The 109,382-nt window shown below is 33.2% G+C and overlaps 2 protein-coding genes across 3 annotated transcripts; one reads left to right on the forward strand and one right to left on the reverse strand.

The window, feature by feature from the left end:
• Positions 1 to 5,183: 5,183 nt before the first annotated feature.
• Positions 5,184 to 64,610, forward strand: LOC126889539 (lipase 3-like). The gene is made up of 4 exons (XM_050657893.1): positions 5,184 to 5,531; positions 53,063 to 53,388; positions 53,485 to 53,729; positions 64,138 to 64,610. The coding sequence occupies exons 1-4, from the start codon at positions 5,212 to 5,214 to the stop codon at positions 64,573 to 64,575; spliced, it is 1,329 nt and encodes a 442-aa protein (XP_050513850.1). The 5' UTR covers positions 5,184 to 5,211; the 3' UTR covers positions 64,576 to 64,610.
• A 13,499-nt stretch (positions 64,611 to 78,109) lies between these two features.
• Positions 78,110 to 80,484, reverse strand: LOC126889537 (uncharacterized). Of its 2 annotated transcripts, XM_050657890.1 has the most exons (3): positions 80,023 to 80,108; positions 79,874 to 79,960; positions 78,110 to 79,821 (listed from the first exon to the last, which is right to left on the reverse strand). In XM_050657890.1, the coding sequence occupies exons 2-3, from the start codon at positions 79,882 to 79,884 to the stop codon at positions 79,350 to 79,352; spliced, it is 483 nt and encodes a 160-aa protein (XP_050513847.1). In that variant the 5' UTR covers positions 79,885 to 79,960; positions 80,023 to 80,108; the 3' UTR covers positions 78,110 to 79,349. The 2 variants fall into 2 exon arrangements, with proteins under 2 accessions (XP_050513847.1, XP_050513848.1); XM_050657891.1 differs by having other exon boundaries at positions 79,874 to 80,484.
• Positions 80,485 to 109,382: the final 28,898 nt, after the last annotated feature.

Here is a 109,382-nt window from a genome sequence, read left to right on the forward strand (position 1 = left end):
AAATTTGTTAAAAGGAGTCCTTTTTGAGTAAGATTGTGCAAAAAATCCGAATTAGAATATTTTTCCTAGCGGATGCGCAGTGGCTTTCTGGACTAAATCGTCTGGTAGTCTGTTTTGTATCCATATTTGTTGTATTATCTGGTTTATTTCTTTTAGTCCAGGGTAATAAGGTTTTTTCCATGACACTCGAGCAGCCAGGGTACTGAAGCGTTTTTTCGACAGGTAATACCTATAAGAGCAAATTGTAACTATTTCCTGCGTAGGATCTGGCGGCCATTTTTATTTATAAACAATTAAGTGTCAAAAAATGGCATTTTCCCTTTTTTTCCAAATCAATGGAAAACAGTGAAAGTTATGGTTTTTTTAGTACAAATATCTTTGAGATTATGGAAAAAGCTTTAAAATGACATATTACAAAGTTTGATATATTCATTTATTGTTAATATAATTGCGAAAAAAGGTTGGAATTGCAAAAAAAATTAATTCCGCAATATCTATTGTAAAAATTAGTGTACAGCTTTGAAATTTTTGTCATATAAGGGTTCTTTGGTGCTTAATATGTGATAAAAATTTCAATGCGATTCATTCAATTGTTTAAATTTTATTCAAATTGTTTATCCCAAAGAGCATTTTTTTTACAATAACATAAGCCAGAAAAAAATGACGTTAGAACCATTCCACAGGTGTCAAATGAAAGAGCACGCGCTATATTTTCAACTTGGTTTAAAAAAAGCGAATAAAAAAATGCATTTATTAGTAATAAATAATTATGCAAAAGTATCGTAAATCTTTCCTTATAAACTTTTTATTTTGTTATATAAGAAATTATATATATTTATTACAATTTTTTATCAATTATGATATAAATAACATTACTTGGTAGTTGTGCACTTAAAACAGGGTAAAAAAGTTAATTTTTTTGGAAAAAGTTATTCAAAAAGTTTATAAGGAAAGATTTACGATACTTTTGCACAATTATTTATTACTAATAAATGCATTTTTTATTCGCTTTTTTGAAACCAAGTTGAAAATATAGTTCATGCTCTTCCATTTGACACCTGTGGAATGGTTCTAACGTCATTTTTTTCTGACTTATGTTAGTGCAAAAAAAATGCTCACTGAGATAAACAATTCGAATAAAATTTAAACAATTGAATGAATCGCTTTGAAATTTTTATCACATATTAAGCACCAAAGAACCCTCATTTGACAAAAATTTCAAAGCTGTACACTAACTTTTACAGCAGTTATTGCGAAAATAATTTTCTTTGCAATTCCGACCTTTTTTCGCAATTATATTAACAATAAATGAGTATATCAAACTTTGTAATATGTCATTTTAAAGCTTTTTCCATAATCTCAAAGATATTTGTACTAAAAAAATCATAAGTTTCACTGTTTTCCATTGATTTGAAAAAAAAAGGGGAAAATGCCATTTTTTGAGAGTTAATTGTTTATAAATAAAAATGGCCGCCAGATCCTACGCAGGAAATAGTTACAAGTTGTTCCTATAGGTATTACTTGTCGAAAAAACGCTTCAGTACCCTGGTAGCTCGAGTGTCACGAACAATGTATATTTTTATCTTATTACCCTGGCCTATTTATGTAATTCTCTTTCTCCGTATTTTATTAATAGCCCGATCAGGGAACACAACATTTTACGAAAACCTCCAAAAAAATAAAGGAAGGATGAACGTTTGGAAATAGGTAGTTGAAATTGTCTATTATTATATAAGAAAAAGTTTACAATTCTACATCCCCTCCATTTTACAAAAATTGGGAAATACGGGGTGAAAAATATTTTCTCAGGGGTGAAAATATATACGTTCAAAATAAGTCCGAAATTGTATAAAATGACTAATTCTAAGTAACTTCTGTTCTATAGAGTTTTTTCACTAAGTTGATACTTTTCGAGTTATTTGCGAGTGAATATGTTAATTTTTAACAAAAAAAAAAACATATTTTAGGACGGCTTTTCGCAAGTAAGTATTTTAGCGAAAAAAATATTCTTAGCAAAAATATACCTTATAAAAAGCAAAAAAATTATGTATGCATGAGGTCTGTAGAACCCAGCAGAAGCAGAGTTGTAGCTAATGAAAAGTAGGTTCTTCTTCGTCAAATTCCAAATCGAATATTCCAAATTGAAATAACCCAAAAACGGAGCAATTTTCGGAGAAAATTCGTTACAACTTTTTTAAAATGTATAAAAAAAGGTTTATTTTTGGATTTTAAAAAACTCTAACGTTAAAAGTAAATGAGTTACGCTCAAAATATTGCTGGTCTTTTTTATTTTTTGCTAAAAAAATCGCGAAAATCACCCTCTATTTAGCTTCCCAACTAAAATTAATCGTTACCGCTTCACAAGTTACTTTACTTATGTATTGTTTATATTATATGTTTCATTGGTTCAAAGCGATCATTTTTGAAAAAAATTGGGTTTAAAATAAAACATTTTTTTTTTATTTTGAAAAACATGGAATTTTTTATGGAATTACCTTAAAAATGGTTAGTAATACCAAAAATCTCAAAGAGTAATAAAATGTTCGTTTTGCTTTTCTGAATAGTTTTAATTTATTGTTTTCTTGTTAGACAAAAATTGGTTATGCTATGGCTGGGGATCAAAAATATTTTGAGCGTAACTCACTTACTTTTAATGTTTTATTTTTTTTTTAACAAAATAAACCTTTTTTTAAACACTTTAAAAAAGTTGAAATCAATTTTTCCCGAAAAGTGCTCCGTTTTTGGGCTATTTCACATTGAAATATTCGATTTGGAATTTGACGAAGAAGAACCTACTTTTCATTAGCTATAACTCTACTTCTACTGGGTCTACAGACCTCATGCATACAGCATTTCTTCAATTTTTTATAAGCTATATTTTTGCTAAGAATATTTTTTTCGATAAAATAATTACTTTTTGAGTTATCTCCGAAAAACCGTCCAAAAACATGTTTTTTTTTTGTTAAAAATGAAGATATTCACTCGAAAATAACTAGAAAAGTATTGACTTAGCGAAAAACTCTATAGAACAAAAGTTGTTTAGACTTACGTCATTTTATCCAATTCCGGTGTTATTTTGAATGTATAGTTTTCACCTTCGAGAGGGGGTATTCCCCTCCATTTGTGTAAAATGGAGGGGATGTAGAATTGTAAACTTTTTCTTACATAATAATAGACACTTTCAACTACCTATTCTACTATACTATTTTTTTTGGGGTCCGATTGTTCTTTGATCGGGCTATAATGTCACTGCTACACTTCTCAACAATTGAAGTGGATATTATGAAAATGTGTATTTTATTTTTTATTCATAAGGTCAAATAGAAAAATAGAGTGATATAAATAAAGATTTATTTTTACTTCGTATTTTCATACAGATGAACCGAAAGAAAGAAATTCTTTAAGAAACAAAAAATAGAAAATAATTTGCACCAAAAAATGGAACAACTATTGGTACTATGACTCTGTCTCGATATCGTGTAGCAGTCATTGTCTTATTAATTAAGACGACTAAGTCCGTGCGACCGTCAAAACATATGCCTCCCCACACGCAAACGGATCCACCTCCAAAAAGAATGGTTGGGACTAGCAGATTTTCATTGTAACGCTGTCCTCTTTCCCTCCACACCAATAATCGGCCATCATTCGTATACATACGAAATCTGGACTCGTCAGTAAAGAGAGCATTCCTCCAATTTTCGAAATTCCACTGATAGTGTTCCATCGCCCAGCGATATCTGCATGCACGCTGCTCCCTAATTAGTCGTGGATGGGTAGCGCACCGTCTAGCCCTTAAATTGGATGCATGTAACCGTCTTCTGATAGTTTGACTGGAAATCGCTCGTCCAGTAGCATGCCTAAAGATACTGTTAATTCTGGAAGCCGTGAACGTTGGGTTTCTTCTTGCCGTCAGAACTACAAAACGGTCTTGCCGACGAGTTGTAGATCGTTCTCTTCCTCCTTCATGCCTGTATGTTGCAGATCCAGTTGCTACATACCGATTCCATGCACGACTTATCACACTTTGCGACACATTTAGCCTCATAGCAACCTCTTGTTGAGTTATGCCTTGTTGGATCCAACGAACTAATTGCTCGAGCTGCACTAGTTCTAAACGTCTTTGCGGCATAATGTTTTTGTGATAAATAGATTTCTGGACTTATTGACAACTGGTAAAGCCAATACAAGCACTTTTATACGAATGATATATTCATGTTTGGAACATTTCTCTTTTATACGAGATAAGGGTTGATAAGAATAGGGAGAAAAAAACTACATGCAAAAAATATTGGCAATAAAGATAGCATATAGAGTATAGTACAGGCAATTATTTTAAAAATAGTTTTATATGTTAATTCTAGGAATTTTAAAATTATCCACTTCAATTGTTGAGTAGTGTATTTCATCTTCTGCTGCTGCTTTTCCGTTTCGGAGGTTTTTAATTTATTTTTGTACTTTTTCTTCTGTGGGAATTTCTACTTCGTCGTTATCTTGTACTATTAGTCTTACTTCTTCATCGCAGTGTGTTTCCTCCGTAGTTAATAGCATTGTTCATAATATTCTTCTTATATTCTGCTCATCTGTTTGTCTTCAAACACAGTTTCTCATTTTTGGTTTGTTGGTCCTCTTTTTTTAATGCTGGGCGTATTTTTTGTTGCTCTGACTTTTTTGTAAAATTGTTTTATTTTATTATTTTTTTGTCTTTTTCTACATCCTCTAGCTTTTCATATAACCAGTATTTTTTTTCTTTTTATTTGTTGCGTTGGCTTTGTTTCTCTCTATTTTGTGTTTTTCTTTGTTTTGTTCTAACGGGTTTTTAATCCATGTCATTCTGGCTGAGTTTTTTAATGTTCTGTCTGTTTCGTAGTTTTGATCGTACCAGTCTTTATTTCTTTTTGTTGTTTTTTTCTTTCCTATTACTTCGTTTGTTGTTTTATTTATTTTGCATTTTAATTTTTGCCATCTTTCGTTTATATTTCGTTTATATAAAGATCTAGAGTAGTGTAATACATACTTACCTACAGAAAAATTTGTATCTGTTTTAAGGAAGTTAAAAAAAACTATACATTTACATAACAGATTATCTTGAATAAGGTAATATGTATTTAAAGTATTATTCCAAACAAGACAAAGTATTCACGGTATAAACTCACATTAGATAAAAATATGTATAAATACATAAACCTATTAGATTACTTCTAAATTAAAAAAATGTTTCTAACGAAGCAGTTGTTTTTGATTTTTGCTCTTCTCTATACTGCCAAAGCCGGTATTGCCCTGGATGAAGTTGCCACTAATTTAGTGGATGGGCTAAAAACTGACGCTAGTGCTATTCAAATTTTACTTAACTCTGCTGTTGCTCTCGGCATAGAGACAAGAGGAGATATTTTTAAGACTTTATTGGATTTGAAACTGGAAAACTTTGGGACACAAAAACGCGTTTCAGCAACAGAACTAATTCAAAATGAAGGATATCCCGTAGAAAGTTATTATTTGACTACATCCGATGGGTATATTTTAAACATATTCAGGTAATATTTTATTTCTATTTACCACAAACTGTTTTTTAAACCCGTTTAAATTTTGATTCGATTAAAGATTGATTATTTATATTATATCGTATGATTTTGACGATTCAAAGTCTTTTTTTTAACGCTCTTCTTTAGTTCAATCATTTGGGTCAAGTATTTAGACATTCATTTGACTGCCTTTTCTTCAATGCAAATGAATGAAAATTTGCAGACATATGAATTCGCGGGAATAATACACGAATAGTCAATAACAAAATTTATGTTTATTAATTGTTTAAATAAAAAAAAACGATTTTAAAGCAAAGTGCTTAAATTTTCTTGTTTTTTACAATGTAGAAACTTAAAACTTTTACAGATTGTAGCTAGTTATATGAACTATACAATACATAATTTCACGTTTTACGTTAACTGTTTAGGCCCGAAACAATTAACCTAGGCTCGAAAGTGTTTGCGGAAGGACAGGCTTACGTTGCATTGAGCCGAGTGGGATCATTAGTGGGCTTACGCATGGAAGAACTGCATTGCGTTACTCAGGGGGTTTTGGGGTCGCTGAAAACGAATATGACGTCGTAAGTGATCTCCGGAGTACTGTAAATAAGAAATTTACAGGGTCTACACAGGGTAAAGCATTAGAAGAGATTGAAAGACTGCGAAAACTGTAATAGGTGTAAATGATAATTTTACTTTAAGAAATGTATGAAGAAATTACAGAAAATGTACAATGTACGTATCAAATGTTGAAATAAATGCAAAAAATATGTCTATCATATACATTCTTTTTTTAAACATGACGATATATTTTAATATTTGAAAAGTGTTAGAGTAAAAAGAAAAAAATAAAAAATACGAAAAAAAAATTTTAAGGAAAGCTTTTCTTTAGTTACCAGTGACTAAAATTAAAAATATAAAAAAATCAACTAAAAAGGAAAAAATAAAAAAATTCAAACTCGAATAATTATTCGAAATAAACTGTTAGACAGGTTAAATATGCAAAAATGACACACATTCGTTAAAAAATTGAAAAAATCTAACACATTCGTTAAAGGAAAGCGTGGAGCGCGTCTTCATCGAATAATCGGTTTGAGAATAGATACTTTTATACTTTTCGTGCCCCACGCTTTTCTTTAACGAATGTGTTAGATTTTTGAAGTTATACTTCTTTACGGGCGATATGAGGGTGAATTTTTATATGTTAAAACCTATGATCCGGACGCATGCGCATTATAACTTTGTTCTGATTGGATGTTCAAATGACATGTCAAAAATTATCCAATATGGCAGCTGTAGCACAGCTGTGGTGTGGACGGTTGACGGTTTGGTTATGTAATGTATGGTTGTTGCGTGTTAAAATTTGTGGGAAGAGAAACAACAAAGGTTAGTTAACAGTTATACTGCCTTTTTGAAGTTATATTTCTTTAGGCGCGATTTCATTGAGGGTGAAATTTTAGTAATCTGCGCACACAGGCAGTATGGAGTTCGTTACTAAATGTTTTAATTTATGTATTGATCAGTCCATAAAAGGTGTGGAAAGAATATATTAGTGTTTTTAAATATATTTTTCTACAAACGTGTTAAAAATGCAATTTATAGACCCGTGTTGAGCTGCCCCCCCCCCCACTTGCAAAAATTAAAAAACAAATAGCCCTGATTTATGAGCTATTTATGAGCTCTCATATTCCGCAAACTAAAAATTTTGAGCTTGTTCCACTGAGCAGGAATTTAATACCCTACTGGGGGGGGGGCTGAGTCAGCCCCCCCCACTACTTAAAAATAGGAATATTGAATCGGTTTTTGCGGCAGAATTACGAGCTATTTATGAGCTCTTGAAATTATATAGTTTCGATTTTTGAGCTCATCCCCTTCACCCCCAAACAACCCTTTAATTGATTTAACTTAAGAGAAAGATGCCGAGAAAACTTAAAATATATCGTATTGCGGATATAATTCCTATAGCTTATATACTCTAAGAATAAACTATTAAATCAAGGGCATTTCGATTATTGAGCTACAACCCCTTCGCAAGAAAACCACCCTATCTTCCCGGCTTAAGAGAAAGTTGTACTTAAAATGCGTTAAACTAATTATTTGTCGACTACATATCATTTAATAATTTATAAGCTTCCAAATTACGCGCATTTAGATCAGTAAATTGCAATTTATTTTGTATAGTGCAGTCACTGAAGGTAAAAATCAACGATTACCTTCAATTTCGGTGAACCTTCATCGATTTTCACGAAAATTGGTCAGTGGTTAGAGGATACGTCAAGAAACAAAGGTGACATGGTACCACCTTGCGCCTTTACCCTGAGGGTGGATACCGCCCCTTCTCCGGGGTGAAAATTATTTTATAAAAAGTAACTGCACAAATCAATAAAAGAACAAATTAAAAGCAAAATTTATTATATAAACTTAATAAAATAAGTCAATACTTTTTAAGTTATTAAAGATCAAAGATTTTAATTATTTGTGAAAAAAAATGCATGTTTTGAAGAGGTTTTTTGTAAATCACTAAAAAACTGTAAGTTTTTACAAAAAAGTTAATGGTAGTTTAATTCGTATAGCTTATATTCTAAGAATAATCTCTAAAATCACGCGCCTTTCGATTATTGAACTACAACCCCTTCGCAAGAAAACCATCCCATATTCCCGGCTTAAGAGAGGGTTGTACTTAAAATAATTTAAATTAATTATTTGTCGACTATATATTGTTTAATAATTTATGAGCTCGCAAAATATACGCATCTCAATTATTGAATTGCCATTTTCTTTCTATAGTGCAGTCACTGAAGGTAAAAATCAACTATGACCTTCGATTTCGGTAAATCTCCATTCATTTTCACGAAAATTGGTGAGCGGATTTTGATACTATCAACTTTTTCTGGATCTTATTTTTGATGGGTATTTCTAAGTAATTTGACAAGTAATTAGTATCTAAGTGTTATAAATTGCATCTTTTTCCCGTTATTTAAGCTTGAACCCTTAGATTTGAACAGTCGCGGAAAAAAATATACATTTTATTACCAATAACTTACTTTAAATTAACATTAAAGGTTTTTCAAGTAAGCAATTTATTATATTTTTTATTAGCTTCAATTTTAGTGATGAAAACTTTTTTGTAAAAACTTACAGTTTTTGAGTCATTTATGAAAAATCGCTCTAAAGCATGCATTTTCTTTCCAAAAATTAAAATATTTGATCTTTAATAACTCAAAAAGTATTGATTTATTTTAATCACATTATGTAACAAATTTTGCTTACAATTTGTCCCTCTCTCGGTTTGTGGGGTTATTTTTAATAAAGTAATTTTCACTCCCGAGAAGGGGTGACATATACCCCAGGCTAAAACCCCAAGTTGTTATTGTCAATTCGTGAAAATAAATGGAGATTTACCGAAATCGAAGGTAATAGTTGATTTTTACCTTCAGTGACTGCACTATAGAAAGAAAATGGCAATTCAATAATTGAGATGCGTATATTTTGCAAGCTAATAAATTATTAAACGATATGTAGTCGCCAAATAATCAATTTAAATTATTTTAAGAACAACTCTCTCTTAAGCCGGGAATATGGGATGGTTTTCTTGCGAAGGGGTTGTAGTTCAATAATCGAAAGGCGCGTGATTTTAGAGATTATTCTTAGAATATAAGCTATACGAATTAAACTACTATTAACTTTTTTGTAAAAACTTACAGTTTTTCAGTGATTTACAAAAAACCTCTTCAAAACATGCATTTTTTTTCACAAATAATTAAAATCTTTGATCTTTAAAAACTTAAAAAGTATTGACTTATTTTATTAACTTTATATAATAAATTTTGCTTTTAATTTGTTCTTTTATTGATTTGTGCAGTTATTTTTTATAAAATAATTTTCAGCCCGGAGAAGGGGCGGTATCCACCCTCAGGGTAAAGGCGCAAGGTGGTACCATGTCACCTTTGTTTCTTGACGTATCCTCTAACCACTGACCAATTTTCGTGAAAATCGATGAAGGTTCACCGAAATTGAAGGTAATCGTTGATTTTTACCTTCAGTGACTGCACTATACAAAATAAATTGCAATTTACTGATCTAAATGCGCGTAATTTGGAAGCTTATAAATTATTAAATGATATGTAGTCGCCAAATAATTAGTTTAACGCATTTTAAGTACAACTTTCTCTTAAGCCGGGAAGATAGGGTGGTTTTCTTGCGAAGGGGTTGTAGCTCAGTAATCGAAATGCCCTTGATTTAATAGTTTATTCTTAGAGTATATAAGCTATAGGAATTATATCCGCAATACGATATATTTTAAGTTTTCTCAGCATCTTTCTCTTAAGTTAAATCAATTAAAGGGTTGTTTGGGGGTGAAGGGGATGAGCTCAAAAATCGAAACTATATAATTTCAAGAGCTCATAAATAGCTCGTAATTCTGCCGCAAAAACCGATTCAATATTCCTATTTTTAAGTAGTGGGGGGGGCTGACTCAGCCCCCCCCCCCACTAGGGTATTAAATTCCTGCTCAGTGGAACGAGCTCAAAATGTTCAGCGTCGGACGCTGAACAGTAAAGACGTGCCAGGGGAGCGGTGCAACAGCGAAGAGCAGCCGAACGAGGTGGGGGTAGCTTGATTGTGGACTTCTCAGTCCAGTTGCGGATGTAAGCGCAACACCAGTTGAGCGTTACTCACTCTCCGAGGCGAGAAGGAGAGGCAAAGGCCGATTGACTGGATGCGGTGAAACTTAGGGAATTTGATTTTATTGGATTCTCTGAGACGCCGTAGCTAGACAACGGTTAGCGGAAAAAGCAAGACGGGCTCTACTTGAGCCCGTCACGGGATTTCTACTGTGCCTCCGTAAGGGTATCGACACTGCAAGGTGTAGTTCTTTGGAATCTACATCGGGCAGCCCCGGCCCCTAGGTCAGTAGAACGAGAACAGCAAGAGGATCCCGTACTCAGTTCTGTCTGAGTACGTGAACAACCGCGCCTTTGTGCAGGGAGCCAACCCTGAAGCCGACGTGGTGTCGGGCCAGTCGGCAGACAAAAAGGCTTCATCAAAATTAGATAAATCCGTCCCCAAACCCCAGATGAATCGAGCTAGATCTCGATCACCCCCCCGTTCCATGGCGCCTACCCCGCCAACTTATGAGGACACACGTAAAGTGGGTTCAAACGTGTTTCAGAGATTAAGTTCGGAAGAAAATGATGGATACTCGTCCGTGGACGAGAACGCAAAAACCGATGGTTTTAAACTCCCCAAGAGCGAGATAAAGAAGGAAAAGTCAAAAAAAAAGAAAGAGGAGAAAAAGAAAGAGAGCGACAAGAAAGAAAAGGAAAGCTCGGAAGTAGAGGCCATGGAGGAAGAAGTTCCCGATGAGGCAGGCAGAGGTACGACCAAAAGAGCACGGACATCAAAATCCGAGAGCGAAGATGAACCGAGAGACAAAGTAGCAATCCTAGAAGAAATAATAGAAACGATGAGGGCCAGGTTTCTAAATGCCGAAGAACAAATGGCAAAGAAAGAAGAAGAAAACGAGCGACTAAGAGCTGAACTCCGGAAGATGACAAACCGATTGGACGACCTGTTGACAGAACAGAAAGAAACAAGAAAACTCATGGAACAGATGCAACAACAGCTACAGCAGATTAAACCGAAGCCACAGCCAGCCTCTGAAGTGAAGAAGCCACAGCCAAGCCCTGAAGATAAAAAGCAAAAACCAACTGCTGAAGAGAGATTAAAAAATATCCGAAACGAAGCTAAACCAAAAAACAAAGAAGATTTCCCAGCGCTGAAATCACCGATTTCAAAGGAAGAGGCGACGGCATGGGAAATCCAAGCAGGCAACGCTATGAGGACAAAGTCTCCCCAGATGCAAGACACCCCCAACCTGCCCCAAGGATCAGTTTCCCCAATCCATCCAGCTACGAGCGCAGGTGGCGACACGCCTGCCCCGAGACGTCCCAGTGTCTCAGAGTCAGAAAGTCGGATGGAAACAAACGAAGACGAAGACACCGCTGTGTTGCCTGAACAACAGGTAACACATCACCGAAAACCGCCTGTAATAAAATTACAGAGCGTGAGCGAGACAGGGGCCATCCTCAGCATCGCCCAAAAGAAAAAAATAATCACGATAAACAAAATCTCCAGGAGCGGTAGGGAAACCCTCATTCAAGCAAAAAGCCCCGAAGATTACAGAAGCATGGTCAGGATAGTGGAAGACTATGCAAAAGCATACGACGCAAAAGACAAAACCAAAAGGCTACAATGGATAGCCTTCCCGTTAGACGAGGATAGAAAACCCAGAGTGGTTTTAAGAGGGTTACCAACGAACACCACAGAAGAGACAATAAAAGACGAAATGGCAGCACAATATAACATTGTCTGCCATTCGGCGAAAAACATGTCCACCAGAGCCGGTCCCAAGAGACAGCTTCCGATGTTCGTCCTGACTCTGGACCACGAAGACGTTGAGGGTGCAAAGCGGATAACCAACCTGTGCCATATGAAGGTCGTGGTAGAGGACCTACGAAAGGCAAACGGACCAACGCAGTGCTTTAACTGCCAGGGCTTCCATCACGCCCAAAACGCTTGCCACAAAGACCCAAAGTGTGTTAAGTGCGGTGAAGACCACCAAACAAAAGAGTGCAAACGTGTCAGAGATGTCAAAGCAACTTGCGCAAACTGCAAAGGCAGCCATCCAGCCAGCTACAGAGGATGCCCTAGGTGCCCAATATGGGGAAGACCACCGCCAAGGAGGCCACAACACCAACAAGCACAACAACAAAGACGACCACAAGCAGCCGGGGTTTCCTACGCCCAGGCCACACAAAACGCGCAAAACACCACAGCGATCCCAGACGAAGACTACATAGTCAGAATAGTGACTAGGGTAGTCAGAGAGGTGATATTGGGCACCAGGGAGGCACAGAAGTAATGGTGACAGAAAGGGGATACTTGAGGATAGGTTCCTGGAATCCAGGCGGTATTTCAACCAACCAAAACATCCTAGATGAACTCGTCAATAGATACGAGATGGACATCGTAGCAATACAGGAAACCAAGCTCACTAACAACTTCAACCTAAAGTGTCCTGGGTACGATGTTTACAGGAACGACCACACAAGAAGATCAGGAGGAACGGCCATACTAGTCAAGAAGGGAATTAAACACACAAGATTCACGACTCCACCACTAGTAAACATGGAGGCAACAACGGTAGAAGTGAAAATGAGGCAAGGCGCAGTCAGAATAACATCAGCCTACGTAAGACCGCAAGACCCATTAATGGACGAAGATCTAGAGGCGTTCCTAAACATCCCAGAACCATCAATAATAATAGGAGACCTTAATGCAAGATCCCCCAACTGGAATGATAGAGCTACGAACCGAAACGGAAGATTATTAAACAGTTACATAGAAAACAACGAAGATACAGTGGCAATGGGCCCAGAAGATCCAACACACTTCCCAGGAAATGGACTTCCCACCCACATAGACATCGTTGTTGCTAAAAACCTAGGACTCCAAACAGAATTAATCACACTAAATGAAGGAACCACAGATCACAACCCCATTCTACTAGAAATAGGAACATGGGAAGAAACAAACAAACCGAAGAGAACTAAAAAGAAAATAAAGTGGACAAATTACAAAAGACTAGTTAGTGAAAGAATAAATATAGTACCAATTCTAACCGACCCAGAACAAATAGAAGAAAAAGTCCTAGAATTAGAAAACATCATACAAGAAGCAATCAGAAACAGCACAACGGAAGAAGAAGTCGAGATCCACACGGGAAGGTTCAAAGACATAACACAAGAAATAAAAGATCTTATAAGGGAAAAGAACAGAGCGAAGCAAATAGCCAGAAGAACGAGAAACAGAGTAGACAAAACCTGGGCAAATACACTAAATAGAGAGGTGAAGACGGCTCTTCGACTACACCGCAGCAAAAAATGGGAAAACTACGTAGAAGAGATGGAAGAAACAGACTCAAACATGAAAAACGTCTGGAAGCTTCAGAAAATGCTAAAAAGCGATAGAAAACCCATCCCCCCATTACACGGAGTAAACGGCATAGTATACTCCATAGAAGAAAAAGCTGAGGCGATGAGGTCCACACTCGAAAGTGAATGCAGGCTAAACTTCCATGTAGACGAAGACGATGACTTCTTGGAAGAAGTAGAAGAGCAAGAAGAGGTACCAGAGGATCCGGAAGACATTATTCCCCCAACATCACCGGAAGAAATTAACGAAAATATAAGAAACAGTTCTCCGAGAAAAGCGCCTGGTCTAGACCAAATATCAAATAGAGCTCTGAAATACCTTCCCAGAAAAGCTATAGTGTATTTTACAAACATAGTGAACGCTATACTCAGATATAAAAGATTCCCAAACAGATGGAAAGAGGCCCATGTCATCATGATCCCAAAACCTGGCAAAAACCACACGTTCCCGCAGAACTACAGGCCAATCAGCTTACTCCCAGCTATCAGCAAGATAGTGGAAAGAATCATCCTCAGCAGACTGCAAGCGGAAACAAATAGATTAGAGATAATCCCTGAAGCTCAATTTGGATTCAGAGCAGAGCACTCCAGTGAGCTACAAGTACTCAGACTAACTGAGTACATAGCAGCTGGTTTCAATGATAAGCAGTACACTGGAGCGGCATTCCTGGATGTAAGCAAAGCTTTCGACAGAGTATGGCATAAGGGGCTCATTTATAAAATGCGAGGATATGGGTACAGCGGGGCGATGACGAGACTGATCTCTTCGTACTTGGGCGACCGGAGTTTCAGGGTTCGGATAGGACAAGTCCTGTCCGAGCTCGGGAGCCCGGAAGCTGGAGTGCCACAGGGAGCGGTCCTGTCACCTCTGCTGTACACAATATACACCGCTGACGTACCTAGAACACCAGGGACCCTAATGAGCCTCTACGCCGATGATACAGCGATAGCGGCCAAACACAGAAATGTAGAAATAGCAGTGACCAACCTGCAAACAGCGTTAGAAGACATCGAGGAATGGAGTATAAAATGGAAGATAGCCATCAACTCAGAAAAGACGCAAGCGGTACTATACAAGAAGGGAAGACAACAGCCAGAAGAACAGCTGACAGTGCAGAACACCCCCATCGAGTGGAAAAATGAAGCTAAATACCTAGGTGTCATCATGGACAAAGGATTAACCTTCCAAAAACATGTAGAAGCCACAGTCCAGAAGGCCAACGTAGCGAGAGCAACATTAAGAGGACTCACAGGCAGAAAAAGTAAACTAAGACTAAAAACAAGGTTAAGATTAATAAACAGCATAATATTACCGGTATTAACATACGCATCTCTCGCATGGGGCCAAGTATGTAACACCCACAAAAAGAAGATACAAGCGGTCCATAACAGCAGCTTAAGAGAAGCAGCCAGAGTCCCAAGATACGTAGCAGAAAGATTCCTGTTCAGAGAACTTCAACAGGTGAGAGTCACCGAAATGATGACAGACAAGGCAAGGGTCAAATTCGCGGAACTGGAGCACCACCCAAGTCACATACTGCGAGAGATGCTAGGGTACGATGCGTTCCACCGATGGAAGCACAAACGTCCAAAACAGCAAATATTGTGAAATGGGAAAAATAGTGAAAACAGTGAACGGTTCGTAGCTCGAAAACAACAAGTGCCGAAGATAACGTAACACACGTAGGTTCAATACCACGATCACCTCAAGGTAAGACAGTAATAGAAAATTACAGAAGGGCGTAAGCCCCCAAAAAAATATATAAAATACAAAAAAGGCGTAAGCCCCCAAAAAAATATAAAAAACCAAAAAACACTCAAAAAAAAACTCGAGCAACAAGTCATTGGACAGAGCTCAATGGGGCTCGGTACAATAACTTGGGGCCCAAGCAAGCAATTTTAGTTTCCGCGGATAAGTAAGTAAGAAGATAAAGGCACAGAGCGCTTCACGCTGGCCTAGTTTTTTGCATTCGATTAGGGTACCACATGGAATCTTATTACCCAGGATTCCATTGTGAAGAGCACTTGGCTACGATAGTTGTGCCCCCATCGCGCATCAGCGTGCTATGGGGGGGAAAGGGATGGCCTGGGGCATTGGAGCGAGGTGGGGTGATCCCTGTTCATACTCGGGTCAAAACACCTCGCTCCAATGAATTGTTACACCCGAATGTACTTTTTCGATAGGGTGGACACATCCCACAGGTCGGGTTGAATCAAATTGCTTGCTTGCTTACGAGCTCAAAATTTTTAGTTTGCGGAATATGAGAGCTCATAAATAGCTCATAAATCAGGGCTATTTGTTTTTTAATTTTTGCAAGTGGGGGGGGCCAGCTCAACACGGGTAATTTATAGCACTCCATAGGAGCGTTAAAAATGCTACTTTAAAGCACCGGTGCTTTAAAAAATTTAAGGCACTGCAGTTCAAAGTGAATTGTCAAATTGTGAAACGTCAAAATATTTATATTTCATTTAGTAACATTAATAGATATTAATAATACCTATTTACGAATGTTTCTTCTAAAATTTAGGAATATATTAATTTTATAATACATTTAAATATGTAGAAGAAAAAGAAAATAATCGTTTTCGTTTTGATTCAATTCGAGTCTCTTGCCATCCTCTGACACAGTGTTTCTGGGTCTCTACCCTTTATCGAAGAGGCTATTGCAAGTAGACTTAAATATGTAGTCATTTTCTTTAAAATTTTTACTTACCAATTTGTTTTGTTTATAAATACCTAATATCGCCGTTCTCTAGCAAATGCCTGCGTAGATTAGCGGTATGTGTATTTAGCTACGGACCCGTTAGTACTTGGTTCAATTCCCACATAAGGAAATTTTTTTTGTTTATTATTAATGGTTATTGACATCTTAGACTATTATTATATGGACTTATAAATGATTAAAAGTAATTAAAAATAATTAAAAATAATTAAAATAATTAATCGGGATGTTGCCCAACTATTTACCGGGTTGCAAATTTATAATAATTGCCTATTTCAAAATGCACGTTTGAAATTAATTTTTCTTATGCACAAATGCAATTTCAGATTTCTTATTCATTACAATAGTTCACAAAATTTCCTGACATTCTCACGAATCCAACGCACCAAACTGCATTAAAATCCGTCTTACTGCGCCAAAAATCGAGAGTAAGGCCTTTTTTGTGCTTCAATGCCTCGACTAATTCGGCCAGAGATCGAGAGGTCGTGAGTTCGAGTCCAGTGCAATCCTATACTTTTTTTATTTTTTTGAAAGCGGTAAGCACAAAATTTGTTTGGTGTTAAAAAAAAATTAAAACAAACTGTTTAAACTATATTTATTTTTAAGAAATCATATAATAGAAATATAACTTCTTACGTGCATAATTTATTTTTGCATAATCATGCACTGTCCACTGTTAAACTAAGGCCTCTTCCAAACTCCTCAGTGCCTGTCGATTCTGGGCTGTCATCATCAAGTTGTACAACAAACGGTTGTCTACAGCTAGTGCCATTTCCCTACCATCAGCCAGGACTTCCATTTTTTTCGATCATCCCAGCCTCCATCTTACAATCCTTTCCTCGACATGGCTTCGTCGACTTCATTTTTCCAAGATCTTCTCAGTCGTCCTCTTCTCCTTGTCCCTCTTGAGCTTCATTCTACAACCTTATTTTCCATGTGTTTTCTGCTCTTAGTAACATTTAGTCGATTTTAGTACCATTTTAGTCTTCTCTCGTCTATATATTGCAGAGCATCTTTTTCCACTTGCATTCTTCTCCTCATCTCTTCATTCGGTCTTCTGTCTCTTCTGGTCAGACCACAGCATTTTCTGCAGTATTTTGTTTCGGTCGCCAGAATGCTTCTTTGGTTTTTTTTGTTTATGAGCCAATTTTCTGCGGCATATGTCATGATACTTCGGACTATTGTTTGGTATATCATTTTTGTTTATTTTCTCCTTAATGTTTTTGGTTCATAGTACACTTTGGAGTTGTCTGATGCAAGATCTTGTTTGTCCCAATCTTTTTTTATCATTTCTTTTGTTGTTTCATTTTTTCGACATTACAAAACCCAAATATTTAAAATTATTCGTTCCTTTTATTTCTACTTATTCTTCTATCTTTGACGTCTTCTTCCGATATTGCTAAGTATTCCGTTTTCTTCATATTAATTCCCAGGCCCACCTTCCCGATTTTTCCTTTTAGTTTTCTTACCATTTACCATGTAGCTGGTATTCTCCTCATCTTGAACCATCACTACCTGATCGTCTGCGAAACACAATGGGTAGAGATAAACGTCCCTTATAGATATTCCCATATCACTAGATACATTTTTATTTCCACGTTGTTAGAGCGTGGTCTAAAAATATTTTAAAAAGAGTTGGTGTCGTTGGGCATCCCTGTTGTATTACAGCCATCATTAAGTTCCCGACAGTTATTTTTATTTCAACGCTCTAATGCGTTGGTGGTTAACTTATACTACGTTTGTATGCCGGTACTCTCCATTCTAATATTCTTTTAATCCATCTGTTGTTTGATGTTCTCGCCACATAACCTGCTTATCTCCATTTCATTGTATTTACATGTTTTATGGTTTAATATGTATTTAACCTTCGTCTTTGGTCTGATGGTGTTATGGGGTAATATATCTCTTTTAGTGATTCTATCTTGGTACTGGGTGTTGTTACCCCCGATGATGGGGTTGATTAAGTTGAAACACTAATTACCGGAATATATTTATTTAAGTCACCATGTACTACAGTAACTAGTTGATGTCGGGATGGATAATGTCTCTACTCTAACCACGTCGGTTTCTGAATAATGACCATACTTGAATGTGACCGTGAATTACTAATAGTAACATAATTGCTGACTCCGTTCTTTTCAAAACGAGTGGCCTACATTGCAGAAGCAATATCACCCATTTACGTAATGTAAACAGCACATGTAAATAATATTTGTTTGAGAATTTTAAAAATTAAATCGATATGGATTACTTTTATTATAAATCCTGTACAATTCCAATTACGATACTAAGTACGATATATCGTATTATTGTTGTTGATGGAATGTCTATTGAGCAGACTGAATCTTATAAGTATTTGAGACATGAAATTCGGTTAGGAAGAGATAACCAGACATGCGAACTCCCACATCCCATATGATTAACCTTGGTAGCTTTTGGTAAACTGAACTATGTATTTAAATCGGACTTACCCATATGCCTAAAGAGGAAAATCTTTGAACAGTGTGTGTTGCCTTTGCTCATTTATGGAGCGGAAACATTAACACTCACAAAAATGGTAGTGAACAAGATTCACGTAACTCAGAGGACTATGTAGCGCCAGATGTTTTGTCTCCCTGAGGGATCCCTGAGAGATCGAATCCCAAAAGAAGAAATACGTCGTAGAACAAAAAAAAAAGAGACGCCGTCGAAAAAATCGCGTCGCTAAAGTGGACTTGGGCAGGACACGTCGCCAGATTGTCAGGCAACCGATAGATAAAACGTATTGTCGAGTGGATGCTACGAGAAGAAGCACTACGGAGCAGAGAACGCCCACCAATCGGATGGACCGACGATATGAAGCATGTTATCAGTAATTGGATGGAAGCCAAACAAAACAGAGGCAGATGGAAAGAGCTGAGGGAGACTTATGTCCGGCAGTGGACGAGTACGGGTTGTTGATGATGATGATGATGATGAGTGATTTCAACAATGACTCTTTGTATGTATCTTCTGGGATACTCTTAAATTGTTCGCTGTATTTTTTGGTAATGTTTATTCCACTGATCCGTGTATGATTACCGGTAACACACGCATTGTTACCGGTAATCCCTTGGCTTTATCTCTAGGATGAGTCAGCTTCATTAATTACATTACTCCATAAGTCTCCATCTCGGGTCATATTAATATCAATCTTCGTTACCGATATGTCTTGCCTAATCGTTTCCCTCCAGGTCTTCTTTGGCCTTCCTCTCCTACTCCTTCCAAGAACCTGCAGACCATAAATTCTTCACATTGGGTGACTAACGTCTCTACGTTGAATATGCCCACACTATCCTAACCTATGCTCTCCCATTTTGGCAAAAATTGTTGCCAATTCTGGGCTTCCCCTAATAAACTGATTCTTAATTTTACCCTTTTGTGTTACTAAACTTGTCGATCTAGGAATTCTCATTTTCACCATATGCATTCGTTGTTTCTCTTTCTTTTCAACTTCTCAACATTCAGTTCCGTATCTCATACTTACTTAATTGGTCTTATGGCTGTTTTATAGTATTTTCTGAAATGAGCACTGATTAATTCATTTCTATATATATCCCATTGCTGGTCGTATCATCCAAGTTTCATTCTATGGGATCAACCACGGGATCATCCATGTTTTATTTTAAAACTTTTGTAATTTTTCGTTTTCGACCTCTATGCATATAATAGATACTCTAATGCCATGATTTATTCTTAGAATACCTTATGGAAAAAGCAACAAAAAAACTAATAAAGTCGTATACTTACAACATGGTCTCCTTGCTCCTGCCGATGATTGGGTACTAATGGGTTCCAAAAGAGGTTTGGCATATATGCTTGCTGATGAAGGATATGACGTTTGGTTAGGTAACTGCAGGGGTAACTTTTATTCAAGAAATCATACTCAATGGAATCCAGATAAATATCCGCAGTTTTGGCAATATAGTTGGCATCAAATGGGTACTAATGATGTAACAGCAATGATTGATTTTATTCTTGAGAAAACCGTAATGACTACATTTTATTAGGTAGGACATTCCCAAGGTACAGAATTTTTGTTTATTTAGATATTTAATAATAGTTATTTATGAAACAGTTCGTGAAGTATGCTTTTTGCAAACGCAAGCGATGTTTAGAGCACGAGCGACAGCGGAGCGAGTGCTATACATCGCGTAAGTTCATAAAAAGTACTTCACGCACAGTTTCATACAATATTTTATCTATGATAAACAAATAAAAAAACTGTACCTCTTCGTCACTGGAATTCATTTATATTCTCCAATTTTTAGAACATTGACTTTAAAAATTCTAACTTCTTTCAAACCACAAAACTGTCAAAACTTTTGTTGTAATTTATTGCTCACATGTCATCACCATGACAACGCGAAAGTTAAGCATATTTGATTATATGAAAGTCAAAAACATAGGATATTTGATTATATTATGAAAGTGTGCCAAAAAACAGTGCGAAAAAGTAAATCCCATTTAAAATACATTGTTGCTTCACGCACATTTTAAATCCTTCACGCACTGCTATTATAATGACAGTTTTCACAAACTAAAAACTTATACATAATATGATATTGAGTAGATAAAATTATTTTATCGCTAACCGTCACTAAAGTCATTCATTATTGTACTCATTTGCCCTCATTTGCGGCAGTAAAGTAACACTTTATTGTACTGAAAGAAGAATTTTGCTTTACCTGCCGCGATTAATCGAGATTGAATATAAGTGGTCTATGGCAGAATCGATTATTTATTTGAGTTAATTTACAATTTATTTACTTTAATTATTAAAAATATTTTACAAAATTTAAGTCATTGTTAATTAAATTTATGTCAAAAAGTGAAATTCTGTAGTATTTTTTATTTTTATATTCATATAAAATAAATTAAAACTTTACCGATTTAGTAAATATTTAATATTGATAACTATCGATTAAAAATCGAAAGCGGCCATCATGCAAAAGTTATCTGTCATCACTGTCATGAAATTTTTATTACGTTTAAAATTTAAAAAATTCTTAAATTGTAAGTTGTAAGTAGGTAAGTGTTAAAACCAATATTAAATTGTTGGCGATAAAATTTTGTATGCACCAGGTCAGTAAAGACTCTTTATCGAACTCGTCTGTTATTCTCCTCGCTCGCTACGCTCGCTCTGCTCATAATATCAGACTCGTTCCATAAACAGTAACTTTACTGACTTGGTACATAAATAACTACAGTTGAGTCCGCGAGTCTTTACCCGTGCGTCATTAATACCTGGCGAGATAAAACACATACTTTTTATCTAGCATCATTCTCTTCCTCGCATGAAACTCATGACAAACCAGCTGCTGTTTGTTATTAAGTAACAACACATGTTATTTTTATTAACCATCTAGACTCAGTGCATTGAAAAGAGATAGGTACAAAAAAAGACGATTCGGTATGTTTTCATATTTTAAGCACAATTTGTTTGACGTTTCTGCTTTGTTTAGTTTTGTGGCTGTCAGTCAGTTGAATTTTTTGCGGTTTTTGTCGAATTTTTGCGTTTTGAAGTTTCTTTATATTACACAAACAGTTGTTTTCACAACTAATTTTATATTGGGCTTTGAAATTTTAAGGTAAATAATTATATTTTGGCAATTAATATTTAAAACATACAAAGCTAACGTCATTCACACAGTAAAGAAATGATTGTGTTTTGATTTCCGTCAAAGTGAATAAAATAACAAAAATAAAATATGTTATTGAATTTTTTTATAAATTGTTTATATATTAATTAATCAATAATAATAAAAGAATTTATTAAGAGGAAACAGTAGCGATCAACAGGTAGCAACGCGTTCCAAGATTGCGGCTGTAATTTTGAATATTTTTTCGAGATATTTGGCACACGTATTCGTAATATAATAAAGAATGGCGGTACAGAGCCCAATTTGAAAGATATATTAATAGGTGGAAATTACTCTGTAATTAAATTCAATATTAAAAAAACGAGCCTGTACCGCCATTAAGAAGAACAAAAAAATACACTTTCTTCAAATAAACTTTTTTATCCGATGCCTAGATTTTGTGTCATTTTGGAACTACTAAAATTTTTTATTTCATTAGTAGTTCCAAAATGACACAAAATCTAGACATCGGATAAAAAAGTTTATTTGAAGAAAGTGTATTTTTTTGTTCTTCTTAATGGCGGTACAGGCTCGTTTTTTTAATATTGTATTTAATTACAGAGCAATTTCCACATATTAATATGTTTTTCAAATTGGGCTCTGTACCGCCATTCTTTATTATATTACGAATACGTGTTCCAAATATTTCGAAAATATATTCAAAATTACAGCCGCAATCTTGGAACGCTTTTTCGCTACCTGTTGATCGCTACTGTTTCACCTTAAGCTACTTCAAATGTAGCTGTAATTCTGCACAAAAATTTTGAAGCAAGACTTATTTCGTATGCTTTAAATGATGACGCACGGGTAAAGACTCGCGGACTCAACTGTATTTCTATTCTCATACTATAATACTATCAATTATGATTTCACTACCTGTATCATAATGAACTTCATTAACACTCATCTCGTGCTGAACATAATGAACTTCATTATGATACAGATTTTCATTAAGATACAGATTTTAACCAATAAAATCGCGATATAGCATTCGCGACGAAGGTGGCACACGCGCAGTGACCAATGGCGAGTCAAATACATACGCTTTGACAGTTCTCAATATATAAACAAACTGACAAACTACTTAATTTGTTTGCGTTACAAAATTATTCAATTTGAATACATTTTTGTTGTGAATGATCATAGAAAAAATCGTGTATACCACTTGCATTTAATTATCATTATGAAGCTCGTACTCTATCATTATGAAGCTCGACCTCGCCGCTAGGAGGCTCATTTCGTATCCCTCATACTCGCTTTATAATTACCATCATTAAATGCTCGTTGCATATTTGCATAATATACTACAAGAATAAAAAACCGCTAAACGCCGTAAAAATGAGTGGCGCATACAATATTCCAGCTAAAAAAGAGCTGATATGAATATTACGTGGCGCGAACATGTATATTTTCATTTTGATGGAAAATAAAATTCTAGTTTTATTTTGAAAGTTTTTTCCATGATATTTGCTAAATTTGAAATAAAACGCACCACAAAAGAGTAACTTTGATACATTTTGCATTTTGAGGTTTTTTTGTGGCGAGTTTTGCTTCAAATTTTATCAAATATTATGGAAAAAATCTTTCAAAATAAAACTATAATTTTATTTTCCATCAAAATGAAAATATATTTTCGCGCCACGTAATATTCATATCATCTCTTTTGTAGCTAGAATATTGTATGCGCCACCCATTTTTACGGCGTTTATCAATTTTTTATTCTTGTATCAGGAGTTTTTCAAAGTTTCTATAAATTAAATGTATGAAGTTAAATGTAATGTTTCTCGATTACACGTTATAAATGGTCGCCTTTGTCGCATTCTCTCCCAAATGATCTAGTAGTTACGACACCAGACTTGTGATAAGACAATCCGGGTTCATATCATAGCCGTCCTAATAATTATGTCCTGTGAATGATCTCCGATTGCCCGATCAAACTTAGCGTTGTAACCACTACAATTACATAAACCATTTCGGCGATAATGGTTAAATGAATTATATTTTGGAGCTCGATAACTTCTGAACGGCTTAACCGATTTTGATCATTAAACATGATTTTGGAACGATTTTACAAGTAGTATCTGACGCATCCAAGGTCAAGTATAATTACTGAAGGTATTACAGGAATTATTGAGCTCGAATACCCGTTTTTCCTATAAGAAATAGATTTGATCATATTTATGAAGCCTATAACTTAAAAATTCGACTTTTCTTAGATATGAGGTATACACCGTTAGACGCGTCTAGAGTCCTCCTACAAACGCTCAGTTATTGGCGCAATTCGTAGTTTGAAATTTTGAGTAATTGTAAAAAAACCAAAATTTAAATTTTTCAGTTTTTCGGCTATACTGAGCCGTGTGTATGTATGATCTTGACCGCTTAGGCACCATTTGAAAGCTTAACCCAACGCTATTGGTTTGGTGTATTTGCGGTTTTCCTGTCTCTCCTTGAACCTATAATATATACGCCCAAAAAATATGCCATTTTGTACCTACCTAGCCGTATAGATAGCTTATGGGTGGTCAAAAGTCACAAACTACACCGGTTCTGAATCGGACCTGACCCCCTCTTGAAACACAGAAAAAAAGTTCAGATCGGTGTAACTTTTCCATACACATACATACATATGACCTACATAATATCCACAAACATTTTCCCCTTTTTAAATAAAAATTGAGTCATATTTCTGAGCTCGGTAACTTTTGAATGGTATAACCGATTTTAAAAATTAGACGTGCGTTGGAAAGGTAATGATCGGTGCTATCAGAAGCCGCAAAGATCGGACTAAATTTTTGAAATTTTTGCGAGTTTTGAGGACGAGAACGAAAAACTGACCCTAAATGGAAAGGGCCGTAAAATCCACAACCTTGGACCAAAATCTAGAGTTGACATACGGATGGGAGGCAACTTTTCCTACACTTTAAGATGGGATTTGGTCCAATTTTCAATTCAGTCAGATTTAAAAAATCGAAAATTTCGTTTATGTAGTGTCGGATTTATTAGAGGTATTGTGCGCCACTGACGAGAACTGCCGTTCTCTGGTAATTAAAACAAACTTACAATAAAGTAAAATCTTCTATTGTATATATAATAGTAGGGGAGGCAAGTATGCTAAATTTCTAAATAGAAGCGTTTTAAATAGAAGCGTTAAAAACTTATTACAAGATGCCATCTTTAAACAGCTCTAGCTTCCTTAGGAAGTATTTTCGGACTTAATGAATTTTGTTAAATTATTTTAAAATTATCTGACGAATCTTTGGTCTTCGTTTGTCGGGAGAGTTTCTAGACAGCCTGTGTTAATCTGGGATAAGTCCTCTTGAATGCCATCTATGTTGAAGCAAAATTTTTTAGGCTTTTTGTAATGGGATAGGACATCCAAAAGAATTCTCAATAAAGAATAAGTTGAGTGGAATTGAGTGTAAAATTAGCCGTATTATCACGTATGTAAGCAGATCCTATAGCGGAAATACAATTAGGACCCATTGAATAGTTCGATCGAAAATTAGATTTGTAGTTTTTTTTGACTGGTTGTGGTGGCATCGAGAATACCTTCTTTTTTTTTCTATTTTCTGCTTTATTAAAATAGGCTCATGCCTGTTTTACTTCGGTTTTCAGCCTCAATTAATTGACGTTGTCTCACCCGGCGTTATCTAACTGCCACACCAACTACCTGGGCCCATTAATCCCAAGTACCTGCTGCCCCATCGCCGAGAAATTTGGTGATTAAGCCTTAATGACCGGAAATTCCAAATTTGATTATAGCTGAAAGTAAGAATATAAATATTTTCAGTTATTCACTTCAGTTGAAAATATTACGGTATAGTGTCCGGTTTTGTCCGTTATTGTTTAACTTTTAAATGGCGAATCCAACGACTATGTTTAGTCAAAGGGGAGAACTTTTATTAATAATTAATGAATATAAATATTCAAAGGCCCATGTCTCCAAAGATGAAAAAGTTAGATGGCGATGCATCAAAAAAGGGTGTCAACAAAAAGTGTACACAAAGGAAGGTGATGAAAATTACGTTATTCTTGAAAAGCATCGGTGGAGCATAATCATGCTCCAGATATCCACGTTGACCTGCAAATTTTTAGTAATTCTACAAAGATGGAAGCTGTAGAAGATATATATGAAAGACCTTTAAAGATTGTCCACAAGGAATTGAGGAAGGAAAATTTCAGCAATTTACCGCTGACGAGGAAAGACATTTCTTGCGTTCGAAGAAATATTTATGCTGCAAGACGAAAATCCACACCATCATTGCCCAAGTCCCAGGAAGAAGTTCTACAAGTGTTAGTAAATTTAAATTTAAAATAATTAATTAAATAAATACAGGTGAAAATTTTTTTCCACCTACCTCCACCGAAAGTATACTTTTATTGACCTGATTGTAGGGAGCAAAGTCGTACTTTTCCTCCCTAGGTTGGGAAAGTACTTTTCCTCGCTAGGGAGAAAAAGTAAATGTGACGTCATGGTATGTCATTGATGAAATAACTTATTGACGCCCTATACAATATTCTATTATCTATTACGTAAGTATCTATACATTTTAACTTTTATTTATAGAGCACCCTGTATTTTCCAGAATGGTAAATACAGCAAATTGTTATTTTGATTTAACAATGTTTACATTAATAATTTGACTTATATTTGACAGTTGATAGTTATACTGTACCGTACCTACTTGTTAGTTTTAGTGCTCTAATAAGTTTTATCAGTTAGTTAAATAAATAAATTATTTAAAAATGAAAAAATTACTTGATATTTGAGGATGGTGGAAAAATCATATGTATAACATGGGAAGTAAAGTGCATTTTCCTCCCTCGAATGATTATTGCCCTCCGCTACGCGTCGGGCAGTAACCTTCATTCTCGGGAGGAAAAGTAGCACTTTCCTCCCTTGTTATACAAATAGCTATATTATCTACGAAAAATAACTCCGCAATTTTTAGTTGTTTCACAAATCTTTATTTTTGTGTAATGTAGATTCTTTGTATGTAGATGGAACTTTTGAATACTGTTCTAAATATTTTTGTTAGATGTTTACTATACATGGCTACAAATATGGTTTGTATGTTCCTCTAGTATTTTGTTTGTTACCAAATAAATCACAGCAATCGTTCAAAAGTAATTTTGATACATTAATAACAATATGTACAGATTTGAATTTAAATTTCAAACCGAAGCGAATAATTTCTGATTTTGAAAGAGCAATTCAAAATGCAGCCAAGTTAGTGTGGCCAGACATAATTATTTTTTGTTGCAAATTTCATTTTCTACAAAATTGGTACCGAAAAATTCAAAATTTAGGTTTGTCATCGGTATATAAAAGACAAACTGATATTGGAAAATATTTAAAGTTGTTTTTCGGCATTTCTTATTTAGATACAAATGATGTTGGTGACTTTTTTTCTGATGAACTTTTTAATATTATGCCAGAAGATGACAGAGTTTTGCGATTTTGTGATTACCTAGTTGATAATTATTTAACGGAAGATTCAACATTTCCACCTTATATGTGGGCTTCAAATTCATCATCTCTAATAAATATTTACTACAAACGCATGTGAATGTTTTTATAAATCACATCCCGACATATTTAAATTTACACACATTTTGTTCAATTTTCAAGCAAAAGTATATGTGAAAATTAGAACTGCACATAGATTCGAAAAAAAACTTGATAAAACGGCAAAAAGAAAAGTTGATTTTATTGAAAATAGGCTAAATGAATATTACGTTAATCATAACATTACTAAATTAGACTTCATTAAGTCAGTTTGCAATTATTATGCAGCTAACTTTTAAAATCTAAAATATAGTGTTTACTCTTACTTATTTTAATCACTAATCAGACATTAGAATTAAGCATTGTTATTGTTTAACTGTAGTTTTTGTTATTGTATATAAGTTAATGTAGATTTATAAATAAACTTTATTCGATTATATTGTTATAGTTTCATTATCAGGCCCGGCCCCAGGGGTGGACGAACTGGGCGGCCGCCCAGGGCGGCTAATTCAGGAGCGGCCAATTTTAGAGGAAAGCCAATTTTTGAAATTGAAGAAATAATAACTTATGTTTTTAATATTATAAAAAATCATTATTATGAACAAGAGCGGCAAAAATGCAACTGTAAAAACGAGAATTAAGTAAGTGAAACAATAACAATTGCAAGGTTCATTCGACGGAAAATCGACAACACCGCTTTCTTCTTCATCGCATAAGAAGAGTAGGATTATAACTAAACTAAATTCACTGAAATTCACTTAAAATTAACTTTACTGAAAATTGATGTACCTAATAATAATTATTAGAAACATATGGCTGAAGCTTTGTCCAGCCACGCTAAGTCTCCAGCTCATCTACAGTCACAGCGACAGTGGGTAGAGTTAGCAATTAGACTAGAATCGGGCAAAATCATAGATGAAGAAACACAAAAAGTTCTAAATTCAGAAACTGGTCATTGGAAAAATGTAGTGAGTACAACGACTTACATTAATAATACAGTTCTTAGCACAACCGTGTCTTTCATTGAGGGGCGATTCTGATAAACATTTTCATCAAAACAATGGTTATTTTTTAAGGTTTTTGAGCTCTTTAAAAATTTTAATTCTGTTTTACAAGAGCACATTAGGAGAATAACTAATGGGAGTAACAAGCAGCGTCACTATTTGGGAAAACGTATTCAAAACGAAATTATTCAGCTCCTCCATGACCAAATCAAAAATAAAATTTTAAACTTTTTGAAATCAGCAAAGTATTATAACATAATTTTAAACTGTACATCTGATATTGCTGGGGTGGAACAGATAACTATTGTTGTACATTTTGTCGATTTGGGTTCTTGTTCACAAAGTGTTAACATTTTCTTGGATTTGTACCTGTAGAGGAAACGACTGGCTTGGGAGTTCAAAACAGAATTTTGAAAATGAATCGTAGAGCGTTTTTTGTCCCATGTTATAGCCATTCACTTAACTTAGTCGTGAACGATGCTGCTAAAGCCTCACAGTTTGCAGTTTCTTTCTTTTCCTTAGTGACAAAAATTTACAACTTTTTCTCAGCATCTATTCATCGTTGGACTTTGCTGAAAAATCATATTTCTAGCCTAACATTGAAACCTTTGTCCGAAACTAGATGAGAAAGTAGAATAATTGATGCAATTACTCCCATTAGATACCAAATTGAAGAAATTTACGATGCTCTTGTAGAAATCACTGTGAATAAAAACAACGATTAAATGGTTGCTCATGCATGAGGCAAGCTGTTTGGCAAATCAAATCCGTGATTTTACTTTTCTTTGCTCTGTGGTAATATGGCATGACATTTTACTCCACATCAACGTAGTCGCGTATGCAGAGGATTGATATGGGAGCGTATCAAGCTATCAGTTTATTAGAAAAATTAGAAATCCATGTTAAGTCTCTCAGAAGTGATTTAAAATTCCAGGGCAATTTGACAGACGCAAGAGAGCTCATCAAATTTAGAAATTGAGAACCCGAAAAGGATGCACAGTACTAGCCAGAAAGAGGAAAGTGAAAAAACAATTTGGCCATATGGCTGAAGATGAAAGTATGGACTTAGATCCAGAGACACGATATAATAAATTTGACTTCTATTTAAAATTTATGACACAACCTTTAATGAATTAAGTGATAGATTTCAGCAAATTAAGAGCCATGGTGAAATTTTTGAGTTGTTGGGTATACCAAGGGGGAGAGGGGCGGCGGTTGCCGATCTTGCCCAGGGCGGCAAAATCTCTAGGGCCGGACCTGTTCATTACTTAATCATTTAAAATTTTCGCTCATGCTTTGGGAATTGGGTTCTTTTTGAATACAATAAAGTAAAATAGAAACTATATATGTTCACAAAAATATTATCTAAGTACCTAGGTAGCGTGGGGGAGTTCACAGACGCCCGTCTGACCATCTTTTCCTCGGTCGTCCCAATAATCTTTTTCCATTTGGCGGTTTGTCTCTTGGTATTCGTACTATTCTATTTTCTTTTTCTGTCATTTTTTCTATCTGTTGATTCCATTCTATTTTTTTGTCCCCATGTTTATTTCCTCTATACCACATCTCGTTCGTATTTCCTCACTTCTTACTCTGTTTTTTAGAGTTTGGTTTGTTAAATTTCGTAAATTCGTTTCTGCAGTTAGCAGTCTTTTTGTTTTCGTCGTATCACCTCTTGTTTCCGCTGTGTACGTTATTATCGGTCTTATTGTTGATTTATATATGTATATCCTGGTTTTCGTTTCAGTTGTGAGATATGTGTTTCTCCAGATTGTATTGTTAAGACATCCTGCTGCTCTGTTAGCCATATTCACTTGTTTTTGTACTTCTTCTTCTTCTTCTTCTTCTAGTTTTCCGTAGCTTGACAGTTTTGTTCCCAAGTATTCCATTTCTAGAACTTGTTTAATTATTTTGTTATTTACGACCAGTTTACCTACATCATCTCGGTTCCGCTGATATCACTACCGATTTAGTTTTCTCTGTTGAGGTCATCATGTTGTATATGAGTCTTCGAATTCTTTAATTAATCTTTGTAGGTCATCTTCATTTCCAGCTGTTATTATGTCATCGTCGGCGTAGCATATTATATTTATTTCCATTTCTAATATTCTACTACAGTCGGCTCGCGTTAATTCAAACCTGCGATAATTCGAATCTCTCTATAATTCAAAGTTATCACGAGTTCCCTACAAAATCTCTTTATATTTCGAACTAAATCAATACATTTTTATACACTTGGTAATTCGAACGAAAAATATCATTGCTGCAAACAAAACGACGCGTTAATTAGAACTCATCGGCGTCCAACACTCGACAATTCAAAGTTACAGAGATTGTGACAAGCAGCTAAATACAAATATCACGACTCTGACAGCTATTTTACTGATTGACAAAGCATGGAGAGGTGTTAACACTCATAACTATTCTCAACTGCTTCAAAAAATCCGGTTTCTTAAAAGAAGATCAAGAAGATCTTCCACTACTTATGGATGATGAAGAACCAGCAATAGAACCAGTAGTTGACATCAGCGGTGTGAGTTTTTCTGACTTTGTTCAAGTGGATCAAGATGTTGCTGTCTCAGTTTCACTAACCGATGGAGAAATTTTTTCTGCGACAGATACGAATGGAAAAGTAACGATGAAGATGAGTACGATACATCAGAACCTTTGGCAGAGGTGTCAGTTAAGAAAGTAAGATCCTCATTCGATACCTTACAAACCTTCTGTCTACAAAACGAAAGTGATGAAAAAACATTTCAGACACTTTTTCTCTTAAAAAAATTATTGAGCAGTCTGAGCAGCAGCAATGTGCTTTGAAGCAAACCAGTATGATACAGTTCTTTCCAAAGATTGATTAATTCACATTAGGAATACATACATGTATGTATGTACACGAATGTACCTCTAAACTTTTGTCATTGTTATAGAATATGTAGCAGTTAATAAAAAATCAACACTTAATAATTCGTAGTTTTATTTATTTTCTCTCACAAATTTCGAACCATTTGATATTTCAAACACTCAATAATTCGTAATATTTTAAGAGCCCCTGGAGTTTCGAATTAACGAGAGTCGACTGTATATCTTCTTCTTTTTTTAACTTTCTTTATGATTTCACCATTATCAGATTAAAAATTAATTGGCTCAGCGAATCTCCTTGTTTAATGCCAGTTTCATACTTGATAAGTTGCTATAATTTTCCTTTACATCTTAACATATCTATATTATCTTTACATATAATATATTCTCAATGGTTTTTACTAAATCCACTCTATCAAATGCTTTTTTCAAATCTATCAGGCACATTTATGCTAGTTTGTTTTAGTCCAGCGACTTTTCCAGAATATCGAAAGAAGTAAAGAAGTTGATGGCAGGCGAGTAATGGAGGAAGAAAGAATGGTAGGAGTGTTAAGAGTACTGTCAATAAAGTGTCCTCTTTTTAACCTACTGTCAATAATGGGCTTCGAATTAGTTGGAGGAGGGATGGATAGGTCAGTAATAGTAGCCGAGGTAGACTCATAGGTGAGTCGTTGACGGGGATGGACTCAACTTCTGAAAATGGAAGTTCTATTGATGACGTTAAAGAATCAACTGAAAGTAACGAAGAGGGAGGAGCATAGCCAGCACTGGCAAGAAATCTATTACCTGGTGAATTAAATAATTAGTAAATGATTATTTAATAATAAAACGTAACAATGACTAAAATTATTTTTACGACAATGAACTCATTTCTTTGCAATAACCCAGCAAACAGACTTGAGCCCAATTACGTGATAATTACGTTAAATTTACGGCAAATTTCAACGAATACGTAACTCGGTGATTTATGACGGGAAAAAAACGTATTTCAGTGCCAAATCATTCACCTATATATTAGTGCAGTCTTTATACATGTTTGACATTAGAATAATATAAAATCATAATGACGAATATAGTACACGGTTATATAATATTTGTGAATTTTGGTTACATTGCATTATTTCACGTAATAATCACGAAACAGAAATAACTTCCTTTGGTTAAATTTTGAGAAATATTTTGGAAACAAAATTTTACAACGGTGTTGGTTAAATACGTATCGCTTGAATTTTACTCATTGTATTTTATGGACGTCGAAAAATTAGATGTATTTCACGTAAAAGTAATGTAAATAATACCAATATTTAAACAAAAAGTTTATGATTTCGCTTTTAAGATCATTTAGCATAACTATTTCAATCCAACCTTGATTTGAAGCAATTATTTTCTTTAAAAATAGCACAGGAGCTAAAATGATGTTTAGTCTTATTTTCAAATTGCGCGCGGTGATGAAGTACTACCAAGCCTTTCTCCTCCTTTAAATACCATCACGTGACTAACATAGTTGGTTCGAAAACTAAATTAATCGATTTATCGAATAATAGATACGTTTCGATAGGATTATTTTTTTATATTATTCTGGTATTGAAATAGATTTTTAGTAAGACCAATAATTAGTTAATAGTAGAAGAAATTTAAAAACAAAAAGAAAATTCGTAATACGATTCGATTTTTATAATCGATGATCATTACCTCTAATATCAGCTTCTCTGGCTTCTCACATTTCTCACAACAAAAAGTGAAACGTAAAGAGCTTTATTTCCCTCGTTTTATTTTAGGCGGGTTTATTTGGGTTTATTTATAGTAATGTCTTTCGTATTAACGTTTACCTCAGTGCTCGAGGGTTGAAGTGCCATGACGCAATTAGAAAAAACAAGAAAGTGTCGAAGTGTCCTCCTCGAAATAAAAAGTGACCTGTGTTGTGTTTTGTGTTGGCAAATTTTTTAATGTGTCTTTAGGTCGGTACCATTTTTGGTTCATTATCTTGTATAATAATTATACAGGACAAATGTTTTAAAGTCTCTAAATTCTCCTAAATAAATACATTGTTAATACTTTATATGCTTGTTTTATTTATATCATATTATGAGGATAATATTTACGTGATTCATAAGTTAATTAAGGTCGAATTATTTACGTGAACCAAGGACGTATGTTTCACGTGAATATTAATATGTACATTCCCTAAAAGATACGTTAATCAACACGTATTTGCAACGTGAATTTCCCGAGAAAGATTTTATTGCTATTTAAAGTAAATAACACGTCTATTGAAGACGAGTTATTCACGTAATTTAAAGACGTATTTTCAATGTGACATTCCAACCAAATTTTCACGTGAAATTCACGTAAGCAATTTACGTATATTAGTGACAAATGTACCCAAAATTCACGTAATTAACACGTCGGTCTGTTTGCTGGGAATCATCGCAGTTTAGAACTAAGACAAATAATGGTTAAGTACTATTTCTGGTCTGTAATTTAATATGATGCAGAAGTGTGGACGCTAAAAGTATCGACCATGAACAGAATTGAAGCTTTGGATATATGGATTCATAGACGGATGCTGACGATACCTTGGAGAGCAGGAAAAACTAATGAAGAAGTACTAAGGAAGGTCAACAAACATAGAGAACTGCTAAAGATTGTTAAACACCGAAAAATTTCTTATCTGGAACATATAGTAATAGAAAATCTGTATAAAATATTACAATTGATTCTTAAAGGCAAAATAGAGGGCCATAGAGGTGTAGGAAGAAAACAAGTTTCTTGGTTAAAAAACATTCGTGAGTGGACTCAGATATCAAATTCAGAACAATTATTTCATATTGCAGAAGATTGAGAAGACTTCTTTCTCAATGGTGATCGTTAATGTCGGATTATGATAGGGCATGTGAAGAAGAAGAAATTATTCTTTATTCTGTGGATAGTTTGGTGGAAGATATGCTACAGATACTGATATTGTCAATTTTCTATGATAATACTTGCTGCGTGCAGGTGTGCTCTTTTATATTTACCCCAGGCTGTGGGTGAAAAATAGGTCGATTTCAGGATATAATTCAGGAATTTTTGAAACCTATCAGGTGTTGTAAAGGACGATGCCAGGAATAACTTCTACTAAAATGTAACCAAAAATATTGTGCTCTTTTTTTTTAATTGCGATTTTCATTTGTTAAATTTGCAATTTTTATTGATTTTTAATTTTGCAGCTTAGGATATTGATTTTAGAGAAAAACTTTTTAATAGAAAGTTGTAGTAAATTATAACACCTACAATTTTAGGTACAGTAAGTTTAATTTGGTTAATTGGTTATTGCAAAACAGCCTGCGAAAGTTCCAAAATGACCGTTTTTTACAATTGCATTATTTATTGTACAAATATTTTTTTTTATTTTTTAGAGCTTTAAAATAAAGATCCTTCAATTCCAAACAAAAAAAAAATTGTAATGCCAGATTAACGAATTTGTTGCTTAGATATTATAAATTGTTTATCCCAAGAGGTCAAATGTCGAAGGCTATAACTTTTTGAAAAAAAAATCGTAGAGAGTTGGTGAAACATCTAATTTCCTTCTAAAGAGTTATATTTTCATATTATGATGTAAATAAATGCGCAAAACATTTTTAAACCTCTAATTTTTGAGTTTGAAAATAAGGGGGCAAATTTCGTTATAAACATTTAGAGCTGAAGCGGCCCTGTACATCCTATGAGTTTTTAACTTACAGATTATTGTTGCTAAAGATGAAACAAAGATTTATAAAAAAATTAAAAATTTCTACGACCAACTGAAGCCGAGATAATTTTTGGGTTTGGAAATAAGGGGGCATATTTCGTTATATACATTTAGAGCGGAAGCGGCCCTGTAGATCCTATGTTTCTAACTTATAGATTATTATTGCTGAAGACAAATCGAAGATTTATAAAAAAATAAAAATTTTCTACAACCAACTGAAGCCGAGATAATTGTTTTTTATTTTCTTAAGTCGTAGTGCCTTTATTTATAACAATTAAGAAATTATTTTACAGTCATTGACTAAAGAAAGACTTATATTATCTTAAAATAAAAATTATTATAAAATATAATTACATTTAATTATTAAAAATTATTTTTAAAATCGGTGCATTTGAGAGCGGCCGAATTTTGCAAATCACCTGGCTCGCTTCAAATCCGCGCGGTCGGAAAATTTTTACGTAGCTTGTATTAAATTTGGAGAGAAAACAGTTTAATAATATTACCTTAATAATATACAGTCTATTTACCACTGTATTTGTTTTTCTTGATAAACTTTTATATGTGAAATTTCATTTCTGAAGAAATAATATTACAAAAATGATACATGTATATGAAATATATAACTATATTTTAATTTTTTCATTGTTATATAAATATAATAATAATAATAATGTTACTTCTTACTATAATATACAATATAAAACTTTTTCTTCTTGTAGTGACTATTCTTTTTGGATTTCACATATAAAAGTTTATCAAGAAAAACAAATACAGTGGTAAATAGACTGTATATCATAATGGTAATATTATTAAATTGTTTTCTGTCAAAATTTAATACAAGTTACGTAAAAATTTTCCGAGCGCGCGGATTTGAAGAGAGCCGGACGATTTGCAAAATTCGGCCGCTTGCAAAAGCACCGATTCAAAAAATAATTTTTAATAATTAAATGTAATTCTATTTTATAATAATTTTTATTTTAAGATAACATAAGTCTTTCTTTAGTCAATGACTGTAAAATAAATTCTTAATTATTATAAATAAAGGCACTATGATTTAAGAAAAAAAAACAATTATCTCGGCTTCAGTTGGTTGTAGAAAATTTTAATTCTTTTATAAATCTTCGTTTCGTCTTTAGCAACAATAATCTGTAAGTTAGAAACTCATAGGATATACAGGGCCGCCTCAGCTCTAAATGTTTATAACGAAATTTGCCCCCTTATTTTCAAACCCAAAAATTATCTCAGCTTCAGTTGGTCGTAGAAATTTTTTATTTTTTTATAAATCTTCGTTTCATCTTCAGCAACAATAATATGTAAGTTAAAAACTCATAGGATGTACAGGGCCGCTTCAGCTCTAAATGTTCATAACGAAATTTGCCCCCTTATTTTCAAATCCAAAAATTAGAGGTTTACAATTGTTTTACGCATTTATTTACATCAGAATATGAAAATATAACTCTTTCAAAGGAGATTGGATGTTTCACCAACTTTCTACGATTTTTTTTTTCAAAAAGTTATAGCCTTCGACATTTGACCTCCTGTGATAAACAATTTATAATATCTAAGCAACAAATTCGTTAATCTGGCTTTAAATTTTTTTTTTATGTTTGGAATCGAAAGATCTTCATTTAAAGCTTTAAAAAATAAAAAAAAATTATTTGTACAATAAATAATGCAATTGTAAAAAACGGCCATTTTGGACCTTTCGCAGGCTGTTTTGCAATAACCAATTAACCAAATTAAACTTGCTGTACCTCAATTTGTAGGTTTTTTAATTTACTACAACTTTCTGTTAAAAAGTTTTCTCTAAAATCAATATCCTAAGCTACAAAATTAAAAATTAATAAAAATTGCAAATTTAACAAATGAAAATCGCAATTAAAAAAAAAGCGCACAATATTTTTGGTTACATTTTAGTAGAAGTTATTCCTGGCATCGTCCTTTAACACACGATAGGTTTAAAAAATTCCTGAATTATATCACGTTTTTTCACCCACAACCTGGGGTAATTACCAAGGTGGTGCTTAATCCCTTTTCGAATAATAACGGTTGAACCTGCTCTAGCATGCCTTTCAGCGTCAGGTTGTGATTATTATGTCAATATTGTTCTCTACCATGAAATATTGCAATTCGCTTTTATGATTTGCTACTCCATTTGCGTTCCAGAGTCCTACATTAAGTAATTCATCCATTTGTTTTCAGAGAGATTGCATGTTTGAGTTTTTCTCTTAGTTTTCTGATTTCTTGTGTAAGTTCATTTATAGTTTTTTGCTGTTTTTCCAAAGTTTGTTAAAGAAATAAATTTTGTTGTTACAGGTAGATGTTTTGTTGATTTAGATATGAATAGATACAATTTGTAGCTATATTTTTTGATGCAGCTTGTGTATGTTAATCCAGTTTTGGGTTGGGGCAGAGTATATAGAGGTTCCACAGTAAAACCACTCCTCTGCCGGCGCTTTGATCTCGAGAAGTAATACCGGCAGTACGCAATTGGTAGTTCACCAGTGGTGGATGCGGGTTTTCCCTGTTAAAACCCGTACGTTTCTATGCGACTAGCAATGCGAGAATGGGGCAAAAGCGACTAAGAACATTGCGCGGTCGCCATGCGCGACTACAGATTTTACTTCCAATTTTTCGGAGAGTGGTTCTACTGTCCCTCTTTATACTGTGGTTGGGGTATGGAGGTAATAAGGGTGCCGCTACAGGGACGCGGCGGGCTTGGTGTACCTAGGTCTAGGGCCAATATTATATTGCTGCGATCTAGATGGATAAATTGACTCGGTTTTTTGGATTACATTTTTATTATTTATTGTGGTTCGTATTTGAAGAAAATTTCTTATTTAGTAATTCAACGTAGACTTGACAACCTTTATAAATTCGCGGGGTGAGCGCTCCCATATAGAATACAGTTTTATGGTTTTCCGTCTTCCTTCTTCTTTTCACATTTACTCTCTTTTACTGCTTATCTCCATTTCATTGTATTTATGTTTTAATACACTCAACCAAACTTACAAGGAATCATCTGATATTTTTTATCATTTTAAGCGAATTAAAACTAAATTTATTTTTCTTCCATGCACCTCTCGTTAGAATACAACAAACCGGCATACTTATGTTTCGTGGACCTTAAGAAGGCATTTGACAGGGTCAAATTAAAGGACGTTATCCATTTATTGTATGCAAGAGAGGTACCTCCAGCAATAATTAAAACGATCGAAAATATATATCAGAACAACACAATAAAAGTAAAAGTAGATGAGGAACTAACTGGCCCAATTGAAGCTGGCAATGGGATAAGACAGGGAGATTCCCTAAGTCCTCTGTTATTCAACCTGATCATGGACGAAATAATAAATAAAAAAAAGTAAGAACAAAAAAAGGATACCAAATGGGAGAAAAACAACTTAAAATATGCAGACGACGCAATACTAATCTCTCAAAGTGAAGATGATTTACAACTTATGCTGCACAAATTTAATATAACCGCTAGAAAATTTAACATGTTAATTTTCCCAAAAAAGACTAAATGCATGGTTATAACAGCAGATCTAATAAGGTGTAAATTAGAGCTGGAGGGTCAAATAATAGAACAAGTTATGGAGTTTAAATATCTAGGCATCACACTATGCAGCTACGGAAAGCTCGAAACAGAAGTGGAAGATCAGGTGAATAAAGCAAATAGAGCCGCAGGTTGCCTGAATGAAACAATATGGAGAAATAAAAACATCGGGAAAGAAGTGAAAGGTAGAATTTACAAAACAGTCATCAGACCAATAATGACATACGCGGCAGAAACACGACCTGATACAGAAAGGACAAAAAGAATGCTAGAAACAGCAGAGATGAAAACATTGCGAAAAATCGATGGTAAGACGCTGTGGGATAGAGCTAGAAATGCAGATATACGAAGGAGATGCAAGGTGGACAACATTAATAACTGGGTGAAAAGCAGAAGAGTAGAATGGAACGACCACATAAGCCGAATGACGACAAATAGAGTAGTAAGAACGGCGAGAGACGGTTCCCCAATAGAAAGACGATCAATGGGAAGGCCACGAAAAAGATGGAATGACAACTTACTGGAGGCACATTGAAAAACAGACAGAGTAATGTCTATATAAAAAGAAGAAGAAGAAGAAGAAGAAGAAGAAGAAGAAGAAGGAAGAAGAAGAAGCACCTCTCCGGAGCATAATTACAGGTTATAGAAATAAATCGACATACCTGCGAGCAATTAAAGTTGGTTGGATGAAAATTAAAGGATTTTTTTTCCGATCATAATTTCTCCCTAGAACATGACTCTTCCTCTTTTATATTTAGGAGCAAATCTGTCAGTTTCCGTTCTTGCTTGTCTTCCTCGCCCTCTGAGTACACGAATTCGTTAATTATCTGATTTTACCCATCCTACTTTCGTTGGAAAATAGCACACTTTTCCAATATCCAATGTTCCAGTTTTACGTGATTAATATTGTGCTGCCTTGTTAGCTCGGCATCCCGTAACTACTTCCTCCTATTAGACCGGGAGATATTATACAGAAGTTCAGCCACGATTTTTAAGTCCTGCCTTTTGCAATAGTGGAAGGGTAGACGTGGTGCTTACAATTTGTGGAAATATCCACAAATTTCCTGTGACATTTTCCTGTAAAAATTAGATTTTCGCAAAAAATAAAAATAGGGTTTTGCGATGAATTTCTGAGTCCTGCCATATCCGTAGAATGACAGGATACTATGGATTTTATGAAGAAAATTGTTTGGGCAGGAGGGTTGCAAACGGGCTAACGGAGTACATAATATGTATACAAACATGTAAGGAAAATAATGAAATTTTCATGATTTTCTGGGTCCTGCCCACTAAATAAATTAAACATATTTATTTCAAAATGATAAAAAAAAAATGTTGCCAAATTATGCGCAAAATTTTTACCCTGATTCCGTGATTTTCTGAGTCCTGCCTTTAAAAAGTTATAATACCCAAATGCAATCAATACTTTTTCGGTACTCAGCCGGAACGTTAAACGGTTCTTGTAAGACGGCAGGAGTCCTAGATTTGTAAGAAAATTCGTAAAAAATTCCACGATGTTCTGAGTCATGCCATTTTGCATATGTTACAAGATTCTTAATATAAGTCTATATAAGCAAGCAAGCAAGCAATTTGATTCAACCCGACCTGTGGGAATGTCCACCCTCTCGAAAGAGTACATTCGGGTGTAACAATTCATTGGGGCGAGGTGTTTTGACCCGAGTATAAACAGGGATCACCCCACCTCGCTCCAATGCCCCAGGCCATCCCTTTCCCCCCCATAGCACGCTGATGCGCGATGAGGGCACAACTATCGTAGCCAAATGCTCTTCACAATGGAATCCTGGGTAACAAGATTCCATGTAGTACCCTAATCGAATGCAAAAAACTAGGCCAGCGTGAGGCGCTCTATGCCTTTATCATCTTACTTACTTATACGCGGTAACTAAAATTGCTTGCTTGGGCCCCAAGTCATTGTGCTGAGCCCTATTGAGCTCTGCCCAATGACTTGTTGCTCGAGTTTTTATGTGTTATTTTTTGGTTTTATTATATTTTTTGGGGGCTTACGCCTTTTACCAATTACTCAATTACTCGTTTGTCGTAAGAGATACGAAAAAAAGTTATTTAGATAAAACGTGGGGCAAAGAGAGGATCATAATTTAAAAATATTTTCTAATATACAGGGCTACCCGTATTGACAGGGTGACACAAACTTATGTTTTTTTAATGGAACACCCTGTATATAATTTTACGATTCCTAAGATAATTTTAAGACAATTTAACACAACTCACATAAACCAAAAATGTTTCCTAAGGGAGCTAGAGCTATTTGAAGATGGCGCCTTGTAATTAGATTTTATCTCCAGAACGCTTCCATTTCGATAGACAAAACTGGTCTGTCTTTTTATCTTCCAGATATAAATCGATTCCATCAATTGCGAATCTCTAGTACCGGTCATGGGAGTCCGTTTTGGGTAGGGCAACGGTTATTTTATCGCATAACTTGTTTGTCTCTAACTTTTAAGCATTTTTGACACTATATTATTAAATTGTGAGGTATTCTAGTACTAAACGGTACCCTTGCGGTAGTCGGTAGGATGCACCGTTTTCTAGAAAAATCAATTTCAAAATTTTTCGTATTTTGAATTTAAGAAAAATTTGAAAAAAATAAAAAAACGGTGTATTTACCGACTTAAAGCAAGAGTAACATTTAGTACTAGAATACCTCATAATTTAATACCCTACTGTCAAAATGCTTAAAAATTAAAGCAAGTTATGAAATTTCGTTGATCTACCCAAGACGGACGCCTAAGACCGATACTAGAAATTGACAATTGTTAAAATATTCATCTCTGGAAGAGAAATAAACGTACCAGTTTTCGTTTTTCTAAATAGTTTTTTTTTATTTTTTTTTTCAAATTCAAAAACCGAAAAAATTTTTAAAATCGTTTTTTCTAGAACATGTTTTAGTACAAGAGTACGTGTTAGTACAAGAATACCCCATAGTTTAATATTCCAGTGTCAAAAATGCTTAAAAGTTAAACACAGAAAAGTTATTCGATAAAATATCTGTTTCCCTATCCTAAACGGACGCCTATGACCGGTACTAAAAATTTACAAATGATGGAATCGATATATCTCTGGAAGATAAATAGGTGTACCAGTTTTCGTTTTTCTAAATAGAAGTGTTCTGGAGCTATTAAAAAAGAGGATGTGTGTGTACTTTGTACGCACGTAAGAAGTTATACTTCTATTATATGATTATATGATTATAAACGAAATTAATATACTTTTTATTTATATTTTATTTAAATATTTATACTTACTACTTCTCAAACATTTTTATTAAAACAGTGCCAAAAATTAAAATAATAAAAGAATAAAACACACACAAACACATTAAAAATGCCACAAATGATTTCTGAACATTAATTGTCGGAATTTTTTTTAACTAAATACGTATTCTCTGAAAATAAAATTATATAATAAATACACTTACAATCATAAAATGTATAAAAAAAATAAAAAAATAAAAGTTTCTATTGGGATTTGAACCAACTTACCAGCGCGGCTGGTATTGACGTTGTATTGGGGTTCACTCGCATTAAGCGCTTCGTCACGGAGACAGTGTGTCATTATGTGCGAAGATCGACTAACTAAACGGATTAAACTTTTGACATTTTTGAATTATGTAAATCAAATTATTTTGATTTTGAATTGAAATGATTTAGAATTGAAAAAACACAACAAAACATAGAGTAAGAAAACAATATATTAGGTGAATATTGATAGAAATTTATGTAATTATGTAAATAAAAGTATTACATACTATGTATTTTGGTAGGTTCAAATAGGTTCAAACCTATGATACATTTACAATTATTACGTACCTATTGCTTTAAAAACTATTTAAAAATCACTACAATTATAAACTTTTTTGTTTCTGTCCTCACAACAATAAAACTAATATATTATACTTTTGTTTACCTTCATATTGAACAATTATTTATTATTGACAGATCATTTCAACACCCAATCAGAGCCCGTATAACGACTAATAAATTTCGCAATCACTTGCATCGGGCAAAGTGGCTATGTTCAAATATCATAACAAAATTTGATCAACTATTTTTAAAACACTTACCAGTGTAAGATTCTTTAGCTTTGAATAAGCGAGATCGTAGATCGTCCCGGTTGATTGTTGTTATCCACAGTTCTCTACGCCTTCGAGCTAATAGGTTTTTTATCAGTAATTTTGCGGCACTCATACTAGTCACAGTTTGATGGGCTTTCACATCTCTTCATATCAATCATCTCTTCTATGTTAATAAGTCCAAAAATATAATATAAAAACTATTTAAAAAGGCAGTATAACCATTAACTAACTTTTTGTTTGTTGTTTCGCTTCCTACAAATTTTAAAACGCAACAACCATACATAACCAAACCACACTCCCACAGCTGCCATATTGGATAATTTTTGTCATGTCATTTGAACATCCAATCAGAACAAAGTTGTAATGCGACTGCGCCGGGATCAAAGGTTTTTTACATATTAAAATTTACCCTCATATCGCGCGTAAAGAAGTATAACTTCAAAAAAAACTAATTAGAATACGCCATCTTTAAAGAGCTCTAGCTTCCTTGGGAAGCATTGTCGGACGAGGTGAATAGAGTTAAATTTTCTTAAAATTATCTGAGAAATCTCCGGTCTTCGATTGTTAGAAAAATTTCTGGACACCCTGTATTATAGGTCAATCCCTACTATAACCAATTGTTGATTATTGATAAAATTATTGATTTTCTTCCTATTACTTTTATTACGTTTACTTAGATACAAATATGATCTAATCGCTTAATGTAAATAGGTTACAGTTTGGTATTAGATTTGAAAGATGTGTAAAAATCTGAGACATTCCTCAGGAAAATAATACTAATATTACGGTATATACGGTATTAAATTTTAATACCGTAGGATTCTTTCAACGATATTATAAAAATTAATTTTTGTCTTAAATACCTTTGCGGTTATCCTGCCACGTTGTAAACGGTTTTAGATTAGTGTTTTTTAAGCATACTTGACATGGCATGACTCAGAAAATTGTGGTGATATGAATATGTTTGTATAACAACCTGCAATAATTTTACGGACTTAAAATTTTATTTTTATATACGAAATAACTACACAACCATCCTGCCTCTTTGTAAATAGCTTTATATTAACATTCTTGAGATATGTCCAAAATGGCATGACTCAGAAAATCGTGTAACTTTCCACGAATTTTCTTACATATTTTTAACTATGTGTAGTAAAAAAGATGTAACTAAACATCCTGCCATGTTGAATAATGTCTACTTAAATTATTTATTCTATAATACAATTTATTTTATGACTCAGAAAATCACGGAACCAGGGTGAAAATTTTCCACAAAATTTTCCAAGGGCAGTTCCAAGGGCTTTTCAAAGTGCAGTTAAACATTAGGAGACGTCATGCCAACATTTTTTTCGATCATTTTCAAATAATTATGTTTAATTTATAAAGTTGGCAGGACTCAGAAAATTATGAAAATTTCATTATTTTCCTTACATATTCGTATATCCATATACACTCTTAGTCCTTTTGCAACCCTCCTGCCCAAAAAATTTTGTTCATAAAATTGATAGTATCCTGTCATTCTATGGATATGGCAGGACTTAGAAATTCATCGCAACTCCCCATTTTTTTCTCATGGAAAATTTAATTTTCGTAGGAAAATGTCACAGGAAACCCGTGGATGTTTCCATAAATTGTAAGTACCTTTTCTAACCTTTCAGTATTGCAAAAGGCAGGACTGAGAAAATCGTGGTTGAAGTTCTGTTAATATCTCCCGGTTTATATATTCCTTCGGCACAGCAACTCTTCTTCTTATCGTTTCAACTAAAATAATTACACCCCTAGATTCCAAAAGTTGCACGTTTCAAATACATAGTGACCCCAAAATATAAGTTTAGTTGAGTGTATTCACCGCCAACTGTTTTAAATCCGTTTAAATTTGGATCTGATTCAGGATTAATTTATTATTATTATGTCATACAATATTCAGCTTTTACGCTCTTTTTTTGCATCATAATGTAGCCGTTACTGTCGACTTTTAAACATTGGCCTCTTCCAAACTCCTCTTTGCCTATCGATTGTTGGCTACCATCATCAAACTCCCAGCAGTTTTTTTTACGTCATCACTTGTTTGATGTTCTCGCCACACGACCTGCTTATCTCCATTTCATTGTATTTACATTGTTTTAATATTAGGCCTGGTTCCAGCGCAGCGTACCAAAAAAAGTTTACTAATAGCAAGCTGATAATTTGTTAATAGCTTAATGGTGTCTAGTAGGACAAACTTTGATGTACGGGCACACTGGAACAGGGGAAGTTTTTTGTGGAACAGGTTACAGGTTTCGAACGTCCGACTACGAAAATAGCCCATGTATTTTGTCGGACAGAACTTCAAATTGATGTTTTAACCTTTCGTTAAACTCTCATGCAAAAATCAGACTTGTATTTACCATGAACATAATTCCTGTCATTTGGCATGTTCTACGTGTCGGACTTATTAAAATACCCAACATATTTGTCGGACATACATTTTTTCATATACAGTGTGTCAATTTTAAAATTTATAATGGGCTATATCTCACGAACAAAAGCTCGTATCGAAATATGCTTGAAACCGTTTCTAGGAAAGTACGGGGGAACTAAAATGACATGAAAGATAACTCATTCCCATCAATCCCCTAGGCCCCACCCACCACAACTAAAAAATTTTAAACTGCAAACCCCTACTTGTGATACATCATTTAAAAGACTATAAAAAATTCTATCCAATGGTATAAATAATAATTATACAGTGTGTTAATATCAGCCGGCTTACTATGACTTTTATATTTGTAATGCTATCTCCCGGACTATTATTGTGAATGACAAACGTTCGTCGGTACATTTTTGAAGTTATACTTCTTTAGGAGCGATTTCATTGAGGGTAAAATTTTATTGATCTGCGCGCATGCGCACACCGACAGTATTATGGTATTAGTCGTTATAAGGGCTCTGATTGGGTGTTGAAATGATCTGTCAATAATTGTTCAATATAGAAGTTATCGGTAAACAAAAATATTGTATATATTAGTTTTTATTGTTGTGAGGACAGAAATAAAATCAAATTTATAATTATAGTGACTTTTTAAATAGTTTTGAAAATCCGCAGGTACGTAATTCTAAATGTTTCAGTTGTATTCTAATAAAAAATTATCTTCATACCTATCTATTTGGAAAATGTAAAAAAATAATGCAGTTGCCTATTAGTAGGCAATGCTTTAATTTACATAATCTGATTACGAACAAACTTTCTACAAATCTTCATCTAATATATCGTTTTCTTACTCTATATTTTGTTGTATTTTAATTCGACAAAAATCAAACTAATAATTTGATTCATATAAATAAACAAAATGTCAAAAAGTTTATGGTGTAAACGTTTAGGTTGTGTATATTCCCACATGACGTATACGCGAATGTGGTGTAGTCGGAAATCGCTTCAACTCTCGTACGGCGCGGTTGACGTGAAGTGGGTTCAAGCCCCAAGCAAGTTGTTATTTTTTTATTTTTTTTATAGATTTTATGATTGTAAGTATATTATTATATAATTTTTTTCAGAAAATACGTATTTAATTAAAATTTTTGGCAAAAATTATTATTCAAAAATCATTTGTGGCATTTTTCAATTTGTTTGTGTGTGTTTGATTCTTTTATTTTTTTAATTTTTGGTATTGTTTTAATAAAAATTTTTGGAAACTAGTAGAGAAACTGTTTAAAGTATATTGATTTCGTTGAAATGATATAATAGAAGTATAATTTCTTACGTGCGTACAAAGTACACACATTCTTTTTTTTTGTATAAAAACTTAATTTGCCGTTTTTGCAAAACAAGTTAAAAACACCTGTTTTTTGGTTTCTGTCAGATACAATAATTTTTGGTTTACTTGAGACCTTTAAATGTCATTAGTTTTCATCATTTGTACGATCCCCCAAGATTACTAAATGAAGCATCCCAAATTGAGGTCCTTGGAAATTTTGCAATAGAGCCTACTGCATCAACACGTCAAGTATCTGCAATGACAGGACTTTCACATGAGTCGGTTAGAAAGGTGTTGAAATTACATAAGTTTCACCCGTACAAAACAAAAATTCTTCAAGATCTAGGCGATGATGGTCCAGACCGACAAATTGAGTTTTGTGAACTCATGACTGAAAGAATTCGCGTTGAACCGAGATTGTTAAAAAATATTTGTTTAACTGATGAATGTACTTTTACGCTGAAGGATAATGTAAATAAACAAAACTGTCGGTACTGGAGCGATGCGAACCCGCATCGATTTAGAGAAGGTCACACTCAATATCCTGAAAAACTGAATGTTTGGGCAGGAATATTAGGCGATGCTATATTTATTGGCGACACTTATCTCGATATGCTGGAAAACACCATCGAACCTTTAATTGTGCATGAACTAGAGAACCAAAGGGACGACCAAGGCAACCTAGCTCTAGACTAGATGAATATTTGCTGCACTTCCAACAAGATGGAGCACCTCCTCACTATGCAGCTCCATTTAAGCACTGGTTAGATACTAATTATCATAACAAATGTATTGGAAGAAGAGGTCCTATTGAGTGGCCACCGAGATCACCAGACTTACCGCCACCTGACTTTTTTCATTGGGGTTACCTCAAGTCAGTTGTTTATAAAACTCAACCTGCGTCACATGAGGAATTGCGAGAAAAATTACGCAAGCATGTCGCGCTATTACAAGATCAACATTGACCAAAGTTCGTGCAGAATTTGTATTATTGTTTACAAAACAACGAAAGCCACTTTGAACATTTATTTAATTGACATTTTTAACAAATTTGTAGTTCAACAAAAACCTTATTAAATTTTTCGTTTAAGCCAAAGTTTCCCAATTATTGCTTCACCCTGTATAATTATTATTTATACCATTGGATAGAATTTTTTATAGTCTTTTCAATGATGTATCACAAGTAGGGGTTTGCAATTTAAACTTTTTTGGTTGCGGTGGGTGGGTCCTAGAGGGTTGATGAGGGTAAGTTCTCTTTCATGTCATATTAGTTCCCCCTTACTACCCTAGAAACGGTTTCAAGCATTTTTTGATATCAGCTTTTGTTCGTGAGATATAGCCCACTGTAAGTTTTAAAATTGACACACTGTATGATAAGTACGGTGTGCTGGAATAAGTGTTACCCCCCTTTATTTATTTTTAGCACATAAGCGAAATGCTCGGACAGGTCGATTTTTAAAATAGTCATAGTAAGTTATAGCATCAATGTTTTGAACTTTGCACTATCCCTCTTCAGGTGACAGGCACGACTTTGATTTTTTTAAATGGGGAAGTACATCATGTGACACCTCATTTAAATGCTTTTGAAATACTTATTACAAAAATGTATAATACTTTAATCCTTTTTAAGAGCGTAGGCGCAAAATTTTGTTCGAATTATTTTTAAACGCATTTATTTTTTTCGAAACCTGAAAAATCTAACACGTATTTTTGAAAAATTTAAAGCCAGAATGAAATATTATAGTATTATCGAGGGTCAAATGTCCCTGAGAACTTCTATAATGAATATTTTAATAAGTCACAGGGTTGAAAAAAAGATAAAATTTAGTCTGATATTTAATTTCAAATATATCATTCAAAAGAAACTTTTTGTTTATTCTAAAAGACGTTCAACTCTAGATAATAATGTAATCTTTTATTCTGCGTTTAAATTGTTCAAAAATATTTATTAGTTTTCTCAGGATTCGAAAAAAATATATGCGTTTAAAAATAACTCGAACGAAATTTTGCGTCTACGCCCTTAAAAAGGATTAAAGTATTATACATTTTTGTAATCACTATTTCAAATGCTTTTAAATGAGGTATCACATGATGTACTTTCCTATTTAAAAAAAATCAAAGTTGTTCCTGTCACCTGAAGAGGGATCGCAGAAAGTTCGAAACATTGATGCTATAATATACTATGATTATTTTAAAAATCGACCTGTCCGAGAGTTTTGCTTATGTGCTAAAAATAAATAAGTTAATAAGGGGGGTAACACTGTATAAAGTTTGCTATTGAATAAACTTAAAAACAACCTGCTTGTTTTTGCAATCATAAACTTATCAAGATGACATGTTCCACAATTAAACTCACGTTCCACAATTATAATTTCCCAGTTCTGGTGTTCCCCTTCATCAAAGTGTGTTCGACTAGACACCGTTAAGCTATTAAGAAATTTTCAGGTTGCTATTAATAAACTTTTTTTGGTACGCAGGATCCAGGACTATATTATGTATATGACCTTGATTCCTTGTCTGATGATGTCTGCGCTCCTTATGTCATTACCGTTAACAGGTATTGTTCATATGCTTTTATCTTCAGACATAGAAGAGCTTATTTCCAAAATTTCTGAAACAAATGAAATAAAAAAGAATATGTGTGTACTTTGTACGCACTTAAGAAGTTATGCTTCTATTATATGATTTCTTAAAAATAAATATACTTTAAACAGTTTGTTTTATTTTTTTTTAAACACCAAACTAATTTTGTGCATACTGCTTTCAAAAAAATAAAAAAAAGTATAGGATTGCACTGGATTCGAACTCAAGACCTCTCGATCTCTGGACGAATGCTACACCAAATGCGCTACGAGGACTGTGTCTGTATCGGTTCGGACGTACCTAATGACAATTCACGGTAACAAACAGACAAGGTGAAGTATAATAAATATACAATAAAATGTTTTAATAATACTCATCTTACTCCTGAGGAAAAAGACAACAAAGACACAAAAATTAAATTAAATATATTTACTAAAAACACTAATATATCCTCTTCACACCTTTTCTTGCACTGATATATTTATACATAACTAGAAAGATTTAGCAACTAAACGCCATACTGTCTGTGTGCGCAAGCGCGCAGTATTATGAAATTTTACTCTCAATCGCGCCTAAAGAAGTATAACTTCAAAAAATAAATTAAGATAGAACTTTAGGAAGAGGACTAATTTTTCAAAAATTATAATGGTTAATTTTCTTCCCCAACGGTCTGAGTAACTGGAGTTGCAACCCACTTTGCTTCCTATTATCTTTATGGATTTCATTTCTGTTATATTGGAGTCCATTTTGGATTGTATGTGCCTCCTATTTAATGAGCAGCAAGGCGTTGAACACTTTTGATGAGAAACGATGCAGAAACTGGCATACATTTATATACAGTGATGAGAGCGCTAATAACCGGCAAAATAACGCAAAATATGGAAAACATAATACATTGTGACGTAAAAAGGGATGAAACTAGTAGATGTGGAAATTATTGATATAAACGTAAAAAATAACATTACATTAGGTACGTAGTTTCCCACTTTTAGACGTATCGGAAGAGTGTGACAACTGTCACTGTGACAGTAAAACTTTTTAAAATACTCCTGTCACAGACGTATAAAAGTGGGAAACTATGTAATGTATCTAATGTTAATTTATACGTTTATATCGATAATTTCCATCTCTACTAGTTTCATCTCTTTTTATTTCACAATTTATTATGTTTTCCATCTTTTGCGTTATTTTGCCGGTAATTGGCGCACTCATCACTGTATGTACATTTACCACTACCGATTTTCTGGACAATAAATCTTGTTGTACTTTACTTTCAAGACTATAAACAATATGCAAATGTCTCTAGATGTAATCAAGTTAGCCTGACAACGTTTACCATTAGGTCTATAGGCAATTCACTTGTCTTTTATGTTGTTATCACTGGGTCTTTCGTATTGTCACATCTTACATAATATTTACTTGCCTCATCTATTTTTTTCGCCCAGTGTGCAAGTGGTTGTGATCTTTTCCCCGCGGTACCAACTGCCCATTATTACCCCTGGGTTTACCCAAGTAAATCATTTTATTCAGGTTAAGTTGACCTGGGACCTATAGACATCAAATATCTCTAGCTGTTCTCGCCGGTACTGAGATTCGAGCCACGGTCTACCTGCATGGAAGCCAGAAAACCTATTTCTGATAAAACCCAATTGATAAACTCTATGAATCACAATCATCAGACGAATATTGCTGGTAAGACAATAATTTTTGTAAAGTTTCCAGAATTTTGGCCACTAGTGTATATTTTATTCTAAAACTTCTGTAAGTCGTTTTTTCGTTATTTATACATGTAATTGATAATAGCGGAGATAGATATCCGCGCCGCGAACTCCGCGCCGTGTGAGCGCAGCGCCTTCGTGGCGCGGTTAATGTTCGTTAAAATTTTTCATTTTGACGAACCTTCCGAGATCCAGAGGAAACTTAAGAACATTTAGTAATTGTAGATAATCATGTCTCTGTCCTGTACTTCTACTACATCTTATTTTGGTATTGTTCTAAAACTATTTTCTTCTGGCATCTTATGCAATTTATTGTTTTATGTGAAATAAGCCACAATTTGAGTTTGAATCAAGTTTATTTGACATTCCAAATAAACAGTAAAAATACCTCTAATAAAATATTTCAAATGTTTCGTGTTGATTTTGAGAGTAAACTAAATGAAAGACCAAATGTTTACCTTGTCGGAATCGTATCATGAGGTTTTTTATGGGATCACTAACAGAAGATTTCACTGTAATAATTTATGATTTTTCTGATATTTACTGATTTTCTTTCTTTTGATTTTCGGATATTCTTAAGTTAAAGTTGATTTCATGTAATCCAATGAACTATCATCTTCCAATAAAGTCAACCCTTTCGCGTTTCTGCTTTTCTGATATAAAATCGTAAAAATTCTCGAATTTTAAGCAAAAGGCCACACGGGCGATAATTAACGGCACCGTAAGGGCAGTGAACCTGACGAGGCATTGGTTGAATAACTATTTCATCTACAATTGGTTTGTCAACCAATACCTCGTCAGGTTTACTGCTCTTACGGCTCTTTCAAGTTGTGCGTTACCTTTTTCGCTTTCCGATGACACAAGTGTAATATATCTGCTTGTTTCAACTGCGTTGCTTCACCAGAAACGAAGTTAGAAAACTATAGGTTCTTTCAAGCTGTGCTTTACCTTTTGCGCTTTCCGGTGACACAGTTGTAATATATCTGCTTGTTTCAACTGCGTTGCTTCACCAGAAATGAAGTTAGAAAACTATAGGGAGCTTTCAAGCTGTGCTTTACCTTTTTCGCTTTCCGGTTACACAACTGTAATAATATCTGCTTGTTTCAACTCCGTTGCTTCACCAGAAACGAAGTTAGAAAACTTTAGGTTCTTCCAAGTTGTGCGTTACCTTTTCCGCTTTCTGGTGACCCAATTATTATATATCTGCTTGTTCCAACTCTGTTGCTTCACCAGAAGCGAAGTTAGATAACTATAGGCTCTTCAAAGTTGTGCGTTACCATTTTCGCTTTCGGGTGACAAAATTGTAATATACCTGCTTGTTCCAACTGCGTTGCTTCACCAGAAACAAAGTTAAATTATTAATTTGTAAATGTTTTTTTGATATTGATAACGATTTCCGAAGTGAAAGTCGAAACGTCAAGTAAACCTGATTTCAAACTCGAATTGTGGCTTATGCCCAAATAAAATAGAAAATCTTATTTTGTCACGCCGGTAAGAAGAGGATAATGAAATGACCTTTTTTAATAGCAATAAGTTTCATATTTCCTTCCGACAGTTCCGACCACTCCATTACTAACAAATATTCAACTCAGGCGCGCCAAAACCAACAAACCACTCATAAACCCGTCCAAATACGTATTGCGAACCATCAAAGCGTTTGTTGAAAAACCGACAGAAGTTAGATCGTGGTGCGCCGTGTGCGTGCCGTTTGTGCGCCACTTGAAATCACGTACTAATCTGACGAACATGCTGCGCGCGAGCGGCTCGCACACCGAGCGGAGCGCATATGTATACGTGCCTTTACGCTAACGCCATGATTTTTTTATAGAATCATCATCATAATTCAACCCGGATCCATTCACTGCTGGATATAGGCCTCCCTCAGTATTTTTCATGTATTCCTGTTTTGTGCTGTTTGCATCCAATCTTTGTCGATCCGTTTTATGTCATCAGGCCATCTTATTGGCGGACGACCTCTACTCCGACGTGCTTCTTGTTTTGGTCGTCAGTGCTATTATTCGCTGTGCCGATATATTGTCCGACATTCTAGCTATGTGCCCTGCCCAGCCCAGTTCCACTTGATGGGAATTGGGAGTAAAGAGAAAAAAGATGAGGATAAAAAGAATTATGACCCAGAAGGGTTATAATTCTTTTTATGGCATCTTTCACTCATGTCCTCCGTCTCATTTTCTTGTTCGTAATCCGATCCCTACGAGAAATGCCTAACATCGAGCGTTCCATGACTCTTTGTGTACCACAAATTTTATTTATTATTATCTTGATTAAAGTTTCTGAACTATAATATGTAAGTACTGACAACACACACTGATTCAAGACTTTTCTTTTTGTCTCTTTATAGAATACCTTATGGAAAAAGTGGCAAAAAACTTAATAAGGTAGTATATATACAACATGGCTTTCTTGCATCTTCCGATGATTGGGTACTGATGGGTTCCAAAAGAGGTTTGGCCTATATCCTGGCCGATGAAGGTTATGACGTTTGGTTAGGCAATTGCAGGGGCAACTTTTATTCAAGGAACCATACTCAATGGAATCCAGATAAAGACCCGCAGTTTTGGCAATTCAGTTGGCATCAAATAGGTACTACTGATATACCAGCAATGATTGATTTTATTATTGAGATAACTGGAGTTACTAAATTGTATCATGTAGGACACTCCCAAGGTACAGTATTAATTGTTGTTCATTTAGATACATACTTAGTGAATATATTTTAGTTTTATTGATCTATTAAAAATAAATTTTGTAATTAACCTGTAGGTACTACCTCTTTTTACGTCATGGCTTCAATGAGACCAGAATATAATGCCAAAATAGCACACCATATCAGTTTAGCACCCATAGCCTACATGAATCATTTATTTAGTCCGTTAGTGAGAGCTCTGGCGCTAAATTATTTACTTGGTAGCTTTACGTTGGAGTCACTGAGTAAGAACGAATTTTTACCTAGTTCAGGATTCCTCAATATGTTAACAGATAGTGTCTGTTCTGAAGGTGTAGGACAAGTAAGTAAATTTTCTCTTCATCATCACACAGCCAAATTTGTCCTCTGTCGGACATAGGCCTCCTCAAAATATCTCCACCCTTCTCTGTCCTGCGCAGCTACAATCCAGTTTGTCGCTATTCTTTTAATGTCTTCGGTCCATCTAGTAGGTGGTCTTTTACGACTTCGCTTGTTTGCCCTTGGCTGCTACTCTAAAATCTTCTTTGTGTATCTGTTGTCTCTCTGTCTTGCGAATTGTCCTAACTATTTACACTTCAACTTCGTAATGCGTTTTTTGATGTCTTCCGCTCCAGTTCTTCGCCGTAACTGATCATTTCATATTCTGTCTCTCAAAGACAGCAGTAACTCTTAGGCAAAGCAGGGATCTTTCCTTTTTTGGTTGTGCGACTTGTAATTTTTTTATTGAAGCTTTAGTCAATGTCATTGTTTCTGCTCCATAAGGCAGCTTTTAGACACTGCAATAAATCGCAGCAATTTATCAATATTAATGAGTTGTTTCAGTGTTGTGTTACTGTTGTGTGTAAACGATACATCGCAGCGATTTATCGGAATTGGAGTTGGTATCGGATTGCATCAATTTATTGTAACGATCGAGTTGTTTTAGTTATAATCAATCGCAACAATTTATCGCAGCGTCTAAACAGCTTTAAAAAATCAATAAATGTCACTTAACTGATCACCGGGAGGACGCATTGGTTAAATGCTTTTAAAACATTAAAACATTAAAAGGGTAAACCCTGTAGTTGGCTGTATACCTTTGTTAAGACAACGTAGAATGAAGTAAACACTTCTGTTGTATATAGGTATATTATAAATTTATTAAAAAATTTTTAAAATTCATCCACAAGGGAGTGGTTGTACAAAACGTTTTCGGTCAAACTGACCATCCTCAGTGTAAACCTGGAAATAAGTGAACCACTTAGATTGAAATGCAAAAGGGTGAAATTTTGATAGTTAAAAAAGAAAATGTGGTTACTTACGTCCAGTGTACAAGTAATTGAAACTAGCCACTTGAATAGGTGTAAAACCTCAAAATAACATTATTGCTACATTATGAGCTGTATAGTAATCGACAATAAGTCGATGTCTTAAGATTAAAAATGTATCACATGTGGATGTATGTCATCCTTGCTCGGAATTAGCACAAGGTTGTGATCAGGTGAGAGGTTAACAACCAACTGATTAGACAGATTGGTGCCTGAAAATTCATGACAAGATGTCAAAGAAGATAGGTGGATTTCTCAAATGTCAACCGAAAAATTTTTTACAATGTGCATTAATATTTAACTTAATTATTCAATTGTGAATATGCAACTATTAAATTTGTTTGATATGAATTCTAAATTGTAAATAAAGGTTAATAAGCTATAATGATATATTCATTAGTGCACCGTAAACAAAAGCAAAATTCTACTCATATGCTGTGACGTCATAGACTGTTTGTCTACTGTATAGGACTGATAATAATTAAATTAATTTGAGCAAAGTTATAATGAATGAATATTATTGAAAATTATATAGAAAATTTTTAAAAAATTTTTATCAAAATATGATATTTTAATAGAGTAGCAGCTGTAGAATTGGAAGAAATGCCAATAGGGAATGGTCGGTTGCATATGTTTCAGGGAACCAACGAATATTTTAGGAGTTTCATCCATAGACTACATACACTACCTCTATCTACAGCTGAATTTAACAAGGAACTTAATATAATCAAACAAATAGCAGTCAACAATGATTACAACCCTAATATAATCGACAAGCTCATCCGGAAAAGAGAATCCAATCGTCTTCAGCAACTAGCTTACAATTCAAACCCAGTCATCACACCAATCTATAGGTCCCTACCTTTTCATAATACTGTCATATCTGAGAAGATCAAACACATTCTCTGTTCTTCGGACAATGTCCACATATCATTTAAAGTCAATAACACTCTCAACAAAACATTATCTAACACTAAAGATCCAATCAACTTTATGAATCGTAGTGGTGTTTACAGATTATCTTGTTCCGATTGTGATGCCTCTTATGTAGGAAGAACCTATAGATCACTGTCTACTAGAGCAGCAGAGCACACTAAACGTGACAATACATCAGCTTTCTCTCACCATCTCAAAGTCAACAAACACCACCTTAACATCCCAGATGGTGTGACTTTGATTCATAACATCCAAGATAAGAATACCCTTCGTTTAGACCTATATGAGGATTTAGAGATTGTCAGGGACGCAAGGACAAGTCCAAACTGTGTTAACCGTCAACTTTCTCTTAACCGTGATTTCACCCCCATTCATAGACAATTATTTCCATAATTCTATATTTTTATTCACCTTCACATTGGCCTTCTTTCCTATACATACCACTACAAACCCAAAATAAACAAAAAACCCAAACATTATACCTAATCAAATATTCTTTTAGTACTTCCAGTTTCTTTCACTCTGTGCTCCTGTCAAGACTCTATCTCTTCCATCTCATTCTTTAATTATTTTCACTTAACAAAATCATTTTCTCATTATATCAAAATCACACCATGGAACCCTTGATCTTTTCGGATATGACATTCTAATATAGACAATAACCAAAAAAAAATTTTGTTGAATTTCCAACATTTTAATTGATTCACTCTATTTTTCATTTAGATTAAAATTAAAAAATAAATCTCAGCTATCAACATTTAATAAATTTACTTAATATCAACTTTGGTCAATACAATATTCAATCTAGAATTTCAATAGTTTAATATGTGACATATTCTTTTTACATTTAGAGCTTACAATCAAAATTAATTTTCTTCTTTGATCAAAACATGTACATTTCTTTCAGCGCAGTTTTCCTAATTTAATATCAGTCTTTATCCATTTAACAATTCACACAATTTAATTTCAAAACAGTAATTATATTTCATTTATTTGTCCACTGAACATAGGCAACTTACCTTATCACCTTTTTTAATAATTTTTCTAAATTTAGATTTTCAATAGTTCTATATGGGACAAACTTTTTACATTCAGTCATAAAAAAATATTTTTAGAGAAGATTTCTTGATTAAGATATGTACATACATTTTTTCAATTCCACTTCCCTCTTTTTATATCATTTCCTTTAATACCTCCAATAATTCACATTACAGATCTATAGATTGGTATTTTCTCATTATATTCGTTGGTTCCCTGAAACATATGCAACCGACCATTCCCTATTGGCATTTCTTCCAATTCTACAGCTGCTACTCTATTAAAATATCATATTTTGATAAAAATTTTTTAAAAATTTTCTATATAATTTTCAATAATATTCATTCATTATAACTTTGCTCAAATTAATTTAATTATTATCAGTCCTATACAGTAGACAAACAGTCTATGACGTCACAGCATATGAGTAGAATTTTGCTTTTGTTTACGGTGCACTAATGAATATATCATTATAGCTTATTAACCTTTATTTACAATTTAGAATTCATATCAAACAAATTTAATAGTTGCATATTCACAATTGAATAATTAAGTTAAATATTAATGCACATTGTAAAAAATTTTTCGGTTGACATTTGAGAAATCCACCTATCTTCTTTGACATCTTGTCATGAATTTTCAGGCACCAATCTGTCTAATCAGTTGGTTGTTAACCTCTCACCTGATCACAACCTTGTGCTAATTCCGAGCAAGGATGACATACATCCACATGTGATACATTTTTAATCTTAAGACATCGACTTATTGTCGATTACTATACAGCTCATAATGTAGCAATAATGTTATTTTGAGGTTTTACACCTATTCAAGTGGCTAGTTTCAATTACTTGTACACTGGACGTAAGTAACCACATTTTCTTTTTTAACTATCAAAATTTCACCCTTTTGCATTTCAATCTAAGTGGTTCACTTATTTCCAGGTTTACACTGAGGATGGTCAGTTTGACCGAAAACGTTTTGTACAACCACTCCCTTGTGGATGAATTTTAAAAATTTTTTAATAAATTTATAATATACCTATATACAACAGAAGTGTTTACTTCATTCTACGTTAAATGCTTTTCTTTTTAGCTTTATTGGGATGTTTTCCTTGAACAGGTCTCTTAGTTTGCCATACGCTACCCATCCTAAAGCTATTCTTCTAGATAATTCGCATGTTTGGTTGTCTCTACTTATTTGTATTTCGTGGCGCAGATTTTTTTTTTTTTTTTATTTAAAATTATTTTGCAATCTGTTGAGTGTCAACAATAAACAAAAGTAATTACATTGACTAAGGACAAGGAAGATTTTACCCACTGGCAAAATCAAAGTACAATTTTTATAAAGTGGCGCAGATAGATGTATTTGTCATCTGTTTCGATATGACAGTTTTCTAGTTTCAATGGTCCGCTAGGCACTAAATTGCAACGACTGCCCCAATTTCTCCCTAGCAACCCTACTTTTAGAGAAACTCGTTTTAGTTCTTGCAGCATTTCGTAGGCTTCCTTTAAGTCGTCGGTTATTAGAACTATTTCATCTGTAAATCGTAGCTGGTGCAGCCTTTCGCCATCGACATTTAAACCTCTGTTTCCCATTCTAACATCTGGAATGCATGCTGCATTATGTCATTGAATAGTTTTGATGTCATGTTGTCTACTTGTCTAACTCCCCTTTTTAGTTTTATTTTTTTAGTTTGGGGGTGGTGGTTTATTGCTCTTGTGGCATTTGCATATATATGGTACATTCCATGTCAAATCACTCAGGCAAAAAATTTTGGACCTCCGATTTGTCTGAAAATTGGTATATAGCTTCTGCGGGACGTAAAAATAAGATATTTAAGGTCAAAAAATCTTCTTCTTCTTTTTTTCTCAAAATGTGATTTTATGCGATTTTACAGTGATTTGGTGTTTATTTAAACAAATTTGCATTTTCTGTCGTAAAGTATCAATGAAAAACATAAAATTTTAATAGAAAGGACTCAAAAATGTCATTATATGGCATTATAACAAGTTATTTTGAATTAAAACAAGTTTTTGATCAAATTTTATAGTGTAAAAAACGGTAAAATACCGTTTTTTACATTTTCCTCCATTCCCAAAATACATCATCATCAATTTAGCTAAAACTTTGCCCACAGATATCCAAAAGATAGAACTTTAAGTGATTAGAAGGATTTGAATTATATTACAATACCAAAAAAGTTACATGCAGTAATATCAGACTCAAAAGTATATATTAGTCCAGTCGGGATAGCATTTGACCTTGAATGCCGAACTGCCCAAAATTTTATTTTTCTGATCTTTAAGGGAGTCAATAGTAGCCTAAATTTAAAATCACGAATGAATTCCTTCATTACGTTAGCCGCCATCTTGATTTTAAAGCAGAACCTGTTTGGCTCAATATCTCCGCCATTTTTAACTTTTCGACAAAAATGGTAGGAACTGAAATTGTTCCAAATAAATCGTGTTTACAATTATTACAATTTCTTTTTAACAATTTTTGTCGTGAGGTCGATATTTTCGAGTTAATTTTACTTACAGTAGACGCCTATATTTTTGACTATAATATTGCATGTAACTTTTTTGGTATTGTAATATAATTCAAATCCTTCTCACCACTTAAAGTCCTATGTTTTGTCTATCTGTGGGCAAATTTTCAGCCAAATCGATTATGATGTATTTTGGGAATGGAGAAAAATGTAAAAAAACGGTATTTTAACGTTTTCTACACTATAAAATTTGATCAAAAGCTTGTTTTGAATCAAAGTAACTTGTTATAATGCCATATAATGACATTTTTGAGTCCTTTCTATTAAAATATTATGTTTTTTATTGATACTTTACGATAGAAAATGCAAATTTGTATAAATAAACACCAAATCTCTGTAAAATCGCATAAAATAACATTTTGGGAAAAAAAGAAGAAGGAGATTTTTTGACCTTAAATATCTTATTTGTACGTCCCGCAGATGCTATATACCAATTTTCAGACAAATCGGAGGTCCAAAATTTTTTTTGCTCCAAAATTGAGTGATTTGAAATGGAATGACCCATATATATATTGAATATTGTTGGAATATCGTATTGTTGGTAGTCGATTCTACAATCTCTCAAAGCTCTTAAGATGGCTACCATCTCGAAAGTGTCAAAGGAGTTTTTAATCAACAAATACTAGAACTAGCGACCGGTTTTACTCCACTGTTTTTTCGATTAGGACCTTTAGACAAGTTAGATAGTCATTTGTACCATACCCAGGGCAGAAACCTGCCTGTTCTCTTGATTCTCATGTTTCTAGTTTGTTCTCTGTTCTGGCAGATATTATTCGAGCAAATAATTTATACAGGTAGTTTAGAAGCCTGATTGGCCTATAGTTTTCGAGGTCTGTTTGATCTCCTCTCTTATTTATGAGGAGCGTTGTCGAATTATTCCATTCAGCTGGTATGGCTTGGTTTCCTAATACTCTGGGCTAATTAGCAAAATACAAGGAAAAGTTATTTACCAGCAATTTTATTGCTGAAATCGAATCTTATTATTGTATGTATTAATAATATAGGTATGCAAAGTCCGCAGATAGTGTGCTACTTTTTTTATAAACAAAATGGCGCCCGAAAATCGTGTTTTTTTCAATTTTTGCTCTATAACTCCAAGGATTTTAACTTTACACCAAAAATACTCAAATAAAAATTCACCGCAATTAAATTCTGCATAGAGACTTGTTTTTCCCGATTCATTTCGACGAAAACTTTCCCCGGAAAAGCGGGTTTTTCCAACAAAATCTTTAATTTTCAACTAAAATTTTAGATAAGTAATTGTTAATCAATAATTAAATAACTTGGTAATGTAAAAGCCCTTTTCGTATAGATTATAATTCCGGAAGCCGATGGAAACTGAATGAACAGTTTAGCAACAATTGAATTGTTAATTAAAAATTTACGGTCGCTATAATAACAACAATAATTATGGTGCATAAGGATAACTATGATTTTTTCATAAAACACTATACCTATCTAATGTACCTTAGAGAATTAAAATTGGAATATATAAGCGGCCTCAGGAATTTTTTAAAATTATAAACAATTTTTTGGCTTATAAACAAATAGAATATCTCGGGAAATATTAAACTAAATTAAATTATGAAAACGGCATTCGAAAATCAGCGGCAGGACGCTTCTTTTAAAAGAAAAAATGCTTAATTATTACGAGTGGTTCCTGAGATACAACCGGTCAAATTTGACCGGAATTTACGGAAAAGATATAGACAATAGGATCATAATTTTCAAACCATCACCTTTTTAGTTTTGTCCTCTTTCTCCACACCAATTTTCATATCTTTAAAATTCTTATAACATATATTATTATAATAAAAACTATCGATAATACGTGTGAAAATTGCCAAAAATAGCAAAATTCCAATCAAAAATTAGGTTGGAGAAAATGTAACCCTCAAAGTTCAAAATCGGTGTACGTTAAAAAAATGCATTTTCTCGGCTTCCCATGGAGCAATTTCCTTCATTCTTTTTTTGTTCCCTAATAACTCGAGTAGAGCCATCGAACTAACGCATTATTAAATATCAAACTTGCTTTTGTTTTGTTATAATAGATTAATCTATTTATAAGAACAGAAAACTACCTACGTTTTCCAGTTGTAGGCTTTCTTTTAGATAAACTTACTTCAAGTGTACCTTTTAAAGTTAAAAACATAAATATTCTCATTTAAAAGCTGTATAATTATTTAACAGTTTTTAACAGTTATTAACAATTTTTATTTAAACAAATTATAATTTTGTGTTATAATAAATAAATTAATTTTTTACAACAAAACAAAAGCAAGTTTGACATTTAATAATGCGTTAGTTCGATGGCTCTACGCGAGCTACTTGGGAACAAAAAAGAATGAAGGAAATTGCTCCATGGGAAGCCGAGAAAATGCATATTTTTAACGTATACCGATTTTGAACTTTGAGTGTTACATTTTCTCCAACCTAATTTTTTATTGGAATTTTGCTATTTTTGGAAATTTTCACACGTATTACCGATAGTTTGTATTATAATAATATATGGTATGAGTATTTTAAGGATATAAAAATTGGTGTGAAGAGAGAGGATAAACATAAAAAGGTGATGGTTTGAAATTTATGATCCTATTGTTTATATCTTTGTCGTAAATTCCGGTCAACTTTGACCGGTTGTAACTCAGAAACTACTCATCATAATTAAACGTTTTTCTTTTAGAAGAAGCGTCCTGCCGCTGATTTTCGAATACTGTTTTCATAATTTAATTTAGTTTAACATTTCCTGAGATATTCTATTTGTTTTTAAGCCAAAAAATTGTTTATAAATTTAAAATATTCATGAGGCCGCTTATATACTCCAATTTTAATTCTGTAAAGTACAATAGACAGGTATAGTGTATTTTTATAAAAAAAACATAGTTATTCTTATGCACCATAATTATTGTCGTCATTATAGCGACCGTAAATTTTTAATTAACAATTCAATTGTTGCTTAACGGTTCATTCAATTTCCATCGGCTTCTGGAATTATAATCTATACAAAAAGGGCTTTTAACTACCAAGTTATTTAATTATTGATTAGCAACTACTTATCTAAAATTTTAGTTGGAAATTAAAGATTTTATTGGAAAACCCGCTTTTTCCGGGGAAAGTTTTCGTCGAAGTGAATCGGAAAAAACACGTCTCTATGCAGAATTTAATTGCGGTGCATTTTTATTTGGGCGTTTTTGGTGTAAAATTAAAATCTTTGGAGTTATAGAGCAAAAATTGAAAAAAACACGATTTTTGGGCGCCATTTTGTTTATAAAAAAGTAGCACACTATCTGCGGACTTTGCATACCTATATTATTAATATATACCATCATAAGATTCGATTCCAGCAATAAAATTGCTAGTAAATAACTTTTCCCAAAAATGGCCTATTCTCTGATAATCAGCCCAGACTATAAGCATTGAAGAAGAGGTGTTTCATTGCCCTGATGAGAGCAGAACCTCCGATTTTTAGCTTGTCTGCCACTACTCCCTCCTCTCCTGGTACTTTGTTATTTTTTATTTTGTTTAAAACATGATAGATTTCATCCATTGATATATCAGGAATATCCTCGGAACCTTGATTTAGGGAGAGCGGTTTTTGACAAAACACCGGTTTTCGGTTATACCTTTTTTTTTGCTTACGGTTTAACCTATCGGTTATAACCGGCTAAAAAAGCCGGTTTTTCCAAAAACCGGTTTTCGGTTTTTTTAATCCAATAGGTTACAATGTTATATTTAAAATGCACTTTAGTTTGCCATACTCCACTCGACTCGATACTCGATATCATTATGATCAAAATTAGTACTATCGAAAGAATATCAATATCAATATAACTAAAACAAAATTTTTAATAAAACCATTTTATTACAGCAATTATTATATTTATTTATTATTTTATTATTCTTATATATTTATTGATTATTATTAAATATAATATAGCGTAAGATTAATATAAACATATTGCAATAATATACAATTTAACCCAACCATTTCAACTTATAAAAAATTTCCCTGACTCTTTCAAAGGGGATTTAAAAAAATAATATCAACATAAATATTTTACTTAAAAATAAATTGGATAATGCAATTTATCTTTTATTTTTACTACCATCAAAAAAAATTTATCATGTATTTCTTTTAACACGTTTGTATATTTGTATATTATTAGGTATATTTTAACTCATTTAATAATTCCTGTATGGGTGTATCGTTTTGAAAACATAGGGAAATCCTTGGAGATTCGTATTCGTAATCGGTAATTCGATATTCATAGTCAGAACATTATTTTTGGTAATCAGGAAAAGTCATTCACCCACTTTCAATGTCAAGAGTTAAGTGTGAAAAATAGATGATGTTTGCGTCTACTTCAACCAGATCACTTCTTATGTAAATATTATGATTACAAATACCTTTTCAACGAAATATTATAATAAAATTTAATTGTTTCTGGCTGATGTAAGTTTGCTCTTTCAGTTTGCTTCTGTATTTATAAAATAAAATTTGAATTATGGTTTTGTTTGGAATAATTACTTGAGAATAATAATTATGATTGGGGTCCAAAATAATACCTAACCTAATCCTAATCACCGTAAAAACCTAATAACCGGTTTTACTTTAAAAAGGAAAAACCGGTTATAACCGGGACAAAAAACAACCGGTAAAACCGGTTATTGCGAAGTAAAAAAACCGGTTTTAGGTTATAACCGGTAGGTTTTTCCCATCCCTACCTTGATTTATAATTTTTTGTTCTGCATGTTCTGTTGGATTTAAGTCAAGTTTATTTGTATATAGCGTTTTATAGAATTCTTCCACTAGCCTTTCCCCTCTGTTAGATGTTAGTTATTTCTCTTAAAGTAAGTAAATTTAAAAAAGTGGCAAGATTTTATATTTTGTGTGTTTTTAGGTATTGTGTAAAAATGCTCTTTTTGCGCTGACGGGATTCAGTCCTAACCAAATGAACGTTTCGGATATACCGCTGATTATGGCTAATTATCCAGCTGGTGCAGCCACAAAACAACTTGCACATTATCTCCAACTGACCAATTCCGGTCGATTTTGCCAGTATGACTTTGCAATCTTAAAAAACAAAGAACATTATGGCCAGATTATACCTCCAGATTATGACTTATCTAAAATTGCAGCCCCTCTTACTTTGATATACAGTTCCAATGATTGGTTGGCTGCCGTAGTAGATGTGGAAAGATTGGCGAAGCAATTACCAAACCTGAAGGAGAGTTACAGAGTACCACTAGTAACTTGGAATCATATCGATTTTCTTTTCGGAAAAGACGCCCCAACGCTAGTTTACGACAAAGTTGTAAGTATACTCACACAAAATTGATAAAAAAAAGTTCCTAATAAATTCATAATAAAAAATAAAAAAATAGTGTGTTTTTTGTTCTTCTTCACGTGCCACTCCTAGCGGAGATTGGAAATCATCATGGCCTAAACTAACTTTGTCATCTGATAACTTTGTTAGCAGCGCGCCTAAAAAGTTCAATCAAACTACACCCGAACCATTCACGTAAATTGCGAAGCCACGATATTTTTCTTCTTCCCACACTTTTTTAGCCCTTAATTTTGCCCTGCATGATATTTCTTAAAAATTCGTACTTTTTACCCCTCATAATGTGCCCCAAGTATTCCATCTTTCTAGTTTTTATCTTATTTATAATTTCCAAATGTTGTCCAAAGTTTGGAGTACTTGCGTGTTAGTAACGCGGTAAATCCACGATATTTTGAGAATGCGCATATAGCACATCTCGAATGTTCGATGTTTTTTATAGTCGACTGTTTTAGTGTCCAAGCCTCAACTTCATATAACAGGATGGAAAAGGTATAACACAGCAGCATTTGTATTCGTAACTTTATGTTGATATCACGATTGCAAAAGAGTTTGCGCATTCTATTAAAGACTGATCTAGCAATTTCTATTCTGCAGTTAATCTCTTTTGTTTGATCAGTATCGTCTCTGATCAAAGCACCTAGATATTTGTAACAGGACACACGCTCAATCGCTGTATTGTCTATTATAAGATTAGCTCTGATGTTCTTTGATTTCGCAATTACCATAAATTTAGCTTTTTTCAAATTAATTTTCAAGCCGTTACTCTAAGCCCAGCCGCACACCAAAGAAACATGAAACGAAAAACATGAAACATGAAACGAAAAACATGTTTCATGAACCTAAAACACTGCTAAACCAATGTCAAAGTCCGCCTACCAATGAAACGAGTGTGATTCATGCTCATGACACATTTTTATTTTCGGAGAGTTTCATAAATGGGCGGACGTTTATTTGTTTAGCACTGTTTTATTTCCATGAAACGTAATTTACGTTTCATGTTTCTTTGGTGTGCGGCTGGGCTTACAGTATATATTGAGACTTTGAATGAGATGTTGTAGTTCTACTAGCGTTCCCGATAGAAAAACCGTATTGTCAGCATACCTGATATTGTTGATCGTCTCACCATTTATTATCAGACCAACATCTTCCTCCGCGAGTGCTTGTTGACAGATGTCTTTACTATACAAATTAAATAAAAGTGGTGATAAGATACATTCATCTTGGACTCATTGACGGATTTGAATTTCTTCTGTTAGCCTACCCTCAACCTTTACATTTGCTGTTTGATCTCAATATAGGTTGCATAACACTCGAATATCTCGGCTGTCTATATTTTTGTTTATCAGAACTTGCTTTAGTGGTTGTTTTTATAATACAACACAATGGTTTATGCCTTAATACTTTGCATTTTATCATCATAATTCTCTTTACCTTTATCCCTTTGCTGGATCGGCTTTCTTAGTTTCAGTTCTCCATAAGTTTCTATGTTGGGTCAAATAAATATTAATCCCTTTTACCGGCATATCCTGCCTATGCGTCTCCCCTTAGGTATTCTTTAGTCTTCCTCTCTTACTCCTTGTCGGAACCCGCAGTTCAGCAAATCATTCATATTGGGTGAATTAAGTCTCGACGTTAAACATGACCAAATTATCTTAACCGGTGCTCTCTAATTTTGGCATCAGCTGGTGCTAACCCTAGACTTCCTTTAATATACTTATTTTTATTTTTAATTTTATCCTTTTTATCACTCTATTCATCCATACAAGCATTCTTATTTAAAAAAAATCAATGGGAAATCCCAATAGTTAGCTGTATACCATAGTTTAAAAAACTCATACAGAAGTAAAAATTTCAAATTGTATTCTGGTATAAAATCGTTTAATAAAAGTATCTAAAAAGTCATCCAAATGGATTGCAAAACGTTTTCGTTCTAATTCAGAACATCTTCAGTGCCTAGAATGAAGTATTTCCACGTTAGATTTAAGCAAAAAAGTTAAAATTGTGACTGTTAGAAAGAAAAACATGTGGGAATACTTACATTCTGTTAGTAGTTTGAAACTAGCACACTATTTAAAGTGGTAACCCCATAATATATGGTTTACATATTATATTATATTAATAGAATATGTTGACTACAAGTCGATGTTGTTAGATATAATAGAATACATGCCTAAAGGGGAACATGCTTCCCCGCTCGAAAATACTAGGTACTTGCCAGTTCAATGGGCACAGACCAACTGAGAAAATAGGAAAGGGACATTCAATATGACAAGAGTGACATGACATGACAAGATAAAGCCAATTTTTAGTTAAAGCTTAAAAAGCGTAGTTTGATTTTGGATTTTTAGTAAAATGTAAAGGTTGTTAACAAAAATCTGAAAATGCAATTTAAATTATTTAGATATTATAATCTATTGTAAAGTCTCAATTAGCAACTCTCTATTCCAGAAAAACTTATGGATTTTATAGATTTAATGTAGGTATATTTCATGGTTCAAAGTGTGACGTCATCGAATGTGAAATGACAAGATGAAAGTTAAATTTAGTTAAATAAAATGAAATATACTACATAGTAAACAATTAATGGACTGACGTGGAAGAATAGGAAGCTAAATGAACAAAAAATTCAGAATTTTAAGAGTTTTTTATGAGATGTACTGTTGGTTGCCTAACAAGATGAGGGTTCGAGTATTGTGAAATAAACAGTATATTTATGCAGAAAGCGACTATTTTAGTGTGTTAAATTTATTAGCATACTATTGTACTGATTAATTACGTCTGTTTAAGTGGGAGAGGAATTGTGGAAAAATTAAAGTAACTAAAAAATACAGATAGTGGAGTAAATGTTGGTCTCAAAGATATGATTTTAATAAAATGTAATGGAATGAATAAAATTATGTAATAAATTTCATAACGGAAAAGGGGGGAAATAAACTCTGTGACAGCAAAATCTAATTGACTTTATGTTGTTTTGGATGGACTGAAGGAATTCGAGGAAATATACCTTGATAGGCTACCAGACGAAGTGATTAGTGAATGAACAAAAGAATAAGAGCCAACTAATATGGGTCAAATTTTGGGTTGATGTCAATATGTAAAGAAGAATCTAAATTGAATGAGTATCAAAAATAGAGAACTATGAGTTTGATTTCTATAGGTGGTAGTGGAGTTAACAAACTGAACCAAATGAACTATATATAAGTGCAAGAGTTTGTGAACGTATATTGTAGATATGACCAACTGAACTAACAAACAAATGTAAAAAACAAAATACCAATGTGAAATTTAAATTAGAATAACTGGATAATGGAGGTTGCCTGATATGAATAGAAATGAAAAGAAATATAGGAAAGAGAAGAAAAGGATATAATATGCATTAAAAACTTAATTATTATATTCTGAAAGAACTTTTAATGAATGTGTGATAATGGAATTTGGTGTGCAGTACCCTATTGTTAAGTAAAGTCTAAAGAATCTAAAAAGAAGAAGGTGACAACAATGTTAATAATAAAAGGAGAGTAAGATATGTGGCAAACCGGAGTAATTAGCTGTATGTTGTTTTTAAATGGTATAAATGAAGAGACAATAAACCAGATCAAGATTTAAGGGTTATTAATAATAAGAAAGCGACAATCTAATAGATTATGAAAGAATTGGTGAGATAAGATCTGAAGGATCCGAAACGACAGAGACATGAGGCTAGACAAAATGACTAGTAATAGAAACAAATATGAAGGAGGATAGGGAATTAAAGAATCGAAACTGTGATAGCGATGGGATAGTAAAAGAGGAAATTGTGAAGGGGAAGAGACGATGAAACTAGTGGGGTGGTGGAAAAGTGGGAAAAGGTCAAGAATAGAAGTAAAGGAAAAGGGATATGGGGAATAATTAGATAAAACTAAAGTTGGTTTAAGGAAATAGTTGTCGATGGATAGGAGTAAAAGGACGATTTAAGGTAGTTTGACGATAAGCGCAATTAGGGCTAGTCCTCATGTCTCTAAAAATCTCAAGGCCCTCGTACAAATCCAGCCGTAGAGTGTTTTTGTCTTGGATGTTGTGGATTAATTTAACACCGTCAGGGATTTTGAGATGATGATTATTAACTTTGAGGTGATGGGAGAAGGCTGATGTATTATCTCTTTTAGAATGTTAAGCAGAGCTGGTTGACAGTGATCCTGTAAGTCCTGCCGATGTAAGAGGCACCACAATCAGAACAAGTCAGTCTGTAAGCTCCACTACGGTTCATATAGTGTATGGTATCTTTAGTCTTTGTCAAAAAGTGGCCAAGGGTATTTCCAACTTTGAAAGAAATACCTATGTATGTTTTCCGAAGAGTTAGATAGAATACGTTTAATCTTTTCAGATAGAGTGGGGTTATGATATGGTAGTGACCTGTAAATAGGGGAAGAGGAAGAAGACTGATGGAAAGCAGAGTTTTGAAGCAATCTAGATTCTCTTTTACGGAAGAGTTTGTCTATTATAAAGGGATCGTAAACATTGTTGACAGCTATTTGTTTTATGATGTTGAGTTCTTTATTGAATAAGTCTGTTGACATAGGTATAGAGAAGAGTCTGCGTATGAAACTTTTGAAAGCTGCTAGTTTGTGTGATAGAGGATGATTAGAAGAAAAATGAATTACGTGGTCAGTTTGGGTGGGTTTACGAAAGATACCAAAGTTGAATTTGTCAATAAGTCTGGTAATAAATAAATCAAGAAAATTAATGGCCTGAGAAGATTCTACTTCCATAGTAAATTTGATATTTGGGTGAATTTGGTTAATTTTAAGAAGTAGTTGTTGAGCTGAGTCATGATGTCCAGCAATGAAGACCAGTCATCTACGTAACGGAACCAATGTAAAATTTCTGGATTTTTCATGATGTGTTTGGACTCTAAATGATCCATAAAGGCATCAGCTAAGAATGGGGACAAGCAACTGCCCATTGCTAAACTATCGGGTTGTTTATAGAATTTGTTATTAAATTGAAAAATATAGAGATATACATAATTCAAGGATATCTAGTGTCGGTGAAATTTCCGCCATTCTCATTTCCGCCACATGGATTCGTTGTTCCTATTTTATTTTTTACTTTAACCCGCCGTTACACGCGTCTACTATTGTGACGTGGTTGCACGCGTATGAGCGTCGCCCTCACCTACATAAATTCGACTTATTTCGAGGAAGAATGAATGTCAACATGTATAAATATAAAATGGGTTTTACTCACATATTATAGAAAGTCTCGTAAACCAATTTTTTTTATTAATTTAACAAAACAAAAGTGAAAATAATATAGATACATAGATCAAAACCAAGTTTTCTTAATTTTCAATTTCAGCAAGCCACTGAATAAATTAACGTTCTTTACGCGAATTCATTTTACTAAATCTACAAATTAAAATTAACAACTGTTCTGAAGCTATGTCTTTGTGGCATTTATATAATTAACTATTAATATTTTGTATTTTGATAACGACGTCCGAGGTGGAATTCGAAACGTCGATAAAATCAATTTTTCAAGTTAAATTGTGGCTTATTTCCCAATTAGAATAGGTAAATTTAAACATGGGTTCTTAACCAGTGGCGGACCTAGAATTTTCCTCTGGGGAGGGGGAGGGGGTTTGCTTGGGCACCGAAAGTTTTTTATATTATTTGTGAAAGACAAGTTTCATTTTCCTACTTTCTTTTATATATATTTCTATACGCTCTGGGTGGGATTTTAAACCCCAAACCCCCCGCTCGGTGTGCCACTGTTCCTAAGCTAATCCAAACAATAATATTTTAATTAAACCTACCTAAATATTAAATAAAAACCTAGAAGTTTCTTTGAGATAACAGAAACGTGATTTCACCGTGATTGCACGCGCAGTGAGGAATTCCCTCACTTCAAGAGGGATGTCTCTCCTTTCAACTATCACACAGCACACTGACCGCCTGAAATATTCTATAACTTTTTCATACCCTCTCATGAACCATGCTAAAGGCATTCCTGGGTGCTTAAGATTATCGTATTAGTTTACACAATTTCATTGATTATAAACAAATATGGTGAGGGATTCCCTCATAGCGCGTGTAATGGCGGGTTAAGCTTCATTGGAATTTTTCTGTCATAGAACACACCATTTGCTTCTTTCCACTTCATCCAGCCAACCCTATTCTACTACATGCTTCTTCTTTTTGATATGCCTATTTAGGATGAATGTTGACGATCATCTTGGCAATCTTTATTTTATCTGCAGCAGCGAAAAGCTTTATAGATGTTCTGTTGAACTAGGTTCTGTGGTTCCTTAACCAGGATGTTCTCCTTCTTCCTGGACCTCGCCTTCCAAATATAGTCCATTCTTTCACGGTTTTTGCTCTAAATTTTAAAGAACCGCTTGGATTGACATGAAATTTGGCATACGTATAGCTTACATGTCAAAGAAAAAAAGTGATATTGTGCCGATGTGTGCTTTTGCCCTGGGGGTGACTTTCACCCCCTCTTGAGGGTGAAAAAATATATGTCCAAAATAAGTCCGGAAATGGGTAAACTGAATAATTTTAAGTAACTTTTGTTCTATAGAGCTTTTTCGCCAAGTCAACACTTTTCGAGTTATTTGCGAGTGAATATGTTCATTTTTCAACAAAATAACCACATTTTTAGACGCTTTTCGCAAATAACTCAAAAAGTAAGTATTTTGTCGAAAAAAACGTTCTTAGTAAAAATATAGCCTATAAAAAGGTAAAAAAATGGTGTACACGTTAGGTCTCTGGATCTCGTAGAACCAGAGTTATAGCCAATGAAAAACAGATTCATATTCACCAAATTTCAAATAGAATATTTCGACGTGAAATATCCAAAAAATAAGCATTTCTTGGGAAAAACCCATTATAACTTTTTTAAAGTGCTTAAAAAAAGATTTATTTCCGTTTTTACAAAAAGTTTCTAGCATTAAATTTAAGCAAGTTACGCTCAAAATAAAGTTGGTCCATTTTGTTTTTGCAAAAAAATTGTTGTGGTTGTGTTTATATGATCTGTAAGTTTCATCGATTTAAAGTGCTTATTTTTGAAAAAATTTGGTTTTAAAGTAAAATTTTTAAAAATTTTAATTTTGAAAAATATGCTTTTTTTCAAAATAACTTAAAAATTGTTAGAGATACCAAAAATCTCGAAAAACAAAAAAAGTCAGATTTTCTTTTCTGAATATCATGTATTTTTTTGTTTTTCTGTTAGGCAAAAATTGATTGAGATTTGGTGTTTCTAAATTTGCATACATTCGTGATCAGTGACTCGTTCAGCCCTTTTTCACTACAGCCATTTCAATAATAAGGACTTTGAACCGATGAAACTTACAGATCATATAAACAATATATACACGAGTCAAGAAACTTGTGAAGTCGTAACGATTAAGTTCATTTAAGATACTAATTAGGGGGTGATTTTCTCGATTTTTTTACCAAAACCAAAAGGGACTAACTTGATTTTGAGCGCAACTTGTTTAATTTTGATGCCAGAATTTCTTTTTATAAAAAAAAAATGAAGATTTTTTTTAAACACTTTAAATAAGTTGTAATGAGCTTTCCCCGAAATGTGCTTTTATTTTTGGTTATTTGACGTTAAAATATTAAATTTGGAATTTGACGAATATGAACCTATTTTTCATTAGCTATAACTCTACTTCTACTAGATGTTGAGACGTGATATATACACCATTTTTTTAAATTTTTTACGGGTAATATTTTTGCTAAGAATGTTTTTTCGACAAAATAATTACTATTTGAGTTATTTGCGAAAAACCGTCTAAAAGCGTGGTTATTTTGTTGAAAAAATGAACATGACTGCCAAATAACTCAAAAAGTATTGACGTAGTGAAAAAACTCTATAGAACAAAAGTTACTTAAAATTAGCCAGTTTATCCATTTCCTGACTTTCTTTGGACGAATATTTTGCCCCCAGGGCAAAAGCACATATCGGCACAATATCACTTTTTTTCTTTGACTTGTTAGCTATGTGTATGCCAAATTTCATGTCAATCCAAGCGGTTCTTTAAAATTTAGAGGTTTTGCAATATTTTACCGTTAAAGAACGGACTAATAGGTTTCTTTATAAGATGGCTTGTAGGAAGGCGTATTGTATCTGAATTTATTTCGTATAATGTGTCCGAAATATTCTAATTTCAAGATTTGATGATAGTCAATACATCCCGGTTCTTCATTATTCTTCTGAGGATCTCCTCCTTTGTAACCCGGTCAGTCCACGGGATTTTAAGTATTCTCCGACATTACATATGTAATCCTGCAACACCGATTATAGGTACTAAAAACTATTACTTTTCACAACAATTTCAAACAGAAATAATATAAACCTTCAAATTATTGATTTAAAGAAATGGAAAACCCCTATAAAGAAGAACTTCAAGAGAATAGACAGGAGTACATAAGTACTTAATCACTATAATTTATATGGGCAAGAATTATAGTCTAAGAGCTAGTGAACCTTCCGACTAACGGTCGTCCTGTAAGGCTAGAAATTTGTCTAGTGATAATTCATAGCACACCAAGGCAAAAAACCATAACCTGGCAGGCATCAGCGGTGCACGTGTATCTACCAGGTGAATCGAGAAGTGCAACTTTAGGGGATAAAATTAACTTTCTCCTGTAAGGTTTAAGTTTAAGTATGTGTTTGAGTAAGTCATTTAGAAGAAATGTGTACAATGACAGGCGATTCTGAAGAGCATAAGACCTTGCCAGGCGAGGGAAAGGTTAGGGGTTTTTCCTAAAATTATTTTTTTGCATCGAACAAATTTTTTTTTAGGTTTTTTGAATCATTCCAAACAGAAAAGGTCTTTAGTGATTTTTCTCTTAAGTTAATAGTTTTTGTTATATAAGCGATTGAAAATTTTGAAAATTGCGAAATCGGCTATTTTTAACCCTAAATCGGACATTTGTCTAAAAATTTCAAAGTTACCAAGGTAGGTAGATACTCTTTAAACATTGATTGATGAAATCTCAAAGAGTTTTTTGCAATACAATATCGGAAACACCTTTGTTTTTAATTGCTAATCAAGCGGGCGCGACGCTGTAGTATAAGTGAGGGCGTTTGAGTTGGCATAAATTCATTATCTCGAGAATGGGCAAATTTCAAGAGAAATCCTCAGACAGGTCGATTTTTATTTTCAAATTAGGATTTTTTGGCATATATATAATACTAATGACGTCATCCATCTGAGCATGATGACGTAATCGATGATTTTTTTTTAATAAGAGTAGGGATTGTGAAAGGTTTTTAAATTCTCTATTCAATAATATAAACATTAACAGAATTATTTATACAGGGTGTACAAAAAAATTTTTTTAATTAAATTAACTTTGATTAAATTTTACAAATAGAAGAAAAAATTTTTTTGTACACCCTGCATAAATAAATATGCTAATGTTTATATTACTGAATAGAGAATTAAATAGCCTTTCAAATGAGCTATCGCACAACCCCTACTCTCATTTAAAAAAATCATAGATTACGTCAACACGCTCAGATGGATGACGTCACTAGTATTTTATATATATATATATATATATATATATATATATATATATATATACATATATATAAACTAGAAATGATCACAGCTGATTAGTAATTATCAATTTACAAATTATTGGGTTAACAGCTGAAATGGAAGACTCAGTGTACTCTTTTCTACGATTCCAATATTTCGTTAACAGTCGTTAACATCATCAGGGACGCTGAAATAATATTAAAGGTATAATAGTGAAACTGGGTATTAAAAAACAACTCACCAGTTTGAGATTTTAGTCAACGATGTTATAAATGTGTAAAAAAGCGGCATTAACAAAAAGAATTGCAGTGAATGTTATTAAAAATTAAAAAATATAACAAATATAAAAAAATGGAACTATAATATAAATAACTATGCTAAAAAACCACTAATTATTAAAATCTTTTAAATTCGTCGCACAGAAAGGTATTAGAGACAATTATGTCAATATACTGTCAATTATGACAGAAAGAGGTAGTATATTATGAACTAGAATCTAAACTAAAATCTTTATTGACATTTAAGTTTTTATCAAGTTCAAGAAGGAAAGAATAGATCTCTGTTAATTGTTTAATATCTGTTCTTTTATTAATTGTCTGTTCATTCTGATAAATAAATGCCATTTCAAGAAAAGTTCTTTTGTGATAGTTCTTTTCATTTGTTAAAATTTTTACAGATTCAAAGTCCATATTATGGCTTTCATTTACAACATGTGTAGCTAAAGAGCACCTGTCTGGATATAATCTACAATCACTTTTATGACTTGTCATACGATCTTTGACTCGTCTAGTTGTTTGGCCTATGTACTGTTTGTCACAATCAATACATGGTATACTGTAAACTACATCAGTCAATAGCTCCTTTGGATAAAAATGATAAAAATTTAAATGTCAATAAAGATTTTAGTTTAGATTCTAGTTCATAATATACTACCTCTTTCTGTCATAATTGACAGTATATTGACATAATTGTCTCTAATACCTTTCTGTGCGACGAATTTAAAAGATTTTAATAATTAGTGGTTTTTTAGCATAGTTATTTATATTATAGTTCCATTTTTTTATATTTGTTATATTTTTTAATTTTTAATAACATTCACTGCAATTCTTTTTGTTAATGCCGCTTTTTTTACATTTATAACATCGTTGACTAAAATCTCAAACTGGTGAGTTGTTTTTTAATACCCAGTTTCACTATTATACCTTTAATATTATTTCAGCGTCCCTGATGATGTTAACGACTGTTAACGAAATATTAGAATCGTAGAAAAGAGTACACTGAGTCTTCCATTTCAGCTGTTAACCCAATAATTTGTAAATTGATATATATATATATATATATATATATATATATATATATATACATATATATATATATATATATATATATATATATATATATATATATATATATATATATATGTGCATTTGTATCCTTTTTGCCTCCGCACATACAACAGACGTCCATCGCTCCACCAAAACTAAAGGTAGTATGTGCACATATAATGCATCATTAACCTTATTTTGATGTATAATATAAAGGCAAAGAAAGAGGGGTAAACATTTATTAACCTAATTTTATACAGTTATTTTATTTGTGTAGTTCGTGTTTGCCTCCATACACTGAACGTACTCTATGGCCTCATTTGCATATTTTATATGATGTTGCAAGTGCGGGTCCACCTCTGTAGATGTTGCCAAATATCGTTTAATTATCGCGATTGCTACATATGATTCATACTTATACTTAACTTTTTCGTATTTCTAGTTTGGAATTTATTTGCACCCTCTCTTTTAGTCTTTCCGCCTTTTTATTAGGTACTGTACAGTTTTTCGGTTTCTCTTTATCATTTTCGCAACTTTTTGTTGTATTTTACCTTCTCTGTTATTTTTATATGGTATTGGTATTGATAAAGATTATTAATGCGTAATTGCTTTCGCCCGGTGGTTTCCCGAGTTGTACGACCTTTTTTCGGTGATTAGCAAGCTAATCGAGTAACTAAAATTAAAAATCTTATAAAAAAATCAACTAAAAAGCAAAAAATAAACAAAAATTGAAAAAATCTAACACATTCCTTAAAGATAAGCGTTGGGCGAAAACTGTTTATTCGATGAACACGCTCCACGCTTTTCTTTGACGAATGTGTTAGATTTTTTCAATTTTTGTTTATTTTTTGCTTTTTAGTTGATTTTTTTATAGGATTTTTAATTTTAGTCACTCGTAACTAAAGAAAAGCGTTACTTAAAAAATTTTCTTTTTATATTTTTTAACTTATATATTATTGTTCAACTTATACAGTGGCTCAAGGTAAATATGGTCATTCGTTTGAAATATGTTTATTGCAAAAAATTACATTATTATATACAGTGCGCTGGAATAAGTGTTACCCCCTGGAATTACTTTTTGTTTAAGGCCCAACCATTTAAAACGTAACGGTAAAAATGAGTTGCCTATCCCTATTTCAAAAATTTCTTTCTGCACATAAACCAAATCTGTTAAAATCAAAAATGCTACTAGAGGCGATTAGTGAAGCGACAGACCCCCTGGAGTAACAATACAATGATAAACTTGTTGTCATTCTTCTCTTCAATAAGATTATGGTTACTTAGAATAACAGACTTTCATAAAATTGTAAATTATAGTATTTAGAATCATGCAAAGTGATGTTTTCGAGAACAATAATAATTAAGATTTAAAATGTTTAAATACATCAAAATTAACAAACTAATGTAAATATAGAGAGATATTTTGAGGTCACGGTATTACTGAATTCCTTTTTTTTTGTAATGTATATTTTCTTTTGTTTTTTGTCACTTTTTACGGACAATTTAGCAGTGATGTTGTCTCTAGCAATTAAGTGCACGATCTTCTATACAGTGGGATCATGGGGTAATTAGAATAACAGACCTTAGAAGTAAAATTTATTTAACTTTAATAATTTATTTACAACTAATCAAAGGTACATAGAGGTATCAAGTCATCCTTCTTCACAAAACATCATATAAAAAAATTAAAAGAAGATTAGTTAATTTTCAAGTAATGATCTAAATGACAATACAGCTCCCGGAGCGAACCATGGTCGTTGAGAGAAATCCTGTCTGTGTAGACTTGTAGAGTTTAAGTGGGCGTACGATTGTCGACAGCGTTTCACATCAGCCATGGTTCGTTCCGGGAGCTGTACTTTGATTGATTATTATTAAAAAGTTTTAAATCATAAATAAATGGCTCGACACAGACTAAATGTAACTATGGGTATAGCGTATATGGGTATATAAGAAATTGAGAAAATCTATGGTAACAAAAAACAAGTAAGTTGTTTTTCTTAAAAAAAAGCAAACTAGTGAGTCTGGAATATTAGTGATACATATTTAATTATGTTCAAAATTTAATGCAAACTTAAAAAGTGTGTGATTATCAATTTCAGAACGATCTCAAGGAAAGCAGGTTTAGGATTGTTTTTTTTTTTCTGTGTTAATATTTTTGGATCACGAAAATTCATAATGGGGTTATTTTGAATAAAGTGTATGATATAAAACAAAGTATAACCCCAATTCTGGAGCTGTAGCCATTATTGGTTACAGAACGCAAAAGATTAAGTTTTAGGAACAAATACTGTTCCTACTGTAAATTATACGGAGAAGGTAAGAATGAACACGTATGTTACAAAAATTGGACAAAAGCTTCGACTGCAATGGAAAGTCAAATAATTCTAGATGGATTAAAATGTAGTACACGCGTGGTATTACGTACAAACTTTTAATAGCCGATGGAGATAGTAGTGTTCATCAAAAATTTTAGAAAATACATATGTGAATAATTTTGTTGAGAAAAATTGAATGTCGTAACCATCTTCTAAGAAAGTATTGTAAGTACAATTTTAAAAGTTTATCAACAAAACGATATAGCTACGACGGAAAACTAAACTTCTTTATAAGTTGTTTCAAATAAAAATTATAATAAAAATCTTGCAATTTTGGTAGCATATTTTCCCACAGTTCTATATCTTTATAAATCTTTTCGTATAAAATTCCTTTTGGGGTCCATACTGCAAAGGAACAGTATTCTCTGTTCGAAATAAATAACTGTCCTTGTACTTAGTAGTAATAGGAATCAGTTCTTTTCAAATGCAATTGACCGTCAATTAATTGGCAAAATTGAAGTTTTTTTTTGTTCAATAGCTTCTTCAGGCGTAAGTTCTCTAGCTTTATATGGACATTTAATTTCGACTACGCCTGAGTCACCTATTAAGCCATCAGGACTAGCTGCAAGAAAGGGATATTCATAATGTATGAAAAGTCCTGATAGTTCAATATTTATATTTAAAATTATTGTTTCTAACATTTCTTTTGCTTTCGGTTCGTTCGCAATTCCATATTCCGTAAATCTATTTCCACAAAATGTTGGATTCAATATTGCTTCAATAGTTTTAGTTCTGTCTGTTTTCTCTCGCAATTTGCATATTTTTCCGAAATTGCTGGACGTTAACCGTTGTTGACGTTCTACATACCAAGCAGCACTATGACCTTGAGCAGTGGTATTATTAAAAATCTCTGTTCTTTCTAAGATATTTTTTACCAGATTTTTTAAAAATTCCTGTTTTTTTGCTTCGAATTTTTCATCCGACAACTGAACTGACTCTTCTGCATTTAGACCACAGTCTTTATCAGGTTTATTATTACTTTGTTTTTAAAACTTTTTTTTGTTTTTTTTTGCTTGTAATCATTTTTTAATTTTTCTTTGAGAAAATAAATTTTGGTAACAACCAGTTGCATTTTTGCTTATATTTTGCAATATGTTATTTAAATAATTTCCACGGGAATTATATGACACTGCTGCCGCCAAACACCTTAACTGATAGCCACCTTTCTTGGTTTTTACACTCGATTTTCTCAATAAAAAAGTTATTGCCGTACGGTTTGGCTTCACATATTTTTTTGTACGTGCTGCTGTCGCCATCAGCAATAAAATATTTATATTTCAAGTTGTGCATTTGTATGCTCTGTTTAAAACCTTCTACAACAATTGCACTTTCCATTGCAGTCGAAGTACCGTTATAATTTTTGTAACATACGTGTGGAGTGATAGAATTTTTTGACGCACACACAACAATACTTGTTTTTTACGCCTAAATACAATAGTTTGCCAGTTCTTTTTCCTATGATAGAAGCCACACCCGAATTGGCCCAAAATATAGATTTATTAGATCTTCTTGCCCATGCACCATCAGCTATTACACTAATACAGCTTTGTCATCTTCTGGATCAACTTCACCCCATTCTCGTGCTAGACTTTCTTCCTCTTTTCCAGCAGCTAGCATCAATTCCGTGGCTGTAGTATAGAAATTGTCCATCAGCTTTCCTTCTATTTTCTTGTAGATGGTTTCTGACATCACTGGCATATTTAGGGTAGAACACCATTCTTTTAAATTGGCATATCCCAATCCAATCGATATCACTCCAGTTACAGCAGCAGTATTGACTGGAGTCTGTTTCGAATATGGATCATCAGTGGAAACTTCCACAGTTGACTTACAGGTGTTACACTGGAATAGAAAAGTCGATTCCAACCCCTTCCTAGTTTCTTTCAACAACTCTACTGTGGTACCATCACAAGAAAATAGACCACAGTGTGGAAAACTTAGCAGAGCTTTGGAAAAATGACAGACGTCTACAATTCTTCTTCCACAAATTTTGGAAGGTGACCTGAAAATAAAGTGTTTATGGTCCAACTCTCTGAGAAATATATTTTACTTACAAAGTTTCCATTTGCCCTGATTTTTCAAGAATCTGAAACTCTTTAGAAACGCCCTCTGTTCGAATTCCAGAATCTGCTTGGCCATGTCTAAAAAACGCAATTTTGTTATTGCAAATTATTACTAGATGATGAGAAAATGGTTCACTTACGCACTCGTTGAAGGACGAACTTCACTTTCAAGTGCCGTGTTCGGAATTTCATCCACACAGTCAAGCTTTGCTTTCCTAAAAAATTATAGTTCTCTTACTTTCTGATGATTTTTTTAAATATATTTTACGATTTATGAATAAACAATCCATGTATATACAGAAAATAAGATGATGCTCCGAAATCCAATTTTTTACGAGTTTTTTAAATCTAGATTATAAATAAAGATGAAATTTTTTCCAATAAATGACCAGTCACTCAACCACCCCTTCAATTAGATTAGAAAATGGAAATTGGGCAAGAAATAGTCAGGCAAATTCAGAGAGGTTTCAAATTACTTAGCACAAAATTTTGAACAAATGAACAAAATATAGTAGACCTAGCAGGGATGGAAACAATTCAAGTTAGCTCAGAAATTACTCCCGTTACATTAAAAAAGAAATACGAGAAAACATAAATCCCAAGAAAACGCCAGGATCTGATCTTACAACGGGAATTTGACAACATTTGATTTTACTGCAAAATATATGCTCTAAGCTCATGTAAAGAAGAAAAGAAAAGAATTATGATTGAAATACAAAAAAATATACTGGCTGCAATCTACAATTATTATTATTATATAAGTAAAACTGAACCATAGTATTGTTATAAAAACAGTTAGTATAAAAATTTAGAAGGAAAATGCCAAAAATCAACAGAAAATACATACTTCTATTCAAACAAAAAATTAAATTAAATAATCGGTACTTACTGATGGCTTGCATAAAATTTCCTCAATTGACGTCGACTTTTGCGTGGCGCACATAAACGTCTTCGAGAACTACCCATTGTAAAAACTATCACACTGGTTTGTCAAAAGTCTGAAGAAGCCTTTTCAAAATATTTATGACTCTACCCCAAAGCGAGAGGGCGTACCTATATCGTTGTCGATATCTACCTGTCGGCTAGATATCGACAAGGAGAGCCTGTGCCGGATCGACAGAGACAATTTTTACCAGCACTTTGGATTTTTTAAAAAGTTTAAACAAAATAGCTGTTTTGTGTTACACTTTATTTAAAAAATAAAAATAGATTCGGAAAGTGCGAAAAATTCTATAGCGCCGTATTTATTTTACTATTTTTTATGTTAATTTTAAACAAAAATATTTTTAAAAAGCGTATTGTTTAAACAATTTCATAATTCATACACAAATAGTGCGCTAGAATTTTTTATGACCTTTCATATAAAAAAAGAATTATCTCAATATCTGCCATAGTTTTTGCGTCATTTTGTTTAAACTTTAACATTGGAATTTCCTATGCCCAGAATCGCGAGGAACGGCCTTAATTCCTTTTCATATTATTTACATTAAAAGCTGTGTTTCAGTATCGAGTTTGATTAACATCAAAATAAAGGAATAAGAATAAGGGCAGTGTTAATAAAACAAAACAATGGTATGGTACGAAATTTTGTCCTTTTAGACTTTCTAATTTAAATCACGGGCCCTATTTTATAAATAGATAAAGCTAGATACCTACTTAGGATTTGATAAATTTAAGATTACCCCGAAATTATACGAATTTAGTCAAATGCAAACTTGCATAAAATTTTCTATTACGGTGAGAAAATAAAAATATTAGCGTTGCAGTGTCTTATATCTAGCTATTCATAATCATTGTGTATCAGGTTCCGACTACATTATGCGATTAAATGATTGCGATGTTGCCACTACTAAGAGGCGAAGTGAACCGGTGGACATAGCGTATATATCGGAGGCGCCCACTACCTTCGGCTAACGACAGAGTATACGCGTGTAACAAGCTGCGCCTCTGACGCCAGATACGGCGAACTAAAATGTATATCGATAGACGTTAATGACTCGATTTTACCTCTACTTAAAAAATTGGCAAACGCCTTATACGGACGAGTTAGCAAATAAATGCACAAGAAACATGACTGTACGTGTTCGCCTCCGATTTCGGAGGCGAACTCGTAAAATCGGAGGCACACTCGAACTAAGGATGTAGCAATCGGAGGTGTATGGGTAGCAAATGCACATATATATATATATATATATATATATATATATATATATATATATATATATATATATATATATATGTCAAAAAATCCTAATTTAAAAATAAAAATTGACCTGTCTGAGGATTTCTCTTGAAATTTGCCGAGTATCTCTTGAATTCTCGAGTAATAAATTTATTCCAACTCAAATGTCCTCACTTATATTATACTACAGTGTCGCGCCCGCTTGATTAGCAATTAAAAAACAAAGGGGTTTCCGATTTATATTGCAAAAAACTCTTTGTGATTTTATCAATCAATGTTTAAAGAATATCTACCAGCCTTGGCAACTTTAAAATTTTTAGATAAATGTCCGATTTAGGGTTAAAAATGGCCGATTTCGTAATTTTCAATCACTTATATAACAAAAGCTATTAACTTAAGAGAAAAATCATTAAAGACCTTTTCTGTTTGGAATGATTTAAAAAACCTAAAACAAATTTGTTCGAATAAAAAAAAATAACTTTAGGAAAAAACCCCAATCTTTCCCCTCGCCTGGCAAGGTCTTATGCTCTTCAGAATCGCCTGTCATTGTACACATTTCTTCTAAATGCCTTACTCAAACACATACTTAAATTTAAACCTTACAGGAGAAAGTTTATTTTACCCCTAAACTATGCACTTTTCGATTCACCTGGTAGATACACGTGCACCGCTGATGCCTGCCAGGTTATGGTGTTTAGCCTTGGTGTGCTATGAATTATCACTAGACAAATTTCTAGCCTTACAGGACGACCGTTAGTCGAAGGGTTCACTAGCTCTTAGACTATTAGAATTAAATTAAAATTAAATATAATATAATTAAACCGAATTTGTTGAGAGAATGTTACAATCACTAAAAGATAAAAAAGCGTGTGGTCCAGAAGGAGTTCCAGCGGAACTTATAAAAAATGGAACTGCAAAATTAATCAAATTAATAGCCTTAATTTTATTTGTAAGAATTACACAAATGGAGAAAACACCACAAAATTGGAAAAAGATAGATCACCCTAATATATAAAAGGGGTAACAAGAAAAACTGCAAGAACTATCGACATGTTACTGTAAGCAGCACCTTTAGCAGATTATATGGAAAAACTTCGAAAACTCTAATAGAAAATGAATGTGTACCTTTAGAAATAGAACAACCAGCAAGATTCCGAGCAGGAAGATCCTCCATCGACCACATCTTCACATTCAAATACCTCAACGAAAAAAAGTAGCCAGAGACAGAGAAATACATCTACTATTCGTCGATCTAACTATAGTCTAGGGCGCATCTGTTTTGAGATGGACGTTGAGAGGTGACTCAAATTTTTTTGCAGAAATTGCTTGAAAATAACTCAAATAATAACATTTGAGTTATCCTCCCACTCAAAATGGTCCGGAACACTGTTTAAATAATCAAAATGTCAAAATATGAAAAAAAAAACGATTTTTTTATTGGTTTTTTGATTATAACTTTAAAACTATTCATTTCTGAGAAAAGTTGTACTGACATAAAAGTTGCGCAATTAAATTTCCAGTAATATAGAATTGGCTAAAAATTTTAAAAATAGTCACCCTTGTTGCAAAATAGCAATAATTGCGAAAAAAACCATACAAAAACAAGTATTTGCATTTTACGTTTTTCAACCATTTATGCTACACTTGGGACCTTCATATTTTACCAAGAAAAACTTTATGATATATTTAAACAACACGGTAAATTTCATTAAGATCGTTTTAATAGATTTTGCAAAATAAATTTTGCAATACAGCTTTCGCAAAAAAATTCATTTTTTTTAAATGTTGCAGGACTGAAAATAAAGCAGATAGCAAGTTGAAATTTTTTTCCGTATAGAAGTGTACTGTACCTTTCATTTGCAATTTGTAAAATTAAAATCGATTAACTACCACGGCGCACAGTGGGGCAAGAGACAACATAAGTTGGCATTAAATCATTGTCGATATACACACACCGGAAAAATTAGCCGAACACGTTAAAAATGGGACATGTTTGATGTCTCGTATTTCATAAACCAGTGGTCCGATTTAAGTGATTATTTTAGTTTGTTATAGCCTTATTATTTAAGAATGTCGGTGTAATAATATTGTTGCTAGACAGTTAAATGTCATTTTATACCGGGTGTAACAAGCATACTGTGTTTTTTTCTTAAAGTTCGGAACACCCTGTGGAATATTCCAGCATATATAAAATATTAAAATTAAAACTCGATTGTAGAATTATGCTTTCTTAACATTTTCTTTTTTGATTCATTTGCTTGTGTTGGAAAATAAAAAGTTATGTGCTTTAACAACTAGCCATGTTTTTTATCAATACATCCTCATAGTAGGGGAGAAAAGTATGCTAAATTTGCAATTACTCGAGCGTTCTTGTGACCTGGAGTGGATTGTGAAGAGTGGGTGCTACAAACAAAAAAAGTTAAGTTAAGTTTTCCATAAAGTGTGGGACTCTCCTTTTTCAATTTAATTTTCCATTTCCACCAATCGTTTTTTCCGATTATAGCGCTATTTATCCATAATAGGAAAAAATGTTGCGAATAAAATTTGCTTATCTTTACGTCAAGGATCCAAATCTGCAATAAAAATTGGGGGCTCCTATTTAATAATTTAATGTAACCCCCCACCCCACCTCCGTGGGGGGTCGTGTTTGGTGCCATTCGGTAGATTTTAGGAAAATATTGAATAGGTGTACTTTGCAATTTTACGATCTGATGTTCATTTTGCAAAATATCCCAGGGTTCGTATTTATAATTTTTAATTTACCCCCCACCCCTCTCCGTGGGGTGTCACGAGTCCCCACGGAGGTGGGGTGGGGGATTTAATTTAAAATCTTACATAGGAGCCCCCAATTTTTATTGCCGATTTGAATTCTTTACGTAAAAATAAGCAACTTTTATTCGACATATTTTTTCGAATTATGGATAGATAGCGCTATAATCGGAGAAAAATGATTGTTTGAAATGGAAAATTAAATTAAAAACTGAAAAGTCCCCCACTTTATGGAAAACTTAACTTAACCTTTTTCTGATTTTAGCACATACTCTTCACAATCCAATAGGTTCCCATAACGCTCGAGTAACTGCAAATTTAGTATACTTTTCTCCCTTACTATGAGGATTTATTGATGAAAAACATGGATAGTTGTTAACGCACATAACTTTTTTTATTATCTCACATAAGTAAATCAATCGAAAAGGCAAATGTTAAGCAAGCCTAAGTCTACAATCGAGTATTAATTCTAATATTTTACATATGCTAGAATATTCAACAGGGTGTTCCAAACTTTAAGAAAAAAACACAGTATGATTGGTACACCCGGTATAAAATGGTATTTACCTGTCTAGCAACAATATTATTACAACGATATTCTTAAATAATAAGGCTATAACATACTAAAAGAATCACTCAAATCGGACCACTGGTTTATGAAATACGAGACATCAAACATGTCCCATTTTTAACGTGTTCGGCTAATTTTGCCGGTGTGTGTATTCTGGCCAATTTTTTTTTCAAATAATATAAGTTGTGTGTACATTAAAAAAACGATGTTTTTTCAAAGTTTTCTTCTTCTTCTCAATGTGCCTATCCGTGACGAATGTTGGCGATCATCATGGTAATCTTTATTTTATCTGCAGCAGCGCGGAAAAGCTGCACAGATGTTGTGTTAAAGCAGGTTCTGAAGTTCTTTAACCAGGATGTTCTTCTTCTTCCTGAGCCTCGCTTTACAAATATTTTCCCTTGAAGGATGGCTTGTTCAAAAAATGTTTTGCTCAAAATTTTCAAAGCTGAATGTCCGTAGTTACTACCGATATTGATTTAAATGATATTTGAAATTTAGTCATTTTTATTTTATATCTTATTTATTTATTATTATCTAATATTATTTATATCTCAAAACAATTGTGTTAACATTATTTTTGAAAAATTGCTTAACAAAATTGTTCTTTAAAACCATCTACCGCATATTTATAAGAATAACATAACATTTTGTAGGTAAAATATTGAAAAACCTAAACTACAGATCATCATCAGAATCATCAGATGTGACGTCAACATCTTGCACATTCGGAGATTTGAACATAATATATTATGCACTAATATGCAGTGCTTCCACTGGCAGGTGTTCTAATTTCTTTCTTTTTATGTTTCTTTTGCTTATGATCAATGGATCACTACTAATCAACAAAAAGTGGAATACATCTTAATTTGTTTTAATAACGAAATAACGAAAAATTAGAATAGAGTGTTATTCAATTTAATTAGGTCAACATAACCTCACAAAAAATAAAATTATGAAAAAAGGAGCAAATATGAGCAAAAAGTTAAAATGACTTTTTAAAGAATAATACTCAAGCTTTCAAAATAAAACAAAATTAAAGTTGGATCAGTCTGGGAACACTAACAAATCACTTGCTATTTTTGAAAAATGCATATTTTGATATTTTGTACAGGTAATTTTATACAATATATTATACGGGACTATATTTACTTAATTATTATATCACATCTGTAATAATATTCTCACTTTCCTGAAGATCAAATACCCGTAGCCAATTTTAATAGTAAATTAACTTTTCACTTGAAATAAGTGGATCAAACGTAAGTCGAATCACGTTTTCGCGGCCTATGCATTGTTAGCACGGGACCATGTGCCCTTTGCGACGCGTCGCAACTGGTGGAGGGAATTTAATGGGAAAAAATTATGCCAAATCATACGCAGGATTGTGTACTATTTAATTAAAATGAATGCGACAGAAAATACTGCATTTTGTATTTTCATTTTATGCCAACTTTTTAGCTCTCCTGCCCCACTGTGCGGCGTCAGGAATTTTTTTTAAATAAACATTAATTATTGGCGCTACGCGCAGGACAGCGGTGTTCGAATCACACAAGTTGATTTCCACCAAAATTTCTTCCAATCATTATCTAATATATTATTTTCTTACTCTATATTTTGTTGTATTTTAATATTTTAATTCCAAAAATATCAAACTAATTTTATTATTGTTTGTGAAATATTGTTTAAACAATTACATATGTTTAAAAATAATAAACTTTTATTCTCTAAGTTAAAATATATGAACAAAGAAAGTTTTCGCTAACAAAAAGCGTTATTTCAAAGGACAGAGTATGTTTTTATTTTGCAATAAACAAATTTATTTATTTATATCGAAATGTAATAAAAATTAGAATGTACCAATCATTATCAAAGGTCATTGGAATGCCCAATCAGAGCAAACTATCCTCTGTCCTGAGCGTAGCACCAATAATTAATGTTTATTTAAAAAAATTACTGACGCCGTGGTAGTTAATTGATTTTAATTTTGCAAATTGCACATGAAAGGTACAGTACACTTCTATACGCAAAAAAAACTTCAACTTGCTATCTGCTTTATTTTCTGTCCTGTAACATTTTGAAAAACTGAATTTTTTTTTGCGAAAGCTGGATTGCAAAATTTATTTTGCAAAACTTATTAAACCGATCCTAATGAAATTTACAGTATTGTTTTAATGTATCATAAAGTTTTTACTGGTTAAATATGAAGGTCCTAAGTCTAGCATAAATGGTTGAGAAACGTAAAATGCGAATACTTGTTTTTGTATGATTTTTTCGCAATTATTGCTATTTTCCAACAAGGGTGGCAATTTTTTTAATTTTTAACCAATTCTGTATTATAGAAAATTTAATTGTGCAACTTTTATGTCAGTAAAACTTTTCTCGCAAATGAATACTTTTTAAGTTATAATCAAAAAACCAAGAAAAAAAATCGAATTTTTCCTTAATTTTTTGACATTTTGATTATTTAAACAATGTTCCGGACATTTTTGAGAGGGAGGATAACTCAAGTATTAATATTTGAATTATTTTCAAGCAATTTCTGCAAAAAATTTGAGTCACCTCTCAACGTCCAAATTTACTAATATTTTTACAGATGCGCCCTGGTCTACTAAGACATCACTACCACTGATTGGTATAACCTGTCCACACACATACAAACTTACATACAACATTTTCCCATTTTTAAATAGAGATTGAATCTAGGGCCCAGCCGGGTAAGATGATGAAAAATTACCCCAGCTCGATTCGAATTCCGTATAGGTCTCCGTTTAGCACATATATAGAGAAACTCACTTTTTGAAATTTTTAGCCCCCATAGGTGGTCACGTGACCCACCTAGAGCCAAATTATGTTTTTATTTTTTATCTCAGCCGGATCAAGAGCTAGCAAAAAACTTTAAATAAAAAAGTTGTAAGCTTCAAACAGTTCTGTTCGATTTTTTTTTTAATTTTTGGCGGAAAATTTACATTTTAGGACGATTTTATAATTTTAAATGAGTATAAAAAAATAGCTAAGACATTCGTTTTCATGAAAACATGTATATCGTGTATTTTTGCATAATGTTTCATTATGCATTTTTTCAGATTTTTAAAATTGGTGAAACGTACTTTTAAAAATAAAAAACCGCATTATTTTGTATTTTTTTTCGCTTTTTGATACAATTTTATACATGATGTTTAAAAAAAGGTAACACCGTCATTAGGATAAAAAAAAACTGAAAAACAACTGGGGTTTGCTTAATAAAACATTTTTGTAATGCCATCCGTTTTCAAGATACAGGGCGTTGAAGAAAACAAACTTTAACCAATTTTTTACGATTTTGCCGAAACTACTGGCAACATTGTAATAAAATTTGGCAATTTTTAAGAGGTAGTTATTGTGCATTTTTTGACATACAATTAAGAATTTTATATTCATCATTGGCGCGCATACGGGTAATGGTGTGAAATTTTTAAAGAAAAAAGATAGTGCGCCACTGACACATTTCAAATTAACAATCATTTTTGAATTCCTCGTTCCATTTGTGACAAAAAAATCTATCTTCCCATTTTCTCATACGACGCGCCATTTTTATGCAAGAAATAAAACATCTTAACCCTTACAAAGTATTCGATTCGAATACTTTGGAAGTATTAAAATATTTTATTTTTTGCATGAAAACGGCGAGTCGTATGGAAAAAAGGGAAGATAGATTTTTTGTCACAAATACAACGAGAACTTCAAAAATGATTGTTAATTTGAAATATGTCAGTGGCGTACTATCTTTTTTTTCTTTAAAAATTCAGACCATTACCCGTATACGCGCCAATGATGAATATAAAATTCTTAATTGTATATCAAAATATTCACAATAACTACCTCTTAAAACTTGCCAACCTTTATTACAATGTTGCCAGTAGTTTCGGCAAAATCGTAAAAAATGTGTAAAATTTTGTTTTCTTCAACGCCTTGTATCTTGAAAATGGATAGCTTAACAAATATTTTTTACTAAGAAAACCCCATTTGTTTTTCAGTTTTTTATCTATCCTAGTGACGGTGTGAACTTTTTTTAAACACCATGTATAAAACTGTATCAAAAAGGGAAAAAACAAAATAAATGCGGTTTTTTATTTTTAAAAGGACGTTTCACCAATTTTAAATTCTGAAAAAATTCAGGGTGATACACTATGCAAAAATAGTGTATCACCAGTGAAAACGAATGTCTTAGTTATTTTTTTATACTCATTTAAAATTTTTAAATCGTCCTAAAATTTAAATTTCCCGCCAAAAATTAAAAATAATATTTTTTTCGCACAGAACTTTTTGAAACCTACAACTTTTTTATTTAAAGTTTTTCGCTAGCTCTCGGTGCGGCTAAGATAAAAAATAAAAATTTAAAAAGCCTAATTAGGCTCTAGGTGGGTCACATTTTAGAAAGTGAGTTTCTCTATATGTGCTAAACGGTGACCTATATAGAATTCGAATCGAGTTGGGGGCATTTTTTATCATCTTACCCGGCTGGGCCCTTTCTGAGCTCGGTGACTTTTGAATGGTATAACCGATTTTAAAAATTAGAAATGCTTTGGAAAGGTAATGATCAATACTATCAGAAGCCGCAGAGTTGGCACTCAAATTTTTAGAAGTTTGGGGACGAGAACAAAAAACAGACCCCAAATGGGGAGGGTCCTAAAACTCACATCCGTGGACCAAAAAGAATGGTTGATACATGGATCGGCGGGCCTTTTCCTAAATTTTAAAATGGAATTTGGCCCATTTTCCAATTTAAAAAGATTGACATTTTGCGCCACTAGCGAGAACTACCGTTCCTTGGGATTTTTTTATATATTGGTGACCTTCAAATATTTCCTTTTGCCTTAAATTAAAAAGATATTTTGAAACAAATGACAAGTAATAAAATTATCATACAAAATTGTGATATTTATTTTTTTCAGGATATTTTTAACTCCAATTGAAGAAAACATTGCATAACATAATTTGGATGAAGCTTATCATATCACTAACCTATGACATACGCGATATGATTAAGTATTTATTAAATTTAAATGATATCTTATTATAGACTAGTAAGGATCTGTTTTTAGGTGGATGTGAGAGGTGGCATTCAGATTTTTGCGGATAAAGTTAGGTGATAACTTCGTTAATAATAATTGATTTATGAAAATTTCGTTTTTTTTTCTAATTTTTTTGATTATAACTTAAAAACTATTCATTTTAGAACAAAGTCGTATAATAATAAAACAAAGATAATTAAATTTTCTATCCGATGCGATTGGTTAAAAATGTCCTAATTTATCACCCTTGCTTCAAAATAGCAATAAATATAAAATAAGGGGGCAAAACAAGCCTGTCTATATTCAATGATTTTCCATCACTTAGGTTACGTTTGGAACCTTCCTAATTCGCTTAGAAAATTTTTGTAATGTGCTAAAACCGTACACCAAATTTCATTAAAATTGACTTACTAGATTTTGCATAATAATTTTGCAATCTAAACTTTTTTAAGAAATTAAAAGTTTTTAAAATCTTGCACAACAAAAACTAGAACATACACATATTTGTCAATTTTTTTACATATAAAGAAGTACTCCACCTATCTAATGCACTTTACAGAATTGAAATCGGATTATTTAAGCAGCCTCAGGAATGTTTTAAAATTATAAACAATTTTTTGGCTTACTAACAACTTAGTGCTGTGGCCAGGAGGGGGTGCTACGGGCTCCTTTATTTAGATCGACTTACCCAAGTTTTTTATGTATTTTGACCCGTAGAACACAAATTTTTTGGGTAACAGTTGATCCGGATGTCGATAAGATTGTTATAAACAAAGAACTTGAGGAATTACATAAAATCGATTTTTCGCAAAATAAAACATTTTTTTGTATTTCTTAGGTAATTCTAAGCAAAAAATGTTCTTACAAGTTTTTACGTAGGATCCATAGTTTTCGAGATAAACGCGGTGGAACTTTCAAAAAATTGAGAAATTGCAATTTTTGAACGCGAATAACGTTTGATTAAAAAATAAAATAGCAATTCTGCTGAGAGCATTTGAAAGTTTAAGTCAAATTATACCGGTTTTAATTATTTGCATTGCTAAAAATTAATTTTTTTATTATTAAACAAAGCTATTTTTTTATAAGCCAAAAAATTGTTTATACATTTAAAACATTGCTGGGGCCCCTTAAATAATCCGATTTTATTTCTGTAAAGTGTATTAGATAGGTAGAGCACCTCTTTATATGATAAAAAATTAGCCAACTTCTAAATGGTCCATTTTTTGTTCAGAAAGATTTTAAAAAATTTGAACTTTTTTAAAAACATTTAGATTGCAAATTTATTATGCAAAATTTATTAGGTCGATTTTAATGAAATTTGGTATACGATTTAGGTATGTTACAAAGAATTTCCTAAGCGAATTACTAAGGTTCTAAGTGCCACCAAAGTGGTTAAAAAATATTGAATAACAACAGACTTATTTTGCCCCCTTATTTTGAATTTATTGCTATATTGCAGAATACCTTAAGACATTTTTGACCAGTCGTATATCATACAAAATTCAATTATATTTATTTTACTTCTTTACGACTTGGCTCCAAAACGAATCGTTTTAAAGTTATAAGCAAAGAAAGCAGAAAAAACTCGATGTTTTTCGAAATTTTTAAATATTTTAATTTTTTTATTAATGTTCCGGGCATATTTGAGAAGGAGCATAGGTCAATTATTATTACTGAAGATGTCACCTAACTTTATCTGCAAAAATCCGAATGCCACCTCTCACATCCAAAAATAGACGTTTTTTCGCAAATCCTTACTGGTCTATTAGTAGATACATCAGTTATAATAATGTTCAAACACATAATTAATTCCGTACATACGACATGTTTTAATGTCAAATTTTATTTGAAGGTAGGATAATAAAATAAAATCACATTTTTTACAAAATAGTTTTTCATTTACTAAGAGGATAACAACCGGCAAAATAACGCAAAAGATGGAAAACACAATAAGTTGTGAAATAAAAAGAAATGAAACTAGTGTAGGTTGGAGATTTAGCGATAAAACCTATAAACTTATATTCTATTTATTATTTCCCACCTTTAGACGTATCAGAGGAGTGTTCGACTAAAACTGTCACTGTGACAGTGGCAGTTTCCAAACTCGTCCGATACGATTAAGGGTGGGAAACAATAAGTGGAATGTAAATTTATAGGTTTCTATCGCTAAATCTCCCACCTCCACTAGTTTCATTTCCTTTTATTTCACAACTTATTGTGTTTTCCATCATTTCCGTTATTTTGCCGGTTATTAGCGCGCTTATCACTGTATTTATAATCAACCTGTTAGTATCTTCAAAACATCCTATAGTGGTTCTCTAAATCGAAATCAAATTCTTTCGCCCCCTATGCCAATTACAATAAAGTAATTAACAAATAGACGCAATAGCGATATCTAATAAAAGATAAGCGAACCCAAGAGGCCCCATTTTCAAACAAATAAATATTTAAAAATAAAATCTTTTAGATTTCTTAAGTCGGAAATTACGGAAACTTAATACGGAATCAAATTGATTACATATTGGTGAACAAGAGTTTCCGTAATGAATGCCTATCAGTTAAGAGTTACCCCGGTGCTGACGTATCAACAGATCATGTTCCTTTTGTTGGTAAATTTGGGTTTAGATTCAAGAAGTTGCAAAAAAGAATAGCAAAAAAAAGTGCGATATGAAAAGACTAAAAGATAAGAAAACAAAAGAGACAGTCGCACAGATCCTTTCAGAGAAGCTAAATAATATGGAGCAAACACATAATGCCGAAGAATCACTCCAAAATATATGTGAAACCTTTAACAAGATCAGAGAAGAACATCTAACAAAAAATATAGAGAAAAGAAAAAGTTGGATGAATGACAATATTACAACTCATGGAACAAAGAAGAAAATCAAAAAACAACAAAATAATGTACAACACGATTCAGAGAAAAATAAGAACTGAAACACGAAAGGCCAAAGAGAATTAGTTAAAATCACAGTGTGAAGAGATAGAGTTGTTAGAATAAAGACATGATACGTTTAGCATGCATAAAAAGGTGAAAAAAGCAGTTGGTCTTCAGAAATCCAACACAGCTAGCCAAATGCGAGACCAACAGTAGAATATCATCACAGCCAAAACCAAGAAATCTGCATATTATGGACAAAATACAAGAACTCTTTGATGACACTAGATCCGAACAACCTGCGTCCTACATATGTGATGACCACTTACCAATCACATCAGATGAAGTTGAAAAGGCAATATCACAACTAAAAGATGACAAAGCTCCTGGACCTGACAATGCATATTATGCTGAACTTATAAAATTATTTAATACCGACGGTACTCAACGCCTAACAAAAATATTTAATGACATATTTATATTTGAGCGGAGTAGTACCAAGAACATGGCTGAATCGACGTTTATTGCTTTACCAAAGAAACCAAAATCCGTATCCTGCAGTGATTTCCGAACCATCAGCTTAATGAGCCATATTTTAAAATTATTTCTAAAAATTATACATCAAAGGATATACATATTTATAGACTGTGCGAAGAAAAAATCAACCGTACACAGTTTCAAATAGTGCAAGTGCTATTTCAACGATGTAGAGACGTAAATTGCGATATTTATGCCCCAGGCAACCAAATAACGTTTAAAAAGCGTTGTAAAAACGTCATAATTATCACCAAACGACGTCAGTTTATCACGTTTTTTTGACGTCGAAAATCACGTGAATATATCCCACCATAACTCACGTAATTTTTATCACGTTTTAAATACGTAATATGAAAAACGTAGATTTTACGTCGATTTGTTCCACCATAATTCACGTTTTAAATACGTGATATAAAAAACGTAGTTTTTACGTCGATTTTGCGTCGTTTTTTAGATTTATTTTTCATTTTATGGTTTTAGAAATACACAATAATTGAATGGGTCCGCCGAATAACGTTGTAAGCGCCACGTGGTTTGTTTTTGAGAAGTCAAAGAAAAAGTTTTAATATTGTGATAATGGTGAGTTTATACATTTTAAAGGTGAGTAATACAGTATGTATTTTGTATTTAAAAACTGTATTAGTAACCCTTAAAATATATAAACTAACCATTATCACAATATTAAAACTGTTTTTTTGACTTCTCAAAAACAAACCATGTGGCGCTTACAACGTTATTCGGTAGACCCATTCAATTATTTGTATGGGCATTGTTAGTATTTCAATTTTTCCATTTAAGTAAAACCAAATGGAAGGCTCGTTAAAATGCATAGAATTACAATATCCTCAATGCAACATAATATATAACGTACATAGAACCCAGGCAACCAAGTGACGTCATATAACGTTGAGGAAACGTCAGTTTTTGGTTGAAAATAACACGTGTTTGAACAGTACGTCAAATAGACGTCTTTTGTAGGTGATTTTAAATACGTAAGATTAATGACGTTAAAATTACGTTTAAAAAACGTTTTAACTTTAGACAGCCTAAGTCTGACGTCACAAAATTGGGAGGAGCTTGCTTGTTTGTATTGACTCCAAACAATTTCGTTTAGGTATAGGTAACGCTAAATGTTTATAAGAAATTTCTCATTTATTGTTTACGCAGTTTGTGTCTTATGTGACAAAATAATACTTTTCATTTATATATTTAGTTAAAGAAAGGTATAAATTAAGAGATTGTTATGCGTTTTTGCTCAGTGAGTTAGTTTAATGCAGTAATTCTTCTTGACAACTATCTGAGGTTATGTTAGTTTGTTTTTAATTAAGCGTTAAATGAAGATATTAAGACAGCGTTAAATTAAGATATTAAGTATGCTGGATAATTTGTTAATAAATTATTTATTAGTTTCATATTTTTTGTTTTTTTTTTATATTTATGTTTCATATTTTTAGTTGTTTCAGATTTGACACAGTAAGTAGGTATATATATTGGATAGATGGAAGAAGGTATATATAACTAGTGAAAATTCTATGATGTGAGGGCTGGTACAATCAATGTTGCTTCTAGCCTAGCGCACAAGCGATCTTAAACAAGTGGTAGCACTTATACCTTCGACACATGGGACGTAGGCCTATAGGTTTCATGTTATGTATCTATTATACTATTTATACTATTTTGAAACATCTGAACGAGGTCACTTTTTGAAAGTATTAAAGACGTGATTTTAGCGACGTGAAAAAAACGTAGATATGATTACGTTTTAAAATCGTCACAATTATGACGTCAAATCGATGAGACAAATACACGTGATTTTCAACGTCAGTACTACGTCATAGAAACACGTAAATTGGTCATTTTTATGACGTGTTATCTACGTTATAAAAACGTCGTTTGGTTGCCTGGGAATTTTCACTTTTTATATTATATTTACTGTGTCAAAACTGAAACAACATATTATGTATAAACTAATAAATCATTTATTAATAAATTAAACAATTAAGTCACAATTTAACCCGGCACCTGCCACGTGGCTTTGCAAGGCATCAACTGCCACGTGGGGTGCTCACAGCACCCCTTAAAAATTTTCTGTGTTCTACTTGTTTATAAACAAAATAATGTGTTGAGTTACACAAGAATATAAAAAAAACATGTTTTATTAACTTATTAGCTACTAATATATAGGGAATGCAATCCCGACTCGAGATCGTAAAGTCTAGATCCCTCGGGATTAGAAATGTCAATCCCGCGGGATCCCGAAATTTACGGGATCTCGTCTAGGTAAAAAAATATCTAATAATCACATGACTGAATACGATGAAAACTGATTATTTGTGATAGTGAGGTTAATTAAAAATATTATTTGAAAGAAAACAAATGCCTTTATTCTTTAACTTTTACTAACTAAATAATTAAGTAACAGTTTTAGTACCACGAAGAACATAATCAAAACAAAAGTAAATATAGTGCTCAAGGAGATCAAAAAGTAGTTACGGCCCGTAACTTTCAAAAGAGAGAAGAAGTTACTTTCAAAATCACCCGTAACTTACGGGTGATTTTGAAAGTAACTTCTTAAAAAACAAAGTGTATCTAGAGTACTATCTGCTAACCGGCATCTAATATCCGTTGCAATGTAGCCAGCTGCTGAGAATGCCCTCTCAGACTCAACACTGGTTGGCAACAGCGTGATTAAGCAATTATATGCAAACTGCAAAAATCTCGCCCTTGTTCCTCCACACTCAAATAAATCCATTTCTTTTTTTATTACGGACTCTAATTTGTCTAAGTTTGTGGACCTGGCTACACGTGTAAAAGGACTTTTAGACGCTCGCAGAGTTTCTTCTAATTCCTCTTGAAGTGAAGTAGGATTAGTTTATGTAGCTACTGCTACTGCACTTAAATTTAAATCCTCTGCAATCATAGAAAGTGGCAAGTCATCTTCGTTTAATACTGTGGTATTAATCTCTACTTGGTTTGGTTCATCGCGATATAATCGTGTGATTATATTTTTAATTTCTTTCCTTATGAGATATTTACTTGGCAATTGGAAAGTCTCGTTGCCTTTCCATTGTTCTAAATCATCTTGATAATTATTCGGATTTTTCAAATATAACAGCGCTGCAGTTGCTTTTATGCGACGCTCGGAGATACGATTGTTCATCGAAGATACCAACTTTTCTGAGAGAGGAGTTTTTAGGTATTCTAGCTTTCGAATCATGAAACGCAACGTATGTTCTGCACTAACTAAATCAGTATCTCGACGGCACAGTACCTCAACGGCCAACTTTACTGGCTGAAATGTATTTTCCAAATCGATAAGGACAGCATGTTCTTCATCCGTGGAAAAATAGTCTGAATTGGAACTGAGTGAGAGGTCAACTAAGGTCTTAGCTACACACTGCTTTACTCTATTGTATGTACTTATCATGTTGCATAGGCTAGACCAACGTGTCTTGCAGTCAAGGACCAGCTGAATTGTTTTGCCAAACTCTTGCTGAATATAATTCTGAAGCATATCATTCTTGGTAGGAGAATTCCTAAAAAGTTTGACGCATTTTCTTGGTTTCGATATAATCATTTGGTATTCTGTAGCCAGATCAACTTGTCTTATAGGTAAGGAAAAGTATAAACCATTATAATTATCCGGATTGTCGTCCAAGACTTCTTCCTCCTCCGCACTGCGATTTGTGTTCAGTTCAGGGTCTTCAAATTCTTCCACTTCATTAGATTCTACATTCTTCTTATAAATGACATCTGTTATACCTAATTGTACACCGTGGGCGTAGCAAAGCTGTTGTAGTGGTTCAATCAGTCGACCAACTTTCTGCATGACGCTGGCTCCATCGGTCGTTATACCGACTATGTCGTTATCCAGGGATAAATTAAATTCTGATAGTTTTTCTTTCAGAAGCTGAACACAAGACTCCGACGACATACTTCCAAAAATGTGCGCTAGTCCAATATTCCATTGAGTAGGCTCACTGTTAATAATTGTGTGTACATTAACATTTAAAAATCGCCGATTCATTCCAGATGTTCATTCATCTAACGTAACTGTAAACCTATAATGTTCATTCTTCAACTTTAAAAGATCTTCCTTCACTTTCATTTTGAGCGTCGTTCCATAATTCATCACAATTTGTTTAATTGTATTTGGTGAAGAAGGCAATTTGTAATTGTTACCTTTCGCAGCAAAAATACTCTTCATGTCCTCGGAACTACAAAATACTCTAAATGGTAAACCATCTTTGGCAACCATTCGGGAAATCATTAAGTCTTTTGTTACGTTAGAATCGGGTGGAAAATAATCACTGATTTTGATTTTCTTCTGTGGTATTTGGCAATTTTCACGATCTTCTGGTGTAAATTGAGCCTCAACATCAATAGGCGACCGCGCAGCTGACGACGATGCTCTAGTAGACGCTGACGACGTCGAAGGTAGTGATACATTTGACTCAGGTGTACTTGATGTTCTTCCGACTCCCGCAATTTTTGTGTCGATTTTATGGATTGCCATCATATGGACGTGTAAACCTTTTGTAGACCCGGATGAGGTTTTGAGAATAGATTTACATAGTTTGCACTGAGCAGTTAAATTATTAACGGCTTTCTTGAAATATCTCCATACCGGTAAACGACTGCTAAACTCCACTTAGGCTTGATCTGGATTGTTTTTCGCCATTTTAAGTTACTAGTAATCACTTATTACTTATAGGAAACCAAAAGTTATATTATTATGTATTTAACTCACATAAACAACATAAAAATGCGTAATTTAAGGAAAAACAATTACTAAAACTGCACGAGCATAACTTAAACAATTAGGTAGGTAAACAAATAAATGGCTGCCTCTGCCTGCCCGCACGCATGCATGATGCACCTCTTTCTCCCTCCCTCTGCAGTGCTATTCGGCACTGCACTCCCGCCCGGCCGTCAGTCAGTTCAGTCGGCGCACCCATGCCCCGCGCACTCTAATAAAAAACATGTAATCGTATTTATTTTCCTTCCATTTTGTCAGAGGCGCTGATGTCGGCATTGTGATTGGTGGAACATGACTTTTGACAAATCCTGCACTATCTGTGAATCAGGAATCAGTGTTCGTGTTCGTTCGTTCGTTGTCGTTGTCGTTCAGTTATTTTATATGGTCGGTTATGTGATGTGTTTGTGTCACCATAAAAAGCTGATATTCAGTCGTGTTTTTTGATATTTTGTAATCGGGTACCTTTTTAAAGGTAAGTTTTTCTGATTGTAAGGTAGAGATTTTCTGATTGTAGGTACTGTTTATCCAACAGTCTTAAAATACACACTTTATTTCGCGTTTTGTTGTTAGGTCTAATGGCTCCGTTCAGCTGTTGTGTGCAGACGGTGGAAAAGTTCATTAAGTAAACATTTATTTAATCCAAATTAAATACTCATATTTCTATGTAAAATGTCACATTATTTTATAAATAAATAAGTAAGAAACAAAAGTTGTTTGTGTTTTACCTTTATTGTCCACTTGAATAAAATATTAAATATTGGAAGTACCGTATGGAGGCTATGTACCTAGCATGGAGGCTAGATTATGGCACCCTTCCTATCCAATCAACAACAAGAACGTTTAAAATTTCACACCTATCATGTCGAAGCTACAGACCACTTATGTGGAGGCCAGATTTGTAGTATCCTTCCATTTAACCAGGTGCTGAGATGGCGCTGAAATACGTGACATGTTTTTTAAAGAGTAAGATCGCATTCTACCAAATCACACAACACTTTTTTCTATGGGCGCACCGCTCGCGTCCCGAGCAGATGTGTGTAGCATCGCTGACCATTGCCGCCCAATCCCGTCAATCTCGAACGGGATCTCGTCATATTATGCTTCGGGATTGATCCCGAAAAATTACACGGGATCTCGCGAGATCGGGATCCCGCGAGATCGGGATTGCATTCCCTACTAATATATTATAAAAGTAAAAAATAAAATTAAAAAGGCGTTATAAGCAAATTAGCAAGTACCAACCCATAATAAATGAAGTGATGTAAAATATCTAAGAAAATTAAAATTTATTGAGTATAGAGAATATATTAATAATTTAGATCAGTTATTACAATAAAAAATGTAAATCTGACCTGTTTATCAAAAACATAAAAAAATTTTACTGCCAGATGATGACACCCCAATTCGAATTTAGAGCTACAATTTTAGAATGACACTAAATAACCACTTCAAACACAAACAGATCTATGCTATATAATATTATTGAAAGCTACTATGACGCACAGGACGGTTAACAAATTTGAAATACCAAATATTTGATGAAAATGTGTTATGGGGTGCTGGTAGCACCCCACGTGGCAGGTGCCGGGTTAATAACAAACTTCAGATAAAACCATTTAAGTTATATAATAGTTATATAATATAATATATAACCCAGCATATAAACACAGCATAAGTATCAGTGATAACCCATATTGCGCCTGTGGTGGAATTGGAGATCTACAGCACCTCATATTGGAGTGTGGACAGTACAGACAAAATATTAAAATAATGTATGAAGAGTTAGTTGATCTAAATTGCCATTTACCTATTAATTTAAATGAAATTATTTTTTCAAATAATCAGCAGACGTTAAAATGTCTTTACAAATATGTCACGTCCTGTAAATTTAAATTTTAAATAGGCTTAGGTAATAAAATTAAAAATAATTGTAAACATATCACACAAAATTGTAAAATGTATCCATGAATATTATAACACACTGTAAATTTATATTATAAGTAGGCTTAGATGATTAAATTAATTGTAATTGTAATACCATACAAAAACAAATAGTCTGGCTAATTGGCTAAGCCAAAGCATTATAAAAAAATTAAAAAAAGTTATGTAATATATATAATTATTATATTTATACCACAAAATTTAAAGGTACGATTCCGACAACGACTGCAGATGGCAGTTACAGTTGTCACCATGACAGACGTCATTATTTTGCACGTATTAATTTGCATAATTATTAGCAACTGACGTTCTGCCGGACAGCAGTTGTAGTCAGATGTCGGAATCAGTCTCGTACCAATAAATAGTGCAAAGTAGTAACGTCCGTAATGCTGACAACTGCAACTGATGTTTGCAGTTGATGTCTGCAGTCGTTGTCAGAATCGTACCTTTAGTCAGAAATGAATACATACAAATAAGACCCAATATATTGAATTTCAATGAAAAGTATCTGCTTTATATTTATAAATTTTAAGGACAACGATTGAATGATAAAAAATAGGACAAAACTATAATAGTCTGTGTTCTCACATATATTTTCATACTCTTATAATCCTCAAATTGATTCCAAATAATTATTACATATTTTTGCATACAAAAAGATCTACAGACACCTGAGAAATATATTTTTTGATTAAGGAACTGCAATGACCAAATTAAAATGATAAAAACAATTTACATGTGATATCTGATAATACACACTTAAAAGACTAATACATAAATACTCATGATGAAGAAGTACATTATAATTAAAAATGAATAACCATTTTCATATCGCTGCATCATGAAGCCAAGGCCGTCTTATATTTCAGTTCGTTTAGAGAGTGCAACAAGAACTCTGACCGAACAGTTTCAAAATTCATTAGTTTTTCATCAGAGAATGCGTATGTTGCTATCTACAGAACTGTAACATCTGTACATGCATTAGGTTCTTCGTCTTCTGCTGTGGGCATACTCAGCTGCAAATAAGATTGCTGCAATATGGCTGCGAACTTCACTATTACCGGCCATACACATACAATGTGCATTTGCTATGCCATTGGAACTGGCTATCACCCAAGCATCTAGTGGTTTAGCGTTAGCTTTTTGTGAATGCTTCACATAAAAAATATTTTATCTTTGTGGGAATGCTTCAACTATAAAAATTTATTTTTATTTGAGTATTTGCGTTCTTTAGAATGATTGAGAATATTTTAAAATCAGATATTCATATAATATAATTTTAGGACAAACAATCATGACTGTTTATTTTTCTCTTTAATATCATAGCAATTACATATCGTCGACCTAATCTGTAAACTGCGTAACTCCATTTATCCAAATTTTCAAAAAACTACAAAAATCACAAAAAACTATTTCTCTAAATATGCCTAATGTGAATACTACATATCTCCCATTTTAAAAGATAGGATGCTAAAATGGAATATTTTATAGATACACATATCACTAACATTTGTATATTATTTAATGAGTACAGTCGGAAAAATAAAAGAATACCCATGAACGAACATACAAAACACGCTGTATTTTCCTGTCACCGTGTCACACAAAAAATTGCCCAGCGAGAGTACATGTAATAATTATTGTTACACGTACTTGCACTGGACAATTTCCTTTGTGATACGCTGACAGAAAAATACAGCGTGTTTTATATGTTCGTTCATGGGTATTCTTTTATTTTTCCGACTGTATTTAGTATTATTTACCACCAACTTTTTCTTGAAAATATCACTTTCTAAACAGTGAGGTCAGTCATGTGGTATGGCAAATTGAGGAGTTACATATTTTTCGTACTTAATTTGCCGCAAGGGAGGTACGGTGTATACGAAGATGTCACTATTTATTCTACTGGTAAAAATATGCATATGCATCCTTTTTTAAACGAGTAGGGATTTTTTCAAATAAATGGCAGTAATAACTCATTTTTAGAGAAATATGGAGTTTACAAATTAGGACGACAATACAGTCGGAAAAATGAAAGAATACCGATGAACGATCACATCAGTCACATATTATCCAGATTATTAATATAATCTGTTTCTCTCGTTTGTTATTTATGGAGAAAAAACAGCAAATACAAAATATGTGATTGATGTGACGTTTCATGGGTATAGGGCTTTTCATTCACAGTCATTTGTTTCGAGCTTCTGTCATGTGTCACATAATATTAATATATCTAAGTCGTACGTTCTTGGTATATACCAATGATACAAACCAAACACGTATGACGTACATATATTAATATTATGTGACACATGACAGAAGCTCGAAACAAATGACAATCGATGAAATTTTTTTTTGAATATTTTTTTGACTGTATGTCTGGTTTCATACAGATATATAAACGTAAATAAATCTAATATTTAAAACCAATTTACCAAAAGACACTAATATTGTTATCCATATATTTCTTAATGGTGAATAAATAAAATAAAGGCATACCTTTCCAACAATAATATAGAAATCATTAACAATTTTTACTCCAACTTTCAAAACAAATCCAGTTGTAAAGGCTCTTACATGCCTGAAGGCTTTTGTATGCTTTCATCTGCTGTTTAAAGTAGTGTAACTGTGAGACTCCACCAGATATGTATAAATATCTACAATAGAACATCTAAATGTCCAACATCTGGAGGTTCCAATAATAATTTCATTAAATTATCACTTTGCATTGTGGTAAGTTTATTAAGTTCACAAATGACGAACAAAAGTGAAAGGATGATACAAAAATACAAATACAAACTCAAACATAACAACATAACCTTTGTTTTGTAACTTTTGACGCTTTTGACAAGTAAGCTCCTCCCAATTTTGTGACGTCAGACTTAGGCTGTCTGAAATGAAAACGTGTTTTTAAAGGTATTTTAACGTCATTAATCTTACGTATTTAAAATCACCTACAAAAGATGTTTACACGACGTAATATTCAAATACGTGTATATATTCAACCAAACACTGACGTTTCCTCGACGTTATTGACGTCACTTGGTTGCCTGGGGTATGCTTCATTGATTACCATAAAGCGTTCGATACAGTAAAGCACGACAAGCTGATGGAGATATTGAACACTATTGGAATAAACACCTGTGATTTAAGAATTATCAGTAATCTATACTGGAATCAAACATCATCTATCCGGACAGAGGCAGGAGAATCCGACGATATCAAAATCAAACGTGAGGTCCATCAGGGATGTATACTATCACCACTGCTGTTTAACATCTACTCTGAGCAAATCTTTCAAGAGGCAGTGCATGATGTTGAAGCCGGAATTAGAATTAACGGAAAATGTATCAATAACATAAGATACGCAGATGACACGGTGTTATTCGCTGGCAGTTCTGAAGCCCATCAAGAGTTAATGAACAAAATCACAGAAGTCAGCCAGAGATACGGACTTTCACTAAACACTAAGAAAACAAAATGTATGATTATCTCTAAGAACAAACAGCAATTTGGACGAATCAGTGTGGACGGTCAACAAATAGAAAGAGAAAAAACATACACCTACCTTGGTACGAACGTCAATGAGGATTAGGACTATTTCATAGAAATTGAATGTACGATAGAGAAATCAAGATCTGTATTTCAAAAAATGGCTAAGCTTTTCAAATGTCATGATTTATCAATACCCATAAAAGTCAGGTTACTACGCTGTTATATCTTTCGTATACTGCTGTACGGAGTTGAGTCGTGAATTCTCACAGATGCCACCTGTAAGAAAATTGAGGCTTTCGAAATGTGGCTTTATCATCGAACCCTGAAGATATCTTACACCGACCACGTTACTAATCAGGGTGTCTTGCTGAGAATGCAAAAAAAGAGCTGTTAACCACAATAAAAGCAGCCAAAATCGAATACCTTGGCCACATCATGAGAAACAGCGAAAGATATGGACTGCTGCAACTAATCTTACAAGGAAAAGTGGAAGGAAAACGAGGACCAGGAAGGCGAAGAATTTCCTGGCTGAAGAATCTACGTACGTAGTTCAACACAACAACCACAAATCTTTTCTGAGCAGCAGTGTGCAAAGTACAGATTGCCATGATGGTCGCCAACATCCTAAACGGATAGGCACTACAAGAAGAAGAAGTCGGAAATAAATTCTCACTTATACCTATAACATATCCTTTTAAAATTTGCAAGGAAAAAGTAAGATAAATGCATAGACGCGGGGAATCTATAATATGCATGTTGTTCTTAAGTTTTTTTTTTGATAACACCAAGTTTTTCTTCTGGTGTTATCACTCTCTTTACCATTCTTGTAGGAGATTTCGTTATGTCTTCCTTAATAGCACATAACAAGAAATTAATGGAACTGGTTCTTCGTCACGCGAAAGAAACTATGAAACTTGGTCTCATTATCAACCATATATTTACTTATTAAATTGGTTTGGTATCGGTGCTATCCTTTATCAGATAATATATAACATAACCTTTAACCTTATATGGCTTATTTCCCATAAAAAAATACGTAATTATAATATGCATTCCACGACAAATCAATTTATCAAGGTAGATGTCAACAAATCTGATTCCTAGTACTCAATACGTGAGTAAAAACGCAGGTATGTAAAGGCAGTGAAGGTGTCTATGGTCCATTTCAACTTCTTGGTATCTTCAGGACAGCCTGATAATATATTGCTGTTTACTAAGTAAGAAGCGACGCCTGGCGGGGATAACTGATTTCGTTATAATTATTGGTCGGTTATCTAACACAGTTAACAATTATTAAATCTCTGATATGGCCATTAAAAAATAGGTGTAGATGATTGAAGGGTGAAAATGAAATGGTTTATGTATTTTTTAATTATTATTCTTCTTCTGGTGGCATCATAAACTCGGATGGATATTTGCCTGCCTGGCTATGTTCTTCCATTTATACCTCCATTATTTCCTTCTCATCCACTGCCTTACAGTCATAGTTTTTAGGTCGTCCTCTACGTCAACCAATCATCTCGTTTTTAGTCTTCCTTTTTTATTAAACGCTTTTCGTTCGTTCAATCGTTTGGGTTAAATCTTTAGACGTTAATTTGACTACCTTTTCTTCAATGGAAATGAATGAAAATGAGCAGACATATGGATTCGCGGGAACAATACACGAATAGTTAATAATTTTTTTTATGTTTATTAATTGTTTAAATGAAAAAAAACGTTTTAATGGAAAATACTCAAATCCTCTTGTTTTTTACAATGAAGAAACTTGAAACTTTTACAGATTGTAGCTAATTATATGAACTATACATAATTTCACTTTTCACGTCAATTGTTTACGTTATGCTTCAATAAACAAGAAAGTTTCAAATTTTTGCCAATTCTGACTACTTTTCATGTTTGTACATCATACCTATATCATGTTTTACACATCATATATTTTAATAAACATAACGATATATAATAATAAATGATGGTTTTGCTTGTTTTCGATTCAGAGGGTTGCACACCAGCTAGACAGGCTGTTTCTACCATTTCAGGCGTCTTCAGTAGCTTTTGTTAGCGTACACACCTCTGAATCGAAAAATAGCTCCACCATCATTTTAAAGGGAATCCGAAAAATAATTCAAACTTCCCATTAGACGCGATACAGCGACATCTCATAACAAATTGAAGAGTCTCAGATGCAGAATCCACCAATTTAATAATAAAATTAAAATGGTAAATAGTATTTTAAACCTGAGACTTTTCGCGTTGAAAGTTCTTACTGGTACATCCTTAATCTGCGACGTTTTCAATTAATAAGACAGCAGACGACGAATATAGAAAACGAAAGAGAAACGATCACATTCCACCTTCACCTGTCTAGGAAAAGGACAGCAGAGGAACTTTCAGTACTCAAACCGAGTAAAGGAAATAAAATAATAAATGATGGTTTTGCTTGTTTTCGATAAGAGGGTTGCACACCAGCTAGACAGGCTGTTTCTACCATTTCAGGCGTCTTCAGTAGCTTTTGTTAGCGTACACACCTACGTTTAGCGTTTAGCGTCTACCTTTATTAGCGTTTATGTACGCTAACAAAAGCTACTGAAGACGCCTGAAATGGTAGAAACAGCCTGTCTAGCTGGTGTGCAACCCTCTGAATCGAAAACAAGCAAAACCATCATTTATTATTTTATTTCCTTTACTCGGTTTGAGTACTGAAAGTTCCTCTGCTGTCCTTTTCCTAGACGGATGAAGGCGGAATGTGATCGTTTCTCTTTCGTTTTCTATATTCGTCGTCTGCTGTTTTATTAATTGAAAAAGTCGCAGATTAAGGATGTACCAGTAAGAACTTTCAACGCGAAAAGTCTCAGGTTTAAAACACTATTTACCATTTTCATTTTATTGTTAAATTGGTGGATTCTGCATTTGGGACTCTTCAATTTATAACGATATATTTTAATATTTGAAAGGTTAAGACTGAAAAGTAATAAATAAAAAAATATCAAAAAAAAATTTGTTTAAGAAACACTTTTCTTCAGTTATGGGTGACTAAAATTAAAAAATATAAAAAATCAACTAAAAACCAAAAAATAAAAAATTCAAACTCGAAGGATTATTCGAAAAAACAGTTATTAAAAACTGACAGATAGTATGGTATATTTAGACCCAAACCCAGACATTCAAAGTGAAAGTTATCCTCCAACACTAAATTGTTCTATATGGTCCATACAATGTTCAGAAAAAAGTCACACTATTTTGAGCGTCGGGTTTGGGGGGAGAGGGGGAGAAATCTGCAAATTCGTAATTTTTTAGGATTTTCTTCAATATTTCTAAAACTAAGCGGTTTAGCATGAACAACCCTCTACACAAAATTGTTCTACATTAAATTTGAAACAAAAAAGCCCGATGCATAACCCTTCTAAAATGAACGGTTCCAAAGTTACAGAGGTAGTATAGTATATGGTTTGGGGGGGGGGAGATGGGGGAGAAGTCGGTAAATTAGTAGTTTTTTTACGTTTTTCGTCAATATTTCTAAAACTATGCTTTAGCGTAAGGAATGTTCTATAGAAAAATGTTTTACATAAAATTTAAAACAAAAAAGGTTCTATACATAATTGTTATAAAATCAACGGTTCCAGAGTTACGGAGGGTGAAATTTGGAGGTTTTCGATACTTTTTATATTTACCGATTTCTCCCCTCTCTCCCCCTTAACCCGACGCTCAAAATGGTGTGACTTTTTTCTGAACATTATGTGGACCATATAGAACAATTTGGTGTTGGAGGATAACTTTCACTTTGGATGTCTGGGTTTTTGGTATAGTTATATCATAAATATTGCCCAAAAAATATAAAAAGTATCGAAAGTCTCGACATTTCACTCTCCGTAACTCTGGAACCGTTGATTTTATAACAATTATGTATGGAATATTTTTTGTTTAAAATTTCATGTAGAACAATTTTGTATAGAGCATTGTTTACGCTAATGCATAGTTTTAGAAATATTGACGAAAAACTACTAATTTACCGGCTTCTCTCCCATCTCCCTCCCAAACCGGACGCTCAAAATGGTGTAACTTTTTACTGAACAATATGTGGGCCATATAGAACATTTTGGTGTTGGAGGAAAACTTTTACTTTGGATGTTTGGGTTAGGCCTTTTTTTGGACCAGTTATACTATAATACCTCCGTAACTTTGGAACCATTCATTTTAGAAAGATTATGCATAGGGCCTTTTTTATTTCAAATTTAATGTAGAACAATTTTGTATAGAAGGTTATTCATGCTAAACCGCATAGTATTAGAAATATTAGCGAAAAAGTTAAAAAACTACGAATTTACCGATTTGTCCCCCTCTCCCCCCAAACCCGACGCTCAAAATGGTGTGACTTTTTTCTGGACATTGTGTGGACCATATACAACAATTTGGTGTTGAAGGATAACTTTCACTTTGTATGTCTGGGTTATGCCATCTTTTGGATCAACTATACTATACTAAGATTAAATATACTAAAATCTCACACATTCGTTAAAAGATTGAAAAAACCTAACAAATTCGTGAAAGAAAAGCGTGGGGCGCGTCTTCATCGAATAAACGGTTTGCGCCCTACGACGCTTTTCTTTAGAGAATTTAGATTTTTTCAATTTTTTAAAGAATGTGTGAGATTTTTGTATATCTAATCTGTGTAATAGCCCGATCAAAGAACAATTTGACCCCAAAAAAAATAAAGGAAGGAAAATTTGGAAATAGGTAGTTCTACAATTCTACATCCCCACCATTTTACAAAAATTGAGGGGAATACCCCTCTCTCAAAGGTGAAAAAAATACATTGAAAATAAAACCGGAATTGGATAAAATGACTAATTCTAAACAACTTTTATTCTATAGAATTTTTTCATTAAGTCGATACTTATCGAGTTATTTGCGAGTGAATATGTTCATGTTTAATAAGATAAAACAGACATGTTTTTGGACGGTTTTTCGGAGATAACTCAAAAAATAAGTATTTTAGCGAAAAAAATATTCATAACAAAAATATATCTAATAAATAATTGAAAAAAATGGTGTATACATGAGGTCTGTAGACCCGGGAGAAGCAGAGTTGCAGCTAATAAAATGTAGGTTCTTTTTCGTCAAATTCCAAATCGAATATTTCAATGTGAAAGAACCCAAAAACGGAGCACTTTTCGGAGAAAATTCATTTTAAATTTTTTAAAGTGTTTAAAAAAAGGTTTATTTTTGTTTTCTAAAAAAACTTGTAACATTAAAAGTAAGTGAGTTACGCTCAAAAATTGTTGGTCCCTTTTATTTTTTGGTAAAAAAATCGCGAAGATCA

The sequence above is a fragment of the Diabrotica virgifera genome, chromosome 8, assembly GCF_917563875.1.
Source record: "Diabrotica virgifera virgifera chromosome 8, PGI_DIABVI_V3a".
Classification (NCBI taxonomy): Eukaryota; Metazoa; Arthropoda; class Insecta; order Coleoptera; family Chrysomelidae; genus Diabrotica; species Diabrotica virgifera.

Bases quoted from the DNA above. Each gene is read 5' to 3' on its own strand.
- LOC126889539 (XM_050657893.1), top strand. From the start codon at position 5,212: ATGTTTCTAACGAAGCAGTTGTTTTTGATTTTTGCTCTTCTCTATACT. The intron at 53,389-53,484 runs GTACAGTATTAA...ATTAACCTGTAG, and splicing joins TCATGTAGGACACTCCCAAG to GTACTACCTCTTTTTACGTC. The intron at 53,730-64,137 runs GTAAGTAAATTT...GTGTGTTTTTAG, and splicing joins GTTCTGAAGGTGTAGGACAA to GTATTGTGTAAAAATGCTCT.